Source organism: Sorex araneus, chromosome 3 (genome assembly GCF_027595985.1).
Source record: "Sorex araneus isolate mSorAra2 chromosome 3, mSorAra2.pri, whole genome shotgun sequence".
In the NCBI taxonomy this organism is placed as follows: domain Eukaryota; kingdom Metazoa; phylum Chordata; class Mammalia; order Eulipotyphla; family Soricidae; genus Sorex; species Sorex araneus.
The window spans coordinates 143,394,528-143,538,706 of NC_073304.1; the positions used below are offsets into that span (position 1 = coordinate 143,394,528).

Here is a 144,179-nt window from a genome sequence, read left to right on the forward strand (position 1 = left end):
CGAGAGTATCCCGCCTGCATGACAAGCTACCCGTGGCGTATTCAATATGCCAAAACAATAACAAGTTTCACAATGGAGACGTAACTGGTGTCCGCTCGAGCAAATCGATGAACAACAGGACAACAGTGCTAAAGTGCTATACATATATAAAATACATACATATATATGCACATATATGTGTTTGATTTGTTTGTTTGCCACACTCTGTAGTGCTCAGGAATTACTCCTGGCTCTGTACTCAAGGGTCACTCCTGTTGAGGTCAGGGCACCATATGGAATGTTGGTGATCAAACCTGGGTTAGACAATTATAAAACAAGTGATGTACCCCTATACTATCACTTCGGTCCCAAGGCTGCATATATTTTTGAAGTAAAGAAATTTCATTAAAAGGGACAGAAAAGAAAACATACTCAAGAGAGAATGTGGGCTTCTCTAGAGGAGAATAGAGAGTCCCATACAGTAAGAGAAAGAAATTACATACCCCAAGACTATACTTTTCTTTGATATTTCAAAATTATGACTGCTTGTAAAATTGTTTTGATAAAAGATATCTGATTGGCATGTGAAAATTTGGGAGGCAAGCTGACAGGAAACTCTTGCAGAGTTGTATTAATTCTTAACATGCAAAGATGGCTGCATGTTGGAAGCTAATACTCCAGCAAGGAAGAAATCTATCATTATTTCAGAGTATTAGCATTGTTTGGTGTAGAATAACTTAACCATAATGACACTTTGAGAAATCAATATGACACAGAGTCAGTGTGCATTTTCTTAAAGATGAACCGGTTGATGATTTTAACAATGTTTTAACAGAAGAAAGCAAATTTCAAAAGTAAATGAATCAGAAACTTATAAGGAAGTAATACATTTGTAGTACATAAATGATTTTGTTTAGCTTGTGATGATCACCATATTGCTCTATAAACATATATTATGGTATTTTGTATTCAAATTATTTCACATGTCCTATAGTTGTACATGTTTGATCTATTTCAGGGAATTGTCACTCATCAGTGAAAAACTCAACATTTCTTTTTTTAATGGACAGTTTATTGCGTGACAAGATGGTTATAAAAAGTTTAAGACACAGAGAAGAAAGGCTGTGGTAATTTTAGTGATCAAAAGAGACAATAATATCCTTCCTAAGATTTCATTTATTTTTATTCCAAATGAATCATTTATCACTGCTAATTTTCAGAAAATTAAATACTATTGAAGGTAACTAAAATGTATAAGCATAAAGTAAAAGGTGAAGACTCCTCTATAATTTCACCTCTTGGTGATCACAACTATTAATAGGTACATAGATTGCTTAATTCTTAAATAAATAGATATTAAGCTAATGCATGTAAATAAAACAAATGAGGTTATTCTCTGTCTACCGCTTAGTAAGGTGATTTTCCACTTGACTGGCTCTCTAGGATATCTTTTCATGTCAGTAAATGAAGATCTGGCATGAAGAAAGATGTCCCATTATTTATTTCACCAATTTCCTGCTGATAGGTATTTAGTTGGTTCCAATTTTCACTTTTATGACCAACATTGGCACCACTATTCTGTACATAGCTTTTAATCATAATCTTAGGATAAGTTACCATAGGTGTCACTCACATGGTTTATTCCCTTAAAATTTTTATGCACAATAGGTAGTTATTAAGGTATAAGCCACTCTATTCACAAAATGGGTGGTCCACAAGTAAGCTTGGTTTCCTGTCTAAGTTTCTTTCACCCACCAGTGGTTATGTTCAAGCAGAATTCTAAAGTGGTCCCCAAAATTTTGTCTTCCTGATGTACGGTTCCATGTGATTCTTTCACTGGAATGTTCAGAAGAATTCAAAAGTGGTCCCCAAGATTTTATCTTCCTGATGTACGGTTCCATATGATCCCTTCATTGGAGTGTGGAGAAACTGTAAGTATAATGATGTCTCTTCTGTGATTGGATTGTTAATCACTCGACTTTAGTATATCACAGGGAAGAGTATTGGTGTGAGCATGAACTAATGAGGATATAAAATGAAGGATCTGAACGATTCTAATGCTCTATCTCACAGTGATTCAATAAAAAAATTAATATTAAAAAATCAAGGTTGGGTGGATGACTGGCCACATTCTTAAAAAAGAAAAAGAAATATCCTCCTGTTTATCAGGAGAAAAGCCAATAATGATCTTGGGAGCTCATGGGAGCATGTTAGGGACCACATGGATAGGAACATTGAATTGCCTCAAGAAATCAAGATGTCACCCTGGCTAGCTCCTCTGCTCTGAATCCACAGGGAACTGAATTCTTCCAAATCCAAGTAAGTTTGAAAAGGACCCAGAGCCTCAAAAATGAAAATTTGGATTACCATGAATGCCACCTTTCTGTAAGTCTGATGAGACCTGGAGAAGATGACCTACAAGATAAACTACTTGTTTAAGCAGTATACAGTTATGATAATTTTTACACAGTAACATAAAACTAATATCACAATGAAGAGAAGCAGAGTGCGATCAGCATGTGTGGATTTTGCTTCTAGTTCTCTTACTGAATGTGAATTTTTCCAATCATCTGCTCTCTATAGAAATGTGGTGGGTAGTCTAGAGTACATGGCTCTGTACATGGAAACTACATTGGCTCATAGTCTGTATCTTCCATCGTGTTATTTTTCTAGAAAATTTGTCTTCTAGAGAGTTCTAGAAATGAAGGTTTTCTTTCCTTTTTTCTGCTTTTCTTTTCTTTTTTCTTTTCTTTTTGGGTTACACCTGGCAATGCACAGGGGTTATTCCTGGCTCTGCACTCAGGGGACCATATAGGATGCTGTGAATTGAACCCAGGCTGGCCAAGTGCAAGGCAAACGCCCTACCCACTGTGCTATCACCCCAGCCCCTAGAAATAAAGGTTTTCTTTACAGAGAAAAAACTTTTTTCCCCTCAGTTTTTAGAAGTTAGGCTACCTACATAGTAGTACTTCTATATTCTTTCCTATACCTGTTTAAAATAATTTAATTTTCTTTATATGTTTGAAAGATATAATTAAGATTATTATGGGCTAAAGGATTCTAATTTTATTTTTTTGGGGGGCTACAGCTGGCAGTGCCCAGGGAATACTCCTGGTTCTGCACTCAAAACTCATTCCTGGCAGGCTCAGGGGACTATATGGGATGTTGGGGATTAAGTCCAGGTGAGCAAGGCAATTGCCCTACCTACTGAATTGAATCCAGTGCCAGGATTCTTATTAAATTAAAAAGTTTATAATTTATTATTAGCATGGCTATTTTCTGCTAAGATTCCAATAGATTTTCCTAATGGGGAGGGCATAAGTCAGGGAAGGGTGCAGGGAGGGGCCACCCTGGAGGAGCTAGGTGCTGGAAGGAGGTAACATGAAGGGCATGGTACCCTATCAGAAACAGTATTGTAGACCACAGTGCTGAGAAATGGAAAGAGAAGAAAAGAAGGAAAAGGTGCCTGCAACAGAGACGGGCTATAGGGAGAGGGGCTACTGAGACTGGGACACTAGTAGAGGGAAGTGGACACTGAGGAGATTGGTGTTGGACACTGTACATTTGGAACTCAATCATGAATAACCTTGTAACTTCATGGGGATTCAATTAAAAAAAGATTTTCCCAATGAAAATCTTTTACACTGGCTTCTAATTATTCTGTCATCTTTTGGATCAATTTTTAATGCCTGGCATAAGGTATTCCAGAATTCATATTATACTATCCCTGTAACTGACCATTTACATAATGAAACCCAGTTATTTTCAGTGGGGAATAGTATTTAGAAACCAAAATCTTGGCAGAAGTAGTGATTTTAGACAAAGATGAAAGGCTGCTGCTAACAGAACTGAATGGGACAAACATAAAACAATCGGAAACCCCCAAACAAATTAGCAGAAAAACAAAGTTCTGGTATTTCAGGATGGTGGCAGCTGAAACTGCTGGGTTCCTTTCCACTTTCTTTTCGGGAGTAGATAGTCATTAAGAACTACTCAGGGGTGAGGAAATGTAATATAGAATTTTGGCACAAATAAGGGCAGAAGTGGATGTGGAAGTGCATGTAAAGGTTGGCTGGGGCAATCCTGTTATTCAGCCACCCAGGTTTGTCAGAAGATCAAAACAATAACCCATAGCAGGTCACCCATATTCTAGAGTTGATGCCAACTCAGCACCAACTCTTTAAATGACACTTGCAGTCATGTCTCCAAAACCTTAAAGTTGACAATAATTTTGACAGTTTTTATCATTGAAGACACAAGTCTTTATTTTTTGCAGTTCTTATTATTTTATTTATTTATTTTATTTAACTAATTAATTTTTTTAATTAATGAATCACTGTGGGGGTACAGATACAGGTTTACATATTCTTGTGCTTGTGTTTCAGTCATATACACTTGAGTATTTATCCCTCCACCAGTGCCCGTCCTCCGCTGATGACCCCATCATCCCTCTCACCCACTCCCACCCCCTCCCCCTCCCCACCCCACCACCTCTTTGGCAGGGTATTCCCCTCTGTTCCCTCTCTCCCTTTGGGCGTTATGGTTAGTAACTGAGGTCTTGGGTGGCCAATGTGTTTGGTCTATAGTCTGCTCCAAGCACGCCTCTCCCATCCCACATGGGTCCTCCCACCACATTTTTGCTTGGTATTCCCTTCTCTATCTGAGCTGCCCTTTCCCCCAGCATGAGAGGCTGGTCTCCAAGCCGTGGAGCAAATCTGGTACTTATTTCAGTTATTCTTGGGTGTTGTTAGTCCTTCATTCTGTTGTTTTATATTCCGCAGATGAGTGCAATTCTTCTATGTCTATCTCTTTCTGACTCATTTCACTTAGCATGATACTTTCCATGTTGATCCACTTGTATGCAAAGTTCATGACTTCGTCTTTTCTGACAGCTGCATAGTATTCCATTGTGTAGATGTACCAAAGTTTCTTTAGCAGTCATCTGTTCTTGGGTATTCGGGTTTTTTTCCAGATTTTGGCTATCGCAAACAAGTGCTGCGATGAACATACATGTGCAGATGTCATTTTGACTATATCTTTTTGCCTCTCTGGGATATATTCCCAGAAGTGGTATTGCTGGGTCAAATGGGAGCTTGATTTCTAATTTTTTGAGGAGCGACCATATTGTTTTCCAGAAGGGTTGAACTAGTCGGCATTCCTACCAGCAGTGTAGGAGGGTCCCTTTCTCCCCACATCCACGCCAACAGTGGTTGCTTCTGTTCTTTTGGATGTGTGCCAGTCTCTGTGGTGTGAGATGGTATCTCATAGTTGTTTTGATCTGCATCTCCCTGATGATTAGTGATGCAGAGCATTTTTTTATGTGCCTTTTGGCCATTCATATTTCTTCCTTGAGAAAGTTTCTGTTAATTTCTTCGGCCCATTTTTTGATGGGGCTGGATGTTTTCTTCTTGTAGAGTTCAACCAGTGCCTTATATACCCTTGATATCAATCCCTTATCAGATGGGTATTGGGTGAATATCCTTTCCCATCTGCAGATTGCCTTTACATTCGGGTCACTGTGTCTTTTGCAGTGCAGAAGCTTCTTAGTTTAATATAGCCCCATTTGTTCATTTCTGTTTCTACTTGATTGCTTAGTTCTGTGTCATCTTTGAAGATACCTTTGGCTTCAATATCGTGTAGGGTTTTTCTGACCTTGAAGACACAAGTCTTTATTGGTTTAATGTTTGCATATCAAAAGAGATAACAGGTAATTTTCTTATTGTGCTCACCTCAAAAGTAAAATGATGGAAGGGTCTGTGTATAGTTAGTCTTCCTTCTCCTATCTCTGCCGCTACTGCTTGTAGAACTTAGCCTACTAATATCTCTGCTGGTAATAACTTTAACTGCATCTATCAGAATACCTGATGCTGGGTCTGGACTGAATAGACTTTCTCTCTATTAGCAAGGGGTTTGAGGAGGGAGTTGAGATTGGTGGAGGCCTCTGTTAATTTCACTTTTGAATATGAACTCATTCATGTTGCTTTGTGATTTCTAAAGGGATGCTGCTTCTCGTCATTGGCTGTCAGATTTGCTATCTGAGAAAGAGGATGGGGAGATTGTGGAAGGGCAAAGAAATGTACTGACTCTGTCAGAGTGTTCCTTAGGAAAGGGAAAATTGGGATCAGCCCTGTTTCATAGATATCTGACAGCAAGTACCAGAATCATGTCATGGGTGGCCCACTTGTTGCCTTGTGGCTGTGGGGAGAGGGTATTTGAAATGACAGTCTAGGGCTTGGAGCAGTAGTGTAGCTGTTAGTATGTTTACTGCCAACCTGGATTTGATCTCTGTTATCCCAAAAGATCTCCTGAGCATACCAGGAGTGATCCTTGGGCGCAGGAGCTCTGGGCTTTCTCAGTTTAGGTGAAAAACAAGCAAAACTCAACAGTAAAGTCTTTTATAGTCAGTCACTTTTTTCCTTTTTTTCTTTTTGGGTCGCACCTGGTGATGCACAGGGGTTACTCCTGGTTTTGCACTCAGGAATTACTCCTGGTGGTGCTGAGGGGACCATATGAGATGCTGGGAATTGAACCCGGGTTGGCCTCGTGCAAGGTAAATGCCCTACCCACTATGCTATCGCTCCAGCGCCAGTCAGTCACTTTTTTTTCTTAATTATGTAAGAGTACTGCTATTTTTTCAGCCACTGATTAAGCTGATTGAATTGGGCATGAACTCCACATTACTTTTTTTTTATTCAATTCTGAATGTTAATTTTATTTTATTATTTTATTATTATTCCCCCTCCCCCTTTTCTTTTTTTGATTCACTGTGAGATATAGTTACAAAGCTTTCATGTTTGAGCTTCGGTCATACAATCATCAAACACCCATTCCTTCAGCAGTGTGCATTTTCCACCACCAAAATCCCTAGTATTCCCCTTTTACCCCCGTTCCAATCCTTCCCCTGCCTGTGTGGCAAACAATTTCCCCAATACTCTCTCTCTACTTTGGTTATATTCGATATTTCAATACCAGTCTCACCACCACTCAAACCTGCTGAAAAGGCAATGCTAGACGATTTGTTTTGTATTGCTTGTTATAGATAGAATTTAGTGTCTAGGAAATTCTGTGTCCTTCTCTTCTGGGAGCTTTAGTTTATAATCTCCGGGTCTTGGCCGTTGATGAGATTACATGGCATCAGGGGCAGTTTGTGGGTGTGACTGCCAAATTACTGGAAATATGGGGACCTGGGGGGAGGAGGCCTAGTCCGATCCAAGTGGACTTGAAGATCTTAGTCACAGGTTCCTGCATATCTGGGTTTTCCTGCTGGCCCACTCTCTGGTGAAGTTCATCCCGTTTTGGGTGAGACTCATGCCCTCTTGAGTGAGGCTTGTCGGAACATGTGGAGAGTGGCCTTGGGCATGGTGGTGGTTGGGTTCTGGAGGTTTTCAGCTTCTGGGGTTCTGCTTGGGGCAGGGAGGGAAACTCACACCCACCTGCCTCCGAGGTGCCCTGGTGAAGACAGGCTGGCGTGGGGTTAGGGCATTCTGTGGCACTCTCTTCCGGGATATTTAGTTTATAGTCTCTGTGTCTTGGCCATTATGAGAATACATGGAGCCATGGGCAATTTGTGGGTGTGACTGCCAAGCTACTGGAAAACTGGGGACCTGGGGAGAGGCCGAGTCCTGATCCAAGCGAGCCTGGAGCTCTCAGTCATGGGTTCCCACCTACCTCTGTGTTATAGGCCCTAACTTCATCTTTTGATCTCTTTCGAGATTTATGGGTCTCTGAAATAAAGCAAATAAATAAGCTCATATAGCTGAGCTGGAGGTGATTTGTGGGTGTGTCTCCCACATACCTAACTTTTGGCTGTTTAATTTCTTGGTAAACTTGGCCCCAAGTTGTTGGGGTCTGGCCAAAGGCACAGCAGCAATTTTGGGGTGTCTGAAAGTCTGAAGGCACCATCAGAAGGCTGATGCACTCACCCCACAGGTACAGGTTTACCTGCTGGTGACACCATACCCCCAAGTCAGTCACTTTATTAAAGGGAGCATGTACCACTCTGTGTCTACCAGGACCTCTTTGTGAGCCAGAAATGGTGCTTCAGTAGTTGGCAGGGAATGCTGGTGAGTCTCTGAGATGTCAGACCAAATACCACCACATCCTGGTCATGTTCTCAATAATTCCATAAGGATAAATACCTTTAAAAAAGAGGACACTTTCCTATATTCATGCACTCTCAGATAAAGCATCACTTTGCATTTGGTTTGCTCTTTATACATATTTGTTGAATTCTGGAAAAAATGCCTTTATTTTCTTCCTCATCTGGAGACAATTCCAGACTCTTTCTAGGAGGGTAGTCACCAGGAATGGACAATGGGAGAGTATACACATCTTATTTTGGGACCACACCTACAGTCCTCAGAGTTAACTCCTAGCTCTGTGCTCAGGAATAAACTCATGTGCAAGGCAAGTACCTTGCCCACTATATGATCTCTCTAGTCCTGGAAGACTTGTCTTTTGACAGAGTGCAACATTACCTTGATATAAATTTCTTTATATCCCTTGATAGCTCTTCAACTCCACCCTCCATTATTTGCTTAGTCTCTGTTGCCAGATGCACCCAGATACACAATAACTTACCTGTTGATAGAACGAACTAAAACAAAAGAACCAACTTACATCTGATGAGTATAAGTTTATTTAAATAGCAGGGGTTGTTAATACCATTAGTAACCTTTCTCCCTCATTCTGTCCCTTTCTCTTTAATTTTGATTAGTCACTTTAAGCAGAGTGACAGACTAGTCTGCAAGTTGACAAAACCTTGGAAGAACTCATTTAGTGCTGAATTTCTAACCAGGATTGCAAGGAGGATGACTGCCTCCCCCCACATACATTCTGTTCTCAAATTCTAATGACCCCTAAAGCTCACAGTGCTCCCTGGCACAGGCAGGACCAGGCAGCTCTGCAAGGCGATTTTGTCCAGGTCTTTCAGTTCCCATGACTGATTTATACGTTCTTATTGTAGCAATTTCTGAAGCCTCAATTTATAAGGTCTTTCATGGCACACTATAATTTGAGGATTGACAATGATGCTGACAAGAGTGGGAAAAATCATGTTTAGGGGAACAGGAATTTCTCTCAACCTTTATTTTGACATTCAGCAGTGGATGATAGATGTTTTAAATTACTCTTGATAAGAAGCTATCAGTAGGAGTTATTTTGTTTCACAGATACCTGGCAGGTCAAAACCATACTCAAATTGAACAAATATTCTCAAATTAAGTATGGGGAATAGTAAGGCCAAGTAAATCCTGCTGCAGAAAGGAAGGGACTGCAAAAGAACACATCCATGGCCACACTGCAGAGCTGAACTTGCATTGAAACAGACAGTGGTGGAGATCTGCATGGGAAGAAGATGCCGACTGTTTTATTTCACAGAGCTGCGTCTGACTTAAGGAAGCATGAACAAAACCCTCCACCAGTCTGTTGGGAGAGCGGGGTCAGCTTGAGCCAAACAAACAAGTCATTTAAAGACTCTTCTATTTCAAATACATTTCACTTGTTACTTTTTCCCTCTGAGACCTTAATTTATCCATCTATAAAATGAAATGATAATATCCTTATTGTTGCAGTGATAAATAAGAAAACTGTGATGTTCTAAGCAGCTACTTTGCTTTGGGTAAATATTTTCTGTTATAGCAATGGAGGTAAGATATACCTCTTTTGTAAACCATATTCAAAGTTTTACATATGTATTCATTTATACAATATAATTACACATAAAATTATATGTGTAGTTTGCATGTGGCAGGCATTATAGAAACATCTATTGAGCACCTACCAAGTGCTGGGGTTGTGCTTGGTGATGGATATATAACACCAGTGAAGAAAAGTACATGTAATTGTGATTTTGTACATTTGAGACTCACATTGCCTACTATTATTAATAAATAATGTTGATAGTTGGTTGGATTCTTAAAATACATATAAAGAAATAATTTAATTCATTTTTTGGTCACATCCAGTGATGTTCAGGGTTTACTCCTGGCTCTGTACTCAGGAATTACTCCTGGTAGTACTCAGGGAACCTAAGATGCTTTCATATTTGACTCAGAATGGTTCTTAGCAGGAGAAATAGTTAGGGTGCTCACTTTGCATGGAGCCAACTTGAGCTCAACTCAGCCTTACATATGAATCCTGAGTACCACCAGGAGTGATACCTGAGCCAGGAATGAGCCCTGTGCACCTTCAGGTGTGGTCCCAAAACATTCTTGTTTTTAGCAAAAAGGTCCCAATAACAACATTTGGGACACACCTGGCGATGCTCAGAGGTTACTCCTGGCTCTGCACTCAGGCATTACTCCTGAGTAATTCCTGGGAATTGAACTGGGGTCAGTGGCATGCAAGGCAAATGCCCTACCCGCTGTGCTATCGCTCCAGCCCCAATAATTTAATTCTTATAATGTATTTGAAAAACAAAGGGCGAGGCAGGAAGAATAGCTCAAATAGTCCAACATATGTTTAGTATGTGCAAGGTCCTGGATTTTATTCCTGGTTCCGAATTCCTCTTCAACTCCCTCCTCCCCACTTGCTCTGATGCAGGCCTCAGCAGTGAAACATCAGAACTGTGCAGTTGAACCCAGAAACTCCCAGAGTGCTACTCTGGGCCATTGCATATCACTGGTCACTGGGGATGCTCTTATAAGAACCATGAAGTATTCATTTATTGCTATGTATTAGTTTCATCTGCTGTGATTCATGTGTGCACACGGGACTAAAACTATAAGCAGCAAAAAAAGATGAGTTGTTCTTTAAGTGAATTCCTGAGGTAACTATAGGTATTCTTCAAGAAGCAGAACTGAGGTAAAGAGTTGAGTGCAAGGGATTTATTTTGGAGGACAGGTGTGTGAACATATGGAAACATGGGAAATATAGTGGTGTGTATTACAAATATGTTGAGGAAGAAAAGTTCTGCAGCTAAGAAGATGTTGCACATTATAGATTTGACTTTTCAGCTAAATTGACCATTTCTGTACTCACCTGCTGATAACAATAAATGTTCCAATTATGCTCAGCCAATAAAAAACAACCCCAAAATCATTTGATTTGTTTGAGTATAAAAATCATCAGCATAGGTCAAGGCTAATGGCAAACTTACCCTATTTTCCAGATTCGCTTACAAACAAGCATGTGATTTTGCTTGGCCAGTGAAATGTGCAACAATAGTGGCTATTGGTGCTGCTGCTTTGCCAGGAGATTTCCATTTTTTTCTGAGATTTTTGTCGAGATAACCTAGTTTTTGAATTTTAGGATAAGAAACTATTCTTGTGTATTAATAAATGTATAAAAATTGGAACTGACCTGCTCCTTGTGAGACCACATGTTTTCTTTGTTATTGGGACCCTTTTGCTTTCTTGTTTGGGGACCACACCTGAAGGTGCTCAGGGCTTATTCCTGGCTCAGGTACGACTCCTGGTGGTACTCAGGGTCCATATGTAAGGCTGAGTTGAGCCCAAGTTGGCTCCATGCAAAGCAAGTACCCTAACCATTAACTATTTCTCCTGCCAGGAACCACTTTGAGTCAAATATGAAAGCATTTATAGGTTACATGTGAAAATTTGAATTTTTTAAATTAAAGAACCACCACTTACAAAGTTATTCATAGTTGAGTTTTAGACATAAAATGTCCCTGCACCTATCTACCACCGGTGTCACTTCCCCCCACCACTGCTACCCTTCCCTGCCCTCCCAACCCCAGCCTGCCATCTGGACAGGGACCATTTTAAATTTGTTAAAGTTCAGGTCTAATGGTTTCGGTGACGGTGACTCTGTGATTGGGACATTTAGCTTTATTATTATTATTATTATTATTATTATTATTATTATTATTATTATTTGGGTCACACCCAGTGTTGCACAGGGGTTACTCCTGGCTCATGCACTCAGGAATTACTCCTGGCAGTGCTTGGGGGACCAGATGGGATGTTGGGATTCGAACCCGGGTTGGGGGGACCATATGGGATGCTGGGATTCGAACCCGGGTTGGCCGCATGCAAGGCAAACACCCTTCCCGCTGTGCTATTGCTCCAGCCCCTAGATTTATTGTTTCTTAACACCACTGGTGTACCTGAATTCCCTTGGCTCCTGCCCCCACACTCTGTTGCTCATTGTCTCTTCTCCCACCCCACTACTCAATAGCTTTCTTAGAATTTCTGGCCAAGGGTAATCTAGGCACACCCCACTGGATATGCAAAAAAAATTGAGTATTTACAATGTCTCAGTGGCATGTTCAGTAAATTGTTTTATTTTACTTTATACATTTACTGTACAGGCAGGTTTTTAGAGAGGAGGAAACTGAAGTCAATGGAAGTGTGGCAACCTGTATGTCAGAGAAAATGATGCAGCAAGGGTTGAGCTCACGTTATCCACCCTCAGCACTTAAGCTCTATAGTGAAGACTAAATTTCACTCCTCTGGAACAAAATAGTCACAGTAAAACAGATTTCTTCATTAAAGAAAGCTTTAAGGAAAAGACTTCATTAAAACCATAATATGCTAGTCTCAGGCTGGGGCTGATAATGGCTCACGCTCTGCCGAGATTCGACCCAGGTGGCCATGCTTTTGCACGGCTGCTTTGCTACTGAACGACCAAGATCCAGAGCCAGCTACACTACTTCTGGTCCCAGCAAGTGCTTGCAGCTATGTCTCCAGACTGTGAACTAAGCCTTTGCTCCGTGCCGGCCGAGAAAGGGAAATATCCTTCTTCCTCAGTTTTCCTTCCCTTTGTGGGAAGAAACGGCGTGGCGTCCACCATATTATGGAACTTTTAAGCAGGTATGAACTTGGTGGTGTGGGAACGAGAGAAAAAATGTGTTTTGAACTTGAAACAGCCGGACACTTGGGCAATCTCCAGCCGGGGCCGATACCGGCTCATGCTTCGCCAAGATTTGATCCAGGTGGCCATGCTTTTGCACGGTTGCTTTGCTGCTAAATGACCAAGATCCAGAGCCAGCTACACTACTTCTGGTCCCAGCAAGTGCTTGCAGCCATGTCTCCAGACTGTGAACTAAGCCTTTTCCCCATGCTGCTCCAGGAAGGGAAATGATGCAATTTCCAACATAAATCTCCCTGGGCTTAATTACTAAAATACAGAAGTTCTTAACCGCGTGGCTGCATGACTTCATATCTCTTCATTCTCATCAATGGAAAACTAATTATCAAATGCTTCCTTGTCAGTAGGGCCGTATTTTTGGGGGGTAAACTCCAACAACAAACTGTGTGTTGAAACTCCAGCAACAGCAGTGAGTTTTGTGTTGAAATAAGGAATGTAATCAAGGTAAAGAGAAAATGAAGTGAAATTTATCAGTTATGTAGGTGGGGGTGGGGGGGCGTGGGGTGGGAGGTATACTGGGTTTTTTTTGGTGGTGGAATATGGGCACTGGTGAAAGGACGGGTGTTTGAGCATTGTATAACTGAGACATAAGCCTGAGAACTTTGCAACTTTCCACATGGTGATTCAATAAAATAAATTAAAAAAACCATAATATGTTAAATTAAAAGTATTTTAATACTTTTAATCTGAAGAACATTAATAATATGAATATTAGTAAAGGATAGACTAAAGATTAAGAGCCTTAATGTACAAAAATACTTTGCAAATAAAATATTTGTAAGACTTTTCAATAAAAAATAAGAATGGAAACATTTTGCATTTTCAGTAGAAAAATGGGACAGAACTTTAATTTGTAGATTAGAAAAGAAGAAATATAATTAACCAAATAAATAAAAATTAGTTTTAATCAAAGACTTTTTAAAAGGAGTGGACTGGTGACAAAGTGGTAGCCTCATGTCTAGCATGTGAGGCTCTAAATTTGATCCCCACCAGTATATGTCCCTTCTCTGGTACTGAGTATGGCCCTGGTGACTCGAATAACAGTCAGGCTCCACTAGGTATGGCCCCGGGGGCCCCAAGTATTATCTCAGTCTACTCCATAAGAAAAAGAAACACATTTGCATATAAATTGGTACTGTTCTAAGGAAAAAATGCAAATAGCTAGTGTTGGCAAGGAAGAAGTCAAATTAACATTCTTATAAATTGCTGTAAATATAAGTTGGTAACAACATTTAAAATTTTATCATTTTTCATTTAATTAGTTCAATTTTTTGAAGTTCTGAAATGTACACAAAATACTTGATGTCAAAGATTCATAAGCTATATTTTGTTTTGCTTTGTTCTGGTGTGAGTAAGTGTGTGTGTGTGTGTGTGTGTGTGTGTGTGTGTGTGTGTGTGTGTTGGTTTTGGACTTTGGACCATATATGCTCAGTGGTTATTTCTGATGGTGCCTGGAGACCATATGGGGCACATCAGGGGTTTTACCAGCTTGGGCAGTCAAGGCAAGAGCCTACCCTCTGTACTATCTCTCCGGCCCCACAAGCTTATAATATCAGTTTGATTATAATATCCAAATTGGATACAACCTACATGCTCAACAGTACTTTAAAATTTGTAAATATTTTGGCTATTGTATATAGAGCTGCAATGAACATAGGAATACAGATGTCGTTTCTACATTCTGCTTTTGGGTCCAAATGCCCACGACTAGATGAAGACTATGGTACATATACACAGTGGAATACTGTTGGTCATAAAAAAAGATAAAGTCGTGCAATTTTCTGAAATGGCAAATGGATCTGGAGAGTTTCTATTGAGTGGAATCAGTCAGAGGGAGAGGAGCAGACTCAGAATGATCCCTCTTATATGTGGGCTGTAAAGAAGTCTCCTTGGGGAAACATCAAATACTCAATGACAATAGGAACGAAGAGCAGGAGAGCTGATCTTCAGTAGGAAGCTTGGCATTGGGACAGGGGTGAGGAGAGTAAGTTAGGGAAGGGACCTTGGGACACTGGGGAAGGGGAAAGTGCTCGCCAGAGGCAGGCTGGGAGGGTGGGGATGGGGAAGGAAGCGGGGGGGGGGCGCATTGGTGGAGTGTAGTTGGTATTGGTGAAGGGATTGTTGTTGGAACAATAAACACCAGAACCACAAGCATAAGTATCTTTGTAACTTTGTAACACAGTGATTCAATTAAAAAACAGTAAACCTGTCTTGGTAGGCTGAGCTTTCGCAACGGCTCCAAGGATTCCCATGATCCACACACTCCGCAAGGGTGAAGTCTGGATCTTGGCCTCGAGTGTGATCATGCTCTGCCTCGGCTGCGCCACTTCCAGCTTCACACTGCCGCGGTAGGGGCTGTGGGGCAGAAGAGCACTGTTTCCAGGGCGAGGGAGACAGCACCAGGCTTGTTTGGGGGTGTATGTATAAGACACTGGTTTGAACCTATGGTCCCTGGCACCACAGGGATCTGGTACAGCTGTATGCATGGACCCCAGTGCTGAGTCACAGCTGGGTTGGTGGAGCATTGCTTGAAGTGGACGCTGGCCTCTCAGCATAACCTGGAAGCCCCTGTTGCCCTGGAAATTAAAAGAGAAAAGCCACGGTTCCTGGAGTAGCACCCCACTATTAATGGAAGGAAGTTCATAACATACCTTTTTTGGGGTGGCTCTCCCAAGCAATGCTCAGGGACCAGAGACCAGTCTCTACCTCCCGAGACACCCAGCGGAGCTGGGAGCCACGGAGCCCCAGTGGTCGGTCTGGTGCTGTTTCTGCAGTTGGCGAGACCCGAGGGATTGGACTCTGTTCTGCTGCATACTGAGGCAAGTGCCTCACCGCCTGTGCGGTCTCCCTAGACCCACAGTCATTCTGGAGTCTGGTATGAAAGGTCTTCATTTATATTGTACTTTAAAAGGAAAAGTTGAGGGCACAGTGCTGTAGCAGAGGGCTAAGGTACTTGTCTTGCCTGTGGCCTACTAGGGTTCTATCCCTGGCACCCCAGATGGAGCCCTGAGCACCTCCAGGACTGGGTCCTGAGCAGGGAGACAGGAGTCAGTCCTGAGCACTGTTGGATGTGACCCAAAAACAAGATAAGAAAAAGAGAGAAAAACATAAGGTTCTTTTTGCAAATTCTCTGTTCCAGATACAATTTAAAGTTCTCCACTTCCTTTTAGATTTTGATAGTCATTATGCTAAACGCTTTTAATCTATTTTTTTTTTTGGTGGGATCAAACCTCATATGATCTAACGGTTTCAGGGAATCAGTGCATGCACATTTATAATTTACTGGCTAACTGCTTGTCTTAAATCTTCAACCTGTCTCTATATGTTATAAATAGCCCTTTTAAAAAAAACCTTGTGCAAAATTGTCAAAATTTGATAATTTTCTCGCTATAAATTATTGCAAATTATTCCTTTAAGGTTATTGGGTCAAAGTGCATGCAGATGCTTAAGGCTTTTCATACCTATCACCAAATTGATCCCAGGAAAAGCTTATTCTCTATGGTGTATGAAGAGTATTGGTCAGTTTTCTGTACTTCTGATGACAGAGGTAGCATATAAAATGGGGTTCAACAATGTAATCTTCATGTTTTGGACTCCTGGTAGATTTCCCTTGAACTGTAGTCAAAAGCCTTACATTCTTTACTGAAGGACAGTTGAGATAATCTTAATAATAATAGAGACTATCTGTTATGAAAGTCTTTTAAAAGAATGAGTGGAGAGAGCATGTGCAGGATATGTAACGGCCAGCTTTTGAGCTTGCATTAGCATGTCCCTCTCTTGTCGGGAAGTGCAGTCTCTCCTTGCCAAGACTCGTGATAACTACGAAAAGTGAAGCAAGGCTGTAAGAGGGGCCATGGTGTTAAGCATGTTAACATTTCCATTATGTCTAAAAGCAGAAAATGGAAAAAATAAAGCAGGTTGCTTTCCACAACCCCCTACTGTAATGTATGCCAGAATGTCACAAGAACTCATTGTCTGCAATAAATACAAAAATACGAGCAATTCAGACTGAACAATGAGCATGTTGGTGATTCAATAAAAGCATCCCATTCGTATTAAGTTCATCTGGCAAGGTTTTACTATTTGTTATTTTTTCCTCCAAGAAGGCTGCTCCATGAATAGTGTGATCTTTAAAGTTTAAGCTGCATCTAGAATTGCTTTTCTCTCCTTGTGCTCTCTGTGTATGCAAGAAACATAGAATGAGATCAAATGCAGTCATTGTATTTGGGGTCCCTGCCTTTCCTCTAAGGGCAAATGCTGTTGTGAAGTTGATACAAACAGCCAAATCATTTCAGCAAGAAGTGGTTGCAGACATGTCAGTGGTGAGCCTGAGCTGATGCATTATGGATGCCCCTGATTTAGGAGAATATGCTCTAGAGTTTTGGATTCAGACAGTGCCTTGGTGGACATGTGACCCCACTCAACTTCAGAACCTGAGATTTGCTGGGCCAACAAGGCAGGTGGTCTACAAGCTGGTCAATGCACTCAGAGAACTTTGAAGATCTTTCCTGTCTTTCTGAGTTGCCTACTCTTAGAGAAAGGAACTTTGAGAGAGATGGAGACTTTTAGAAATCAAGTCATTTTGAACTTGAGCTAACATTTTCAGTGTAGATAAACCTGCTGCAAAAATTGTACTATGTAAGCCTGGAGAGGTGCTGATGGGTAAAACACTTGCATACGGCCCACTGGGGATAGATCCCTGACACGGTACTCCAGCATCACCAGGAGTGGTCACCGACCACAGAGCCAGGAGTAAGCCCTAAGCACTGCTGTCAGTGGTCCAAAAGCAACAACAAAAGAGAAGAACATTTTGGCTCTCCTCACCAGTTCCCACACTGCGACAGGAGACAGAGCGAGAGGACAGGACATTTGAGTTTGGGGGAACCTGTTCACAATACTGTTTGCCTCTCATTGGAAATGACTATTCAGTATGGAAAATGCCTGTGAAAAGCTTCCTCCTCTCCTTCGTCTACTCTCCTCCCTGTCACAGACAAAAGTGCGCACATATAAAGATAGCTTTTGACATTAGTCACAAGGTCAGAAACAGATTGTTCAATCAATTAAAAGAATCAACAACTTTGAGTCTTTTCATATCTATACAAATTGTGTGTTCTTAAGCCCGGGAGAGAGTTTCTCAGCTCAAAGGAGTCTATCTGCTTTACTTTCTTGCCGCTTTCTTTGTGCTTTGCTTATTCCTCTTCCTGTTGACTTCTTTAATGCAACAAGTGCCCAGAGGTGCCAATGCTCTTCTTTTCCCACCCTGACTTTTCCTTACCTTTTCCATAATGTTGATAAATGTTCCTATGGAACTGTGTGTTTAGTGTTAAACTAGGAGCAATCGCTGATGAAAGGAAAAGGACAATGAACTGATGTCTGATTCCTCATAATACCACATAGACCACTGAATACCACATTGCACAGTGGTGCTATCCTAACTTTTATAAAGAATAGGTTGGCACCTCAGTGACTTCATCCAATAACTCACATGAACAGGGTGCTATGTGACTTAACTGCTTTGACAGTCTTTTATAAACCAATTCAACTTCCTCTTTTAAATACCAAGTCCCAGCTTGAGAGAAAGATGGTTTTGGAAAAACAAATCTACCATCTCAGACTGCTAGCACCTGTTTATCTCATACCAACCATTTTCTCTTGAGTGTTGGTCTTTGAATAGCAAACAACTGGATCTTGGGTTCAGTAACAAGTTCTGGGCAATTACAATTTTAATTTTTTTCATAAGGAGCCATACCCAGCAGTGCTTGGGGCTTACTCCTGCTCAGGATCCACGATCACTCCAGGTGGTATGTGGGGGATCATATGCAGTGCTGGACATTGGACATGGAAATACTGGGTTTTCTATCTCAAATCTTTCTAGTTAAAACTAATGATCCTTCACTATACCAGAAAAGAGCTAATAATAAGAGTAACAGTGTGGGACAGAAACCATCCATCTGTGGCACCAATTTGTGAATTCTTCCTTATGGATCATACCAAGAATCACTGAGACTCTAGAATCCAAAATGCATTTTATAAGTGAATGAAATTATTCTAATTTTCATTGGATTTTCCCAGAAATGAGCCATGTAAAAGTAGCACTCAAAAACAGACTACATTTATATAAACTGAGACAGAAAATAGAGTGGAGGTTACCAGGGAAGTGGGAATGGGGAGTTAGTGTTGATGGACACAGTTTTGGTTTTGCAAGGTGACGATTCTGGGGATAGATGGTAGTAATATCTGTATAGACTGCACAAATGAATTTATACTACCGAATTGTATGGTGAAAATAGTTAAGAGGGTAAATTTTATGTCATATGTATTTTACCACAATTAAAATGCAAATAAAAAAGAATTAAAAAATGCAAAATAGTAAAACAGAAAGAAATAGTGTACAAAAAAAGTCATGCATGCCATTGTTTTCTCAACAATTGTATAATTTTTGATCTGTCTTCCAAAGCAAGTAAACGACAACTATCTTTGCTACTAAAAGCCCAGGAGGATGATTTTTGGATTTTATGCTACCTTCGGAGTGACCCAAGTTTCATTCAGGCTTTTTTGCTCAGAGTATATGATTTTGCATTTGGAACAGAGGATACATGCTGAGATAGAGTGCGTTGTGATGGTTCAGTAAATGCTAGTCTGCTATCTGGAGAATGTCAGAGAATGTCACAAAGATGATTACAAAAATATGCAGACCCTTAAAGAAGGGGGTTTAAATAAAGAACTCACTCACCTATTCAGCAGGAAGGTGGGGCCAATAGTGGATGTGGGTCAAGGCTATCATGAACAGATGCATGAGACATCGCCATGAGACATGCGGTCCATGGCAGGGCTGGATTTACCCATTCTCAGGGCCCCATCTGAAGCCCACTCTTCAATTATCAAGGAAATCACGAGTGTCCTGGTTTTTTTTTCAGAACTGTGTTCAAGGTCTTGTGGAGGCTCTGTGTTTGTGAAGGCCCATTCAGGCCACTCTTCCCACATGACAGAGGAAGAAATAACTGAGTCTTGCTTGCTCAAGGTGAGCTATGTTTATATAATTGGCAGTGACTATTCTTCACTGGAAGATGTTTTCATCTTTGGGGCCAAATCCCTTTATTTCTTTGTCTAGGATAAGGTGAAAGTTCTCAGTTGTCGGGATGGATCTTCTGAACCAAGAGAAGGCCCCTTTATTTTGTAGTTGTTCAAAAAGTGAGAATCAAGTGGTGAGTCAAACATTTACACTTTGTTTCTAAGCCAAACAAACAAAATTGACATAGGTTCCCTTGTGGCAATGTTTTTTTTTTTCATTATTAGGATTGGGATTTAATTTCCTTGGGATGGAATAGGCTTTTCTACTTTTCATTCCTTGGTGGTTTCTGTGCTATCAGATGGCACAGACTCAAATTTACTTCAGCGTTATTTACTATTTTTTTTCCTAAATTCACAAAGCACCTATATTTGTTTGTAATTTTCACTAACAGACTGTAAGTCAGTTTTAAAATGTGTTGTAGCCAGTGGTTCTTAAATTAGTCTCCAAGCCTGCTTGGATCGGGACTGGGGCTCCTCTGCCCAGATCCCCAGTTTTCCAGTAGCTTGGCAGTTGGCAGTCACACCCACAAACTCCCCTCTAGGCCCCCCTCTCCACCCCCGCCCATGTAATCTCATCAATGGCCAAGATCCAGAGACTATAAAACAAAGCTCCCGGAAGAGAGCAACACAATCTTTCTTGGAGCGTGCTGCTACGAATTTTACTTTTATTTTTAAAAAATTTGTATTATTATTATTTTTTCCACATGGCAGAGTCTGGCAAACTACCCGTGAAATATTTGATATGCCAAAAATAGTAACAAAAACGTGCTCTTTGTGTTCCTAGAGCGAGCAGATGCCATTGGGCTACACTAGCATGTGACAGGGACAAATGAAGATGTTACTGGTGCCTGTTCAAGCAATGATGAACAATGGGATGACAGTGATACAATGATACAGTGATCAGAATTACATGGAGTCTTGTTCAGACAAAGATTGCAGTGGGTAGGGCTTGCTCTTTGCACACAGCTGACCTGGGTGTGATCCCTAGTACTTCATATGGTCCCCTGAGCTCCCCAGGAGCCATCTTTCTGTGCAAAGCCAGGAGTAGGCCTGATGCATAGCTGAATGTGTTCAAAAAACAAAAACAAACACAGATTGTTGTGCCTACCCCAAGAGCTCAGTAGGTTTGGGGAAGGGCCAGGGATTTGCATTTCTATTAATTTTATGTATTGCTGATGCTACTGGTATTGGTGGCACTTTCTTTCTTTCTTTCTTTCTTTCTTTCTTTCTTTCTTTCTTTCTTTCTTTCTTTCTTTCTTTCTTTCTTTCTTTCTTTCTTTCTTTCTTTCTTTCTTTCTTTCTTTCTTTCTTTCTTTCTTTCTTTCTTTCTCTCTTTCATTTATTTTTTTATTGAATCATCATGAGATATAGCATTACAAAATTGTTCATGATTGTGTTTGTCATACAATGTTTCATCACCTTTCCTTCCACAAGTGCAATTTCCCAGCACCAGTGTCCTCAGTTTCTCTCCCACCCCTCTAAGCCACAACCCTCCCCAGACTGCATCTATGGCAAGCATCTCTCTTCTCTCTCTCTCTCTCTCTCTCTCTCTCTCTCTCTCTTTCTTCCTCAATCTCACTTTAGACATTATGATTTTGGTGGTACTCTTTCATAACTTTTTCAAGCAATAGTAGTCCAAACATCATGGATTGGAAATGGCAAATGTAGCTGTTCTAAACATATTAAAATAAAGGTAGAATTATTAAAATCAATTCTTCTGAGTACTAGTTAAAATGCTCAGTTTTGTTTGCTTGGGAGCCATATCCAGGTATGCTGCCACTTCTGCACTTGGAATTTATTCCTGGTGTGCTCAGGGGATCACACAGTTCTGGGAATTTGACCTGGGCCTGTAGCATGCAAGCATACATCAAACCCATTTTCGCCCCTCCAGCTATTATTGTCTTCTGTGCCACAGTGAACATTTGGTGTAATGGAAAGAATATTATATTGTACTACCTTGGAGAAACCTCTAATGTCTCTAAACCTTAGTTTCCTTATGTACAAAATAGGAAGGATATCAGTTCTATCACCATTAAATTGAAACTACTAAGATGGATCATGACTATAATGGATCTCATGCTGTGCAGGAGATAATCATGAAAAAAAAATCCCGAACAGCAGTAGTAGAACTGCTAGAACTTATACTAATAGTAGAATTGGTAGAACTAGTCTGTATGTAACAGACTAGCTAAGGATGTCTTTTTTTTCTGAAGAGCCAAAGTTGGTGGGGAATTGCAAAATTCCTTTTGGAAAAGGAATTTCACATAGAATTTAGAGCAAATGAGGTTAGTTAGGATTGAGTTGCAGGAAGGAAAGACTATGGATGAAGTAATAGGAGTTTTCTATTTGAAATTTAAGTAGGAAGTCAGTTTAGAAGCAGGAGTTGAGAAATTGTGATATGCAGGAGTACAAGCTGTGATCTTTAGGCATAAAAACTGCATATAATTTTTATTTTTTATTTTATTTTTTATTTAAAATTTATTTATTTTTAATTAGAGAATCACCGTGAGGGTACAGTTACAGATTTATACACTTTTGTGCTTATACTTCCCTCATACAAAGTTTGGGAACCCATCCCTTCACCAGTGCCCATTCTCCACCACCCGTAAACCCAGTGTCCCTCCCACCCTCCCCAATCCCATCTCCCCCCCACCCCACCCTGCCACTGTGGCAAGGCATTCCCTTCTGTTTTCGCTCTCTAATTAGCTGTTGTGGTTTGCAATAAAGGTGTTGAGTGGCCGCTGTGCTCAGTCTCTAGCCCTCATTCAGCCCGCAACTCCCTTCCCCCACATGGCCTTCGACTACAATGTAGTTGGTGATCGCTTCTGTGAGTTGACCTTTCCCCGGAACGTGAGGCCAGCCTCGAAGCCATGGAGTCAACCTCCTGGTACTTATTTCTACAGTTCTTGGGTGTTAGTCTCCCACTCTGTTATTCTATATACCATAGATGAGTGCAATCTTTCTATGTCTGTCTCTCTCTTTCTGACTCATTTCACTCAGCATGAAACTTTTCATGCCCATCCACTTGACTACAAAATTCTTGACCTCCTTTTTTCTAACAGCTGCATAGTATTCCATTGTATAGATGTACCAAAGTTTCCTCAACCAGTCATCCGTTCTGGGGCATTCGGGTTTTTTTCCAGATTCTGGCCATTGTAAACAGTGCTGCGATGAACATACATGTGCAGATGTTGTTTCGATTGTACTTTTTTGCCTCTCTGGGATATATTCCCAGCAGTGGTATTGCTGGGTCAAATGGGAATTCAATATCTAATTTTTTGAGAGTCGTCCAAATTGTTTTCCAGAAGGGCTGAACCAGTCGGCATTCCCACCAGCAGTGAAGAAGGGTCCCTTTCTCCCCACATCCTCTCCAACAGCGGTTGCTTTTGTTCTTTTGGATGTGTGCTAGTCTCTGTGGTGTGAGGTGGTATCTCAAAGTTGTTTTGATCTGCATCTCTCTGATGATTAGTGATGCAGAGCACTTTTTCATGTGCCTTTTGGCCATTCGTATTTCTTCCTTGGTAAAGTTTCTGTTCATTTCTTCGCCCCATTTTTTGATGGGATTGGATGTTTTCTTCTTGTAGAGTTCAACCAGTGCTTTATATACTATTGATATCAACCCCTTATCTGATGGGTATTGTGTAAATATCCTTTCCCATTCTGTGGATAGTCTTTGTATTCTGGTCACTGTATCTCTTGCGGTGCAGAAATCCATGGCCTTCATATATGCAAACAATGAGGCAGAGGAAAGGGACATGAAAAAAGCAATCCCATTCACAATCGTGCCCCAGAAAATCAGGTACCTCGGAATCAGCTTAACCAAGGAAGTAAAAGACCTTTACAAAGAAAACTACATAACGCTACTCCATGAAATCAAAGAGGACATGAGGAAATGGAAACATATACCCTGCTCGTGGATAGGGAGAATCAATGTTGTCAAAATGGCAATACTCCCTAAAGCATTATACAGATTCAATGCGATCCCTATAAGTATACCCATGACATTCTTCAAAGAAATGGATCAAGCAATCCTAAAATTCATATGGAATAACAAACGTCCAAGGATAGCTAAAACAATTCTTGGGAAAAAGATGATGGGAGGCATCACCATCCCCAACCTCAATCTTTACTACAAAGCAGTAACAATTAAAACAGCATGGTACTGGAACAAAGGCAGAGCCGTAGACCAATGGAACAGGGTGGAATATCCCTACACACAACCCCAAATGTATGACCATCTAATCTTTGATAAGGGAGCAAGAGATGTGAAGTGGAGCAAGGAAAGCCTCTTTAACAAATGGTGCTGGCACAACTGGACAACCACATGCAAAAAAATGGGTTTAGACCTTGACCTGACACCATGCACAAAAGTCAGATCAAAATGGATTAGAGACCTCAACATTAGACCACAAACCATAAGGTACATTGAAGACAAGGTCGGCGAAACCCTCCACGATATTGAAGATAAAGGTATCTTCAAAGGTGACACGGAACTAAGCAATCTAGTAAAAACAGAGATCAACAAATGGGACTACATTAAACTAAAAAGCTTATGCATATAATTTTTAGAGCAAAATCTGGAGGTTGGAAGCAAAACAGGAAACTGGGAGATCTCAGGCTGGAGGTACAAGAAGGAATGAAAGAAGAAGAGACTTGAAGGAAGGAAAGACTTTGGCTTGCTTTGAAGCCATATCCAATGATGCTCAGGGGTTATTTTTGGCTCTGCATGGAGGAATCACTGCTGGTGGAGCTCTGGGGACCATATAGAATTCTGGGGGTTGGATGTGGGTTGGCCATGTGCAAGGCAATCACCCTACCTGCTGTACTATCACTCTGGTCCAAGGAAGAAACTCTTGAGAGCCTCTTGGAGAGAGAAGCCATGTTTTTAAAGAACTGGTCCCAGAACAGTAGTTCAAGCCCCAGGAAATGGAATGGTCAGAGAGATGTTAACAGTTAAGGGAACCTGAAATGTTCTGATCTATTATTATATGAATGAAGCTGTTTTAAATTCCGGAGGCCAAAAAGATGCACTGATAGAGGAACATTGCACTCAACCTTTCCCAACCCACTTTCTATGAAAACATGAATTTTCAAAATACTAACAGGGGGGTTTGAATTTTAAAAAGTTGGGGTCAGTGTTTGATGATAACTACAAAACAGTGCTCCCTACAATGGTGTCCCTTGATGTACAACTGAACATTAAAGGCTCTGAGAATGTCTTCACCTGATTAAAAGACTATGAAATCCTTGAAAGGACTAAAATCCCCAGGAATAATGGGACCAAGTGGAGAGAAATAATTTTCCACTTTGTAGCTCAGGTTTATGGAGATAGTGACACCCTAAACTTTCTATTTCTTAAAATAAAGTCAGAGGCAGAAGGAGAAGGCAACCTTTGCAACCCTCCAGATTGGGTCAGTGGTCTCCCCGTTAAAACTTAACTAAGAAATTTTATTTATTTATTTTAAATTTAAATTTATTTTTATAAAGTTGTTTATAATATCTTATTATCTTTAATATTCCAATACCAATCCCACCATCATTGCACCTTCCCACCACCATTATTTCCAATTTTCCCAACCACCACCTAAGCCTGACCCAATAGCAGGCCCTAAATAATTTATTTTGTGTTACTTACTGTGAACAATCTGTTAAAAATGATCAAAAAAAGTTTTCTTAGAAGAAAGTTTGTGAACATTGTTATATCTCATGAAGCTTAAGCCCTTGTAGAAGATATTTACTAACATGTTGTTACAGGTTGAGCCTTGTGTGCTAATATTTTTTTAATAAAAATTGGTTGCCTTCTACTTCACATCCCATCCAATGTGGTGTGCTACTCCTGGTACATCACTGGTATGGAGTATGAGATGTCACTCCAGGAATTCTAAAATTTTAAATATAGGGTGATACAAGTGGAGTTAGATTTTTTTGATGTCTGAATCTGTTTTAAGCTTTATTTTTTTATTTTTTTTTAAACTTTTTATTAAATCACCATGTGGAAAGTTACAAAGTTCGCAGGTTTATATGTCAGTTATACAATATTCAAACACCCATCCCTTCACCAGTGCCCATACTCCACCACCAGAAACCCCAGTATACCCCCCGCCCCCACCCCCTACCCCCTACTGTATAACTAATGAATTTCACTTCATTTTTTCTTTACCTTGATTACATTCCATAATTCAACACAAAACTCACTATAGTTGTTAGAGTTTCCAAGCAAGAGAGACAGACCTACTACATTTGATAATTAGTTTTTCATTGCTAGAAATGAAGAGATATGTAGCCCCACTGCTACAAGTACACAACTCTCTCTCTCTCTCTCTCTCTCTCTCTCTCTCTCTCTCTTTTTCCCTTTTTCCTTTTCCCTTTTTTTTTTTCCCCTTTATCCCCCTCATCCTCCTTCCAGCGCCTCATAGTATGGTGTACGCCACGCCGCGTCGGCCAGCATGGGGCTTTTGCTTAGTTCACAGTCCAGAGAGCTGGCTGCTACATTAAAAACCTTCAATATTTCAACAAAAACTTACTGTTATTATTTGGAGTTTCCCCCCCAAGTCAGCCCTGTTCAAAAGGAACCGTTTCACATTGCTGACAATTATAAATGTTAAGTCGCTTGGACGTGGTAGCGTCCGCGCGGTTTTGGATTTCTGTATAAAGTCCAGGGAAAATTCTGCCAGATGCTGGAACCCCAATTCCTAAAGCTGTCCCTGGTTCCCGCTCGTTCCACATCCACCGGCTCTGCAGAGACATGGGCACCCGGGCCGAAAACCCGGCCGGCTGGAGCAGAGCCCCGGCCCTGGCGGGGGCTGGCCCTATATCCCTTAAGCTTTATTATTATTTTAAAAAATTTTTTTATTAGTGTGGAGTTAGATTTTTAACTGATGGTGACTTTGGGGTCTGGAGGCATCTCTGCAACTTGTTGATCTCTTCCGAGATTTATTTGTGAGTCTCTGGATCATGGCCAGTTAATGAGCCTATATGGTGCCAGAGGCAGTTTGTGGATGTGACTGCCAGGATCCTGGAAGAACAGGGGGACAGAGGAGGTCACCCATCCCCGACTCCTGGAAAGCCTTGAGATTTTGGTCACAAAACCCTCATTCTTGAATTTTAAACAGATTCACTCATGAATGAGGCTCATCCTGAGCCTGTGGAAATCGGCAGTGAGCCTGGTGGCAATTGGGTTCTGGAGAATTTTGGCTGCCGGGGTTGTTTGGGTGGGTGGTGGGTGTCCAAGATGAGACTGCCTGGTGCAGGGTCGGAATAACTAAGAAATTTAAAGGGAATACCTTGGGGTTTAAGCACTTTGAGGAATGATTCTGAGTAAGCCAGACATGGCCCCAACTCACCCCCACAAATGAATAAAGTGGGTACCTCTCCTGAAGTTTGTTTTAGCGACGCAGAGCCAAAGACAAGAGGGTGATTGTATTTTCAAACAGTTGCTCTTGGTTTGGCATGAAGTTTGCCAAGTAACTACCGCATAGTTAGGTGCTTGTCAGTGAGTGACCAAGACTGTAAAATACCATCTCGGTGTGGGAACACACAGAACTGGCGCTGAGAGAAGGAGTTCATCTCAGCAACTTTTCAAAGAAGTAATACTGGCAATAAGTGTGGCTTGGGGCAGTGAGGCAGTGAGGGAACCTTTGAGAAGCTCTGCTGGAAGCAAGAGGGACATGGTAGAGTAAATGCTCTAGTGTAATTTCCTGAAGAGACAAAGGAACTGAAGTGTCCAACAACCAAATATCCACGATTTTGGGTTGAGAGCCAAATCCGAGCATGGACTCTCTGGCTTGCCCCACAATCAGGAAGAGGCTTTACAGAGCACCGGGTGCTGGACCGAGAACTGTAGGTACTTCCAGAGGACAGCCTTGCTGAATGTGAGTGCCCAAGGGTACGGGCAGAGTTTGACCATGCCCACCACAAACAGCTGATGGGGCTGATAGGGAGACTGCTCCAGGTAAGTCCTTGGAGTTTTGGCCTAATGGAACCTTTGTGGGAATGAGAACCAGAAGCAGCACAGAGACCCAAGCTTGCTGCAGGCTTCCAGCTGGCTGCATCTCATCATGTGTCCTGTTGGACTCTGACCTCCTGTACTTACACCAAGGCATTTTAGTCATGGTCAGTGTTTGTATAAGTTACTTCCCCTTGAGTTCACTGGAGCAAAACACTGTCCTGGCAGGTGAACACTATTCATGCTCTGTGGTCTGGTACCGATCCCTACCTATCTCACACCTTGTTAGCTTTAATTCCAGATGGAATAGGTAAAGATGAAAACTGTAGAAGATGGTAATGTAGCTCAGTGGCAGAGTACACTCTTTACTTGTAGGAGACACATATTCCTCCACATACACCAAATGAAAGCAGAAAAACCAAAACAATTTTCCAGAAATTGTAGAACGTTTACTATTCATGTAGGGAACATTTACTTATACAACACAAAAACAGTGATAGGCACGTGAGTAAAGACTGAATAAATGACAAAGAAATATAGAAAGATTTTCCAGGTTAGGCGAAGGATGTAGTTCAGTTATCACTATCAGTAAGCACATGCTTCCTTGAGTAATGGTTAGACTTCTCTCTTCCCCCAGTCCCTGGTAAGCAATTAAAAAATAAGTTTTTTTGTCATTTATATTTAGTGAAACCCACAACTTTATGTGACACCAAGATTGACATCTTCCAGGAAATGGCTTGCTGAGAATAACTGAACACGGCTATGGGGAGAGGGGATGTGATTCTTTGCAAACACATCAGGAAACATTTGAGTGCCATTTTGGAATTATGAGCTTTTTAGTTCTCCTGGCCCAGCAATCTCACTCCCTGTAGATACTCTATATAGAAGTCTGTGAGCCATACACAGGGATATCCAGGACCACATTATCTACTTTAAAACACATTTTATTGTGAAATGTAACACTTAGAATAGTGAAGTCTGGAGCCAGAGGGCAGAGTACTTGCCTTTTATGCATCTGATTTGGATTCCATCACCAGCACCCCAAATAGTCCCCCAAGCACCACTAGCAGTGCTCCTTGAGTGCCAAACCAGAGTAAGCCCTGAGCACTGCCAGGTGTGGCCCAAAAATGAAAAACAAGAAAAGTGTAGCTCTGTGCAGTCACCATTGGTCAACGTGGTGAAACATACCAGCCTCCAAGACTCCCTCAGTGTTTCATCTTTCTGACCCCAAATATCGCTCAACCCTCCCCCCAGAAAATCACTTTCTTGACTCCTAGATATTATTTTATTTGCTTTTATAAGTAATTTTGTCAACAAAGTAGGAATACCTAAGTACACAGTTGTACTTCGCCTGTTTGTGAAATTTATCCTAATTGAAGCAACAATTTCTTTAAAAGTAAGCATTGTCTTGCATCTGTCTTTGTTTTTAATAAACATTACATTGGTATTTGAATATATTATTATAATGTGACTACAGTTTAGTATTCTTATTGCTTATATGGTATTCTGTTGCATGAACATATCTTTATTCACTATAACTCACAGACATTAGGGTTGTTTCAGGTTTTGGCTGATACGCACATTGTATTAAGTTGCATTTCCTTGGTAACTAATATGGCTGAGCATCTTTCACAGATTCATTTGCTATTTGAATCATCTTTTGTGAAGTGTGCACTCAAGGGCTAACTTATTTGATCATTTTCAAATGGAATTTTCAGTCTTTTTTAATTTTGATTCTTTATATAAATTGAACTCTGTCATAGTATTTCCCCCCACTCTTTGCCTTTTTATTTTTGATGAAAATAATACTTATTTTTAGAAGTAGCCAAATTTCTGTTTTTTATGATTAATTTTTACTGGGGCTTCATTTAAGAATTCTTTCTCTGTCAAAGTGTTAAGAAAATAATCTCCTGTTGTATATTCTGAAAAGTTAATTATAATTATTTTTGTCTTTCATTTAACTTTCACTAAGACTTCATTTGGAGTTGAATTTTGTGTATAATGTGAGGTAGAGAGTTAATTTCAATTGTCAACCATATATATTTTAAGAACTATTTGTTCCCCTTTTAATTTAAATTTTTTCATAAGTCAAGTGTCTCTATATATTTGACTCCCTTAAGAACACTGTATCCTATTCATTAATATATCCATCCTTGAACCAACAGTCTGCTGTTTTAAGGAATATAGTATTATTTTAAGTTTTTCTATGGGATAGAACAAATCAACTTTTCTTTTTCCAGAAATATGTTGCCTATTATTTATTATTTTCATTTCCATATACATCTTATCTTGTTTTTATAGCATTGATTACAATTTTTTAAATTAAGGTACCATGATTAAAAAGTCCTTCACAGTAGAGCCTCAAGCACACGATGTTCCACACCATTTCACCCCCAGTGTCAGCTTTGCCCCACAGCACCCCTACTTTCCTTCCACTCTCCAGACTGCCTTCTTGATAGGCACATTCTAAAAATTTTTGTAATAGTTGACCCATATAAATCTTATGACCTACTTGTTTGGATTTTAATTGGTGTTTGAGTGATTCTCTATGCCAATTTGTATAGAGTTAGTGCTGTTGTGACATTTAGTCTTTTGATCCATGAGCGTGATGTTGTTTCCATTCCTTAGTCTTCCTCTCCATCCAATTGACTTCACTTGGCAGAACGTCCCCAGCTGCATCTATTGCATCTATGTAGTAGCAAATAGTATTTTGAATTTTCTTATAGTCCAATAGTATTCCATATCTATGATTCCTCTCTCCTAACTTCATATTTGAGTTGCTTTTATTGATATTAAGAAATTTATTTATTAGTTTTTGAGCCACATCTGGCAGTACTGAGGGCTTACTCCTGGCTCTGCACTCAAGGATCTACTGCACTCAAGGATCTACTACTGAGTGATCCTTGGGAGACCACTTGGGGTCCTGGGGATTAAACCTGGTCAACCATGTACAAGACGGATGCCCTTCCCGCTATACTACTGCTCTGACCCTTCAATTTATTTTTTGTATATTGATTTTTCAAAGCTCATTTTTGTTTTATGTATTTTAAATGTTTTTTCCCACCCCTCTTTCCTTCCCTTTGTTGTTGCTGCTGCAATGACTAGGGGCTGAATGCTTGATTGTGGTGCTCACACCCTTTAGCTGTGGTGCTCTCAGGGGCTTTGCTTGTGGTGCACCTTGGTGCACACTTGGTTGTGGTGTGCCAGAGATTGCACATACTTTTTTGAGTTTGTTTATGATTTGGATCCTCACCCCACAGTGCTCAGGGGCTACCACAGCTCAATGTTTGGAGGGATTTCTGGTAATGCTCAGGGACTCGTGGTGGGGACTGAGGACTGAGTCCAGAGAAAAGCCATGCCAGCAGCAGGTAAGCTCTGTCTCTGGCCAGATCGCACTTGCTTTATTGTGGCTCTGGGAATCACAGAGGACAGGGCACTGAAGCAGAGATCTGTACTTGGCACTCAGGCTGGTGCTGGGAATTGAGCTCACAGCCTCATGTCTATAAAGCAGGCACTCAACAACTATTGGGCCACAGCCTTGGGCCTATATTTAGCAACCTTGTGATACTCTATTACTACTTCTATTATTTTTTATTTTGTAGATTCAGTTTTCTGTGTATATAATCACATTATATGTTAAAAAAGCAGTAGCTTCAGTCCTTCCTTTAAGTGGATATAATTTTCATTTTACAGAATATTGTCAGCTATATATTATGAAATTATATAACTAATTACAATATTACAAATATCTACAATGATAAAATTAGAATCATTTAAATTATATTTTTATGTGAATTATACTATAAATTGCAAAATTATTTCCTCAGACTTTGGAATCACTCTATTTCCATGAATCATGGCTATATTGACAAGCTGTGCAATTCTGTGTTACTGTCTCAATTTCTCTGAATTCTCAAAAATCTTATATGTCACATGGGTTTGTTCATGGCCCATCCAGTTCCTGGAAGTGTCAGGAGGATTAAATGCAACAAACTTATGCAAAGCAGTTAGTCGGGAGCTGGGTACACAATACATGTTCAATAAGTGGTAATGAGTTTTATGGTCATAATTCAATTACTCAAGCTTTTATTAGGCTCCTCTTGTGGGCCAGGAATGACGCAGGTAAACTTGGACAGAATTGGAGGGAAAACTGATGTGGACTATAATGTATCTGAAACAAAAATTTGGAGCTGTGCCTGGAATGTATAGTATGACTTCAGTAAAAAAAATATAAAGCATGTGCTTGATATTTTTATGACTACTCCTGATCAGTTTTTGATGCCAGATAGACAGGAGCAAAGGGAAGTCGTCTTTCCTTCTGGGGAGAAGCTGGGGCCTAGTAATGAGCTCTTTGAGAGGTGATACGGGTATGAACTGCCCATCTCCCCTAAGGAATGAGTGGGGATGTCTTTCCTTTCCTAGCCCAGGTTCCCCACCAATTTCTTTACAAGACCCCTCGACTGACTGCAGAACAATGATCTGTCTCCATTGCACTGACTTTCACAAAGACTTTGCTGTCACTGCAGGTGTTCATGCCTGGATATGGGCCCACAGAAGCAATGCACCTGTTAAGACCTGGTAGAGTGGAAACCGAATGTAGGCTGAACATGAAATAACTTATTGCATATTTCTTGTTACAACAAAATGGTAAGTGAAATTATTAAATAGTTTAGGGAAAGAATGTGAAAATTGTTATTTTTTCACAGTGAAAGTATAGCCATTCCCCTACCGTGTAATTTCTCCTTTCATATCTGTGTCTGTGGAAGTCTCAGGGGTTCCTCCAGTACTCATGGATTCCTCCAGTACTGGATCCCACCAACTCCTCATTTTTCACTTTTTATGATTTTTATTTTATCCACACATTTTCCAAATGGCTTTATGGCAAAATGTTCTTTTTGGGTATGGGAAGGAGAAGCAATGAATGGAGAATAATTTGCAACTGGCAAAGATTTCCTGGAAAGTTAAAGCAAATTCAGCTGTGACAGATGTGATTCACATGAATTGTATTTGTGTAAGGATTATAATTGACTCAATTTAAGGTTGATGGTAAAATATATATATATTGCACTCATGAATTCTGTTCCTGGCATCACAAAACAAAACAAACACCGCTACCACACACACACACACACACACACACACAAAGTAAAAAGAGAAAGAAAACACCCTTACACTAACTTCTCACTTCTTCTAGCACCTAACAACCCCACTCCCAGCAAAACAAAAGACAACCAAAAGCCAAAACAAAAAACCAAATAACAGGATTCCAGCACAGAGATTCTGATTCAGCTAATCAGAGGAGGGGCCCAGTATCTTCATAGAATGGAGGGGGCGAGCTTATTGAGGTGTTCTTTGATGCCTGCTCTGCTTTCTGCTACAGAGCTGCATCCTGCCAAACAGGACCAGTGAACAAACAAATGCGGAGTCGACCTCGTGGCAGGATAAATGACTCGCATTCATTCCCCAATATCCATCGAGGCCCACTCAAGGTTACAAGGAAAGAATGCAAGCTGCTGGTTGTGCCTGTCCTTCACTGAACATCCTAGTTTAGTTCCCACTTCCAAAACGCGCCAAGGGCTCCTTAAAGAAAGAAGTAAAAGAGCCTTCTCTGCACACGTTGCATCCATGCCCCCTTCCTCAAATAAACCAAAAAAAAAAAAAAAAAAAAAAAGCATTTAGCAATCTCTAGTGCCCTCTAGTGGCATATACTTGTCATGTCAGGTATCAGTAGCTCAATTTTGTTTAAAAACGAAAAACAAACAAAAAACCAACAAAACTTAAAAACAACACCATAAACTATGCAAATAGACTTAAGGCTGACCCAAAATGACAAACACTTCAGAGTTCCTCTTAATTGAAGCTCCTAGAGCAGTCAGATTCATATAGAGCCAGAAAACAGAATGACGGCTGCCACGACTATGAATGAGCAATCACTGTTTTTTAGGTATATTTTAGTTCATAAGAAGACAAAGTTTTGGAGTTGTGTGTGTGTGTTGCGGGGGGAGGGTATTGTGAGAGTGGTGGGGACTGTGACATTCAATGTTTATGTAGTAGCACTGTAGCACTGTCGTCCAGTTGTTCATCGATTTGCTTGAGCGGGCACCAGTAATGTCTCCATTTGTAAGACTTGTTACTGTTTTTGGCATATCGAATACGCCATGGGTAGCTTGCCAGGCTCTGCCATGTGTGCGGGATACTCTCAGTAGCTTGCCGGGCTCTCCGAGAGGGATGGAGGAATGGAACCCAGGTCGGCTGTGTGCAAGGCAAACGCCCTATCTAGTGCTATCACTCTAGTCCGTTTATGTAGTAATACCACTAAATTGCAAACTTAAAATGATCAAGATGGTAAATTTTGTTGTGCATATTTTAACACACACAGAAATATAGTTTCAGCCTGTTTGGGTTTATAGAAACTTTCAGCTCTCTTGCATTTTATTTTCTTATTTGAATCTCGCTCTACTTTGAGTGATGTTTTTATAATTTTGGTATGCATTTTCAAATCATATTTATGTATATTATATGTATAGTTATTTTTTCATGTGCACTTTTAATGTATACAGTGTTTTTGTATAAAGAAAACTATGTTACATATGATCATACACTTTTTTGTGTATACAGAAAATAGGTATTCTTTATTAATGTAAATTTTATATCTGCATAATAAAATATTTTAAAACTTATGTAGGTAACTGTATAGGTTAATATATCCTTTAGATATAAGAATATTACATGTGCTTTAAAGTATAAAAGGGATCTGACAGAGTAACTGCTATATAGCATTTTGTAGTGTGGATGCAGCTGATTTATTTGACATTCTCTTTTATTTATGGTCATTTACATTGCTTTCACTTACCCTCCTTTCCATGAGTGCCTCACATGTGTGACTCTGTGCACATATGTGAGGTTTTCTGTAGGATAGTAAGCCAGATGCTTCCAAGTTCTCATTCAAGTCGGAAACTCAGCTCTAAATTAAAAGGACTGTAAAAATAAAAAGCACTCAGCCTGGCAGAGGATGAAGGAGGGGCTGGCCGTGCTAAGGGAAGGTAAAGGCTGGACAAGCCTCCAATGGAAGTGATGGGATTGTCTGAACCTACAGCTACATTCAAAGCTATATTCTCCCTGGCTTGGATATAGCACAACTTGGTTTTTATTTTTCTGTCCTCCCTCCCTCCCTTCCCTCCCTTCCTCCCTTTCCTCCCTCCCTCCCTCCCTTCCTTCCTTCCTTCCTTCCTTCCTTCCTTCCTTCCTTCCTTCCTTCCTTCCTTCCTTCCTTCCTTCCTTCCTTCCTTCCTTCCTTCCTTCCTTCCTTCCTTCCTTCCTTCCTCCTTCTCACCTCGAAGAAAAGAATTTCAGGAGTAGATGAGCATTGAAGTAAGACAGATTTTATTTGGAGGTTTTTAGGAAAGGCAAGGAGGGAATAGAGTGGAGAGTAGAGTAATGCACTCAAGAGAGAGCACAGGCTTCCCCAAAGATGAGGAGCCCCTACACACATCCCAGCATTAGATAGGAAGGTACACATCTCAAGAGGGGAGATGCGGGTGACAGATGTGCTTGGCCATGTGGGCACAAGCAGCATATGGGCTTGGTAGTGTATGCAGGCCCTCCCTTTGTTTAAGGTGGCTTTTGTAGGTTATTTTTCAAGCCACCCCCATGTGGGGCTTTCTAGCTAGATAAGAGTCTATTGCTAAGTTGTTGCTAAGAGGGTAGATTTAGGAGTGATCTTCTTTGAAACTCCTTTTCTGGATCTTTGTTCCTGCTGATCTTCTGAGGGTGGGTCTAGCCTTCTCTGGTGTGGACTAACTGAGGGTTAATCAGATTAAAGGAGGAAATTGAGGGTTCTTGAGTAATTTCCGTCAGGCCCTTTCCAGTCTCCTCAGGTCTGCTGCTGGAGAAGGGCTTATCAGGTCTTGCTTTCTGTATCCGCAAGATGGGTCAGACTTAGGACTAGTGGTTTTATTACTTCCCAGAAATTTCATTTTGCCTTAGTGTGTGTGTTTGTGTGTGTGTGTGTGTGAACACTTCCCTAGTCTACTTGTCTGCTTGCCTACATCACTTTTTCTTTAGGAATATGCTTTTAGCTGGCTTAAATTGAAAAGCATAAAAAAGAAATACAATCAAGGGTATCTCCCATTTTCCTGTTTTTCATCTACACCATTCTCCATGGAACCAACTCAAATGTCATGGATCAAATTTTTCATCCTTCCAAAAGATTGTTTATGCATAGATAAGGATGTATTTATGCACACACACACACACCTATGTATGTATATGTCCAGAACTCTCTCAAAAGTCATCAATAATTGTACATCTTTTATTTTTTTAATTTTTATTTATTTATTTTTTTGCTTTTTTTGGGTCACACCCGGAAATGCACAGGGGTCACTCCTGGCTCATGCACTCAGGAATCAACCCTGGCGGTGCTCAGGGGACCATATGGGATGCTGGGATTTGAACCCAGGTCGGCCGCGTGCAAGGCAAATGCCCTACCCACTGTGTTATCGCTCCAGCCCCTCGTACATCTTTTAAAAAGTTTTTATTGAAACTTATTTAGAAAGATGTGAGCGGAGAGAGAGAGGGAGAAGTACATGTTCAAGAGAGAACACTGGCTTCTTCAGAGCAGAAATAAGCAAGCAAAAAAACATGAGGCAGCAAATGAGATATGTGTTCAGGGGAAAACATGGGCTTGCATACAATTATACTCCTCTTTTCATGAAATGATGGAGGTGTACCCTTAGGAAGACACTTAATTTCTTCATTATTTGTGGTATTTTATTTTGTAGTACACAACAATCTAACCTATTTAAGCATCTCTTGAGGGACGCTTGTATTCCAATCTTTACTTTCATACCTGATGCTGCAAGAAACAGCCTTGTTGAATGCTGTGCATGTGTGAGAACACAGAAGATTCACTCCTAGTTGTGGGGTTGTTGAATAAAATTCTCTGTAGGTTTTAAGGACTGCCAGTTCCTTTAGTCCTTTGTTGCTAACTTGCTGTGTAATTTCAGGTTCCACATATGAGTGAGATCACTCTAGATATATTCCTTTCTTTCTGACTCACTTCACTGTGATGGTGGTGGTTGTGTGGGGATAAAAGGAAGGGGTGGTACTGGGGTCCTTGGGGGTCCTTGGGGGGAAGGAGATGGCTACACTGGTGATGAAAATGTTAAAAAATTATGTTCACAGGAAACTACTAAAAACTATATTGTAAATCACAGAACCTCAACAAAAATATAAAAAGTAATAAATTTAAAGCATTGCTAGTTATTCTGAGGAAATTTTGCCTTTGTCCCTGTTTTGATGGTGTCTGTCTAACCTTCACCCAAACACAGTTGTATAATTCATCAATCAGATAAGTGAAAAACATGACCTCAATGTTTGTTATTATGAGACGAGTTTAATTTTTTTTGCATGAGAATAGTCAAACATCTTTTCAAATATTGATGAATGGATCATAGAGTTTTTCTTATTTGTCTTAAAGTGAAACTTGAGACTTACTATTCCTTTTCCATTTCTCCCTTCCTTTCTTTTCTCATTAAAACTCATTACGGGGGGAGGGGGGGTGTATGGTGCCACCAACAGGTCAACTTGTACCTGCAGGGCAAGTGTATCAAAAGTCTGATGGTGCCTTCAGTCTTTCTGATACCCCCAAATATTGCCGCTGTGCCTTTGGCCAGACCTCCACAACTTGGGACCAAGTTTAACAAGAAATTAAGCAGCCAAAAGTTAGTTATGTGGGAGTCACATCCACAAACCACCTCCTGCTCAGCTATACAAGCTCATTTATTGGCCTTTTTTCAGAAACCCATAGATAAATCTCGAGAGAGATCAAAAGCTGCAATTAAGCTCGGATCCACTCATGGCTGAACAGACTGGGGTAAATTGGAGGGGGACAGGTTGGCCTGTGCCTTCCCAAATAGAGCCCCCAGCAGCCACTTGCTTCCACAATTCAAAATTGCTGCCATACCCCTGGTGTGACTCCATTGTCTCAGGTCGGACCTCACCAAGATAAAATATGCTGAAAATTCTAGTATGTGGGTTTTTTTTTTTTGCTTTTTTTTTTGGGTCACACCCGGCAATGCACAGAGGTTACTCCTGGCTCTGCACTCAGGAATCACCCCTGGCAGTGCTCAGGGGACCATATGGGATGCTGGGAATTGCTGTGCTATTGTATGTGGGTTTTGTAACAGAAATCTTCAGGCTTTTTTAGAGGTGGGGTGGAGTACCTCCCCCACTTCCCAATACGCATGGAAGCACTGGCAGTCACCTCTACTAACCAACCCGTGTCACCCTGTAAGCTCTACTACCGGCTTTGTTTTAGAGACCCCTAAACAAAGAGATCAAAAGCCACAGTAAAGCACAGACTCCTGCATCACTGAACAGACCAGGGTGGATTAGAGGGGGCGGGTTGGCTTGTGCCTGCCCAAGCAGAGCCTCTGGCAGACACTTGCTTCCACAATCCAAAATTGCTGCCATATCCCCAGCCTGACTCTACCTTCTAAGGATGGACCTCACCAAGATATATTCTGCTGAAAATTTTGTAATGTGGTCTTAGCACACCAACAAACAGCCCTGGCTCAGAGACACAGCAGCGAGTCCCGGAAGACACCACAGCACCAGAGATCTCTCCGAGCCCCATACCAGGCCAGTTTCACCTGGGCACCCCAGATGGAGCAGGCGCAGTCTCCCCGTCTACTCCAGATGGAATCCAGTTGACCAAGAGCTTCCACAAGCAGGGGCCCCTGTATACAGGCCCCAGAACTCAATCTCTAGGCCACATGGCGTCAGAGGACCCGGCTGTCCCTCCCCAGGTCCCCGCCTGCCTAGCAGACTGACTGTCACACTTAAAATTTGCCTCTGGGTGTCATCTTAGTGCAGCAACAGCTCCGGCCCAGAGACTCCCAATTGAATCCCAAAATGGATTAGAGTCATACAGAGATATCTTTGGAACCTAAACATTTACAATCTAGAAATTTACATTTATAATCACTGCTGGCTGTGTGAGCACTCATGATATTCAAAATGAGCAATGAAAAATAAATTATCTAGTGTCTTCCCCTGGCAGGTAGGTGGTGGGAAAATTTGAGCAAAATACAATGCCCCAAATTAGAGAGTATTGGGGAAATTGTCACTGTGATGTGTGTGTGTGTGTGGGGGGGGGTGTTTAAGGGGATATTGGGACATTGGTAGTGGAAAATGTGCACTGGTGGAGAGATGGGTGTTCCATCATAATATGGCTGAATCTCACACATGAAAGCTTCATAACTCTATCTCACGGTGATACAATAAAATAAAAAAAAGTAGAGTTCATGCCCAATTCAATCAGCTTAATCAATGGCTAAACAAATATCAGAACTCCTACATTACAAAAACAAAACAAAACCCCAACTCATTACAACCTTCCTGCACTTCAGAATACTGAACAGCATTCCTGTATGTGGCGGGTGAGGGAGTGTGGGGTGGAGAAGCAGTTTTTACAGGCCCAGTGACACTTGCCCCTCTCTGTGGGCCAGACAATTCAATGCTTAAGTCTAGAGATCCATTGTTGATTTGGTCTAGCATGTTTGGAGTCAACAGGGCCATACCTGGGGATCTTAAGGCTACACCTACTGGTGCTCAGGGGGAGCTTGGTGCCTTGGCCTTGTGCATACCAGGCACGATAGTCCTTTGAACACACTTCCAGGCGTGACCCCTGACCCCCCAAAAAATAAATCAATCAGTTAATCAAACCAAGAAGGCAACAACAACAACAACAACATACACAAGCAGATGACTGAGAGGACCCAGGCGAATAGTACAGTGGCTTAGAATGCTTACTTGCTAGCATATGGCCACAAGTTGAAATCTTCACTGCTCCACATGTAAGATCCTGGCAGTACCTGTCTGAGCCCAGCAGCTCTGCAGTCTGCTGTACCCAACACCACAAGCTTTTAATGCCCCCTCCAGTTACCTCTAAACATCACACAAAGGGATTGGACCCACGGGTCAACTCTGCAACTGAAAAGATGTTCAAGAACCATGGTCAGAGGTGTGATGCTAAAAGCATGCATGAAAATAAGAGGTGTGATGTTAAAGCATGCATGCAAATCACTAAAGGTGTGCAAGCTCTGCAAACAAAAGCCCATGTGAACAGGCATATGTGCAATCACCAGGAGTAGCAGCAAAACAACAACAACAATGAAAAACAGAAGAAAGAAAGGTAGTGGGAAGATCTAAAAATAAAAAGTAATGATTTTGATGGGCAGTGCAGGAATGAATGTGTCTGTGCTGAGGGAAAAACCTTAATTACATTTTAATTACATTAAAAATCTTTGCTTTCATGAAGCTTAATTGTCTGATGTAAACCCTGGAGCAAGAGAGACTTTTCTATGTGTAGTGTGGGTCACGGAATCCTATTCTCACTGCCGAAGAACTGGCCTCAAACATTATTGATTGGTCACTCATTCTGCTATTCATTGTGATTTAAACTTTGCTTCACATTAAATAAACCATAATTGAACATACCTCATTTAAGTAAAACTGAATTTTCAAAATTACAAGGCATTATAACTAAGTAAAATAACCTAATTGTATAAAAATTAAAAAACCCCAAATCTTTGCTTTCAGTAGTATGCCTTCTATATGCTTTATATATGATGCTCTAACAATGCTTTTACACCTAGCACTACAAACTCTAGCCAATGGCTACCAATACTGGTTTATGCCAATAATGAGGGAAACATGACTCCCATCTGAGAGTAAGCGCTTCCCTACACTTTCAAGTTTATCTAAGGGTCCCTCCAAGAAGTTCATTTTGAAAAATCACATGCTTTTCTTTGTGCATGAAAGCATCCCGTGAGGTTATGTCCATGAAAACAAATGTGACTTTTCTCTTTCTAATCAAAGCCAGTAATGAAAGATAAGGATTAGATTATACCATGGCTACTGTGGCTTCAACAAGTCTTTTGAGGCTCCCTTTTGCTGTTGAAATCAGTTAATGAATTGGAGTTTACCACGAAACTCAAAGGAGGTGGTTTTCTGATCTGGGCGCAGAAAATGAGAGACACTTTTGAATGCTATAGGGCTTCCTTTGGTCTTATTGCTACATAGCCTGTCTCAACCAGGACCAGGCCTGCTAATGATCCCAGGTGGATCTTTGACCCAAGCAAGAAAACAAGGCTCTGGGGGCACTTCTTTGTGACCACTGCGGGGTCCTTTAGAAGTGATGAGCTGCACAGGGGAAGTTTCTTGGGCTATAATGATTCTCAAATGGGCTTTTATGTGAATGAACACCAAGACCTAAGGCATCAGTCACACCAGAGGATACATTTTGTGCAGTGTGAGTTGTGAGCAGAGTAAAAGATATTTTAAAACATAAGTACAGCAGGACTTCCAAACGTTATGAAGTATTTTTGAATGACAACAGTGCATACTTGTGTGAGGATTTTACTGAGAAAGCAACAGTCTGTAGTTTGTATGGACCAAGTGTGGGCTAGAAGTTGTATATATAAGACCTCAGTTGTTAAAACTTACCAATAGTTTGGAGAGCTGGAAATGATTTGTGTGCTCTCATTTTTCAAGGGGTAGAGTCAGGTCAGAATGTTAATTAATGACCCAGCTAGGATTTGAGTCTAACTCTGTTGATTCCAAAGCTGACTCCTTGAGCCCAGAGGACAGTGAAGAAGGAATAGCATGAGCTCATTTTATATTTCTGTTTCTATAAAATGTGTGGTGGTGGGGGATCATGCTAATGGATCCTTCATGGAATATTTAAAGAACTTTAGCCTGTTTAGTAACCTGTTCTGACCACCTTGTAGGAATAAACTTGCATCCAGGATTCATTGCCAACACGAGAATAAACCAGCTCATTATTGGTATCATAAAATAAGTCATTTGAAGTCCATTCTATAATTTATGCCTGAGTAGCAAGATTTATTTTCACTTCCTCTCTCCCCTGCTTTCCATAAAGTTCCTACCCTTTTACCTCAGTCAGATTCCCTCCCCAAATCCCTTTCTTCATATCTCTCTGGACAAATTATTGCATCTGTTTTATTTTTTCTTTTGAAGAGTCTTTTAATGCCAATTGGATTATTCCTATCATCTTTCTCATCTGCAATGTAAAAATTAAAAGAATGATGTGGAGAACACTTAAACTCTTAAACACTTGAACTCCCAAGATCTTATTTATAATAAACATTTTGCTTTAATTTCTTGGTAATATCTGACATCTGTGTATTCCTCTAGTCACCCACCTATGCTTTTTCTTTTAAGTTATTTCAAAATAAATTTTAGCCATTATACATTTTCTTCTAAAATATGTAAGCAAACATTTAATTGATAGATTTCAATATTTATTTTTAATTTTATTTCTAAGTAGAAGATTACTCTGAAATACATAATTCTCACTGCTCAGCAAGTTACTCCCCACCCTCGTTACCTTTAGTCTGTATCCAAACCTCTCCATTATTTTATTATTAATAGTTTGTGGTTTTTTTGGTCACACTCAGCGATGCTCAGGGGTTACTTCTAGCTACACACTCAGGAATTACTCCTGGTGGTGCTAGGGGAACCATATGGGATGTGTGAGTACTGTCACCAAGTACGCGTTGAACCCATGGTCATCACTGCAACAATAAAGGGAAGGAGGAAAAACAAGAATAGGCCAAGCTTGCATGCAGGATCCAAACTTCTCCAGTTACTGCCCCATGTGTCACTTCCTCACTGAGAGCACAGTGCAAGTTTCTCCTCCTCTCCATATCACATCCTTGTACCATCTAGATCCCTCTCTGCCCATCTTAGCTGAGATAGATGAGGGCATCTGATCTTTTCAACTACTCTCTTTTCTAAACACTCTGTGACCTTCAACACTGACTCCCCCATTTTGCTCATGCACAGGAAAACTTCCTCCCTGTTGTATTATCACTCAAGCTCCCTAATTTGACATTTCTATGTAAAATGTTATTAATATCACTCTTATGTAAAGTCTACAACTTTTTAAATTTTATCTCCAGCATTTGTGTGATCTGAAATATAGTACATACACTCAACTATTTGTTGTAGAGTATATCAAGTTTTATCTTTTCATCTTTTAAAATGATGTACCATTCGAAAAAAATGGGTTGCACTTATTGCTAGAATAACAGAATTGGAAAAGTAGTATAACATCTACTAGTTCAGATTTAAAAAAATATTTCTATAAATCTGGGTGATCTAATTCCTTGGGTAGGAAACAGTGTTCAATCATGTCACCATATCATGTTCTGTTTTTTCTCATTGGTTAAAGAGTTGCCTGCTCCTAGAATCTTAGGAACTTGTGGAGGTGAGATAATATTTGTACCTAATTGCAAAACAGCAAAACTGGGAAAATTGTGTTTAATTAGGCTTCCACCAAATCCTCCTGCTTTGTCCTGTGATGGTGAGACACCATGCTTTAGACCATAGTGGGAGCAGTGTTCATGGATTCACCTGATTTGGGGCTTGAATTGATCTGTAAGCGTCACTCTTCTTACTTTGGTTGCTAAGGTGTCTCAGTAGAAGCAGATTCAGTTAAGTGTCAGTCATTCTTTTGAGCGTTCAGGATCTCAAGGCACTGCCCACAGTGTGACACTTGCCACAGAAGGGTAGGTTGGTTCCCAAGTATGACTGGGGTGACCGGCCACTCAGAGAAAATGTGCCTCATTCTAACGTTGCTGGTAACTTGAGGCTGGGCTCTCCTAAGCTGCTAACCCAAGTGCTTCTGGGAACTGTCTTTCACTTGTCCTTCTTGTGGAAACCTCACCAGCTGTTTCACAGGGGAGGCCAATTAATGCAATCAACAATGCATGTCTTAATTGCAGATCTTTAGAAAAAGACACTTTGCTATTATTATTGTTATTGTTGTTTTGTGTGCTACTCTCCACACACTTGGACGTCTCTTTATTAAAGCAAATAAAAGCCGTAATTAGGTTCAGCCCAATTCAAACAGTGGCAGGGCTGGGAGCAGAAAGCCATAATTCAAGAATGAGAGGCATTCTCAACAAATATTATGTTGCTTGCCTGGTAACTGGTTGTGTGCCAGGGAGCTATTAGCTGCCCTGGGAAGCTTGTATCTGCTTTCCCTGTACGTTGGCTAGAGAAGAGAGACACGATGAGAGGACAGACAGAGTTGGAAATTCAGAGCGCTGCTGGCAGATACCTCAAAGACCAGGTATTGAACAGGCTGGAAAATGAGACCAAAGCTCAGAGAAATGTGTCCCCCAACCACAGGTTAAGGGATTCTGCATCCCGTGAGACTTTGATTATAATCTAGGAATTGTGAAGAAGTTGAAAGTTATGAGAAAAGAAGAAAGTGTACTGCACTTTAGGGTGGTTTTGAAGGGTTAGAAGGAAAGAACCTGAGAAGAGATCAGCATTTCAATGGAAACAATCGACAAAGTACATATTCCAGGGCCTTGGTTGTGTATTGGGACCTTGAGCACACTCTTTAGCTGTGTTTCTAATAGTGCGGGAAGTACAATGTGAAGTCTGTGCATCGGTATGGTAATGACGGCCTCTTTAAGTGAAATTAATGCCTGAACTGCGTGAGGAGCGCAGCCCTTCATTATTCCTTGTGATATGAAGATGTGTCGGAGATTCTTCGCGGCCTCTCAGTGACACTCTTCATACAAAATTTATCTCTTTTATGGGTTTGAAGCTCTTTCAGATACATATCAAAGACCTTTCCATGCCTCTACCATGCATAATATATTCTGCAACAGCTTATAATAAATCATTTTCTTTCTCTGGTTAGCCATGAGCAAACATGGCTATTGCTAGCACTGAAAGAAAGCAAAAGTCTGGTATTTAATACTTTACCTTTGTCATACTACTCTTGGTTCTTCCATTTTCCCTAAGATGCACTGCAAAGTGGCAAGAATCTGGCATCACCCCAACTACTGTTTTAAGACAACTGTTTGTGTTGATAATTTAGAAAAAACATTATTAACTATTGCAAGGGTTTTTCCTTATTCTTGTTTTGTCTTATACTACTGCAAAATGACATAGCACTGGTCCTTACATTTCCTCTAACCTAGATTGGGAAAGTTGGGCCACACCAGGTGGTGTGCCTGAGCAGCATGGCAGGACTTGGTTCAATCTTACTGAGAAGAGAAACAAACCAGAGAAAAGCAGAGGATTGTTCAAACCAGTGTCCTCTGGACAGGAAGCAGCATCACTGTCTTGATTTTGCTTTCAGTCAAACTAGTTCTAGTCTCAGAGCTAAGGGAAAAATTATTACCGAGGTCACTCATGTGGAACCAAAGGGATTAGGTTTTCCAGTATGCAAGGTCAAAGGGGTCTGCATGTCTTTGTTATGAAGCAGAAGCGCAGGTGTATTTTAACAAGGAAGAACACTACCATATAACCAAACCATTCAATTTCTTGTCATCTAGCCTGACAACACAAAAACATTTAATCAAAAAGATGTATGTGCATCTATATTTATTGCAGCAATAACTACAATAGCCAAGACCTGTAAACAACCCAAATTTCCAATGACAGAGTAGTAGAAAAAGAAAGCATGCTATATATACAAAGTGAAAGACTACTCAGCTAGAAGAAAAGATGAAATCTTGCCTTTGGCTACAACTTAGGCGGAAATAAAGGATGCCAAGGACAGTAGAGACAAGGGCCAGGAAGATTGCCCTATGGTTGGAAGCCTGCCTTATGAGCTGGGGGAGAAGGCAGCTGGGATAGAGAAGGGATCATGAAGTCAATGATGGTTGGAGGGATCGCTTGGGATGGGAGATGTGTCCTGAAAGTGGATAAAGGACCAAATATGATGGTCTCTCAGTATCTGTATTGCAAACCCTAATGCCCACAAGTAAAGAGAGTAAGAGGGAAATTGTCTGCCATAGAGGCAGGGGGTGGGGTGGGGTGAAGGTGGTGGGAGGGATACTGGGGACATTGGTGGTGGAAAATGTGCACTGGTGAAAGGATGGGTGTTCAATCATTGTATGACTGAAACTCAAACATGAAAGCTTTGTAAGTGTATTTCACTGTGATTCAAATAAAAAATAAATAAAAAGGATAGCATGTTAAAAGACACTTTTTAGTTGAGAGGAAGAAGAATAAATATCAATAATCTCAATAATATGTGGAATATAAAAAATAAAGCAATAAAATGACAATGTCTAATGAAAAACCCTAGAATTTTGACAACAGAATTGAAATTACCAGGTGGGAATTGGGGACGGGGAGAGATCAGGCAGATTAAAAAGTGATATAAATCTCTGCAGCACTATTAACAATAGCCAGAATATGGAAATAACCTGAGTGCCCAAGAACAGACAAAAGAATTAAAAATCTATGGTGCATCTACACAATGGAATACTAAACACCATTAGGAAAAATTAAGTTGTGAAATTTGCTTATAAATGGATGAACATTGAGAGTATAATGTTGAGTGGAATGAGTCAGAAGGAGAGGGACAGAGATAGAATGACCACACTCAGTTGTAGGGTACAAAAACACAGTATGAGAATATTACATAGAAATGAGGTAGGAGTACTGGCCTATAGTTGGAAGTTTGTCACAGTCGAGCGAAAGGGCATAGCACAATTAGGACAGAGAAGGACCACTATGGCAATGACAATTGGAAATGATCACTCTGGACAAGAATTGAGTATTAAAAGTAGGTAAAAGGATACACATGATAACCTTTCAGTGTCTGTATCACAAAACCATATCATTATGACCAAAAGGAGAGAGAGTGAGAGACAGAGAAGAGAGAGTGAGAAAGAGAGAGAGAGAGGAAAAGTGCTCTAGAGGCAGACTGGGGGTTGCAGGAGTGGGAGAAGGGAATTTGGGGACATTGGTGGTGGGAAATGGGAAATGTACACTGGTGAAGGGACAGGTGTTAGAACATTGTATGACTGAAACCCAATCATGGACAACTTTGTAACTGCTTATTTCACAGTTATTTAATTAAAATCTTTTTTTTTTAAAGTGACCTAGGACAGTGATGGAGAGTTTGGGGAATACTAGTGGTAGTGGAAGTGCAGTGACAAAAATAAATATCAATGCAATTATGTACTATGTTTACTCAATAGTAATAAGTCATTTAAAAACTGAAAAAGGAGATAAATTTTACTTTATGTGTTATTTCCAATCTAAATGTGTGTTCACAGAAATAAAGCTCTGGGGAAAATTGTCAAGGGTTCTTATACCCATCCATCTGTTTTCCTCTTATTTCATAAACTGGAACCTGGTTTTATAGCAGGGTAAATGATGATGATAGAAGAAGGCAGGCACTTTCATTTTCCTTGGTGCTATGGTCATTAGACTAAGTTTTGACTTTAATAGGATATAAAAGTGTCTTCTGGAAGCTGGTTGATAAAGATCTTTGCCTTTCTGTACTTTTTGGGGCAGAGATAAGGGCTATATTGGCTGGGAAATGGAGGAGCCACCTTGGCCCATAAAATAATATGGAGATCATAGAAGGAATGTAGAAAGAACTAGAATGTAGAATTCTAGTTTTCTAAAATAGAAGCTTTTAGAGCTGTGACTACAAAAGCCCATGGTTGCACTTGTGTAGAGATCTGTCACAACTATGTCTGTCAAAACTATGGTAGGCAAAGGGCTCAAGGGAACAAATTAAAAAAATATATTTATTTTAATGTACACAAAGAAACAACTGTTGGTGCAATTCTAGAGTTGAAGTTTATTAGCTCACAAAGCTCCAGTATTAAAATAAGTAAGTAGATCCACCCACCTAGCCTCTGCCAGTCTTCTCTGCAGGTCTGTGGGCCTGGGAACTAGCATTCAGACCGGCTGGAGGTGTGGCCTCCACGGTATGGAGCGTAGCATCAAGACAAGTGGGCATGGCCTTCTGTGTAGCCTCGGTTATATTCCCCCTTCACAGCACTCTGGATTCACATCCCAACCTTCATCACCTAATTCTGTGGAAAATGTCCTGGCCACCTAAAACACAATACAACAGTCCACTGGTCTACTCCAATTTCATCAAAAAACCAGTGCACACAAGAAGCTGTACAAGCCCAATATAAAAGAACACATCCTCCAAAGCTTCACTAGATCCCTATCATAAATCACAGAAAAATGTCTGAGAGGAAGGACGTATTCTTGAAGGGGGGAAAGTTGACAACCATAGACGGAGCTCATCCAGAATCCTTTCCCAAATAAGAGAGAACAGTGCTAGTGAATCAGAAAGTTTACCTTTATACAACCACCACAACATGAAGAAACAGCTCAAATCTCCACTACGAGGAGAGGATGAAGAAAAGAGTCCAGAATCCTCAACAGGGGTTACCCACAAATACGATCTCTCCGATAAAGAATTCTGAGATGAAATGCTGAGGATGTTCAAGGAACTCAAAGAAACATTGGAGCAGCCATCCAGAAAATTAAAGGAGGAAATGAAAGAAACACTGGGATGGACAGCCAAGAAAATACAGGAAGAAATGAAAATAGAAATAAGAAAGCTACAATCAGAAGTGTCACTAATAAAAGTTTCCGTAGATGAAAAAAACTCAGTAGGTGCCCTCAACAGTAGAATGGCTACAGCCGAAGACAGAATCAGTGAGCTTGCAGATGAGTTGCAGAAATCGTACAGGCAAAAACAAATAATGGGGAGAGACCTCAAAATAGCCCTAAGGTGAATCAGAGACTTAGGGGATTATTCCAAGAAGAACAACATTAGAATCATCAGAGTACCAGAAGGACAGGGAGGCAACCCAAATAAAAAAGCCACAGTTAAAGAAATCATTGCTGAAAAATTCCCAGAGTTAGAGAATGCAGGCATCCAGATCCAAGGAGCCAGAAGTGTGCCACCTAAAAGAGACCTTAATAAAAACACTCCAAGGCATACCATAGAATGATGGATGCCGTAGATAGAGACACAATACTGCAAGCAGCAAGGTCAAAGAAGGAAATCACATACAAAGGAGCACCCCTTAGATTTACAGCAGACCTATCAGAGGAAACCCTCCAAGCCCAAAGAAAATGGTGGGATATAATGAAAAAACAATGAAATGAATGCCTCACCAAGAATACTTTTTCTGCTAAACTCTCACTCTAACTTGAAGGAATGATAGACCATTTTATAGATAAACAACAGCTCAAGAACTTCATAGACTCAAAACCAAACTTAAAAGAAGGACTAAAGGGGCTCTTGTAAGACAAGAAAACCCCCTACAAGCAAAACAAAACCCTACAGAAAGATGGCACAAAACCCCATGACAATAATCTCCCTCAATGTCAATGGTCAAAATGCACCAATTAAGAGGCACAGTGTCAAAATGGATTCAGAAACTGAAACCAACATTCTGCTGCCCACTAGAAACACATCTGAACAGTCAGAGCAAACACAAACTCAAAGTCAAAGGATGGAAAACAATTCTGCATGCGAACAACTAACTCAAAAATGCTGGGGAGGCCATATCAGTATCTGATAACATATATTTCAGGTTGAAAAATATTAGAAGGGATAGTGAAGGCCATTTTCTATTTATCAAGGAATATGTACAACAGGTCTTGTAGTTGGTGAAGGACAGGTGAGCCCTGCGAATACTTTTCCTGGCTTCTGCTGCACTGGCCAACACTGCTGCTCTTCTCTCTTTGAGGTCTTCCTTTATCGCATCTCTGCACAGCTTTGTGAGCTTCGACGTTAGCTTGCGGTTGCCTGAGGATCATGCCGAACCATGTTGACCAATGAGCTCGAGAGTTTCCGAAGACAGGCGTCTGTTTGTGGCTTTCTCACTCTCGGCATTCTTCGCCCAGACATGGAGGTGCTGAACCAGTCAATCGTATTCCTCGTCGATGTTGTCAAGGACAGCATCTTCCCATGTTGCTGCAATAGTGCCAAAGAGCTCCCAGTTGGTGGTCATTCTGGGAGTTGTCTTCTTAGACTTAAATTTTGCAGACTTTTCTCCCCACTCTGTGAAGTAGAATTTCGCACGAAGGAGACGGTGATCTGATCCTGTTTGAAATTTTGGGACAACAGCGACATCGTTCAGGCAAAATCATTGATTGAATATGATGTGGTCAGTTTCATTGTGGAACTGTCCACTGGGAGACTCCCATGTCCAGTGTTTAGATTCAGCCTTCTAGAACTGTGAGCTACGAGACCAAGATGACTGCCCTCCGACGTCCTGATGGATTTATCACATCCTCCAGAAAGGTAGTGGAGAAAATTATTCACGACTTCTACTTGGATCTCTTTGACAGCCATGTCCACCTGCCCACATACCAAATTCCTCAGGATGGATATGTTGTTCCCAACGTTCTCCCTTCTGAAATCCGACATGCCATTTCACTGGTAAAGACGCGAACAAACAGCACCTGGTCCAGAAAAGGTCAGACCTGAACACCTGAAGAATCTGCCGCCAGTACTCATCAATACACTGGCCTGACTCTTCACACGCTACCTGTCTGAATGCAAGGTTCCATCCCAGTGGAAAACCAGTAGGACCGTTCTGTTGTACAAGAAGGGAGACATCCATGACATCTGCAACTATTGCCCAATCTGCCTGTTGTCTGTCGTCTACAAGTTGTTCACTTGTGTCATCCTGAATAGAATAGGCAGAACACTAGAGGAAGGACAACCATGTGAGCAAGCCAGGTTCCGAAGGGGATTCAGCATGATAGACCATATCCACACAGTGACCAAACTCATTGAAGTTTTTCGAGAGTTCAAGATGCCACTCTGTCTAACGTTCATCGACTTAAAGAAGGCCTTCGATTCTGTTGAGACTGAAGCAGTCATCGAAGCCCTAGCCAAACAGGGCATTCAAACTCACTATATCAAAATCCTCCTCGAGCTGTATTGTGGATTCACCACCAGGATCTCACCATTCTACAAGGAAGTGATCATTGATGTAAAGAGAGGGGTTTGGCAGGGTGATACCGTTTCACCGAAACTCTTCAGTGCCGCCCTTGAGAACATCATGCGACAACTGGAATGGGAAGGAATGGGAGTGAAGATAGACGGTCGGCAATTACACCACCTCCGCTTTGCTGGTGACATCATTCTCATAACACCAAACATTAGCCAAGCAGCACAAATGCTGGCTGACTTCGACCACGAGTGTGGAAAGGTCGGACTGCAGCTGAATCTCAACAAGACGATGTTCATGAAAAACGAACTGGTCCCTGAAGCTTTATTTGCTCTTAATGGAATTAACATCTCTGAATGCAGCAGCTATGTGTACCTGGATCGAGAAATCAACATGAGGAATGACTTGGTGCCAGAACTGCGCAGGAGGAAGAGAGCAGCGTGGAATGCCTTCAAGAGCGTTGAAGAAGTGGTTAAGAGAACGAAGAACCTCTGACTCCAGGCACATCTTTTCGATTCCATTGTTCTTCCTGCACTAACATATGCCTCAGAGACCTGGGCCCTAGGAAAACAAGATGAGAATGCTATTAGGGTTTCCCAAAGAGGAGTCGAAAGAGCTATGCTAGGAATATAATGTCTCACTCAAGTGAGAGAAGGAATCCGGAGTTCTGATCTCCGTCAATGGTCAAGAATCAGGGATGCTGTCTCATTTGCCAAGGCATCAAAAATCAGATGGGCCGGACATGTAATGTGATTCAGAGACGACCACTGGACTAGAGCTGTTACCAACTGGATTCCATGGGATGTCAGAAGACCTCATGGCCGCCCTCCAACTAGATGGTCAGATTTCTTCATCAAATCTCTGAATGAACTATTTGATGCTCTTCCTGTTCCTGGAGCAAGCAGGTATCATTGGGCTGCACTAGCTTGCGACAGGGACAAATGGAGATGTTACTGGCACCCGCTCCAGCAAATTGAAGATCAATGGGACTACAAGTGATACAAGTGATGTACAACAGGAAGAAATCACACTCCTACACGTATACACCTAATGAGGGAGCAGCTAAATACTTAAAACAACTGCAAATAGATTTTAAGACTACTATTGTGCTAGCAACACAATAGTAGTCTGAGACATCAACACCTCCTTATCACCTCTAGATAGATCAACAAGAGTAAAACTCAGCAAGGAAACACTGGGTTTGAAGGAAGAAATAGAAGAGAGAGGGCTAATAGACCTCTACAGGGCTTTACACCCCCAAAAGAAAAAATACACATTTTTTTCCAGTGCACATGGAACATTTTCCAAAATAGACCATATGCTGGGTTACAAAACATACCTCAATAGAATCAGGAAGATAGAAATTGTATCAACTATCTCTTCAGACCACCATGTGCTGAATATAGAAGTTAATCACACACAGATGCGGAGAACCAAATCAAACACCTGGAAATAAAACAACTTAATGTTAAACAATGAGTGGGTCAGGAAGGAAATCAAGGAAGAAATCAGAAGATACCTGGAAACAAATGAGAATGAAGAAATGAAAACATGAGCTGCCAGAACCTATGGGATGCAGCTAAGTTAGGGGGAAATTTAAAGCACTACAAGCATTCCTTAGGAAGGAAGAAAAGGCCTACATAGATAACTTGACTTCACAGCTCAAGATCTTAGAAAAGGACCAACAAAAGGTACCCAAACCTGGCCAAAGGAAAGAAATAATAAAACTTAGAGCAGAAATTAGTGACATGCAAACCCAAAACGATCTGAAAGGTCAATGAAACCAAGAGCTGTTTCTTTGAGAAAATAAACAAGATTGATAAATTACTAGCAAGACTCACAGAGAAAGAGAGAGAGAGAGAGAAAACCTAATAAACCAAATCAGAAATGAAAAGGAGGACATAACAACAGAAAGCAATGAAATTCAAAAGATTATCAGAGACTACTTTGAAAGTCTGCATGCCACGAAACAAGATAACCTAGAAGAAATGGATAAGTTCCTGGATTCCAATAATCTCCCAAGGTTGAACCAAGAAGACTTGGGATACGTGAATAGACCCATTAATATTAAGGAAATTAAAACTGTAATAAACAGTCTTCACAAAAACAAAAGCCCAGGTCCTGATGGATTCACAGAAAATTCTTCCAAACACTTAAAGAGGACCTGTTGCCAGTTCTTCTCAAGCTTTTCCAGGAAATTAAAGAAACAGGAACTCTCCCAAACAGTTTCTATGAGGCACATATATCCCTAATACCAAAAGCAAACAAAAACACCACTAATAAAGAAAACTATGTGCCGATATCCCTGATGAACACGGATGTGAAGATCCTCAACAAAATATTAACAAATAGAATCCAACAACTCATCAAAAAGATAATACACCACGACCAAGTGGGAATTATCCCGGGGATGCAAGGATGGTTTAACATTCGGAAATCAATCTACATAATCCATCATATCAACAAAAGAAAAGATAAAAACTATATGATGATATCAATAGTTACAGAGAAAGCATTTGACAAAATCCAGCACCCATTTATGACGAAAACTCTCACCAAAATGGGTTTTGAAGGAACTTTCCTCAAGATTGTCAAAGCCATCTACCACAAACCTACGGCAAGCATTGTACTTAATGGGGAAAAACTAAGGGCCTTTCCTCTAAGATCAGGGACAAGATAAGGATGCCCATTCTCACCACTTCTCTTCAATATAGTACTGGAAGTATTTGCAATAGCAGTTAGGCAAGAAAAAGGGCATCCAGATAGGAAAGGAAGAAATCAAGCTCTCACTATTCGCAGATGATATGTTACTATCTAGAGAATCCTAAAGCCTCTACCAAGAAACTCCTAGAAACAATAGACTTGTACAGTAAAGTTGCAGGCCATAAAGTCAAAACCCAAAAGTCCATGGCCTTCCTATACGCAAATAAGACAGAGGAAAGCGACATGAAAAAAGCAATCCCATTCACAATCGTGGCCCAGAAAATCAAGTACCTCTGAATCAGCTTAACTAAGGAGGTAAAAGACCTCAACAAAAAATGTACAAAATGCTACTTCACGAAATAAAAGAGGACATGAGGAAATTGAAACATATCCTCTGTTCATGGATAGGGAGAATTAACATTGTCAAAATGGCAATACTTCCCAAAGCATTACACAGATTCAGTGTGATCCCTATAAGAATACCCATGAAATTCTTCAAAGAATTGGATCAAACACTCCTGAAATTCATATGGAACAACAAAGCCCCACGAATAGCTAAAGCAATTATTGGGAAAAAGAAGATGGGAGGCATCACCCTTCCCAACCTCAAATTCTACTACAAAGCGGGAACAATTAAAACAGCATGGTACTGGAACAAAGGCAGAGCCACAGACCAATGGAACAGGGTAGAATATCCTTAAACACAACCCCAAATGTATGAACATCTATTCTTTGATAAGGGAGCAAGAAATGTGAAGGGGAGCAAGGAAAGCTTGTTTAACAAATGGTGCTGGCATAACTGGACAACCACATGCAAAAAAATGGGCTTAGCCCTCAACCTAGCACCATGCACTAAAGTCAGATCAAAATGGATTAAAGAGCTCAACATCAAATCAGAATCCATAAGGTACATTGAAGACAAGGTTGGCAAAAACCTTGAAGCTAAAGGTATCTTCAAAGATGACACACCACTGACCAACCAAGTGGAAACCGAGATCAACAAATAGGACTATTTGTTATATTAAACTAAGAAGCTTCTGCACCTCAAAATACAAAGACAATTTACAGAATGGGAAAGGATATTCACCCAACATCTATGTGATAAGGGATTGATATCAAGGATATATAAGGCACTGGTTGAAGTCTACAAGAAGAAAACATCAAACCCCATCAGAAAATGGGGCAAAGAAATGAACAGAAACTTTCTCAAGGAAGAAATACGAATGGCCAAAAGGCACATGAAAAAATACTCTTCATCACTAATCATCAGGGAGATGCAGATGAAAACAACTATGTGATATCACCTCACACCACAGAGACTGGCACACATACAAAAGAACAAAAGCAACCATTGTTGGTGTAGATGTGGAGAGAAACGGACTCTCTTAACTGCTGGTGGGAATGCTGACTGGTTCAGCCCTTTTGGAAAAAGTATGGATGCTTCTCAAAAAATTAGAAATTGAGTTCCGATTTGACCCAACAATACCACTTGGAATATATCCCAGAGAGGGAAGAAAAGTATAGTCGAAATGACATCTGTATGTTCATTGCAGCACTTTTTACAATACCCAGAATCTGGAAAAAACCCGAGTGCCCGAGAACAGATGACTTGGCAAACAAGACAGCGTCCCTGATTCTTGATCGTCAACGGAGGTCGGAACTCTGGATTCCTTCTCTCACTTGAGTGAGACGTGATACTCCAAGCAAAGCTCTTTCAAGTCCTCTTTGGTATACCGGAATAGCCTTCTCATCCTGTTTGCGTAGGGCCCAGGTCTCTGACGCGTATGTTAGTGCAGGAAGAATGGTGGAATTGAAAAGATGTGCCCAGAGCCAGAGTTTCTTCGTCCTCTTAACCACTTCTTCGATGCTCTTGAAGGCCTTCCACACTGCTCTCTTCCTCCAGCGCAGTTCTGGCACCAAGTTTTTCCTCATGTTGAGTTCTCGACCCAAGTACACATAGCTGTTGCATTTGGAGATATTCGTGGAGTGTCAGGGACTAGTTTGTTTTTCATGAGCATCGTCTTGTTGAGGTTCAGCTGCAGTCTGACCTTTCCACAATTGCAGTCGAATTCGGCCAGCATTTGTGCCACTTGGCTAATGTTCGGCGTTATGAGAATGATGTCACCAGCAAAGCGGAGGTGGTGTAATTGCCGACCGTCTATCTTCACTCCCATTCCTTCCCATTCCAGTCATTGCATGATGTTTTTGAGGGTGGCACTGAGAATTTCGGTGAAATGGTATCACCCTGCCAAACCCCTCTCTTTACATCAATGATCACTTCCTTGTAGAATGGTGAGATCCTGGTGGTGAATCCACAATACAGCTCACAGAGGATCTTGATGTACTGAGTTTGAATGCCCTGCTTGGCAAGGGCTTCGATGACCACTTCTGTCTCAACAGAATCGAAGGCCTTCTTTAAGTCAATGAATGTTAGATGGAGTGGCATCCTGAACTCTCGTGAAACTTCAGTGAGTTTTGTCACTGTGTGGATATGGTCAATCATGCTGAATCCTTTTCGGAACACAGCTCGCTCGCATGGTTGTCCTTCATCTAGTGTTCTGCCTATTCTATTTAGGATGACATGAGTGAACAACTTGTAGACGACAGACAGCAGGCAGATTGGCTAATAGTTGCCAATGTTGTGAATATCTCCCTTCTTGTATAACAGATTGGTCCTGTGGTTTTCCACTGGGATGGAACCTTGCCTTCAGACAGGTAGCATGTGAAGAGCCAAGCCAATGTATTGATGAGTACTGGCAGCAGATTCTTCAGGTGTTCGGATCTGACCTTGTCTGGAACAGGTGCTGTACGCATCTTTACCAATGAAATGGCATGTCAGATTTCGGAAGGGAGGGTGCTGGGAATGACATATCCATCCTGAGGAAATTAGTATGTGAGCAGGTGGACATGGCTGTAGAAGTCATGAGTTATCCTCTCCATTGCCTTTCTGGAAGATTTGATAGATCCATCACGGTGTTGGAGGGCAATCATCTTGGTCTTGTAGTTGGCGAAGGACAGGCAAGCATTGTGAATACTTTTCCCCGCTTCTGCTGCATCAACCAACACTGCTGCTCTTCTCTCTTTGAGGTCTTCCTTTATCGACTTTCTGCACAGCTTGCAAGCTCGGACGTTAGCTTGTGGTTGCCTGAAGCTTGCACCAAACCACGTTGATGAATGAGCTCAAGAGTTTCCAAAGATAGGCGTCTGTTTGTGGCTTTCTCACTCTTGGCATTCTTCGTGCAGTCATGGAGGTGCTGAACCAGTCAATCATATTCATTGTCGATGTTGTCAAGGACGGCATCTTCCCATGTTGCCGCAATAGTGCCAAAGAGCTCCCATTTCGTGGTCATTCTGGAGTTCTCTTCTGAAACTTAAACTTTTCAGACCTTTCTCCCCACTCTGTGAAGTAGAATTTTGCATGAAGGAGATGGTGGTCTGATCCCGTTTGAAATTTTGGGATAACAGCAACATTGGTCAGGCAAAACCTTTGATTGAATATGCTGTGGCCAATTTCATTGTGGAACTGTCCACCCAGAGACTCCCATGTCCCCCAAATCAATTTTTAAAAAAATGAAAATAGCCATATCTGATTACAGAGTTAGCCCTTGTCTAAGAATTTATTAAGCTGTTTGTTGCTAGTAGAACCTTCTGTTATTGTTATTGTTTTTGTTTGAGTTTAGTTGACTTCTTTTTTAAAAATTAATTTATTTTTAAATTTTATTGAATCACTGTGAGATAGTTACAAGCTTTCGTGTTTGGGTTACAATCTCAGAATGATCAAACACCCATCCCTCCACTGTGCACATTCCCCACCACCAATATTCTGGGTATACCCCCCCTTTCCCACTCTCCCCCTGCCTCTATGGCAGACAATATTCCCCATACTCTCTCTCTACTCTTGGGCATTATGGCTTGCAACACAGACACTGAGAGGTCATCATGTTTGGTCCATTATCTACTTTTGGCATCCATCTCCCATCCCAACTGATTTCTCCAGCCATCATTTTCTTAGTGATCCCTTGTCTATTCCATCTGCCTTCTCCCCTCTGCTCATGAAGCAGTCTTCCAGTTATGGCGCAATTCCCGGGTCCTTGTCTCTACTGTCCTTGGGTGTCAGCCTCATGTGATGTTATTCTCTACTCCACAAATGAGTGCAGTCCTTCTATGTCTGTCCCTCTCTTACTGACTCATTTCACTTAGCATGATACTCTCCACGTCTATCCATTTATAAGCAGATTTCATGACTTCATCTCAAGTTTATTTGACTTCTATGTTACTTATCCTCCTAATTTGGGGTTTTCCTACTGGAATTGAGGAATTAGGAGGTGCTTCGTGGTCCAGAAACTTCAGGGATCTATTGTCTGGGCCAATGAGTTGACTGTAGGGACTGATGTTTCCATAGATTTCAGCTGCTTGCCATGGATCCCCTCTGAGATTGAGTTGGGAATCCGTAGAGCAAGGCGGGTGAGTGAGTCAGCAGCATGGCAATGACTGTGGGAGGTGAGTCAGTAAATAACTTCTATTCTGGGATGTTTTAGCTTGGATTTCCCTAGAGAAAAAGCCTGAAGGAAGGATTTGAATTATGATTCCATTAAACATCCACAGAGGAGTCAGAAAATAGATGGGGGGAGCAGTTAAGAATATGATATTAACAAAGTCTAGAAAAGATGAAGTCATGAACTTTGCATATAAATGGATCAACATGGAAAGTATCATGCTAAGTGAAATGAGTCAGAAAGAGAGGGGCAGACATAGAAAGATTGCACTCATCTGGGGAATATAAAATAACAGAGGAGGAGACTAACACCCAAGAATAGTAGTATATAATACCAGGAGGTTGGCTCCATGGCTTGGAAGCTGGCCTCACATGCTGGGGGAAAGGCAGCCCGGATAGAGAAAGGAACACCAAGTAAAATGTGGTTGGAGGTCCTGCTCGGGAAGGGAGATGCGTACTGAAAGTAGACTAGAGACTGAACACGATGGCCACTCAATACCCCTATCGCAAACCACAACACCCCAAAAGAGAGAGAGAACAAAATGGAATAACTTGCCACAGAGGTGGGGTTGGGGGGGGCAACAGGATTGGAGGGTGGGAGGGATACTGAGTTCGTTGGTGGTGGAGAATGGACACTGGTGGAGGGATGGGTTCTCGAACACTGTATGAGGGAAACAGAAGCACGAAAATGTGTAAATTTGTGACTGTACCCTCATGGTGACTCACTAGTTAAAAAAAAGAATAAGATATTAACAAAGTCATCAATGTTAACACTATTGTAACTATGTTACAGAAACTGCAATAAAAGTTGAAGATTAAGAAATTTGTATGTATACATACAATAGGATACTATGCAGCTCTAAGAAAGAACAAAAGCATGCAATTTGCCTCAACATAGATGGAGCTAGTGGATCTCATGCTGAGTGAAGTCAGTCAGAAAGAAAGAAATGGATACAAAATGGTCTCTGTCAGAAGTGAGACTTAACATACTCAGCAAGTTAGGAACAAAAGACCAAAGGCAACACAATAGGTAAACTGATCCACAAAACTGTGTGTGGGGGGGGGAGTTGGGGGAGGCTGGGATGGGGAGGGCCACTGGGAGTGGCTACACTGGTGAGGGATGTGTCAGAATTATGTGCCTGGGAAGCCATCATTAACAGTATTCTACATCACAGAACTTCAATCAGTAAAATTTTTTTAATTAGAAAAAGAATGTGTTTAAGGCAGTGGCACAACAGTCACCTGGACTTCAATACCCACAGGGAACCGTAGGGTCATGTAAAACACACAAGAATAAACTACAGAGATTGATATCTTTCTGCTTCAAGTCCCATTTTTCAATAGCTAAAGGTTGTCTCTGGAACTTATGTTTGTCTTTGCATGATTTTGTTTGTTTTGCATGCTTCTGTGGACAGAATTGTTGATATTGATAACATCTTCCCCACCCTTGGATCAAAATCTAGGTGGTTTATAGAGCCAATGTTTCCTGTATCAGTCTTTTAATTCTTCATCACACTGATTGTCCCAGGCTTGGTGGTTACCCAAGTAGAACAAGTACTTATTGTCATTCTGAAGTTACTTATGGAGTTTTCACCTGACTTTTGCCTCTCTGGACCTTCCGAGCTGGCATAAACTCTCCATTTAACTGATTGAATGTTTACTTTAAATTCATGTGATAGTTTGTGTTCCTCGAAATTACAATTTAAGTGATAGATAAAATTCCATCATAGCACACTTTTCCTTTAAAGAAACTTTATATTTATGGATGTGATTAAAGAGGGTACAGTAGTATTTTTATAAAGTGCCACAAAGGTGGGCTTACATTAACTTTTTCTAGCATACCATTGTAAGCATTTTATCTTAACCAGGGCCAGTCTCTACCTTGAGGAGACATTTGTGAATATGAGATATTTTTGGTTATTACAACTGGGAAGATAATACCTGCATAAGGTCTCGAAGCTAGAGATTTTGCTTAACACTCAATATGTCACGGGATATCTCTCTTATAGCAAAGAATTAACTGAACTCAAATCAATAGTCAGTAGTACTGAGGCTGAGAAACTAAGATTGATTTATAGACTATTGAATTATACTAGTCAGTGTAAAACATCCCAATACAGTAGAGAGTGCTTCCTAAATCTTTCCAGGTATATCACACAGACAGACTAGGATGCCTAAATTCAACCCAGACTATCTTAGGGGATGCCCTCCATACCTTGAGAGATTAAAACCAGACATTACTGAGCAGTGACACAATTATTGTATTCCATTGTACAGAGATGAATGTGGAAGCAAGTACAGTCTGTGATAAAAAGTCAGGTCTGTCCTCATCCATACTTTCCTTTACCCCTAACCTTTCTTCTTTGGGACCTCTACTTGAAGAAAACCAAGAAAAATTTTAATGTCATGTAATATCTGGCAAGTGATAGAATAACATTGACATCATCTATCCAAAATTGATAGTATTTTGAAAGATGTCAACTCGTTCATACATAAAAATAACTTTTAGGTTGTATGTATGTGTACATTCATACACACATATGCTTGTGATTTATTTAGGTCACAGATAATTTAAGAATGAATTATTATTTAGAGAATAACAAACAATAAAAATATATAGAGAACAAAGGAAATAATTCCCCTGCTCCATTGTTTTCACTGCCCTTTCTAGAGATAATGTTGTTTTAGTTTAGTGTATGTTTTCAATATTTGCTATTTTATTTAGATATGTGAGTTTTATTCAATAGCATGTATGAGTAAGCATAAAGAAAAGAGCACAGTCCTGCTTGTAAGGTTTATTCAGTATTTGTGTTTGATTGTGCATAGATTCTGTGCTTCCTTTTCCTCATATTTTTTTCTATTTAATTTAGGCACTTTCAAAGAAGGAATGTAGACTTCACTTCTTCCTGTTGACTGCTGACTGTTGTGGCATAGTAAGATACTCCAAATTTAAGCAATGGTAAGAGGGAGAGGGATATAGCTCAAATGTTATAACATGTGCTTTGAATTTATGAGGCCCTGGGTTCAATCCTTAGCACAGTAGTCCTCTAATAGCAAGGGTGGATTACAGACACCAGGTGATGACAACATCGAGTTTAGGCAAATGTAGAGTTTGTGACTACAAACCTCCCACCTATCGACAGCCTATCTGTATTTTAATTATGAATCCACACTTAGCACATGCGGGCATGTTGTTTAACTTGCCTCAACTCTAATTTTCTTATTTGTGTCTTGGTTATTTCTCCTCACAACTGTGAGTTTGTGGAAGGCATCTACTTTCAACATATCCACAAAGTATATTCATCCTGTGGGTTCCATTTACCATATCCTATCCAGGATATTTTGCACATGAAAGCACAATTTGACTTCCACTGAGACTTTACTTTTTTCTAATTAATTTATTTTTTTTAAATTAGTGAGTCACCGTGAGGGTACAGTTACAAATTTATCCATTTTCGTGCTTGTGTTTCCCTCATAAAGTGTTTGAGAACCCATCCCTCCACCAGTGTCCATTCTCCACCACCAATGATCCCAGTATCCCTCCCACCCTCCAATCTCGTCTCCCTTCACCTCACCCCATCTCTGTGGCAGTGTATTCCATTTTGTTCTCTCTCTCCTTTTGGGTGTTGTGGTTTGCGATAGGGGTATTGAGTGGCCATCGTGTTCGGTCTCTAGTCTACTTTCAGCACGCATCTCCCTTCCCGAGCAGGACCTCCAACCACATTTTATTTGGTATTCCCTTCTCTATCTGGGCTGCCTTTCCCCCAGCATGTGAGGCTAGCTTCCAAGCCATGGAGCCAACCTCCTGGTATTATATACTACTATTCTTGGGTGTTGGTCTCCTCCTCTGTTATTTTATATTCCCCAGATGAGTGCAATCTTTCTATGTCTGCCCCTCTCTTTCTGACTCATTTCACTTAGCATGATACTTTCCATGTTGATCTATTTATATGCAAAGTTCATGACTTCATCTTTTCTAACAGCTGCATAGTATTCCATTGTATAGATGTACCAAAGTTTCTTTAACCAGCCATCTGTTCTCGGACACTCGGGATTTTTCCAGATTCTTGCTATTGTAAGCCCACTGAGACTTTACTTTTGACAATTTTTTTCACCAAAATACATGCATATCTCACACAAAACCACACACATACCCCTATATTTTAAACTTTTCTAGGCTTTAGAAATTACATTATGAACACACACCTATAAATCATAGAGGAATATAACATGCCAGGAAAAGAACCCTTCAAAGCACACCAGAAACCAACTACATATTTTAAATTTTATACAACTCTTATAATTTTATCATTAGATAAAATTTATTAATCGAAACACTTTCATATTTGAAAACAGATGTCCAAAAGTCCATGATGTTCAAAAATGAGGGGAAGTGAAGTTATAGATCTAACTATAATGGAGCCAGAATAAAAAAAATTGGTGCTACTGTGGCAAAAATTATACACAGTGTAAGGTAAGGTCAGAATTTAGGAGACACAAAAATCTCCAGGAGCTAAGGCAGATCCATTAGAAAAGAGGAAAGACTCACTTGGGGCAAAAAACTGGTTCTGCGATTGAGTTCTGAATACCAGCTGTTTTAGCAGATATGGTATGGAAGGTTGAACCCTTCCTGACCATTGGGCATCTGGACAGGGCAGTTTCTACCATAGACCACCAACCGCAGCAAATACCAACATTTGGGTCAGCAAAAGGAGGGACATGTGTCCGCAGTCATGAATTTAAACAGAAAGGGGATCTGATCACAAGAGGAGAGGGCCCCATAAGGACGCTTTCACATAAATTTCTGAAAAATAATTTTTTTCAAATCAAAATATACAGCATCTCTCATTAGAAAAATAAAACAGATGACAAAAGATTAAATTTGGCTAAAGGATGAATGGGAAAGAAAACTCCTTAGGTAATAATCTCAATGACACAGGAACAGAGAGTTTAACATAATGAATTATTAGGGCTAGACTGATAGTAAAATGGGTAGGTCACTTGCCTTACACATGGCCCACCAAGGTCCAATCTCTAGCATCTCATATGGTCCCCAAACACTGCCAGGAATAATCCCTGAGAGCAGAGCTAGGAGTAAATCCTGAGTACTGCTGGGTGTGATTCCAAAAAAACCCCCCATTATTAATAAAGAAAATCAATTCTATTTATCAAATGAAAACAACAAAAATATTAATAATACTGTAAATGCTGGAACAGAAGAAGTTCTTCACTATAAAGCTTAAAATTATGAAAAATCTTAAAAGATGCTGGATATGAAAAAAATAGAATGAAATAAAATCTCCATGAAAGCAAGATAAAAAGGTGTAATCTCAGAGGAAAGAATAAGTGAAATTGAAGATAGATTTCCAGGAATGACTCAAAAGAGGAGAAAGAAATAATAGAAAAAAATGAAGAAACAAATTGTGAACTTTCAGACTCAGAAGAAAAAACAAGAGGACTCATGACTATCCCAGAAGGTAAAGAGAGAAAAAAATGAACAAAATGCCTAGAAAAAGAATTATGATTGAGAACTTCTAAACCCAAGGAAAGCACTTGTATGACTTGTCATACCATTGATCTTCAATGTACTTGAGCAGGTGCCAGTATCTAGTAATGTCTCCATTTGTCCTTGTTGTGTGCTAGTGTAGCCCAATGGTATCTGCTCGCTCCAGGAACAGGAAGAGCTTCAAACCAATAATTCAGGATTTTGACGAGAAGTCTGACCATATCGTTAGTGGGCAGCCAGGCGGTCTTTTGACGTCCCATGGCATCCAGTCGGTAACAGGTCTAGTCCAGTTGTCGTCTCTGAATCACATTACATGTCCGGCTCATTTGATTTTTGACGCCTTGGCAAATGAGACAGCATCCCTGATTCTTGATCGTCAATGGAGGTTGGAGCTCTGGATTCCTTCTCTCACTTGAGTGAAACATGATACTCCAAGTATAGTTCTTTCGATTCTTCTTTGGGATACCCTAATAGCCTTCTCATCCTGTTTTCCTAGGGCCCAGGTCTCTGAGGTATACGTTAGTGCAGGAAGAATGGTAGAGTCGAAAAGATGTGCCCGGAGCTGAAGTTTCTTTGTCCTCTTAACCACTTCTTTGATGCTCCATCAGGAGTGATCCCTGAGCAAAATACCAGGAATAAGCCCTTAGCACTGCCAGATATGACCCCAAAACAAAAACAAAGGGAAAATCGATAAGAAAAAAAGAAAAATCTAGGAAACTGAAAGAACTCACAAATTTATAAGTGCAAAAATACTTACATTAAGACATATTATCTAATTACCAACATTCATCAAAAAAGAAAATTATTGATGAATCACCTCTGGCACCAAGTAAGCTCATTCACTGACTATGATTAATCCAGAGATTCATAAACAAATCTCAAAAGAGATCAACAAGTTGCAAGGTCAAGAAAATTCTTCCAAGGCCCACGCAAGACTGAGTGAGTCATCAAGGGCACCCTGGAGGGGTCAGGTGAGCCCAGCACCCCCTTAAACAGAGTTCCAGTAGCCAGAGTCTCCACACTCCACATTCAATGCCATGCTCCTGCCTGGACTCCACTGCTTGGGATGAATTTGATCCAGAAATTAATCTGTTAAAAACCTCAGGTATTTGGGTTTTGTGACTGAAATCTCCAGACTTTCACAGGGTCAGAATGGGCCACCTCCCACTACCTCTCTGTACTTTTTTTAATAAAAAAATATTTATTTTATTGAATCACCATGTGGAAAGTTACAAAGTTCTCAGGCTTTTGTCTCAGTTATACAATGCTCGAACATCCATCCCTTCACCAGTGCCCATATTCCACCACCAAAAATCCCAGTATACCTCTCACTCTCCCACCCCCCTACCCCTGCCTGCGTAGCTGATAAATTTCACTTCATTTTCTCTTTACCTTGATTACATTCCATATTTCAATACAAAACTCACTATTGTTGTTGGAGTTTCCCCTCAAAAAACCAGCTCTACTGACAAGGAAGCATTTGATAATTAGTTTTCCATTGCTGAGAATGAAGAGATATAAAGTCTCTAAACTGCGCAATAGCAGCTGCATGGTTTAGGATTTCTGTATTTTAGTATTTTAGTAATTAAGTCCAACCTCCCTGTACTTTTGAAAGTCCTGGCAGTCATGCACAGGGCCTGAAGCCATCACCCAGTTAAAAATTTTACATCAGCTGTATCACTTTGCTAAAAAATTTTGACTTCCTGGAGTGACACCCCAAATTCTACAATACTGATAAACCAGGAGTAGCACACCAGATTGGATGGGATGTAATGTAGATGAAAGCCAATCTCAATTAACAAAATATAAACAGAGAAGTCTTAATCTGTAACAACATTTTAGTAATCTTTTCTACAAGGGCTTAATATCTCCATGGTGAGATACAACAATCTTCACTAACTTCCTTCTAAGGAAACATTTTTTTGATCATTCTTTTTTTTTTGTAAGTCCAAACATTTTTTTAAATTGAATGACCATGAGATACACACAGTTGTTCATGTACAAAGTTTTTGTTTTTTAAATGTAGGAGTACTGCTATTTATTCAGCCATTGATTAAGCTGATTGAGTGGGGCATGAACACATTACTTTTTTTTAAATTAAATCATGGTGAGACAGTTACAAAGCTTTCATGTTCGAGATTCAGCCATACAATGATTAAACACCCATTCCTCCACCGGTGCCCACTTTCTACCACCACTGTCCCCAGTATATTCCCCCATCCCAGTCCTCACCCTGTCTTTATGGCAGGCAATTTCCACAAAACTCTTTCTCTACTTTGGGGCATTATGTTTTGCTCGAATTTTCCCACCACCATTCAAGCCTGTCTGCCAAGGGCAGATGCTAGATCATTTATTGTCCACTGATCATTTTGAATACCTTGGGTTCTGGGGCCATGTGCTTCTGGAATCTTAGATAGTAAATGGTTAGGCTCCAGAGACATTTCTGTAGGGCACTAATCCATTTTGGGATTCAATTGGGCATCTCTGACCAGGATTGTTGGTGCGCTAAGATGGTGGCCAGAGGCACATTGTGAGGGTGACAGCCAGGCTGATGAGCGGGCGGCGACCCAGGGAGGGACAGTCTGGCACCTCTGCCACCATGCGGCATGGACATTTAATTCTGGAACTTGCATACGTGGGCCTTGCTTGTGGAAATTCTTGGTCACCGGTTCCATCTGGAGTAGGCGGGGAGACTGCACCTGCTCCATCTGGGATGCCCCGGTGAAATTGCCTCGATATGGAGCCTGGAGAGATCTTCAGCTCGGTAGTGTCTTCCGGGATTTATCACTGTGTTTCTGGCTTTAGATCTTTTTCAAGATTTATTTATGGGTCTTTGAAGCAAGCTAATAACAGAGTTTATAGGGTGGCACTGGAGTTGGTTTGTGGTGGTGACTGCTAATGCTTCCATGTGTATTGGGAAGTGGGGGGAGGTAACTGACCTCAACTGCATGAAAGCCTGGATATTTCAGTCACAAAACCTGAATACCTGAATTTTCAGCAGACTATATCTTGGTGAGGTCTGTCCTGAGATGGTGGAGTCAGGCCAGGGGTATGGCAGCAATTTTGGATTATGGAGGCAAGTGGCTCCTGGGGGCTCTGCTTGGGCAGGCACAAACTAACCTGCCCCCCTCTGACTTACCCCTGTCTGTTCTACCATGCGCTGGTCCGAGATTAACTGTGAATTTGATCTCTTTAGAGATTTTTCTACGGGTTTCTGAAATAAGGCCAATAAATAAGCCTGTGTTGCTGAGCTGGAGGTGGTTTGTGGATGTGGCTCCCACATACCTAACTTTTGGCCATTTTATTTCTTGGTAAACTTGGTTCCAACTTTTTGGGGTTTGGCCAAAGGCACAGTGACAATTTTGGGGTGTCAGGAAGCCTGAAGGCATCAGACAGGTGATACACTCGCCCCACAGGTAGGTTCACCTATTGGCGGCACCATACCCTCTTGATAATTCTTTTAGCAAATTATTTATAACAGGCAATATAAAACAAGTTATTGAGAGCCTGCTATAGGAGCAGGCTTAAGGGATGGTTAGGAAAGTTTGAGAAAATGTTGGTGGGAAGGTACAATGGTGGTAGATTGGTGCTGGTATATTGATTGTCTGTAACAAATCATTATGAACAACTTTGTGAAGAAAATAGCACTGCACTGTAGCACTGTCATCCCGTTGTTTATCGATTTGCTTGAGCAAGCACCAGTAACATCTCCATTGTGAGATGTGTTGTTACTGTTTTTGGCATATTGAATATGCCATCGGTAGCTTGCCAGGCTCTGCTGTGTGGGCGGAATACTCTCAGTAGCTTGCCTAGCTCTTCGAGAGGTACTGAGGAATCGAAACCGGGTTGGCTGCATGCAAGGCAAATGTCCTACCTTCTGTGCTATTGCTCCAGCCAACGATTGGCTTGTTGTGGACAAGCATTCATAGCGATGTCGCTTTTTGATCCTTTGATATCAGCCCTTCATATCATTGTGAAGAAAATAAATATTAAAAAGAGAAAATTATTAAAGACTGCTAGGGAAAATATGGACCATTCAAAGGTATCTCACCAAACTTTCAGCAGATTTTGTCAGCTAATACTCTACAGCACATTCACAATTCTAAAAGATTGAAAATTTTAACCAAGAATACTTTACTCTGTAAATTTGTCTTTTAAATATGATTAATAAACAAGAGCTTTCCTGATAACTAAACATAATGGAATTTCACTTGTATCACTTGTCATCCCGTTGATCTTTGATTTGCTTGAGCGGGTGCCAGTAACATCTCCATTTGTCCCTGTCGCATGCTAGTGCAGCCCAATGATATTTGCTTGCTCCAGGAACAGAAGAGCCTCAAATCGTTCAATCAGGGATTTGACAAAGAAATCTGACCATCTAGTTGGTGGGTGGCCACTCGATCTTCTGACGTCCCATGGAATCCAGTTGGTAACAGCTCTAGTCCAGTGGTCGTCTCTGAATCACATTACATGTCCGGCCCATCTGATTTTTGATGCCTTGGCAAATGAGACAGCATCCCTGATTCTTGACCATTGACGGAGATCAGAACTCCGGATTCCTTCTCTCACTTGAGTGAGATGTGATACTCCTAGCATAGCTCTTTCGATTCCTGTTTGGGAGACTCTAATAGTGTTCTCATCCTGTTTTCCTAGGGCCCAGGTCTCTGAGGCATATGTTAGTGCAGGAAGAACAGTGGAATAGAAAAGATGTTCCCAAAGTCAGAGGTTCTTCGTTCTCTTAACCACTTCTTCGGCGCTCTTGAATGCATTCCACGCTGCTCTCTTCCTCCTGCACAGTTCTGGCACCAAGTCGTTCCTCATGCTGATTTCTTGACCCAGGTGCACATAGCTGCTGCATTCGGAGATGTTCATTCCATTGAGAGCAAATGGAGCTTCAGGGACTAGTTTGTTTTTCATGAGCATTGTCTTGTTGAGATTCAGCTGCAATCCGACCTTTCCACACTCGTGGTCGAAGTCGGCCTGCATTTGTGCCGCTTGGCTAATGGAATTTACCACCACTAAATCTGCACTACAAAAAAATGTAAGGAGTTCTATTATAGAAAAAAGTCATAAAACCTTAAGTATGAAGATATATAGTAATACAAATGGAAATAAAAATAAACAAAGAAATATTCAAGGGAAGAAATAAAGGATAGAATTTCCTTAATGTAGTGAATCAATACCAGCACAAATTTTCGATATTGATAGACTGATACAAGTCTATATTTTTTTTTTGGCCTTTTTGGGTCACACACAGCAGTGCTTGCTCAGGGTTTACTCTTGGCTTTTCACTCAGGAATTACCCCTAAAGTTGTTCAGGGGACTGAATGGGATGCTGGGGATTGAACCCAGGTCAGCCACGTGCAAGGCAAATGCCCTCCCTGCTATAGTAATAACTTGGGTCCCAAGACTCATACAAATCTTATGATAACCACAAAACAAAAATCTGGAGTACAAACACTTAGAATAAAATGGAAGACATTGAGAAAATCACCAGGAAAAATAAGTCAAAAGAAAAAGCACTAGAAGCCAGATAGTTAGCTCAAAGGATTGAAGTGCATTCATGGCATTTGGAGGCCCCGAGTTTGATCCCTGGAATGGCGTGGTCATCCGTGTGGTTTCCAAACACTGCTACATTGGATCTGGCAGCCCTCAGCACTGACGAGCCTACACACTGTCTGCTCAAGTGGGCTGAGTAACTCTGTGAGTGGTTCTATGTCCCTTGATCACTACTTGGGAGACCCCTACCTAACCACAAAAAATAAATAAAAATGAAAGAAATACACACACCAACACAAAACAAACCAGGTGTAAAATAGAATTTCTGGGGCTGGAGCGATAGCACAGTGGGTAGGTCATTTGTCTTGCAAGCGGGCGACCTGGGGTTGATTCCCAGCATCCCATATGGTCCCCTGAGTACCACCAGGAGTAATTCCTGAATGAAGAGCCAGGAGTAACTCCTGTGCATCGCCGGGTGTGACCCAAAAAGAAAAAAATGAATAGAATTTCTGTGTTTTTCTCTATAAATTATTATCATATATGAGAATTGTCTAAACTCACCAATTAAAAGACACAGAATGGCTGTATGGATTTAAAAAAAAAACAGGTTCTGTCTATACTATACATGTAAGAAGCTCTTAACACAAATAAACCCAATCAGATTTATGGTGAAAGACTGGAATAAAATACCTAAAGTCAACAAAGAGAAAAAGGAAGATATTGTTGGGGCTGGAGCAATAGCACAGCTGGTAGGGCATTTGCCTTGCATGCGGCTGACCCAGGTTCGATTTTCAGCATCCCATATGGTCCCCTGAGCATCGCCAGGACTGATTCCTGAGCGCAGAGCCAGGAGTAACACCTGTGCATCGCCATGTGTGACCCAAAAAGCAAAAAAAAAAGAAAAGAAAAAAAAAGGAAGATATTGTTATACTGGATAGCTTTTGAGAATATAGAAACTTGAGATAATTTTTTAGCTTTGCTAAGCAACATAATACTGAAAGTAAAAGACAATCACCCAATGTTTTCATTAATAAGTAGAATATAAATAACCAATCCAAACAAATTCTCAAATACCAAAAATATCTTTTTATCAGAGAAAAAGGGAATATGTAGAAGGCATAATTTTCAGAGTGCAATAGCACTGGAACTTTGGTGATGGGTATAGTGAAATTTACACACACATAGAGATATAATTATAAACCACCCAAATCTTATGTTATTACAAGACAATAGTAAATTAATAATAATGAATTTTATAAAAGAAATTCTGTCTATACTCTCCCCTAGAAATGTCCCCTTCAGGACTGACTAGGCAATTGGCAACATGTCAGTTGGTTCCACTGATTCTTTATTTCACCTTGGCATGTCTTTTATCAGAAATCATATGGAAACTTTTTAATTTATGGGCTTTTATTGCAATTCTCAATTCACCCTGAGCAGTCTATTATTAAGTGTTCTAGAGGTTCTTATTGTCTCTTATCAGAGAATTGTATCTCGGCGCAATTCATCTGTAGTCACTCTTCACAGAGAAAATCTTTCCTATTACCTTTCTTTCATCATACAATGACAACTCTTGAATACATCATTATTCCACAATGAGCTTATAAATTATTATCATTAGGCAATTTTTACTTAATCTGATTTTATAAACTGTTTCTTTTTATTATCATTAGAGGGAAACCAGTAAATGCATCTGTCTGTTTTGATCTACTGTGATAACAGTAATAGGAAAATGAAGTAAGGACATCTTACTGAGCACAAGCACACTGGCTCTGCAATGAGTTCAGACGGGGACACTTGTTTACACATAGTCAAGGCCACAGCCCCTCTAATGACTCTCTATGGTGTCACCTTTGCCACACAAAATGGCATTTTAATTGTAATGCTAAGTTATCAAAATGTTGAGATGAATTTTTTCCTTCACAGAAGTAGTTTTGAAAATGCAAACCAAAAAAGAACTATGAACAATAGAACACATCCCTTTCAAGGTACTTACCTGTTATTAAAGAATGAAGATACTTTTTTTGCTGTTTATATAGAGAAGGAAAATAACATATTACACAAATGACTTTTCCATCAGTATTGTCCAATAACACATACAGTGATAATGGATTTGTTTGATAATCTGCTCTACCCAACTAGGTAGGTAGTCACTTGACTTGTGTGACACTGATATGTGTCTCATACAACTGAGGAACTGAATTTTAAATTTTATTTACTTATAACTTATTTAAACTTAAACTATCACATGTGGCTAGTGACTATTATATCGAAAAGGGGTGTGTTCTATTGTTCATAGTTCATAGTTCAAGGCACTTAACATTTCCATAATCACCTGTTTCCAATAGAATGAATAATTAAGACTTTTTTTCCTATTCTGAGCACTTCTTGCTTTAGATTTAAGTTTTATTTTTCTTTTTGGGTCACACCCGGTGATGCTCAGGAATTACTCCTGACAGTGCTGTGGGTACCATATTGGATGCTGGGAATCAAACCCAGGTTGGCCAAATGCAAGGCAAATGCCCTATCCACTGTACTATTGCTCTGGCCCGTAGATTTAAGCTTTTATGTCAAGTTTATTGAAATTTTCTTCTATTAGGATGTGTTAGGAGGACAATTATGTACTAGGAGAGATGAAATTGTATAAACTTTGATATCCACTTATTTCTAAGTTTCTAAATTTCTTTGGCTTTAATGGTTAAGATATTAGGATTTTGACATGTGAGACCCACTTTTTATTTTATATTTTTTATTAGTCATCGTGAAATTACGTTATTTTTGAATTGTTTTAAGGCATATGTTGTTTCAATACAAATACCTTCACTAGTGCCTTGTTCCCTCCACCAGTTTCTGCCCTACCCCTTTTCCCTTTGACCCAGAAGTCTGTATCTATGTATATATACATATCTTTTATATATGTATATATAAGTTTTTACATTGTGGTTTATAGTTCTGTCGCTAGTAGGGTAGGTACCATTACCTGTATCACCTGTCGTCCCGTTGCTCATTGTTTGCTTGAGTGGGCGCCAGTAATGTCTCTATTTGTCCCTGTCATGTGCTAGTGTAGCCCAATGGTGTCTGCTTGATCCAGGACTGAAGAGCATCAAACCATTCATTCATGGTCTAGATGAAGAAGTCTGACTATCTGATAGGTGAGCGGCCAGGTGTTCTTTTGACATCCTGTGGAATCCAGTCGGTAACGACTCTAGTCCAGCGGTTGTCTCCAAATCATATTATGTGTCCGGCCCATCTAATTTTTCGATGCCTTGGCAAATGAGGCAGCGTCCCTGATCCTTGATCATTGACAGAGGTTGGAACTCTGGATTCCTTCTCTCACTTGAGTGAAACGTGATACTCCAAGTATGGTTCTTTCGATTCTTCTTTGGGATACCCTAATAGCCTTCTCATCCTGTTTTCCTAGGGCCCAGGTCTCTGAGGTGTACGTTAGTGCAGGAAGAACGATGGAGTCGAAAAGATGTGCCCAGAGCCGAAGTTTCTTTGTCCTCTTAACCACTTCTTTGATGCTCTTGAAGTCTTCATGCTGCTCTCTTCCTCCTGCGCAGTTCTGGCACTAAGCCGTTCCTCATGTTGAGTTCTCGATCTAGGTACACATTACTGCTGCTTTCAGAGATGTTCACTCCATTGAGAGCAAATGGAACGTCAGAAACTAGTCTGTTTCTCATGAACATTGTCTTCATGAGATTCAGCTGTAGTCTGACCTTTCTACACTCACAGTTGAAGTTGGTCAGCATTCGTGCTGCTTGGCTAATGTTTGGTGTTATTAGAACAATGTCATCAGTGAAGTGGAGGTGGTGTAGTTGCTGACCGTTTATCTTCACTTCCATTCCTTCCCATTCTAGTTGTTGCATGACCTTCTCAAGGGTGGCACTGAAGAGTTTCGGTGAGATGGTGTTGCCCTGCTGAACCCCTCTCTTTATGTCAATGGTTAATGATCACTTCCTTGTAGAATGGTGAGATCCTGGTGGTGAATCCATAATACAGCTCGAGGAGGATCCTGATGTACTGAGTTTGAATGCCCTTGTTTGTCTAGGGCTTCGATGACCACTTCAGTCTCAACAGAATCAAAGGCCTTCTTTAAATCAATGAACATTAGACAAAGCTGCATCTTGAACTCTCGCAAAACCTCAATGAGTGTGGTCACCGTGTGGATATGGTCGATCATACTGAATCCTTCTCAGAATCTGGCTTGTTCGCATGATTGTCTTTCATCTAGTGTTCTGCCAATCCCATTCATGATGACTTGAGTGAACAATTTGTAGACAATGGGCAGTAGGCAGATAGGGCGATCGTTGCCTATGTTGTGGATGTCTCCATTCAGACAGGTAGAGTGTGAAGAGCCGAGTCAGTATATTGACAAGTACTGGCAGAAGATTCTTCAGGTGTTTGGGTCTTACCTTGTCTGGACCAGGTGCTTTATGCTTCTTTAACGATGAAATGTCGTGTCGGATTTCAGAAGGAAGAACACTGGGAACGACATATCCATCTTGCGGAATTTGGCATGTGGGCAGGTGGACATGGCTATCGAAGAGATATTAGTAGATGTTGTGGATAACCTTCTCCATTGCCATTCTGGAAGATGTGATAGATCCATCAGGATGTCGGAGGGCAGTCATCTTGGTCTTGTAGTTGGTGAAGGACAGGTAGGCATTGGGAATACTTTTCCCGGCTTCTTTTGCATTGACCAACATGCTGCTCTTCCTTTATTGAGAGGAATAAAGAGGAATAAAGAATAAATATATATTTATATAGAGGTCTTCCTTGATTGCTTCTCTGAAGTTTTGAGAGCTCGGACATTAGCTCATAATTGCCTGAGGCTCACGTCAAACCACATTGGTGAATGATCTCGAGAGTTTCAGAAGACAGTCATCTTTTAGTGGCTTTCTTACTCTCAGCATTCCTCGCACAGTCATAGAGGTGCTGAACCAGTCGATAGTATTTCTCAAAGATGTTGTCAATGACAGCATCTCATATTGCTGCAATAGTGCCAAAGAGCTCCCAGTTGGTGGTCATTCTGGGAGTTCTCTTCTTAAACTTTGCAGCCCTTTCTCCCCACTCTGTGAAGTAGAATTTCGCACAAAGGAGACAGTGGTCTGATCCTGTTTGGAATTTTGGGACAATAGTGACATCAGTCAGGCAAAACTTTTGATTGAATATGATGTAGTCAATTTCATTGTGGAACTGTCCACCAGGAGACTCCCATGTCCAACGTTTAGATTTGGCCTTCTGGAACTGTGAGTTACCATGGATGGTCTTGGTTGACACGATGAACTCAGTCTCTCACCCTGTTTGTTCCATTCTAGGCTGTGTGTCTTGATGTGGAGTTCTTCGGGTGACATTTTCAGTCCTATCTTGGCATTAAAATCACTGACAATGACCTTGTAGAAGGTGTGGTCTTCTTTATAGAACTTCTTCAGCTCCAAGTAGAACTTCTCAATTTCTTCTTCATTCTAATTGGATGTTGGTGTGTAGATGATGAAGATAGAAACTGCCAGCAATAAGCCACATCTATTCAAACGTAAGGGTCTAATTAGAGTTGTTAGGTATTTGAATGAATTGATGCTCATCACCAAGTTCGTGTTGACGATGGCTCCAATACCACAGATGCCTCTACTGTCACATGTTCCAAGGAACAGTTCTTCTCTAGTATCAAAAACGGTGTGATGTGATCGATACCTTCTCATCTCGGTCAGTCCAATGACATCGTACTTGATCTTCTGTGCTTGCACCATCAGTCCTCGATGGATGCTTCCGATGCCAGCGTATGTGTATTGAAAGTATAGACAGTCAGTTTAGTCCTTCTTTGTTTTGGCAGTGTAGTTTGGCTCTGAGATTTTTAGCCTCTCCTTGATCATCCTTCCCAACGGGGGCTGTTCCAGGGTCAGGGGAATGAGGCCCATTATTGTTTCTGTTGTTGGCATATCAAATATGCTACAGGTAGCTTGCCAGGCTCTGCCATATGGGTGGGACACCTTTGGTAGCTTGCCCGGCTCTCTGAGAGGGACGGAGGCTTTTGGGGCATCCTCTAATCACCCTTACAGGTGCTCCCAGTCTACCGAATGCAAGCTTTTGGTCGACTGGCATGTTGTAATGATCTGCACGCTGATACACACCTGCCTGCGTCTCTGGGCAGCACCTGTTGGTTCACTGTTCTCCGGTTGTCACTGTTGCCACACCCCTGCCATGATGAGGCGATGAACCATCAAGAGGGTACCATGCATAACACTTTTCCACTTCACAGCACCACTTCCTCCTCCTAATTGATCTTCCCTCAACCATAGTCATTGTGCCCTCCCTGTCCTATCTGCTAGTCCCCTCAGGTGGCATATTTCCTACTGTTCTCATGCTTTTTGTTTTCATTGCCTTTGGGCATTTATTATTCCTCAATTATGTTTCCTTAGTCTCTCTCCCTCTGACTAACTTCACTCGGCATGATACTTTCCAGGTTCCCCTATGTAGCAGCAAACTGCATGATTTTATCTTTTCTTATGGCTGAGTAATATTCTATTGTGCATATATACCATGCTTTATCCAGTCATTTATTCTTGAACATGGGTTGTTTCCCTATTTTGACTATGGTGGATAATGCTTCAAGGAACATAGAGATGTAAAGGCCTTTTCTCCATTTTGTTTTTGGGTCCTTGGGGTATATTCCAAGAAGTAGGGCTACTGAGTCAAATGGAAGCTCTTTTTTCTAGAATTTGTAGAAATCTCCATATTGGTTTCCAAAAAGGCTGGACCAGTTGGCATTTTCATCAATAAAACAACATTCCCTCAGTTGTCTTGAGATATAATTGACAAAAAAATTGCATATGAAGGATAAAATGTGATTTCTTATGCATATATACTATAATATATTTACCACATCAAATTAATTATTGTATTCATTAATTCATATCAATCCCTTTACTTTTCCTATCCTATAAGTCAAAAGTTTATTGATAATTTATTAAGGCAGTAAAATAATAATGCATTGATTAACAACGGGTCTGATAAATCTATTGTTTAAATATTTTCTCATTGTGCCAACATCAGAGGATTGCCATTACATAAACTTAGATGGCTTACTCTATACCTATGATTTATGGTATACAGGCCACAGTGTTTTTTGAGGTCACAGTCTTTTTTTTTTCTTTTTAGGTCACACCCAGTGATGCTGAGGGTTTACTCAAGAATTACTGCACTCAAGAATTACGGCACTCAAGAATTACTGCACTCAAGAATTACTCCTGGCGGTGCTTGAGGGACCATATGGGATGCCAGATATTGAACCTGGGTTGGCCATGTACAAGGCAAATGCTCTACCTGCTGTACTACTGCTCCGAGGTCACAGTCCTAAAAGTCAAAAGACTTTTGACTGAGGTTTTTTTTTTCTTTTTGGATCACACCCAGAGATGCACAGGGGTTACTCCTGGCTCTGCACTCAGGAATTACCCCTGGCGGTGCTCAGGGGACCATATGGGATGCTGGGATTCGAACCTGGGTCGGCCGTGTACAAGGCAAACGCCCTACCCGCTGTGCTATTGCTCCAGCCCCGACTGAGGTATTTTTTGTTTTGGAGTTACAACCAGCAGTGCTTAATAGCTGCTTTTCACTTTGTTCTCTACTTTCTGCTTTGTTCTCTTGGGTCACTCCTTGCTGTTGTCTGGGAAATGTGGAGTCATTGCATCAAATTCCAAGAAAGATTAGTTTGGATATTGGTTGGAACTGTGTTAAATTTATAGGTTACTTTTGGAAAGAATCACTACTGTTATAACATTATGTCTTCTCAAATATGGACATAGTTTATCTTTTTAATTTTCTCAATCTCAATTTATGTCTTTTGTTAATGTTTTATAATTTATCCCATGAATGTTGTGCACAGCTTTGTTAGATTAATTCTGAGCACTGTATAGTGTTTTTGCATCATAAAAGGTCTTATAATTTCAAACTCTAATTGGACATTATAAAGGAACATTTTTTTTGTGTATTCATCATTCATCTAAAAATCTTGTTGAACTCTTTTCATTAAATGTAATTTTCTGTCTGCTTATCTTCAGGAATTTCCTATGAAGATAACCACAATGTTAACCTGTCACTTAGAATGTTTTAACTTCTTTTCTTCATCTTATTGCACTGGCTAGGACATCCAGGAGAATACCATATAGTAGCAGAGATTGTGGAACACATTACTTTTTATAAGAAAAGAAACAAGGCCTTGGATTTGCTCAAAGTTATTTAATCAGAGTAGGGGCAGGGCTAGATTTTGAAGTTTATAAACTTATATTTATTTTGTTCTTTCATGATTATTTTGTTTTTGGCTAATTTAATGAATGTAAGTCAATTTGGTCTTGAATCTCTTTTGATTGTAAACCCCAGAAAACCTTAAAGGGAAGTTACATACAGATCTTTGTATCCATGGAATATAACTATATGAAACCTGTTTAATTATAAAAATAATCACATCATCATTTTAAAACTAGCATCTACTAGTTTTTGCAAATTTAGGAAATCTGTGTAGTAGTGCCTTCTTGATAGAGGTATTAAGAGAATATGGGTACAATAATAAGTTAAGCCTTAGGGACATTTACAAGTACACTCATATTAGACCTGTATAAAATGGTATCATCTCACACCAGTGGGAGTGTTACACACACACACACACACACACACACAAATAGTAGGAACAATCTGTGTTGGTAGGTATGTGGCGAAAAATGGACTCTTATCCACTGGTGGTGGGAATGTTGTATGGTTCAATTCCTGTGGAAAATAGCATGTAGAGTTCTCAGTAAATTTATAAGTGAGCTGCCATAGGACCCAGAAATTTTACTTGTGGGCATTTTCCCCCAGACAAAAATAAAAGAATCACTAAAAGACATATGCACACTCAGGACATTCATTATTGCACATATTGTAGTAGTGAATTTCTGGAATCAAACTAGATGTCCAACAATATATGAATGGATTATGAAGATGTGGTATATGTACAAAATTAAATACTATGCTTCTATAAGGAATGATTAAATAATGCAATTTGCTGCAACCTGGTTTGAACTGAAAGATATATTGAAATCAGTGTTTCTGTGGTTGTGGGAGGAAAGGGACTCTCATCCACTGCTGGTGATAGTGTTGGCAGGTTCATCCTTTCTGAAAAACAATATGTGTTGGATAACATTGGGTTGTCCTTGCTCCTCCTCCAAGAAGCTTAAAGTTTATTGAGCCACTCCCACAACAAAGTGAAAATGAGGCACACCCAATTCCATCAGGCACTAATAATCCTATATTGCTTTTCTCTTTTCTTCATGTCATTTGCATGGCTTACTTAGCAATGGCCTTTTTGTATAGACACAGGAAGACATTCAATGCTATGCTCTGTAACATGGGAGTTAATTAACTCCAAAATATTAACTCCTGAGCATCCATTTTACCTGACTTAAGCTTCAGTTGCCCTTATTTCCTAGCACTACAAGAACAGGGTCCTAATGAGGGACTGGATGAACCTAGGGCAAGCTGTGAGCCACCCTGGCATCAAAATGGGCCAGGTTATGCACCATGATATTTAACAATAAGTTAAGAACATGGTCATGGACAAAGCCTGTCATGATCAAAAAAGAAATAACTGAATAAGGACCCTGCTGGGGTTAGGAAAGACTAACCTAGCCTGAGGATTATGGTCTGGAATATATAGAAAGAGTCCATCTTTAAGTTTAATATATTCTTACTGTGTTAATACAAAATGACATTGTAGAAATATTATAAGAAGTACATTTACTATGACTGTTTAATGTAAAGAAGTAAATTTACTATGACTGCTTAAATGGATTAATAGCTGAGGAAAGGAAAAAGCAATACACCCTGGATGGAATCCCACCATTGAGTAGATCTCCTAGTAATCTGGAGTGCTGAACTGTCAGATGAGATTTTGTCCTTGAGTTAATCCTCTGTAGGAGAGGCTTTACCTCTCTTTGTTGTTATGATAATGTTCAGCCCCACCTTTGTATCCCAACCCTTCATGATTTCTATATAACTATGCTGTAAGGGGTAAGAGGGAAAGAGATGAGGACGAGATGCTGAGAATGAGACCAGAAGGTTGATGACTAGATGCTGAAGACTAGACATTGGGGATGAGAAAGTCAATGATGAGACGTTGAAGATGAGGAGAACTGAGACTTTGGGAACTTTGGGACTAGAAGGAGAACCAGATAACAATGATGACTGGAAGTAGAGAACTATGAGACTACGTGGAGAGGAGGAAGAAGAGATAATGAAGTAGAAGACTTTGAGGTCTATGAGGAGACTAGGATGATGGAACTCAGATGACCAAAACTACAACTACGACTGCACCATAAGAGGAGAGATTGGACTACGTGGAGAGGAGAGAGAAATAAACGTACTACCAAAGATCCTCTGTCCATTGCCTCTTCTCCTCCTTGTACTCTAGGGTTAAGGTTGATTTAGGCATCCTCCCTTTATTATATTACATCCCCTTGTCCAGTCATTCTATGTGCTACATATAAGTGAAATTATCCTGTATATGTCTCAACATAATATCATTTTATACTTCACTCAACATAATATCATTTTAATGACAAATATTAGATTATTTTTCTTTCTAAAAATTTTAATTTGGTCGCTGTGAAATTACAAAGTTATTCATGTTTGGTTTCAGGCATACAATGTTTCAAGGCCTGTGGAAGTCGATGTGGAGGTCTCGTTCTGTTCAGCAGGGAGAACCCTTCGTAGGGCGCAGCCGAAAGAACAGACGCAGAGCCCAGAGGAGGGAGAAAAGGCATTTATTCTATGGTAGTTACAGTATTTATACCTCCCTGTTGGGAGGAGGTGGTGCCAGGACCCCCAATAGAAATGCAGGGTGTGGCACGGGATTTAGCTAGTAATAAACAAATGCTGATAGGATAAGATCAGTGGTATAGCTGTATATTCAAGGCACAGTGTCAACAACACTGAGAACACGAGATCTAAGCTGCAACCACCTAATGTCGAAATGTGCCTGTCCACATGGCAGGCAGCAGTAGTGGGGAAGGGGAGGGAGCAAGGGAACACTGGTGGAGGGGAGTTGACACTGGTGGTGGGACTAGTGCTGAAATATTGGATACCTAAAACTCAACTATCAATTAATTTATAAATCATGTATTTAAATTAAATTAAAATATATGTAACAGTGCTGTGAGATGTATATTACTCTTATTCTGTATGCATGAGGAAACTGAAATTTAGAACACTAAGTAACTTGCTTAAGACCTTTTTTTTTTCAAGTTTGCAAAACCTAGACTCAAATTTAGCTAAATAATATGATCTACTTGCTAAATATTTTGGTTGCTATCTGGAATGAAAGTATGAAATGGATTTTGGCTAAATTGAAAATTAGTTTGGAAGCCTAGACATTATGTTCCTTTATTGTTTCAGCCCGAGTGATATTACAGCGGGTAGGGCGTTTGCCTTGCATGCAGCCAATCCAGGTTTGATTCCTCCACCCCTCTTGGAGAGACCAGCAAGCTACTGAGAGTATTCTGCCCACATGGCAAAGCCTGGCAAGCTACCTGTGATGTATTTGATATGCCCCAAACAGTAACAAGTCTCACGATGGAGATGTTACCGGTGCCCGCTCAAGCAAACTGATGAACAACACAGTGCTACAGTGCTATTGTTTCAGCTTGAATCAATAGAATGCATGAAAAAATAAAGCAATAAAGTTGTTTCCTATTATCTTTTACACACATGTACATGCACAGACACAAAGCAATAATAGATCCAAGTCAGTAAATGTTTTTAGTATGCTAGGTACACATGTATTACAAACATAACAAATTTGGAAGGAAAGTTTTTTAGTGTCATTTTAGGGGTTAAAGAGCTACATTCACAGAGAATTAGTAACAGATAATAAGGATTAAAAGCCAGGTCTCCCCTGGCTACTTGCATGAAGTCAGATTGACCAAGCAGATTTGTCAGCTCAAAGATGTTGTTCTGGTCACAGTAAATTCTCAGTTCAAAAAATGTGCTCCAGCAGCTGCATTTTAAAGAGTCGTTTTCATCATTATGCAGTGTGTGGAACCCAAGCGGCACTTCTATAAACATGAGTATATGTTCCCAGACAAAGGAGATAATATCTATGGCAAACAGCCATTATCTAGAACATCTGTTAGGCGTTTTTTTTTTTTTTCAATAATGCACGGCATGCTCTGATTCAGGTGCGCTCCTGGGGACCCAGCCGCTCTGTGGTGATTCCTGTGATCTCTGGGGATGATGAATGAGAATATCAGTTGATCATGGAGTACACCACTTAATCAAGCACTTTGGCTTTGGCTCAAATTTTCTATATTTTAAACTATCATTATAGCTATAATCAACTTGCTTTATAACTATTATCTTGCTGTATAACTCACACCGTGATTCCACATTCAGTGTCTCATAAGCATTTAATCCTCAAAACAGCTCTGCTTCGCAGTCTTAAATATTGTCCTCATAACTCTGTTTTGAAACTATCCACACATGTATTGATAGTGAGAGACACGCAAGAGATGTTGTTTGCAGGAGAGTGAGCTTTCACAGTATGATTTAATGCGGTGCTGTTTTGGTTTGTGTCCAAAAAGACAATAGTGCAAAATATATCAAATGTTTAGTAGTTACCTCTGTTGACAAGACAGTTTCAGAATAGCCTCCTCATTTATTTTACATATGTTTATATTCCTGATATTTCCCTTTCACATTTACTTTTCATTCTACACATATAGTTTCTTTAAATATAAATTTTACACAAATTAAATATTACACAGATGTGTCACTTAAAAACCACAATTTTAAAAAGCTAGTAATTTGACAGTGGTATTAAAACCCTTGTCTTTTTAAGTCAGAAGAAGAAATGACTAAAATATTTATAGTTTGACATTCATTACTACATTGGAAACTAGATCTGTTTTATTTTTACTGATCTTTCTTATTGTTCAATTTGAAATATTTTATGCTGGCTTCCTATTATGAGAGAGGGAAATTTATAATATGGTACACATTCTTTCCACCCCACATCATTGCGCAGTGCTCAAATTACAGTTGAATAACGCTTGCAAGGTATGTTCTGTAGTATCTTTTCTTCTATTTTTTTTGTTATTATTATTTTGGATTTGGAACACAATTCATGGTGCTGAAGCTCACTGTGGCCTGTGCTCAGGAAGCACTCCTGGCCATGCTCAGGGGACCATGTGTGGTGCTAGGGATCAACTGGGCTTGGCTGTGTCCAAGGCAAGCACCTTACCCACTATATTATCTCTATGGCCCCAGTGTACATTTTTTCTATATTGGCTTTCAATAATATAAATGTTATAAGTTTTAGGGGTACACTGTTATCCTACCAGACCATACCAAAATTCCAACATCTTTCCACCGTTGTTCAAGGATTCTTTTCTATCCACCTCACACACAGCCTATTGAGAAGCTCACATCTATAGTTTTACTTGAATAATTAAAAAAAAATCTTGCTTATTTCCTTGTTTTTCAATATGTTTTATATAAGTGAAAACATCAAGTTTTGTCTTTCTCCTTCTGATTTATTTCACTTAATATAACATCCTATAGTTCTGGTTTGCATATTCCTTTTTAGGGGGGTTGGGGGCAGTTGAGGCCATACCTAGCTGTGCTCAGGATTTACCCTTGGCCTTACCTGTGCAACTACTATCCAATCAACCCTTTTCTTTTTATTTTTTAATAGTTGTATAGTGTGTGTGCATGCATGTGTGTAATGTTTTATACTCCCATTTGTTTTTTGCTTTTGTTTTTGTTTTCAATTGAAGATGTCAATAAAGATACTATCATGGAGTGCTTTGGATATATTTTCTTGGAGGTGGTTTATAGATTTGGTTCTAACATCTAGGTCTTTAATTCATTTCAAGTTCACTTTGTGCACAGTGTGAAGTAGTGGTTTAATTTCAGTCTTACGAATGTGACTATTCAATTTTTCTAGCGTCTATTGAAGAGGCTTTCCCTTCTTCACGTTATGCTTTTTGCTTCTTTGTAACAAATTAACTTCACAAATCTGATGTCTTTTCATCAAAAAACTTTCCCTTCAGAGTCGGTAGTAGTTTCTTTAATGAAACATTTGTCTGTAAAATTTACCAATTACTGGGATCAGAAATATACTTCAATGAACCAAATGCCTTCTTTGCATGAAGGAGGCTGAGTTTGATACCCAGTACTGCATTTTGCCCCAAGCACTGCTGAGAGGGAACCATGAGCACAGAGATGGGAGTATTTAGAGTGAGATTTAGAGTTTGGCATTCATTATTACATTGAAAACTGATCTGTTTTATTTTTTCTGATATTTCTTATTCAGTTTGAAATATTTTATTCTTGGTTCTTGTTATGAGAGAGATAGATTTATAATACGGTACACATTCGGGCATATTCAAACTTGTTATGAATCTGTCCATTTATCTTTGGATGACTTCCTTTTGTTCTCTCCTATACTTTTGTTCCACGCTTGCCTATCTCCAGGCCCACTTAGTGTTCTCATACTGGAAATTCCCTTAACCATTATTTGACTTTCCTTTCCTTTGGGGATGAACCTCCAGTTTACTAGATTCTCTGATTTCTAATTTTTGATTTGCCTTTCCTCTTCCAGTTAACAAGTATTTCTCAAGTTGCTTCCTGCCTGCTAATTAATACATAAAAGAAAACTTTATTTTTAGAATTTGAAATGTGTTATTTTTCTCTAAAATTTGATAATAGTTTATCCATGTAGAATTCTAGATTGGAACCATATTTTTCTATCTTTGTTTTGTTTATTAATTCATTATTTTTATTATCGAATCACTGTGAGATACAGTTATAAGCCTTCATGTTTGAATTTCAATCATACAATGATCAAACACCCATCCCTCCACCAGTGTACATTCTCCACAATGTCGCCAGTATACCCCCCCTTTCCAACCCCTTCCCCAGACTCCAAGGCTGACAATCTCCTCCATACTCTTTCTCTACTTTTGGACATTATGATCTGAAATACAGATACTGAGAGGTCATTATGTTTGGTCCTTTATCTACTTTCAGCACACATTTCCCATTCCGAATGATTCCTCCAACTGACTTAGTGATCTTTTCTCTATTCCAGCTGCCTTCTCCCCCAGCTCATGAAACAGGCTTCCAACCATAGGACAATATGCCTGGCCTTCATGTATACTGTCCTTGGGTATTCATCTCAGATTATTTAATTTTATATTCCACAAATGAGTGCAATCCTTCTATGTCTGTCCCTCTCTTTCTGACTCATTTCACTTGGCATGATACTCTCCGTGTCCATCCACTTATAAGCATATTTCAATACTACAACTGCATAGTATTCCATTATGTAGATGTAGCAAAGTTTTTTTTAACCAGTTGTCTGTTCTCAGGCACTCGGGTTGTTTCAAGATTCTGGCTATTGTGAACAGAGCTGCAATGAACATACAGGTGCAGATGTCATTTCTACTATACTTTTTTGCATCTTCGTAATATATTCCCAGAAGTGGTATTGCTGGGTCTTATAGAAGCTCAATTTCTAGTTTTTGAAGGAATGTCCATATTGTTTTCCAGTTTTTCTATCTTTGTTTTTTTTAGGATTTTATTTTATTTTTTATTTTTTTTAAAATTTTTAATTAGTGAATCACTGTGAGAGTACAGTTACAGATTTATACATTTTTGTGCTCATGTTTCCCCCATACAAAGTTCGAGAACCCATCCGTTCACCAGTGCCTATTCTCCACCACCAGAAAACCCAGCATCCCTCCCACCCTCCCCAGTCTCCCCCCACCCCACACTGCCATTATGGCAGGGTATTCCCTTTCGTTCTCTCTCTCTGATTAGGTGTTGTGGTTTGCAATAAAGGTGTTGAGTGGCCATTGTGTTCAGTCTCTAGTCTACATTTGGGACGCGTCACCCTTCCCCCGCATGACCTCTGACCACATTTTACTTGGTGTTCCCTTCTCTGAGTTGCCCAGAATGAGAGACCAGCCTTCAAGCCATGGAGTCAACCTCCTGGTACTTATTTCTACTATTCTTGGGTGTTAGACTCCTAGTCTATTATTCTATATTCCACAGATGAGTGCAATCTTTCTATGTCTGTCTCTCTCTTTCTGACTCATTTCACTTAGCATGATACTTTCCATGCTGAACCACTTATATGCAAACTTCATGACCTCATTTTTTCTAACAGCTGCATAGCATTCCATTGTATAGATGTATCAAAGTTTCTTCAACCAGTCATCTGTTCTAGGGCACTCGGGTTTTTTCCAGATTCTGGCTATTGTAAACAGTGCTGTGATGAACATGTAAGTGCAGATGTCATTTCGACTATACTTTTTTGCTCCTCTGGGATATATTCCCAGCAGTGGTATTGCTGGGTCAAATGGGAGCTCAATCTCTAGTTTTTTGAGAGTCATCCATATTGTTTTCCAAAAGGGCTGAACCAGTCAGCATTCCCACCAGCAGTGTAGAAGGGTCCCTTTCTCCCCACATCCTCTCCAACAGTGGTTGCTTTTGTTCTTTTGGATGTGTGCAAGTCTCTGAAGTGTGAGGTGGTATCTCATGATAGTTTTGATATGCATCTCCCTGATGATTAGTATTGTAGAGCACTTTTTCATGTGCCTTTTGGCCATTCATATCTCTTCCTTGGGAAAGTTTCTGTTCATTTCTTCGCCCCATTTTTTGATGGGGTTGGATGTTTTCTTCTTGTAGAGTTCAACCAGTGCTTTATATACCATTGATATCAACCCCTTATCTGATGGGTATTGTGTAAATATCCTTTCCCATTCTGTAGATAGTCTTTGTATTTTGGTCACTGTATCTTTTGAGGTGCAGAAGCTTTTTAGTTTAATGTAGACCCATTTGTTGATCTCTGTTTCCACTTGGTTGGCCAGTTGCATGTCATCTTTGAAGATACCTTTATCTTCAATATCGTGGAGGGTTTTGCCAACCTTGTCTTCAATGTACCTTATGGTTTGTGGTCTGATGTTGAGGTCTTTAATCCATTTTGATCTGACTTTTGTGCATGGTGTCAGGTCGAGGTCTAAGCCCATTCTTTTACATGTGGTTGTCCAGTTGTACCAGCACCATTTGTTAAAGAGGCTTTCCTTGCTCCACTTCACATCTCTTGCTCCCTTATCAAAGATTAGATGATAGTACATTTGAGGTTGTGTTTAGGGATATTCCACCCTGTTCCATTGGTCTTCAGCTCTGCCTTTGTTCCAGTAACATGCTGTTTTAATTGTTACCGCTTTGTAGTAGAGTTTAAGGTTGGGGAGGGTGATGCCTCCTATCATCTTTTTTCCCAAGAATTGTTTTACCTATCCATGGGAGTTTATTGTTCCATACAAATTTCAGGATTGCTTGATTCGTTTCTTTGAAGAATGCCACAGGTATCCTTATAGGGATAGCGTTAAATCTGTATAATGCTTTGGGGAGTATTGCCATTTTGACTATGTTTATTCTCCCTATCCATGAGCAGGGGATATGTTTCCATTTCCTCATGTCCTCTTTTATTTCATGGAGTAGCGTTTTATAGTTTTCTTTGTAGAGGTCCTTTATTTCTTTAGTCAAGCTGATTCCAAGGTATTTGATTTTCTGGGGGCACAATTGTGAACGGGATTGCTTTTTTCATGTCCCTTTTATCTGTCTTATTGTTTGCATATAGGAAGCCATAGATTTTTGGGTATTGATTTTATAGCCTGCGACTTTACTGTACAGGTCAATTGTTTCTAAGAGTTTCTTACTAGAGCTTTTAGGCTTCTCTAGATATAGTATCATATCGTCTGTGAATAGTGAGAGCTTGATTTCTTCCTTTCCGATCTGAATCCCCTTAATATATTTTTCTTGCCTGATGGCTATTGCTAATACTTCCAGTACTATATTAAAGAGAAGTGGTGAGAGTGGGCATCCTTGTCTTGTGCCTGATCTTAGAGGAAAGGCCCTTAGTTTTTCTCCATTGATGATAATGCTTGCCATAGGTTCGTGGTAGATGGCTTTGACTATCTTGAGGAAAGTTCCTTCAAAACCCATTTTGGTGAGAGTTTTTATCATGAATGGGTGTTGGATCTTGTCAAATGCTTTCTCTGCATCTATTGATGTGATCATATGGTTTTTATCTTTACTTTTGTTGATATGATGGATTATGTTGATTGATTTCAGAATGTTAAACCATCTTTACATCCCCAGGATGAATCTCACTTGGTCATGATGTATGATCTTTTTGATGAGTTGTTGGATTCTATTTGCTAGTATTTTGTTGAGGATCTTCGCATCGGTATTCATCAAGGATATTGGTCCATAGTTTTCTTTGTTAGTGGTGTCTTTGTTTGCTTTTGGTATTAGGGAGATATGTGCCTCATAGGAACTGTTCGGAAGGGTTCCTGTCTTTTCAATTTCCTAGAAAAGCTTGAGGAGAACTGGCAACAAGTCTTCTTTAAATGTTTGGAAGAATTCGCCAGTTAATCCCTCTGGGCCTGGGCTTTTGTTTTTGGGGAGACTTTTGATTACAGTTTTGATTTCCTTGATATTTATAGGCCTATTCAGGTATTTCAAGTCTTCTTGGTTCAGTCCTGGGAGATTGTAGGAGTCAATGAATTCGTCCATTTCTTTTAGGTTCTCTTGTTTTGTGGCATACAGACTTTCAAAGTAGTCTCTGATGATCCTTTGAATCTCTTTGGTTTCTGTTGTGATGTCCCCCTTTTCATTTCTGATTTGATTTATTAGGGTTTTCTCTCTTTCTTTCTTTGTGAGTCTTGCTAGCGGTTTATCAATCTTATTTATTTTCTCAAAGAACCAGCTCTTTTTCCATTGATCTTTCGGATTGTTTTTCAGGTTTCCATATCGTTAATTTCTGCTCTAAGTTTTATTATTTCTTTCCTTCGATCTGGTTTGGGTTCCTTTTGCTGGTCCTCTTCTAAGATCTTGAGCTGCGAAGTCAAGTTATCTATATAGGCCCTTTCTTCCTTTCTGAGGAAAGCTTGCAGAGCTATAAATTTTCCCCTTAACACAGCTTTAGCTGCGCCCCATAGGTTCTGTTAGCTTGTGTCTTCATTCTCATTTGTTTCGAGATATCTCTTGATTTCTTCCTTGATTTCCTTCATGACCCACTCATTGTTCAATAGTGAGTTGTTTAATTTCCAGGTGTTTGATTTGGTTTTCCGCGTGATTAACTTCCATCTTCAGTGCATCATGGTCTGAAAAGATAGTTGATACAATTTCTATCTTCCCGATTCTATTAAGGTATAATTTGTGACCCAGAACGTGGTCTATTTTGGAAAACGTTCCGTGTACGCTGGAAAAGAATGTGTATTCTTTCTTTTTGGGGTGTATAGCCCTGTATAGGTCTATTAGCCCTGTCTCCTCCATTTCTTCCTTCAGATCCATTGTTTCCTTGCTGAGTCTTGTTCTTGTCGATCTATCCAGAGGTGATAAGGCAGTGTTGAAGTCTCCAACTACTGCCGTGGTGCTAGTTATGTCCTCCTTAAATTCTGTTAGGAGTTCTTTTAAATATTTAGCTGGTCGTTCATTAGGTGTGGATACGTTTAAGAGTGTGATTTCTTCCTGTTGTACTTATCCCTCGATGAATAGAAAATGACCTTCGCTGTCTCTTCTGATCTTTTTCAGCTTGAAATCTATGTTGTCAGATAATAGTATGGCCACCCCCGCTTTTTTTGAGGGAGCTGTTTGCTTGCAGGATTGTTTTCCATCCTTTGATTTTGAGCCTGTGTTTGTTCTGACTATTCAGATGTGTTTCTTGTAGGCAGCAGAAAGTTGGGTTTAGTTTCCGAATGCATTTTGCCACTCTGTGCCTCTTGATTGGTGCATTTAGACCGTTAACATTAAGAGAAATTATTATCATGGGATTAGTTCCATTTTTCTGTAGGGTTTGTTGTTCTTGTAGGTTTTTTCCTTGTCTTATAGTAGCCCTTTGAGTCCTTCTTTTAAATTTGGTCTTGAATCTATGAAGTTCCTGAGCTGTTGCTTCTCCATGAAATAGTGTATGGTTCCTTCAAGTTTAACTGAGAGTTTAGCCGGGTAGAGTATTCTTGGTGAGGCATTCATTTCATTAAGTTTTTTCACTATATCCCACCATTGTCTTTGGGCTTGGAAGATTTCTTCTGATAGATCTGCTGTGAATCTAAGAGGTGCTCCTTTGTATATGATCTCCTTCTTTGATCTTGCTGCTTGCAGTATTGTGTCTCTATCCATGGCATCCATCATTCTGACTATGATATGCCTTGGGGATTTTTTTAAAATTTATTTTATTGAATCACCATGTGGAAAGTTACAAAGTTCTCAGGCTTATGTCTCAGTTATACAATTCTCAAACACCCGTCCCTTCACCAGTGCCCATATTCCACCACCAATAAAAACAAAAACAAAACAAAACAAAAAACCCAGTATACATCCCACCCCTCACCCCCAAACCCTCCCATGCATAAGTGATAAATTTCACTTCTTTTTCTCTTTACCTTGATTACATTCCGTATTTCAACACAAAACTCACTATTGTTGTTGGTGTTTCAACACAGACTCACTATTTTTGTTGACATTTATCCCCCAAGAATACAGCTCTATTGAAAAGGAAATATTTGATAATTAGTTTTCCACTGATGAGAATGAAGAGATAAAAAGTCGCGCGGCCTCGGTAGCGGCACGTGGTTTACAATTTCTGTATTTTAGTAATTAAGTCCAGGGAGATTTTAGTTGGAAATTGAATCATTTCCCTTCCTGGAGCAGCATGGAGCAAAAGCTTAGTTCACAGTCTGGATACATGGTTGCAAGCACTCGCTGGAACCCCAAGTCATATAGCTGGCTCTGGCTCCTGCTCGTTTCGCAGCCACGTGGCTGTGCAAAGGCATGGCCACTCGGGTCGAATCTTGGCCAGAGCCCGAGCTCCGGCCCCGGCCTTATACTGCCCAGGTGTCCCGCTGTTTCAAGTTCAAAGCACATTTCTTTTTTCGCGCCTCAAAGTTTATACCTGCTCAAAGGACTCATAAAATGTCGGACACCACGCCTCCTCCGGGAGGGAAGAGAGACCAAGGAAGAAGGATATTTCCTCCGTTAGCCAGCGTGGGGCAAAAGCTTAGTTCACAGTCTGCATACATGGGTGCAAGCACTCGCTGGAACCCCAAGTCATATAGCTGGCTCTGACTCCTGCTTGTTCTGCATCCACGCGGCTGTGCAAAGGCATGGCCACCCAGGTCGAATCTCGGCTGGAGCCTGAGCTCCGGCCCCGGCCCGAGACTGCCCAGGTTTCCCGCTGTTTCAAGTTCAAAGCACTTTTTTTTTTTTGCGCCAAAAGTTCATACCTGCTCAAAGGACCCATAAAATGTCCGCCTTGGGGATTTTTTTATTTGGGTCCCTTTTAGCTGGCACCCTTCGGACTCCTTGGATCTGGATGTCTGCATTCTCTAGCTCTGGGAATTTCTTAGCAATGATGTCTTTAATTGTGTTTTTTTTATTGGGATTGGTTCCTGTCGTTCTGGTACTCCCATGATTCTTATGTTGTTTCTCCTGAGGTCATCCCCTAGGACTCTAATTCGCTCCAGATCGATTTTGAGGTCTTTTTCCATTATTTGTTGTTGCCTATATGCTTTGTGCAGCTCATCTTCAAGCTCACTGATTCTGTCTTTGGCTCTAGTCATTCTACTGTTGAGGGCTCCTACCGGGTTTTTTATTTCATCTACTGATTATTTTAGTTGTGTGACTTCTGTTCGTAGCTTTGAAATTTCTGCTCTCATTTCTTCCTGGATTATCTTAGTGGACCGTTCCAATGCTGCATCCATATCCTCCCTTAATTTATTGGAAGTTCGTTCCATAGTTGCTTTGAGTTTGTGAACCATCCTCACAATTTCCTCTCTGAATTCTTTATCCGAGAGGAGGTTGTATTTCTGGGAAGTCGCTGCTGAGGTTCGTGAGATATTTTCTTGGATCTCTCCTGGTGGTGGCGATTTTTGCTGTTTCTTCATGTTGTTATGGGCTTTACTATCCGGTGCTCTCCTTAGCTTGGGAGGGGCCTCAACTGAAGATGTGGGGCTATGCTCTTTTTACAAAGGACGTTTATGCGCAACAGTTTTCGTGAAATTAGGATAGGCTAGGTTACTTGACTATTAACATAACATATAGTGACTAAGATGACCAGGGAATTCTTCAGAGGAGTGGGTTCTATCAATTGTGGCCAAAAGACAATGCATGGAATGGTAAGAAAAACAACTGCCGCCTTGTAAGTGGCCTCCACTCCGGAAAGAGGCCACTCCCACGTTGAGGCCACGCCCCCTAAGGTGAGGACACGCCCCTAACCAGCAGAGTGGGGAGTGGTCAGGACCCTATGGTGCTGCGGCCAAAAGGTGCCAGGCGGGGGTGGGGGAGTCAGGGCAAGCCCCAAACCTCGGGCAGGAGGGTGTTTTTCTATCTTTGTTACTGTTGAGGAATTCAGAAACTTTCTCATTCCTAATTCTTTAATATTTTTTAATGGAAATAAACACTACAAAAATCTGAAAAAGTTAAATAATAGGTTTTGGTATGGATGTATTCTTATTTATTTGATTGGCATTTGATAAATGCCTCACTCTGCAGACTATGGCTTTCAGCTCTACTAAACAGTATTGAGTTATTTACTTTTAAATAACATCTTTTTCTTTTTTCATTTCCAACTCTCATTAATTATTAGCCTTCTTAAATGTTGCCTAATATTGTTAATACTTTGAAATTAAAATTCTGTTATTAAAAAGTTACTTTCTTAATGATATTTAATTTCGAGGTCTGTGATCAAAGCCCATTTCTAGTGGTGCGTGGGGGAACACATGTAGTGCTGATGATCAAATACAGGTCAACTTCATGCAGAAAAGTGCCGATATTCTGTATTATTTCTCTGCCCTAATGACAAAATGCTAAATATTAATTTATTTCTGTTGGCTGCTACTTTACAGTACAGTTTTATTGTTTCTAGGAGTTTAAATGGTAGAGTCTTTAGAATTTTCTTTATATGATACTATGCTGTCTGCAGGTTGTGATAGTTTGATGATTTATTTTATGAGGGTGGGAACATACCAGCAGTACTCAGGTATTACTTCTAGCTCAGTGTTCTGTATGACTCCTGCCATAGCTGGGGGGAATGAGGGTTCTGCGAGTTGAATCTGAGCCGCCTGCATGCAAAGCATATGCTTCCAGCATAGTGAACTTTCTCTGTCCCTATTTTCTACCATTTTGAATGACCTTAATTTCTCTTTCTTGCCTAGTTGCCAATGGCTAGGAATTTTATTGCTGTGTTGAATGATAGTGATTAGAGTGGACATCTTTATCTTGTGCCTGATCTTGGAGGGAAGGATCTTAGTATTTTGTCCTTGAGTATGATGCTAATTGTGTTTGTGATAGCTGTACTTTGCTAGATAGAGATACACTCTTTCAATCCTCATTTTGTTGAAAGTTTATTTTGTCATAAATTAGTGTTGACTCTTAATTCTTTCCCTGCATCTATTGATATCTTTTATTAGTGTGGTATACCGTATTGATATTGAATCATTTTTACATCCCTTATTATAGTATATGATACATTTAATGTATTGATGATGTGGCTTATCAAAATTTTGTCAAGATTCTTTCATTATGTTTATCAGAAAAATTGGTTTGAATTTTTCTTGTTAATTATGTCTTCCTGTTTTTGTTAATAGGATAATTTTGACCTTATAGATACTAGATTTCCATTTTTACAGCTTTCTGTGGGAGCTTAAGTAAATAGGTAGCAGATATTCTTTGAAAGTCTGGAAGAAGCTATTAGTGAAGAGATTTAGAACTAGAATTTTGCTTGCGGGGAGGTTATTTATTTATTTATTTATTTATTTTTGCTTTTTGAGACACACCTGGCAATGCGCAGGAATCATTCCTGGCTCTGCACTCAGGAATTACTCCTGGAGGTGCTCAGGGAACCATATGGGATGCTGGGTATTGAACCCGGGTTGGCCGCGTGTAAGACAAACGCCCTACCTGCTGTGCTATCGCTCCAGCCCCTGGAGGGAGGTTTTTGATAAGTGCTGTGATTTCTGTAACCAGTAATTTAATGTTTTCTACTTCCTGCCGAATCAGTATTGGGAGGTTGTAAAGTTTTAAACCTATGCATTTCTTCTAAATTCTCTTATTTTGTGGCATAAAATTGTTCATAGTAATCTCTTATGATAATTTCTATTTCTGTGGTATCTGTTGTAACTTCTTCTCTTTTGTTTCTGGTCTGATTTATTAGAATTTTCTCTCTTTTTTCCTTAGATGTCAATATCATTTACTCTTTCAAACATACAGCTGTTGTTTTCATTTAACTTTTGTATTGTCTTGATTTCTACATTCTCAATTTCTGTTCTTTTATTTTTGGAGCATTTTTTCATGTGCCTTTTGGTCACTTGCATTTCTTTATTTTCTTAATTTTTAAAAAATTTTACTGAATCACCGTGAGATAGTTACAAGCTTTCATGTTTGGGTTACAATCTCACAATGATCAAACACCCATCCCTCCACCAGTGCACATTCCCCACCACCAATATCCTGGGTATACCCCTCCTTTCCCGCCCTCCCCCTGCCTCTATGGCAGACAATATTCCCCATACTCTCTCTCTACTTTTGGGCATTATGGTTTGCAACACAGACACTGAGAAGTCATCATGTTTGATTCATTATCTAGCAGAATGTTGGGTTCAACTTTCTAATCCATCCTGCCACTATATAATATAATAAAATATAATAAAATTATATTTATTTTAATAAATACAATATAACAAACACAATATAACATAATAAAACACAATATAATAATATATTAATAATATAAAACACAATATAATAAAATATGTTTATTATTTCTTTTTATTTACCTTGGTCTTCCTTTGTTGTCTTTTTTTTAGTATCAAATGTGCAGTGAGATTATTCTTTTGTGTTTTTCTTGTCTCCTGATTTAAACCTGTATTTCTATGAACCTCGCTCTTAGTATAGTTTTTGTTGTCTCTTGTGTGTTCTGGTAGCTTGATTTTTTATTTTTTGTCCTTAACTGCAGAAATATTTAAATTTATTTTTTGATTTACTCTTTGATCAAATGGTTATTTTGTAGTATCCTGTTTTGCTTCTAGGTATTTGAGTGTTTCCCAGCTTCCTTTTTGTGATTTATTTTCACACTGTGGTCTGAGAAGATCCATGATATGATTTCTATCCTTCTGATATCGTGGATACTTTTTGTGTGTCTCATGGGGCTGGAGTGATAGCACAGTGGGTAGGGCGTTTGCCTTGCATGCAGCCAACCCGGGTTCGATTCCCAGCTTCCCATATGGTCCCCTGAGCACTGCCAGGGGTAATTCCTGAGTGCAGAGCCAGAAGTAACCCCTGTGAATCGCCGGATGGGACCCAAAAAGAAAAAAAAAACAACCAAAAACACTTTTTGTGAGTCTCAGCATGTTGTCTATGCTGGTGCACTAGGGGAAACAGGATTGGCTTTTGCAGGAGGTGAACCCTATACTTGCCTGTTAAGTCTAGTGCTCCCATTTTATCCCTTGAAGCTAATAGTACCTTATTGACTTTTTTCTCTCTCGTTGTTGTGCCCAGTGGTTAAGAGAGAGAGTGTATAAAATTATCCAATTTATATTGCATTGTTGATATATATTTTTAGGCTTGTTAGAAGTTTCTTTAAATTTTTTTTTTCTGAGTGCCTGAGAACAGAAAACTGGTTAAAAAAAAACTCTGGTACATCTACACAGTGGAATACTATGCAGCTGTTAGAAGAGATGAAATCATGAAATTTTCATGTAAGTGGATGGACATGGAGAGTATCATGCTAAATAAAATGAGTCAGAAAGAGAGGGACAGACATAGAATTACTGCACTCATTTGTGGAATATATAGTAGCATAGTATGAGACTAACACTGACTCATTTCACTCAGAATGTTACTCTCCATGTCCATCCTTCATAAGCCAATTTCATGACTTCATTTTTCCTAAAGGCTGCATAGAATTTTGTGTCCTTCTCATTTTTATATTCAATGGTAAAAGAGTTTCCCTCTTTGACACCTTGAGTTCCCTTGTCCTGTTACTTTATATACAACAGATAAGTGATATTTTCTTGCACTTATTCTTCCTCTTCTGACTCACTTAGCATAATATTTTCCAGTTCCATCCAAATTACTGTGAACTGCATGGTTTAAGCACTCCTTACAACTGCATAGTATTCATTGAATATGAATACTATCTCTTTGCTTTTTTTGGGGGGGTCACACCTGGCAATGCACAGGGGTTACTCCTGGCTCTGCACTCAGGAATCACCCCTGGCGGTGCTCAGAGGACCATATGGGACGCTGGGAATTGAATCCGGGTCGGCTGAGTGCAAGGCAAATGCCCTACCCTTTGTACTATTGCTCCAGCCCGGAATACCATCTCTTACTGAACCATTCACCTGTTATTGAACAGGTTGATTTCATAACCAAGGCATTGTGCTAAGTGCTACAATGAACAATGCTGTGCATATGTCCTTTTGAATGAATGTTTTTGTATCTTGGTGGTAGATGGCAAGAAGTGAAATTTCTGGGTCATATGGCAGCTTTATCTTTTTTTTTTTTCTGGGAAACCTTAATACCTTTTTTTCCATAGAGTTGTATCAGGCTACATTCCCACCAACCATGGATGAGAGTTCTTTCACCACGACCTTCCCACACTGATTTCTCCAGTGTTTTGGAGAGATATATTCCATTCTCAGTGGTGTGACATGATATCTCATTGTCATCTTGATTTGGATTTTCCAGATAATAAGTGATTTTCAGGTGCCTATTTTCCACCCATCTACTTTCTTCAGAGAAGTAGATTCATTTTATCTCTCCATTCTTAATAGGATTTGTGGATATCTGTTGTTGATCTTTGTGAGTACTTTACATATCTTGGAAATTAACCTTTTATGTAATGTGTTGAGTGCAAATATTTCCTCCCATTAATTTGGGTATCTTTTTTTTTTTTTTGCTTGTTGGGTCACATCAAGCGATGCACAGAGGTTACTCCTGGTTCATGCACTCAGGCACTACTCTTGGCGGTGCTTGAGGGACCATCTGGGATGCTGGGAATCGAACCTAGGTAGGCTGCATGCAAGGCAAATGCTCTACCCACTGTGCTATTGCTTCAGCCCATAATTTGGGTGTCTTTTTGTGGGAGATAATATGGTTGTCTTTTAGGTGCCAGGGAGATAATATAGTGGGTAGAGTATTTGCCTTGCAAACACCGGATCCGCATTTGGTCCCTGGCACCTCATCTAGTCCCCTGAACATGCCAAGACTGATTTCCTCAGTGCAAAATCAGGAGATAGCCTTGAGCCAAACTGGGTATATCACCCACCCAAAAAGTTTATTTATTTATTTTCCCCAAAGAGAAAGGTTATTCTGTAATCCATTGTAGCTTATTACTTTTATATAAATGTTATTTTATTGAATCACCATGACAAGTTACAAAGCTTTCAGGTTTAAGTCTCAGTCATATCATGATCAAATGCCCATTCCTTCACCAGTGCACCTGTTCCTCTACCAAGAACCCCAATATACCCCACTCCCACCCCCCACCCACCCCTGCACCAGAGTGGCCAATGATCTTCACTTTATTCTCTCTATACTTTGGATACATTCAATATTTCAACAGAGGACTAACTATTACTATTTAGAATTTTCCCCCAATGATCCAACTTGCATAAAAGGAATCATTTGATAGTTTGTTTTTCGTTGCTGAGAATGAAGATTACAGGTTGTGGCTGCGTGGTTTTGGATTTCTGTTGTTTTAGCTCAGTTTACAGTCTAGATGCATTTTTATAAGTCTCTGGGTGCCAAAATGGATTAGTAGGCCTCCTGGATCATAGTGTTTAAGGAGCAGAGGAGCCGTGTGGTGCGCGGCTGCTCCGGATCTCATCTAGGCAGAGGGCATGCCGGTAACACCCCCTTCCCATGATTTCTTGCGTGCCACCTCATTACAAGCTGTACCTCTGGGTTGTGAGTCTTAGAAAATAGCACTGCTGCTGCTGCTGCTGCTATCTTCCCCTTAGAAAGAAAACGTTGGGAGAGAAAATCCTTCCCCCTTCCCAGGCGGCATGGGGTCATAGCTCAGCTCATAGTCTAGATGCATTTCTATAAGTCTCTGGGTGCCAAAATGGGTTAGCAGACCTCCTGGATCATAATCTTTAAGCTTATTTTTAATTTTAAGATTTCACTTTCATAAGGTTGTTCATGTTAATTAAATTCAATATTTAATTTAACACCAATCCTACAACCATTACATCTTACCACCACCATTATTTTAAATTTTCCCACTACCACTCCAGCCTGCCTGTCACAGGCAGATGCTAGATAATTTATTTTCTACTGATTATTATGAATATCATGAGAGGCTGCATGGCTGCAAAAGCATCCGTGTGCTCCTGGAATTCCAAAAGTGTAAGTGATTGCCGTCCAGAGACACCTCTGTAGGGAGCTAGTTCATTTGAGATTCATTTGTGAGTCTCTGGATCAAGGACATTGATGAGCTTATAAGGTACCTGGAGCAGTTTGACCAACCAAAAAAGATCTCGGAAGTTTTCTTTGGGTATTTAATTCTAGCTCATTGATTAGAGAGTTTATCCTTACTGTATTTTCAAGATTTTTTTTTATCACTATAGCTTCACAGCATAATTTAAAGTTACATAATGAGTTATTCCCCAGTTCCTTTTTTCTAAGTATGGCTTTGGCTAGTTGAGGTGTTTATGTGTCTCCATACAAACTTTATTATTGACTGTTCTAAGTCTTTGAAGAATGTTTTCTGAATTTAGATGGGAATTGCATTGAATTTATATAATAATTTAAGTAGGACAGTCATTTTGACAATATTGATTCTTCAAATCCAAGAACATAGAATATTTTGCCATTTTAAAAAACTTTTCATAAATTTTATTTTCCCTTCAACCACAATAATATGATGACCAAATTTTGTCTTAACTGGAGGGTCTGTAAACATGGGTTTTCAATCCCACTCATAGGCAAGGCCAATGCTGCTTCTTGAAATGGTCCCACCATCGACCCTCTGGTCATCCAACCCAAATCTCCCTCTTGCCTGGATTTATCTTCACTATATTGTGTGGCCACTTCATTGAATCACATTCCAGACTTTAACTTTTTTATGACTGCCATGATTTTTCCATGTTTCTTGCATACAATGTTCCTGACCTTTACTGCATTGCCCACACTTCTGGGACACTGAGCCTTCTGTCAACACTATCATTCCCAGGGCTTCTACTCCTTTCCCTGCTTCTCCAGAACTGCTTTCCCCTCCAGGAGGAATGAGGAATCCCCAAAACTTGCCCATATTTTGCCTTTTTTTTCCTTTTTGGGTCACACTTGGTGATGCACAGGGGTTACTCCTGGCTCTGCACTCAGGAATTACTCCTGGCGGTGCTCAGGGGACCATATGGGATGCTGGGAATCGAACCTGGGTCGAGTGCAAGGCAAACGCCCTACCCGCTGTGCTATCGCTCCAGTACCTATTTTGCCATTTTTTTATTGAGACACTGGAACTTTTTTTCTACAGAACTTGTAATCATACCTTTCATGAAAACAATATTTTAGCTAGAGTTCCTGGTCTTCTCCACCAGTGCCCCAGGATGCAAGGGTCCACCAAAGCCACAGCCACCAGTGTTCAGGGGGCCATAGTGCTGGGGATCAAACTCACAGTCTTGCTTGTATGTGTGAGATGTGTTCCTTGACCCCTGAACTACCACCCTACCCCATAATTCATTTTTAAGAAGGAAAAAAAGGCTCATTAGTTTTAGAAATGGAAAGGTTTGTTGTTGTTTTGGCTTTCCCTTCACAAAGAGTCAGAGGTGCAAGCTGTGTGACCTACCCTCTTTGAGACTGAGGATAGTAGACTGGGCCATAGGTGCAGGGATGAATACTTTTGTAGTTTGAAGAATTGAGGTTTAATTCTTCTGTGCTTGGAAGTTCCTGTATTTTCTCACATGTTCACCCTGGGTTTGTTCACACAGGCCTGAGCCCTTTTGAAGTTTTCTGGCACATTAGCTCTTCCAAAGAAATCCAGCACACTGGGACTTGGTTTTCTGTACACCTGCTTGTTCTTTATCAAACTCTCATTGCTCAGTCCTGAAGCTGAATTTTTTCCCTTGTCTTTTGATGGTGTTGTTTTTGAGAAACTGCTATTTTTTTTGTTATTTTTCTATTACCTTAAAGAAATTTTAAAAAGAGGAATGGAAATGGATGCTCACATAGCAAACTTAGCTAGGTTTTAAAAAATCTACTTTGGGTTTTTGTTGAGCAGGTTTTGGTGCTAGCCACGTATGATTCCCAAGACAGAAAATAAATAATTTTTTCTGCTGATTTTAAAAATGTTTTGTAGGGCCACGAGGCTTGTCTAGCATGAGGCTACAACAGTGATCAACATTTAAATGCCAGCACCACATATGGTCCCCAGAGCACTGCCAGGCGTGGCACTTGAGCACAGAGTCAACAGTGGCCTCCTGATAACAAGAGCCAAGAGTGGTCCCTGAGTACTACTGGGTGTTGCATACCACCAGCCCCCCCCCCCCCCCCCACTATCCTGCAAGACAGATGTTTTAAAACTGTTTGATTATCAGGGAAAAGAAGTATGGAGCAAATGGCAAAGGCACCTGTGAGTGGCAATCCAGGCTATTTTTTTTATTTTCTTCAGATTTTATTATGCATTTGATTCCATTATGATGCAAACAAATGAGGAGTTTTCTCAAATGTAGGGCATTTTACACTTTATTGAGGAGTCTTCAAAGAATGAAGATTTCTGAGAAAGAACCAGAGAACTTGCTTCAATAACTTTGTGTTTCAAGGTCAATTCTTGATTTGTGTATGGAGGGAGAATGGCAACTGTGGATCACTGCATGTGAAACACTGGCCAGATGCTTCTGGAATATAAAACCACCTTTGCTGCTGTATGGATCCATTTGATCTTTTCTTCAGCTGAAGTTTAGCTCTTGCATAAAGCTATATATCAAGAGATTAGGGCTTAAAATTATTGTGTTTACTTCACATGTGGGGGCCTCTAAGAATGAAAATACTATTTGTATTAAATTAAAACTTTAAAATATATTGTTTTAAAAGAATTTAAAAGATATAAAGATATGTAGAGTTCTTTGTTCACGGCTTAGGAAAATTAGTTGTTCAAATGACTATCAGCTACAGCAATAAATAGATTCAATGCAATTCCTATGGATTTTTTTTAATTTTTAAAATTTTATTTAATCGCTGTGAGATAGTTACAAGCTTTCATGTTTGGGTTTCAATCACACAATGATCAAACACCCATCCCTCCAACAGTGCACATTACCCACCACCAATATCCCCGGTATACCCCCCTTTCCCATACTCCCCCTGCCTCCATGGTAGACAATATTCCCTATACTCTCTTTCTACTTTTGGGCATTATGGCTTTCAGCACAGACACTGAGGAATCATTATGTTTGGTCCATTATAAAATCATTATGTTTGTCCATTATGACAGCTTTCAGCACACATCTCCCATCCTGACTGATTCCTCCAGCCACCATTTTTTAGTGATCCCTTCTCTATTCCATCTGCCTTCTCCCCTCTGCTCATGAAGCAGTCTTCCAGCTATGGGGCAATCCTCCAGGTCCTTGTATTCTATGTTCTTGGGTGTCAGTCTCATGTGATGTTATTCTATACTCCACAAATGAGTAGTCCTTCTATGTCTGTCCCTCTCTTTCTGACTCATTTCACTTAGCATGATACTCTCCATGTTTATCCATTTATAAGCAAATTTCATGACTTCATTTCTCCTAACAGCTGCATAGTATTCCATTGTGCAGATGTACCAAAGTTTCTTTAACCGGTCATCTGTTTTAGGGCACTCGGGTTGTTTCCAGATTTTGGCTATTGTGAACAATGCGCAATGAATATATAGTATATAGGTACAGATGTCATTTCTACTGTGCTTTATTGCATCCTCGGGATATATTCCCAGAAGTGGTATTGCGGGGTCATGTGGAAGCTCAATTTCTAGTTTTTCAAGGACTGTCCATATTGTTTTCCATAAAGGCTGGACCAGTCGGCATTCCCACCAACAATGAAAGAGCGTCCCTTTCTTCCCACATCCACGCCAGTACTGGTTGCTTTTGTTCTTTTGTTGTTTTTGTGTGCCAGTCTTTGTGGTGTGAGATGATATCTCATTGTTGTTTTGATTTACATCTCCCTGATGACTAGTGATGTGGAGCATTTTTTCATGTGCCTTTTGGCCATTTGTATTTCTCTTTTGAGGAAACTTCTGATTATTTCTTTTCCCCATTTTTTGATGGTATGGAGGTTTCTTTTTTATACAATTCTACTAGTATCTTGTATATCCTGGATATTTATCCCTTATCAGATGGGTATTGGGTAAATATTCTTTCCCATTCTGTGGGCTCTTTCTGTATTTTGGTCACTGTTTCTTTTGAAGTGCAGAAGCTTCTTAGTTTGATGTGGTCCCATTTGTTTATGTTTGCTTCCACTTGCATGGCCAGTGCTGTTTCATCCTTAAAGATGCCTTTAGCGTCAATGTCATGGAGAGTTCTGCCTACATTTTCCTCTGTGTATCTTATAGATTCATATCTGATATTGAGGTCTTTAATCCACTTTGATCTAACTTTTGTGCCTTATCCAGGCTATTTTTGCCATTCCAGGTAATGGCTCTGCTTCCTAATCACATATCCCATTACAATGAAAACCTGATTTCCTCCAGCAACACCACTCTAAAGGAAAGGCCATTGCATGCCTTGATTGCATAAACCCAACTTCTTAGAGGTCTCAGCCCCAGTGCCAATTAAAAAATATTTTTTGGTCACACTTGTTCAAACAAACTCTAGTAAATACAATTTTCTTCATGTAACTCCATTCTAACAGCCTCATGTAGGTCATATCTGTTCTCTATCCAGGTGGATTTTCCACAGAGATTCCTGCTGGGTATACAACTTTGGAGGGTTTCAGAGCCCTTTTCTGTGCCCTGAAGAGTAACTAAAATCACTAGCAGGAGGCCTAGTGAAAGTCGTTGTTGGCTGCCTCTCCTTGCCTTTCAGTCTGCCGTTGTTTTCCATACCAACACTCAAGTCTCTTGATCAGTGCCCAATTCTAACTCTGAGGAGAGTCAGCAATTAAAGCAAGAAACAAAAAGTTTCCTGCACCAACGTGGTCTCCAGTGCGCGTTGCTTCCTGCTGCTATTGTGTGCGTGGGCTTTCCGCTCTGACCCTGGCTCCCACCATCCTCTGTGTGTGTCCTTCTTGACATCTTCATTATTCCTCATTAGCTTTGGTTTCCTCTCTCCTCTCCCTCCTTTTGCATGTCCGTTATTTTCAACTCTTTGGCCATACAAAATGAAGGGTGCCCCCTTTCCTGTCCCCTTGGGAGTCACTCCTCCCTCAGCGTCTCAGAACAGACTCGTCACCTGCGGGATCTCAGTGATGGCACACAGCCACTTATCATCCACAATGGGGGCTCTCAGAGCCGGCCTGCAAGGCCCGGGCAAGGTGCCAGCATGCCACAGAGAGACAGCGCGGTCTCGCAGGGGGAATGTGAGCCTGACAATCAGACCCTCGAAGACTGCCTCGACTTGCTGTGGGGTCTGCAGTGCGTCACTTGACCTCTGCTTAGCTCCTTGTCCCTGAGAGGAAGTAAGGACAGCTTGCCCAAAGATGCTGGAAGAATTACCAATGAGGGCAGGATATCTTTCTTGCTCCCCATGTAGACCCAAGGCCAGCTTGGGTTTGTAGCTGTGCCCACTCCCATCCACAAACACTTGCACATGCATTTTCACACAGAGACATAACATACTCTATACACAAATAGAATTATACATACCTAACGTTCGTTTTCTCAGTGTCCACAAGCTCACAGAAATACGTGCATACATTCAGACACATAATTGTCTACACCTACACAAACTCCTTTATGCATCATGGCATTTGTGTATAAACACATTTTCACAAACAGAAGGACACTCACCCTCAGGGCCCTACACATAGACACATGCAAGCACATGGTGACCACAATAGTAGGGCACATAAATGTACGTATACAAATGGGAGTTCAATGGAACGTAAATTTTCAATTTTCATTCATAAAGATGAATGGAAATAGCTCAGAACTGTATCCTCGAATCTTACCCTTTCTCACTAGCAACCCAAAGCATATAGTCCTCATGTTTGTCACTGGGCCAACACCACTAGGGAGATGGCCAAGTAGGGAACATGGTCCTGGTGTGTTAGAGACTTTCAGCCAATTCAAGGAACATAAACAAGATGATTGCTAGGAGTGCTAATTGGTTTGCATACTTTGGTGTAGAGTATATTGTAAGGTTCTTTCACAGAACACAAGATAGAACAGTGCAGGTTGCTAGGATAGGATAATCAAGGAAGGCTGCATGAAAAGTGGGGCTATTGGTTTGGCTGGGTAGAGCAGAGTACCTGTGTTTAAACTGGATTTTGTTTTAGAGGCATAGACAAATAGTTCTGTCTCTACACAGAAATGCGCAAGCAATGTGTGGCAAAGAGTAAAGGTCCCACCAATCCTTCTCCAATGATGGGTCCCTGACTGCCTTGGTGATCACTGGGTCAATGAACTCTGAACTGTGTCAGAGAACAGCCACAGACAGTCACACAGAGTTAGACACAGCTTTGAGCACTTTATACTTGGACTTTACTGACAAACTCCTTAAACTCCTTGTATGTTTCTCGTTGTAGTGATCAACTGAATTTTCCAAAATGACTGCAACAATATTCTGAGCTGCATATTCTTCTGGAAACTACCTACATCCTGTTAAGAAGTGAAATCTGTCTCTCTTCCCTTGAAGTGAATAGACTTTGTGAAGGGCACATGAAAGTAAAAGTGAAATTCTCTGACCTTGACTCTGTGTCAAAAGTGACATGTTTTCTGCATATATCTATTGTTCCTTGGCACTCGGTACTTGCACAAAGAGCCCAGCTACCCCAAAGCCTCTGACTTCTATTCTGAAGATACTGTACAAGGATATGGGGAGAGTTATCCCAACCTTTCCAGCTCCATCTTTTTGTACCTTACCAGCCCAGAAGTTAGCTGTGAGCAGGAGGAGGTTTTTATGATTCTAGCCAAGGTAGCCTAGTTGACAAGTGACTCAACGATGTTCTCTTCTGGTAGAGTCTCATTTAAACTACACATTCATCATAAAACACACAAATTATTTATTTTTTATTAATATTTTTAAAAAGAGTTCTCTTAGGTTCACAGAAAAACTGAGTGTAAGGCACATAGAACCCCTGTATACTCCCTGTCTCCATTCATGCACAAGCTTCCTCACTATCAGCAACCCTTATATAATGGTACGTTTGTTATTCAATAGACCAATAATTACATTGTTATCACCCAAAGTTCATAGTTAACATTATGGTTTACTTTTGTTTTTATTGTATCACCCCGAGAAAAGTTACAAAGCCTTCAGGTTTAAGTCTCAGTCATACAATGATCAAACACCCATCCCTTCACCAGTGCACATGTTCCCCAACAATTAGAACTGCCAAAAAAGCATCATTTGATAATTTGTTTTCCATTGCTGAGAATAAAGAGCATATGAGGTTGCACAGCCACGTGGTTTTGGATTTCTGGTATTTTAGTAGTTAAGTCCAGAGAAATTTCTGCCAGAAGTCATGTCACTGCAAGCTTGTACCTCTGTTTAGTGGGCTCTAAAAGATGGCAGTCGCCATGCCCCTGCCGAAAGAAAAGGCCGAGAGAGAAACCTTTCCCCTCCCAGGGCGGCATGGAGCCGTAGCTTAGTTCACAGTCTAGAGGCATTTCTGCAAGAAGCTGCTGGGTTCCGAAACTAGTTAGTGGGCCTCCGGGATCATGGTCATTCAGGAGTGGAGGAGGCATTTGTGTTTGGCCGCTGAGGGTCTTGTCTGGGCGTAAAACAGCGCTGGTACCCCCCCATCCCGAGATCCCCCATTAGTGGTGGGAAACGTACACTGGTGAAAGGATGGGTGCTGAAACATTGCATGCATGAATGAAATTCAGTTATGAACTTTGTAACTGTGTATCTCATGGGGATCCAATAAATTACTATATCACTGTCAAACCGTTGATCATCGATTTGCTCGGCTGGGCGCCAGTAACGTTTCCATTCGTCCTAGCCCTGAAATTTTAGCAGCCTCTCTTTACTCCGCTGGAAACTGGCTAAGATCCAATAAAATAATGTGAAAAAATTTTTCTTAAAAATCAGAGTATACTTTTCTGCCTCTCAACTTCCACAATGGAGCCGTCCTCTTATGCATCACTGAACAGATGTATGTGACAGGGATTTCCTCAAAGCAAATGATCTATCTTCTTTGTGAGTGAGGGTAGTATAATATGAAGAGAGAAGTTGTATGTTCTGAGTTTTTGCTTTTTAGTATTTTCAACAGAAGCACAATTTTGAAAACATCTACACATGAAGATTTATTCTTGTTTAAAACTTCCAAGATCTTCACATTTCTTGGTTTTTGAGAATTTTACTTTGATTGTCCTCATTAGTTTTGCCATTTTAAAATTTGGTCAGCCAAGTTTCTTCAAGGTTTTTCTCTATCTTCAAGGGTAGCTTGACTGAACTTTTTCTTGATGCTCTAGCTTTGCTGAATGACAACTCTGTGGCATGAGATTATATCTCATTGTTTTGATTTTTATCTCCCTAATGGTTAGTGTATAGAATATATTTTTTGTCATGTGTCCTTTGGGCATTTGTATTTATTCTTTGATGAAGTTTCTGTTCATCTATTCTCCCCATTTTTTTGATGGGGTTGGATTTTTTTTCTTGCAAAGTTCCACTGGTCCTTATTTATCTTTAATATTAACCCAACACTTGTCTGGGTGTTGGGTAAATAACTTTTCCTATTCCATGAGCTGTATTTATATCCTGGTAATCATTTCCTTTGAGGTGCAGAAGCTTCATAGTTCAATGTAATCCAATTTGTTTGTCATTGCTTCTTTTTGCTTGGTCAGTGGTGTTTCATCCCTGAAGATGCCTTTATATATCATATATTCAATGATATGGAGGTTCTGCCTAAGTTTTCCTCTATGTATCTTATAAATTCATGTCTGACATCAAAGTCTTTAATCAATTTTTATCTGACTTATTTTTATCTGACTTTTGTGCATGATGTTAGGAAGAGGTCTGAGTTAATTTTTTTGCAGGTAACTGATCAGTTTCTGCAGCAGTATTTGTTGAAAGATTTTCCTTGCTTCACTTCATATTTTTTCTTCTTTATCAAATATTAAATGATCATATACCTGAGGGTCTGTCTCAGGTTGTTGATCTGAGATTCTGACTATTCCAATGCAGTAATGTTTTAATTAGTACTGCTTTGTAGTGCAGTTTGGAGCTGGAGCTGGAGAAAGTGACGCATTCCATTATTTCCTGAAGGATTGCTCTAGATATTTGTAGGATGGGGGGTGGGGGAGGGAGTTATTGTTCCATGAATTTCAGGAATGTTTGATCTATTTCTTTGAATAATGACACTGGTATTTTTATAGGAGCTGCATTGAATCTGTACAATGCTTTAGGAAAAATTGCCATTTTTGTAATATTTGTCCTCCCAACCTATGATCAGGGGATATGTTTTCTCATGTCCTGTTTTATTTCTTGAAGTGATGTTTTGTATTTTTATTAGTATAGGTTTGTAACCTCTTTAGTTAAACTGATTTCAAGTACTTGATTTTATGAGACACAATTGAAAATAGGATTTAAAAATATATCTTTTACTTCTCTTTCATTATTTGTATATTGGAAAGCTGTGGACTTTTGCACTTTAATTTTGTAGACTGCCACTTTACTATACAAATATATTGTTTCTAGAAGATTTTTTAGTCTTTAGAATTTTCTAAATATAGTATTATGTCATAACAAATAGTAAAAGCTTGATTTCTTTCTTTTCTTTTTTGGATGTCCCTTGAGATTCTTAATTTACTTACTTATTGATTTTTGGGCCACACATGGTGGTGCTTAGGGATCATTCCAGCTCTGTAGTCAGGAATCACTCCTGGTGGACTTGGGGAACCAGGAGTGGGATACCAGGAGTCAAACACAGTTCAGCTGTGTGCAAAGCAAGAACTCTATTCACTATAATATTTCTTTGGACCTTGATATTCCTTTTTTTTGTCTAATTGCTATGGCAAGTGATTTCAGTACTATATTGAATAGATGTAGTGAGAGTGGGCAAACTTGTATAATGCCTGATTTTAGAAGAAAGGCTTTCACATTTTCTCCATTGAATATAATTTGTTGTGGGTTTGTGGTAAATGACTTTGCCTATATTTAGGAAAGTTCCTTCAATTCCCATTTTGTTGAGTTTTTTTTTAATTATGAATGGGTGCTGAATACTATAAAATGCTTTCTCTGCGTCTAGTGGTATGATCATATGATTTTCATTTTTTTATTGATATGGCCTATTGTGTTGATTGACTTCATATTTCATGCCATCCTTGCATTCCCAGAGTGAATCCTACTTGGTCATGGTGTGAAAGGGGGTGTATACTGGCGACATTGTGGCGAATGTGCACTGGTAGAGGGATGGGTGTTTGATCATTGTGTGATTGTAACCCAAACATGAAAGCTTGTAACTATCTCACAGTGATTCAATAAATTTTTTTTAAAAAGATATCTGATGAATTGTTGGATTCTGTTTGGTAGTAATTTGTTGAAGATCTTTGCATCAGTGGTCATCAAAAGTATTGACCTGTAATTCTCTGTTTTTGTGGTGTATCTTTCTTTTTTTTAGTATCAAGGTAACTTTTTCTGTTTCTTCAATTTCCTGGAAAATATGGAAAAGAATTGGCTGTAGTTCCTCTTTAAACGTTCAAAAGAATTCACTAGTGAATCCATCTGGGCTGGGCTTTTGTTTTTGGAAAGACTTTTGATTACCATTTCAATTTACTTGATAGTAATAGGTCTGCTCAGGTATTCCAAGTCATTTTGGCTCAGTCTTGGGAGGTTATAGGAGTCCAAGAACTTATTTACTTTTTTCAGATTCTTTCATTTTGTGGCACAAAGATTTTCAAAGCAATTTTTAATGACCCTTTGTATTTCTGTGGTGTTTGTGGCGATGTCTCATGTTTCATTTTTTATTTGGTTGCATAGGGTCCTCTCTCTTTTTCTTTGTGAGACTTATAGATTGGAATATTTGTATTTTTAATTTTAGGGGCATTTTTAGAAACAGGAACCAAATTCTGTTGAAATTTATATGGAGTTATAAAACTCCTAGAATAGTTAAAACAGTCCTAGAAAAAATAAGACGAGAGGATTTTTCTCCACTTTGAATTATACTATAAGGCAATAGTAATTAAAACTATGTGGTACTGGAATAAAATCAGCATCTCAGACCTGTGGAGTAGAATTGAGGGGGCAGCTATAGACCCTCAGTTATGGACAATGAATATTAGACAAAATCAGCTGGTGTATGATGAAGAGTAAGAAAAACGTCCTCAACAAAATCTTCCAAGAAAACTTGTTAGTCACATGCAAAATGAAATTTGTTGTTAATTTGAATCATTGTGTGTGTCCTTTGTATGTAGCTATAAAATAATGTCTGTAATTCGCGAATTCTGGTGAGTGTGAACACCAACCCATTGCCATATCTAGAAGAATAAAGGTCAAGTAAACTAGAGGAGTGGGTCAGGAGGCAAGATGTGGCACCCAAGACTGGATCCAGGCTGCAGTACATGGGAAACCTGGGCTGCATCTCGCTCTACAACCACAGCAGGACTTGACAAGCCCTTGAAGGTTATCTGTTCTTGCCACCAGGAGAGTGATGGAGATGTATGCTGAGAGTGTTCCCCTAGGCACTTTGCCTCTTTGTAAAGAAGATGAGACAAAACTAAACAAGAGGAAGAGTATAAAGCCAAGTGACTCTAGGACTTAGATCCTTCAGACATCAGCTCCATGATTTTGGGGAAATCATTTAGACTTCAGGGCCTGAGATTCCATTTGTGTAAAGTGAATATAAAAATGAGTGTTGTAAGAATTAAAATTTATTAGTAATAACAAGAAATGAGTCTGATGCAGAGAAATCTCCACATAATAGTTATCAGAGTTTTGCTTCTTTCTGGAAGATTTTTTTTTTTTCAGGGATTGAATTGTTTAACCCAGTGTGTGGTCTCTGGTAACCTGGCACTTTGAGTGCCCCAAAGCCCGTTACTCCATTTCAGATCCTAATATTCTGAAACTTAGGAGAAGCAGTAATGGGGAAATTGATGGTCAGAGAGGAGAGTGCTGGGGCTGGTCTCAGAGACTGTTTAGAAGCCTGCAGACCGGAACCTGCAGTGCCTCACTCCTGGGGCCAGCACTGTCCCCACTGACACTGTCCAGACCTCCCAGGGCAGGTGGGCAAGGTAGCACCAGTTTATGAATCAATTGAGTTGCAAGTTTCATGCAAAGACTAACTTCTGGGCTGGAGAGATGGTGTAGGGGTCATAGAGATGGTGTAGGTGCTTGCCTTGAATGTGGTGGGACCAAGTTCAGTTTCCAGAACCACATATGACCCTCTGAGCCCTGCCAGGAGTGATCTCTGAGCACTAAGCCAGGAGAAAACCCTGAGCACAATCAATTGTGGCAAAACAAACAAAACCAAAAAACCCTACAAACAACCAATCAACAAGCAAACAAAATGACTAATTTCTTCCACTTTGGGAAAGTGCAAAATTCTCCTGCAGTTCTGCCCACTATTTCTGCCCACTAGAGCCCTCAGAGACAGCAGGGTAGCACTTGCAGGCTCTCCCTGCAGCTGCCAGCCTGAGAGCAGTCACAGCAGACTCCTTGAGCCAAGAGAGAATTTTGACCCATTAGTACTGAGCCCCTGTGATGGGGAGGCGCCTGGCTAGCCCTCGGAGCAATCAGTGCCCCTGGATTGAAATGTGCTCCTTCCAGGCAGGCAGCTGCCTTCCCTTCTGAGGGAAACACCCTCTCTCTTCTTCAATATTGACCCACAAGGGAAAAAAAAAAACCACGCATCTTAATACTTTTTCAGTGGGTAATGAACCAGTTTATTTAATATTATTTGTATAACAAGCCCCCACATGAACGGGATTCGAATGTCAGTTGTCTTAAGGGAAAAAAGATTTATTGGTTGGTAAATATTGAGAAAAAAAAGCTGATAAAGAACAGCTTCAGCTGCAGCTTCTGCCCGGGGCAGGAGAACAGGCCAGTGTTGTATTTTGGGGCCCTGGGAAGGAAAAAAATTGTGAATGTCTTTCTTTGTTGCTGGGTGTAAAAGTGGAGACCGCTACAAATAATTTCTTATTTCTGTTCGCATAGATTTAAAATTATGTAGCTTCCTACCTTGTTAAGTATTAAAGCGTTCTTGTTTAAAGGAAAAAGCACTTAAATAATGAAGCTTATGTATCTTGTTTTCAGACATCAATATCTGGCTTTGAGTGTCACAAAGAGATAAAGGAATGTGAATTCAGAGTTCTCCGGGATGCTTGGCAATTCTAATTTGACTCCAGACTACAAATGGACACAAAACTATTGCAACTTTTGTTGAAGAGAATTCTGGGTGAGTGTGTAATACTGGGAACTTTTATTTACCTTCTTCGAGCTCTTGTGTTTCCGAATATTTAATACCACTGTTCTCTTGTGTGGTAGGGAAGGCCTTCTGAGGAAAGAATCTTTTCCTGAAGTCGCTTTGGGACTTCACAGAAGCTACATAGAAAAATACCCTTCAGGGATTCGAGGATGCACGCTCTCTCGGGTCCTGATGTTGGGCGAGACTGCCATCTTGTGGTCAAGATAGCACTTGCCACCTTTTTTCTGCAGACTGCAACTTACTAAACAGGCAGAATAGAGCTAAATGCCCTGTAAAATAGGTTTCAGTTATTCTTCTGCGTATACAATATGATTCCCTGAGCCATGCACAAGCTTCAAATTACAATGCAGGTATGAACTTCTAGCTGCGTGAAAATGATGTAGAAACGCGGGGAAAATGTTTTCCACAGTGGAAATAAACACATCTACTGAATGCTTTCTTGTTTGCCTGCCTGTCAGAGAGTCAGTGAAAAATACCCACCCAGGACGAGGAAAGGAGACAGCGAGTTCCAAAAGTCATTAAATATCATCGTATGTGAATAGTTTGTATTGCTCCTATGGGGCAGGACGCCCAGTCAATTGTTCAGACCAAGCCAGGCTGAGAGGGCAAGGTCTTGGCTTCACGACTTGCTTATCTTCTCAAAAACAAACAAAAAACCTTGTTTTGGGGGGCAAAATGTTATATATGGTCCTATAGAGATAGTACGGTGGTAAAACTCTTGCCGTACATTCAAATGATTCAGGTTCAATCCCTGGCACCATATAAGATCCCCTGAGCAACGCCAGGAATGACCTCTGAGCACAGAGCCAGGAGTTAGTCCTGAGCACTACTGGATGCCAAAAACTGTCACTGTCATCCCGTTGCTCATCTATTTGTTTGAGCGGGCACCAATAACGTCTCTCATTGTGCCACTTATTGTTACTGTTTTTGGCATATCGAATACACCACGGGTAGCTTGCCAGGCTCTGCCGTGCGGGTGGGATACTCTTGGTAGCTTGCCGGGCTCTTCAAGAGGGGTGGAGGAATCGAACACAGGTCGGCTGCGTGAAAGGCGAACGCCCTACTGCTGTGCTATTGCTCCAGCCCATGCCAAAAACAAATGTGAAAAGTAGAAACCAAGCAACGAAATAAAGCACAAAAAATAAAACAAAGATCTTGAAGTCTTTTCACCTTCAGTGCCCACTGTTAATACTTACCTGTTGAAATATTTGTCTGGGCACCTTGCTCCAAATATATCTATGTGGATGTTTTAAATGTCTTTTTATACAATTGCAATTTGATCTTGCTTTCATTTTACCTGATATCCTTCCTGTCATTCAACATGGTCATAGACTTTTTTCTAAGTCAATAAATTTAGGTCGGGCCAGAGCGATAGCACAGAGGATAGGGCGTTTGTCTTGCACACAGCCGACTTGGGTTCAATCCTCGGCATCCCATATGGTCCCCCAAGCACTGTCAGGAGTAGTTCCTGAGTGCAGAGCCAGGGGTAACCCCTGCACATCGTCGGGTGTGATCCAAAAAGCAAAAAAAAAAAAATTAGGTCTACATCATAGTTTTATTGGCTCCATGAAACAATATTACATAAAGCTAATTAGTTAGAAAGTAATATTGATCTGAAATCTGCTATATGACTACACCAAATACTTTAGCTAAGTGATCTTACAGAACTTCACAAAACTACGAGACAGGACCTTTATTACCCTCTTTCAGAGAAGAGGAGACTGCGGCCCAACAAAATGAAACAGTACTTCGGGTTGCCCACTCATCAGAGTACATGCTCTAGACTAGTAACTAGAATCTATCATAATTTATTTACCAAATTTTTGATGATGCACATTAAGTTGATTTCAGTTTTTTACTTATTTTTAAAATTAAAAAACTAAGGCACCATCATTTACATAGTTATTTGTAGTTGCATTTCGGGCATACAATGCTCCACCTCACATTCCGTCACTGGTGTCGACTTTCCTCCCCAGATTCTCTGACACCCGCCAGTCTGCCACCTTGACAGGCACATTTTTAAGTTAAGTTGTTTTAGTTTGGACCTCATGCGTACAGTATCGTTGACTCTGTAGTTTAGATACCTACATATACCACACCTCTAAAGCACCAATGTGTCCAAGGGCCCTGGCCTCTGCCCAGGTTACAGCGTCTGCCCCCTTCACTCTTCTTACTCTGCCCTTGGTTTCTTTCCTTTCCTGTCCTTCTCATTTTTGTAATCTAAGATCAAGGGTAATTTGGGTATGTTTCCTTTGATCCTTGCATTCCTCCTCCTTTTATTTTTCTATACACCACAGAAAAGTTAGATCATCCTGTACTTCTTCTAACTCACTTCACTTAATATATCTTCCATTCATGTTGCAGCAAATTGCATTATTTCATCATTTCTTGCAGCTGCGTAGCATCTCATTGTGTATATATCATACTTTGATTGCCCACTCATCTATAGTTGGGCACCTAGGTTGCTGACCCTTCATTTGGTATATATATATGTATATATATATCCATATATATATATTAGTACTTTATCCATTTTTCCCTTAACCAAAAAGCAAAGTGCAAATCATAATGCCCAAAAGTAGAGAGAGAGTATGGGGAATATTGTCTGCCATGGAAGGAGGGGAAGGGTGGGAAAGGGGGGTATATGAGGATATTGATGGTGGGGAATGTGCACTGGTGGAGGGATAGGTGTTTGATCATTGTGTGATTGTAACCTAAACGTGAAAACTTGTAACTATCTCACGGTGATTCAATAAAATAAAAAAAAAAGCAAAGTGCATCCCTATTTTGAATTACTTTCATAGATTGAATGCTATTTGACCTGACGGAAGTATGGTTGTCTCAGCTTTTTTCTTTTTTTTTTAATTTACCATCTACTTGTATTATTGTTTTCCATCCTTTCACTCTGAATTGTATTTATCCTGTAAATTTAGGTGTATGTCTTTTTTTTTCTTTTTGTTGCTCACACTTAATTTTTTTATTTTATTTTTTCCTCTTTTATTATTATTTTTTATTTGTGAGAACAGTTACAGGGCTTTTAGGATTGAGTCTCAGTCATACTATGCTCAAACACCCATCCCTTCACCAGTGCACATGTTCCACCACCAATAACCTCAGCATACTCCCCCTCATTGCCCCTCTGCCTGTGTGGCAGATGATTTTCACTTTACTCTTTCCTTACTTTGATTACATTTAATATTCGACAGGAAACTCACTATAATTATTTGGAGTTTTTCCCCCAACAGTCAGACCTGTCGGAATGGCATCATTAGATTGTATGTTTTCTATTGTTGGTAACAAAGAGCATAAGATGTTGCATGGCCCGAATTCTTCACTGTTGGTTGTGGCAAGATGGCGTCAAGGGCAGGTCGAGGGCGTGACTTTCGGAGGCGGGGAGAATTGGAAACTGGGCTGGCGCCACCCCATTCCAGTGCCCCCTGCGGTTTGGAGGTGTCCCAGTCCCGCATACCGGTGGTGGTCAACTAAAACAAACAGCTATTACTTCTAGAAACAGAGAGTGCAAAGAGAAATTTAGAAATTATTAAAACTTAGAAGTTTGGAGTAGCCCTGTGGAACTCACTACCGCAAGACAGCCCCACTTCAGACTCTGAACACAAAAGTACAAGGCCACTGGTACTTCTAACCACAGTCACTGTCACTGTCATCCTGTTGCTCATCGATTTGCTCGAGTGGACACCAGTACCTCTCTATTGTGAGACTTGTTGTTACTGTTTTTGACATATTGAATACGCCACGGGTAGCTTGCCAGGTTCTAACTAACTGCCTATAAATGGGATTCCCATATAATTCTTCTCCTTTGGCTTGATTATTTAATAAAATGACTCACAGAGCCCAGGAAGGCACTTTATTTATATTTACTGATTTAATTCATTTTTGAGTGGGGTTACACTTGGCTTTCTCAGGGCTTAAACTGGTTCTGTGCTCAGGACCTTGGAAGTTCTTGAGGGATGATATTTGGTTCCTGGTATCAAACTAGGGTTGGCTATCTGCAAGATAAGTATCTAACTCCCTACTATTTCTCTGGCTCTTAATGGCTTATTGTTAAGGATACAATAAAGAAACAACCACGTGGGAGAGAAGCCAAGAGACAAAAATATGGTGACCACAGAGTTTTCACACCCTCTCTTGGTGTGTATTCACCAATCTGGAATTCACTGGATATTCACTTGTATCACTTGTCATCCCATTGATCCTCGATTTGCTCAAGTGGGTGCCAGTAACATCTCCATTTGTCCCTGTCACGTGCTAGCGTAGCCCAATGATAACCATCATGCACATTCTGATTGTGGTGTTTGTCTCTGCTCACACAGGGCTTCACGCAGGTGCTTTCCAGGGTCACCTTCTGGACGACTGTGCACATACATCTTAGCTCAGTGGAAGTAGAAGCAAGAAGACAGTCCAGGCTGGCCACATCTCACCTTTGACAGTGAAAGATGACGAAGCAGCACATATACTAGGAATTCTCAGATAATGATATGGGAGAGTCTGGTTGCACTGACTTAGCACTGGTCTTCCTTAAACTCACAAATGGGCCTGAAAGAATGCACAGGAGTCTGACAAAACACTGGTAAGCAAAGAATCTTTGTCACTTTCTAATTATATTTATGATTCCTTTGGAGAGATAATTTTATATTTCTGATGATTTATCTCCAAACACTCCACGTGTCTCCCAAGACCAAAGACATCTGCCTATATAACAAAAGTATTGTAGATACAAAAATCTTTAACAGTTTCACAATGTTATTATCTAAATTTAAATTTCCTCTGTTTGTTCCCTTAATATTCTTTAAAATTGTTTTCTCATTTATTTGCTCAAGGAAAAACACCAAGGTCACACCCTGTCTTCTCTATTCTAGAAGCATTCCTCAAACTTTTCCCTCAAGACACTGACAGCTTTGAAGAGTCCATGCAGTTGTTTTTAGAATGTTCCTCAATTTGGATTGGTCTGATTGCTTCCTCATGAGTAGATTCAGATTAATAAAAAAAATTGCTTTTAAATCCCCTTTAAAAGCTTCAAACTGAATGAAATCTGCTCTCAATTTGCTTCTTGACGAAGGACTTTATTGCATAAGGAACTTAGGCTGGATGGCAGATCCAAACCTAGGAAAAGATTTTCTTTAAGCAGGGTAAGGTTGGTAGCTCAGTTGTTCGCTTAACCCTTTGAATAAGTGGTCAGGGGTTTGGGGTTGCTGTGGTACAGACTTAGTTAAGTCTGTAGCTCTTCTCTGTAGTTTGCCTTCCCAGCCCGCTGATTTGCTCAGCTTGGTGAGAAATACTGAAATGAGCCCAGGTGTCAGCAGTGGGTCCAATGCCTGGCAGATTCGTATCCCATTGGCTGCTGGGCCAGAGGCCAGCAAAGTGAAAAAGACATGTGGAGCCCCAGTAGACAAAAAGCAATTTCCTGAGCTGGAGCTTGTCCAGGAGGCTGTAATTTTGCACTATTCCATATTTAAAGGCTGGGGGAGCCATTTCTGCCATTTCTAAAGTCCTAGCCCACAGGAACCTGTATGCACCGCCCAGGTGAGAGGCTTCAGCTTCCTGCCCCTGAGGTGTACATTGAGTGTTTCCTATATAAAGTTAACCAGGTCCAAACTCTCTGACTCCCGGGGACCTCAGAGTGCCACAGAGGCACTAACTACTTGCTTTGTTGATTTTGCTGATTTACATTCCTCTAAAAGGCCTAAATATATCTATTTTCACTTTCTTCTATGGATGGGGAAGAGCAGGGAGAAAGATCTGCAGGATTTACTTGTGTCCCTGGTGTGTTCAGAGGCATGAGTTCTCTACTCGGTACCCCCTCTTTCTGAATATAGCACTGTAGCATTGTCCTCCCATTGCTCATCAATTTGCTCGAGCGGGCACCAGTAACCTCTTCGTTGTGAGACTTGTTGTTACTGTTTTTAGTATATTGAATATGCCACAGGTAGCTTGCCAGGCTCTGCCATGTGGGTGAGATACTCTTGGTAGCTTGCCGGGCTCTCTGAGAGGGACAGAGGAATCAAACCCAGGTCAGCTGCGTGCAAGGCAAATGCCCTACCCGCTGTGCTATCGCTCCAGCCCTCTTTCTGGATATATGCTTAAGAAATTGGTTTCTGCTTAGAATGAAGAAAAATTTCTGTGTGTGTGTGTGTGTGTGTGTGTGTGTGTGTGTTGTGGGGGAGGGTAGCAAGAAGAGCAGGGACTTGAGCTAGGCTCACCCACTGCAGCTCTCCTACAGTCTAACTCTTTAATTCCTCAATCATCTTTTATGTTTAGTTTTTGGGTCACAACCAGTGATGCGCAGGGCTTATATATGGCTCCACACTTAGGAATAGCTCCAGGAGGATTCGGGAGACCACATGGAGTACCAGGGATCAAATTCTGGTCAGCTGCATACAAGAGGAGCACCCTGACAGCTCTACCATCTGTTTGACCCTTGAAAAAAGTATCTGGTTTTGTGGTTGCACCTGACAGTGCTCGGGACTTACTCTTGGCTCTGTGCTCTGGGATCACTCCTGGTGGTACTTGGGGGATCATATGTAGTGATGGGGACACAGGACAAATGACTGAACCCTCTGATATCTCTATGGTTTAATACTCAATTTTAAAATATGTTTTTGGAGATTCTGTGTTTTACAATGCTATTGATCATGACTTCTCATGCATATAATTCCAACACCACACGCACTCCCAGTGCGCCCTTTCCCTCTTGCATGGAGCCCAAGACTCTGCTCTCCCTCAAAAACCCCAAGATCCCTCCCTCCCAAGCTCTGTCTCAATTGTGTGGATAAGTTATCACATTCATTGTGTTACTTTGGGCTTTCGTTGCTACCTTGCTTTATTTTTTAAGTCCCACATCTGAAAAAGATCATTCAATAGCTCTCTAGCTCTTTCCTTCTAACTGCCTTCACTCAAAGTGATACCACTGTTTTTGTTGCTCTGAATTTAATGATTTTGTTATTTCTTAGAACTACATAGTATTCCATTGTGTATCTGTAACAAAACTTGATTCATTCATCTTGGTTATTGCATGAAGTGTGGCAATGAACATAGATAGATATGTTTATATTCCTCTGAATAGATTTTTGTGTGTTTGGGGGATAGATATCAAAAAGTGGTATTGCTAAATTGTATGGTAGTTCTATTACTATTTTTTTTGATAAGTCTCCTTTTGTTTTCCATAAAGGCTGAACCGGACAACATTCTTACAAAACAATAATAATCAAAACTCCACGGTATTGGAATAAAGGTAGACCTGCAGACCAATGGGACATAATTAAGCTCCAAGGTTTATGGCTAGCTGATATTGATAAAAGAGCTAAATAAATGAAAAGGAACAAAGAAAATCTCTTCAACAAATGGTGTTGGGAAAACTAGAGAAACACGTAAAACAATGAAATTAAAACCGTATACTTTACACCCTCACAAAAGGAACTCAAAGTGAATTAAAGATCCTTAGATTATACCAGACTGTATTGAGAAAAACATGGGCAGAACTCTCTAGGAAATTGACCGCAGAGAGGACTGCAGTAGCAAAGACAAAAAAAAATTTAAAAATGGGACTATGCCATCCTCAACTTTCTTATCTGAGAAACGCAGATGATAACACACAGTACTACCAGTATGATGTTCTGAAATGTATATTTTCATAACAGGGGTTTGATACTCCTTGCACATGCGTTCTCAATCTAACTCAGGATATCTGGAAACTTGAACAAAAAATAAGCTTGCAGCTTTATTTTCATGGAAATCTATAAACAAACAGATGAGCAACAACTCCTAGTGGTATCATCAGTGCTTATAATTTTGTCATCAATAAAAACCACATTTTTATATTGAACTGTAGTTTTTGCAGGTATTTCAAAATGTTTTACTCATCGTGAATTCAAATTTGTATTAATAATTAGGTATACAGTCATATTTGGTGATCACAGATATGAACACACCCCATATTTTAAAAATATTTTGATAACTGCAGTTAAGAATAATTGTTTTCCTTTATATTTCTGCATAATTTTTTTGCTTTTTGGGGTAACACCCAGCGATGCTCAGGGGTTCCTCCTAGCTCTGCACTCAGGAATTACTCCTGGGGTTGCTGGGGGACCATATGGGATGACGGGTCAAACCCGGGTCGGCCGCGTGCAAGGCAAATGCCCTACCCGCTGTACTATCGCTCCGGCCCCACTCTGCATAACTTTATATTTTTAAATTTTTTAATTGAACCACTGTGAGATATATAATTACAAAGTAGTTCATGATTAAGATTCAGTCACAATGTTCCAACACCTGTCCCTCCCCAAATGCACATTTCCCACCACCAGTGTTCCCAGCTTTCCTCCTGCTCTCCTCCCCCCATCCAGTCCCCACGGTCTGCCTTTATGGCAGATTCTTCTCTCTCTCTCTCTTCTCTCTCTCTATTTTTCTCTCTCTCTCACTCCCCCCTCTTATTTTCCTTTTGGACACTGAGGTTGTATTTCTGCATAACTTTGGTTGTCATTAACATTTTATATAATAAAATACATTTTGATATATTTTTAATTTAATTTTTAATTAAAGTACTATTACTTACAAAGTTATTCATAGTTGAGTTTTTGACTTACAATATTGCAGCACTGATCCCACCACCAGCGTCAACTTCCATCCAATGTTCCTAGGTTCCATCCCAGATCCTCCTTCCAACTACCCTCTTGACAGGCACCTTTCTAAGTTTTGTTGTTAAATTGGGTCTCTGGACTTGGGTGTTGTTGACACTGTGGTTTGGATATTTGTATCTATCATTTCTTAACACCACCTTTGTACCTAACCCCTCTAATCTGGCCCCCATTGCTTACCATCTGTCTCTTTTCCCTTTTCCCTCCACTCTTTCTTTCCTTCTCTTCCCTATATTCTGGGGCCAAGGTTGATCTGAGAACTCCCATTTAAAATATTTCATCCCATCATCCAGTTATTCTAAATAAAACATATAAGTGATACAATCCCATGTTTATCCTTCTGTCTTACTTCATTTAACAAGATGTTTTCCAGTTTCATCCATGTTGCTGCAAATCACATTATTTCATCATTCCTGACAGCTGTGTAGTTCCATTGTGCATATATACCACATCTTCATGATCCTCTTATCTCTCCTTGGACATCTAGGTTGATTCCAAACGTTAATTATTGCAGTGAGTGCTGCAATGAATAATGGTGTGCATTCATTCTCTAGAATGAATATTTTACTGCCCTGGGGATAGATACCTAAAAGTAGAATTGCTGAATCATATGGAAGTTCAATGCTGAGTTTACTGAATGCCCTCCATACCGTTTTCCATAGGGGTTAGACCAGCCAACGTTCCCACAAACAGTGGATGAATGTTACATTTTCACCACATGCCTGCCAACACAGATTGTTTCCAGTATTTTTGATATGTATTATTCTCACTGATGTAAGATAATATCTCATTGTCATCTTGATTTGGGTTTTCCTAATAATAACTGATGATGAGCATTTTTTCATGTGCCTGTTGGCCATCTGTTGGTCTTCTTCAAAAAAAGTGATTGTTCATTCCCTCTCCCCATTTTTATGGGTCTTTAAGATTTTTCTGTTGATTTTTGTGAGTGCTTACTTTATATATAGATCCTGGATGGATATCAAACCTATATCTGATATTATGTGTGCAAATATTTTCTGCCACTCAGCTGTGATTTAGTTCTAGCTCTTGTTTCTTTTGTCATATAGAAAGTTTTACATTTGAAGTAGTCTCATTTGTTTAGTTTTGATTCTAGCCTTTGTTAATGACATTGTATTGCTGATGACCCCTTTGAGATCTAGGTCTTAGAGAGTTCTACCTATATTTTCCTCAGTGTACTTTATAGATTCAGGTCTGATCTCAAGGTCTTTGATCCATTTTGAGTTTATTTGTATAAAGTGTGAGGTTTAATTCCTTGCACATGGTTATTCAATTCTCCCAAAACCATTTGTTGTAAAGGCTGTCTGTATTCAATTTCATGCTTTCACCTCCTTTGTCAAAACTGAGCTGCCACTTATATGGGGGATTATCCTTAGATATTTTTTTCAGATCCATTGCTCAGAGAGTCTTTCTTTCTTTATTTCAGTACCATGCTGTTTTGATTAATATGGCTTTATAGTATAGATTCAAGATACAGGTAGTGAGGTGCTTCCCTCCCAGTTTCTTATTTTTCAGTGTCATTTTGGCTATGTGGGATATAATTAATTTATGATTAATTAATACACATCTGCTTGAAGAATGTTGTCTGAATTTAGAGAGTGATTGCATTGAACACATTCAGGTAAAATGATAATTTTGACAATTCTGATTCTTTCAATCCATGAGCTTGGAATGCTTTTCCATTCCTAAAGTCTTCTTCAATTTCTTTCTTGAGTGTTTTGAAGTTTTCATGGTATAGGTCTCTCATCTCTTTTGTTAAGTTTACTCCTCTCTTGTTAAGCAGGCTGTGGGGCTGGTGGGAGGGAAACTGGGGACACTGGTGGTGGGAAATGTGCACTGGTGAAGGGACAGGTGTTGGAACATTGTATGACTGAAACCTAATTGTGAACAACTTTGTAACCGTGTATCTCATGGTGATTCAATAAAAAATATAATAATTAAAATAAATTAAATATTTTAAATTTTGCTTACAAAAGAATAATATTGGCTCTGAACTTTTTATAGACAACTGTTGTTACTAAGTTGAGAAAGGTTCTTTCCACCACTATTTTATTTAGGGTTTTTATCATGAATGGGTGTTGATCTTGTGGAAAACATTTTCTGAGTCAGTTGGTATAGTCACATGATTTTTATCTTTCCTTTTTATTGATGTGGTGTGTTATGTTAATTGATTTGCATATACTGAATCATCCTTGCATTCCTGGGATGAATCCCACTTGATCAGGTTGTATTACCTTTTTTTTTTGATATGGTGTTGGATTCAGTTTGCTAAGATTTTCTTGAGGATTTTGGAATTGATGTTAATCAAGAAAATTCATTTGAATTTTTATTTTTTTAAATAAAATCTTTGTCAACTTTGGGTATTAGTGCAATGTTAGCTTCATGAAAGGTGTTAGGAAGGATTCTTTTTCCTTCAATATTTTGAAAGAGCTTAAGGACCAATGACAGCAAATTTTCTCCGAAGGTTTGATAGAACTCACCCATAAATTCTGGATCAGAATTTCTATTCCTGGGGAGATTCTTAATTACTGTTTCAATTTCATTGTTCATAATTGGCCCGTTCAAATTTTCTATTTCCTTCTTATTCAGGAGATTACACGTTTTTAAGAATATATCCATTTCTTCTGTTTCTCCAGTTTAATAGAGTAGGGCTTTTCGTACTAAGCTCTCATAATGCCCTAGATTTCTGGGAGTTCTGTTGTGATCTCTCCTCTTTCATTTCTGATTCGGCTTATTAGAGCACTCTTATTTTTTCCTTGTGGGTCTAGTCAATTATTGTGTATCATGTTTATCCTTTCAAAGAATAGCTCCTGATTTGTTTGATTCTTTGTATTGCTTTCTTGGTTTTTATATTGCTGATTTTCTGCTCTGGTTTTTATTATTTCACTTTTTCTACTTATTTTTATTAATTTTTTGTTGGTTCTCTAGACATTTAAGGTGTACATTTGGTTGGTAATTTTATCTTTTTTTCTTATATAGGACTCAAATATTCTGAGTATCCTTCTACGTACTGCTTTTGCTGTGTCCCAAAGATTTTAGTAACTTACTTCTTTTTAAAAAAATTTTTTTATTGAATCACCACGAAAAAAGTCACAAAGCTTTCAGGTTCAAGTCTCAGTCACTCAATGATCAGATCCCCATCCCTTCATCAGTGCACATGTTCCACCACCAAGAACCCCAGTATGCTCCCCTCCCATCCCCCCACCTCTGCGGCTAATGATCTTCACTTTATTATCTCTATACTTTGAATACATTCAATATTTCAACTACTATTATTTAGAATTTTCTCCCAACAATCAAACCTGCTGAAAAGGTATCATTTAATAATTTGTTTTCCATTGCTGAGAATGAAGAGTATATGAGCTGTCCTGGCCTCGCGGTATGCGGTTTTGGACTTCTGATATTTTAGCTCAGTTCACAGTTTTGTGTGCAGCTGCTCCAGATCTCGTCTGGGCGGAGAGCATGCCGGTAACACCCCATCCCAAGATCTCCTGCACGCCACGTCACTGCAAACTCGTACCTCTGGGTAGTGAGTTCTAGAAGATAGCAGTCGCCACGTGGTTGCCGCCACTGCTGCTGCTGCTAGCCCCGCTGAAAGAAACGGTTGAGAGAGAAAACCTTTCCCCTCCTGGGGTGGCATAGGGTTGTAGCTCAGTTCACAGCCTAGATGCATTTCTATAAGAAGCCGCTGGGTGTCCAAAGTGATTAATAGCCCTCCAGGATCATAGTCCTTAAGGAACAGAGGAGCCGTTTTGTGCGCGGTTGCTCCGGATCTCATCTGGGCGGAGAGCCTCTTTATTATCATTAGTCTCAAGAAATTTTTTAATTTATTCTTTAATTTCCTATTTGATTCAGCTGTTATGTAACAGCATGTTGTTCAGTCTCCAGGTATTATATATAGTTTGCCCTCATTTTCCCCCCCCATCTTCTTTTTATGGTTAATTTGTATCTCGATGGCATTGTGGTCTAGTGGGATGCTTGGTATAATGTTTGTGTTTATGACTTTATGTAAGTTAGATTTATGTCCTAAAATGTGATCTATTGTGGAGAATGTTCCGTGTCCGCTAGAGAAGGGAGCTTATTAGGCTTTTGGAGGATGGAAGGCCCTGAATGAACCCATTAGTTCCAGCTCTCCTCATTCCTCATTTAGGGCTCTTGTGTCCTTACTGATAGTTTAATGGATCTATCCAGTGACAGTGGGGTGTTGAGATCTCCCACTACCATTAGTTTCCATCCATGTTTCTCTAAGTTTGTGAGTGTTACAAACTTTGCTGATCTGACATTTGTTGTGTTTATGCTGATTAGAGTTAAGATTTCTTGGTCTATTGTTCCCTTCATCAATAAGTAGTGTCCATCCCTGTCTCTTCACTTTATTATCTTTATTATTTATTATCTAATTACTTTCTTTAGATTAACTGCTCTCTTTAGATTAAATTGGATCTGGAACTATAGCACAGCAGGTAGGGTGTTTGCCTTGCACATGGCTGACCCGGGTTTGATTTCTCCATCCCTCTCAGAGAGCCTGGCAAGCTACCAAGAGTATCCTACCCACACGGCAGAGACTGGCAAGCTACCCAAGGCGTATTTGATATGCCAAAACAGTAACAACAAGTCTCACAATAGAGATGTTACTGATTCCCGCTCAAGCAAATCGATGCACAATGGGAAGACAGTGCTACAGTGCAGTGCAGATTAAGTACTATTTGGTCTGATATAAATATGGCTGACCCAGGGTTCTTCCCCCCCCTCCCCGCCTCACTACACACATACACACACATTGTTTTGTATAATTGTTTTCCATCCTTTTACTCTGAGCCTGTTTCTATCCTGTGATTTTAGATGTGTTCCCTGTAAGTAGCAAATGGATTTTTTTTTCTGGTCCAACTCTCCACTCTGTGCCTTTTGATGGGACAGTTTGGCCCATTGACATTCAAGAATATTCTTGAATATTCTTGAATGTCAATGGGCCAAACTTATTATTGATAAGGACTGTGTTGTCATTTTACCGTGTAGTGTTGTTGTTTCTACAATTGCTCAGTTGATTTATATAAGTGGCCTTTCAGTAGCTCATTAAGTTTTGGTTTGGTTATCACAAATGTCGCTAGCTCCTGTTTGACTGAAAATGTTTTTATCCCTCCCTCCCATTTAAGTGAGAGCTTTGCTGGGTAATGGACTCTAGGTTGAAAGTTTCTTTTATTCAGTAATTTCAATATGCCATTCCACTCTTTTTTTCATCTGTACTATTTTATATGGGAGATATGATGTGATTCTTATGTTATTTTCCTTATACTTAAGGGTTTTTTTTCTTGCTGTTTTTAAGTAGTTAGTCTCTTTGGATTTTTCAAGTTTGGTTATTATGTGTATTGGTGTTGTTTCTTTTTCGTCTATTTTGCTAAAACTCTTTTCACCTCTTGAATCTCCACAGTTCCCTCTCTACAGAAAGTGGGGAAGTCCTCAGCTACTATCTTTCCCACCATTCTTTCTCCCCATTTCCCTTTTCTCCACCTTCTGGTATTCCTGTAATTTGGAGATTATTCTTCTTGTCTTTGTACATTAAGTTCCTTACATTTTCTTTCATTCTTTTGTTTCTCTTTGCCTTTTAGATTGTGTTATCAATGCTGGCCTGTATTTTATCTTTAAGTTCATTTAAAGATTTCTCCCCTTTTAAGATTGTTACTATGGCTTGCTAGTGTGTTCTTTAGCTCCTTCGATTTCATTTGTATGGAATTTCTCATTTTCTGAAAAAAAGTTCTTTAGTTAAATGAATTTCTCACCTAGTGGTTGCTTAAGTTCACTAGCAAGTGCTTGCTTAACCCCTGTTGCCTGTGCGTGAATGTTTATTTTAGGTCCTTATTGATCAAGTTTAAGTCTTTTGGTAGACTTGGGAACTTGACTGGATTTCTGTCCCTACCTGCAACTGCAGCTGAATTCCTTAGTTTCTCCTTTTGTTCTTCGAGTTTTGTGGGTAGAGGTTTAAATTTCTAATTACTTGAAGACATATCTGTTTTAGTTGGGTTAGTTAATATTAGATTAATGCTGAAATAATTCTATTAATACTACATCTGCTGTTTTGCTGTTCATAAGATATAGATGAAGGAATTTCTACATTCAGCTGCATTAGCACCTTGTGGTTTGGACATTAGAGATTGGAGTGATGTGAACTGAGGCCAGCATCTGGCATAGGGTCGGTATCCAGTAGCACAGGGCTACAGGGTCAGGTCCAGGCCTTCCCTTTTGTGGGTACATGGACCTTTTGGCTGGGGAGTGGCTGTTTTTGATATATTTTAATCACTGTGAGTCACAGTTTTACAATATGGTCAGTGGTAGGGTTCTGTACAGAAAACATTCCAATACCACACCAACTGCCAGATTGCGCATGTCCTTTTACCACTGACTCAGGATCCCCACTCACACCCCTACCCCTACCTTAACACCCTACCCCCATAATCTGACATTTCATTGCCCTGGTAAACTCTGTTCTGTAGACCAGATCTTAGAGTCTATTACTTTTGGCCATTTGTCATTCTCTTACTATAAGTTTTTATATTACACACGTGAGAAAGATCATTCTGTATCTGTCTCTCTCCTTCTGGCTTCACTCAGCAAGATACCTTCAAGCTCCATCCATGTAGTGAAAAATTTCATATTTTCTTTTCTTTTTGGATCATACCCAGCAGTGCTCAAAGGTTACTCCTAGCTCCACACTCAGGCATTACTCCTGGAGGTGCATGTGCACAGGGGACCATATGGAATCCAGGGATTGATATGGGGCTGGCCACATGCAAGGTTAATGCTGTATCCACTGTACTATTGCGCCAGCCCCTGATATCTTATTTTCTAATAGCTGAGTATTATTATACTGTGTATATGTGCCATGATTTATCCAGTCATGCATTTTTGGACATTTATGTTGTTTCCAGATTTGGGCTATTGTGAATAATACTGCATCACAGGAGCTCAAATACCTTTTCTAAGAGGTGTGATTAGCTTTTTGGATAGATGCCAAGAAGTGGGATTGCTAGATCATACAGAAGCTAAAATCCTAGCTTTTTGAGAAGTGTCTATGTTGGCTTCCGAAAATAATAGGCCAAATGACACTCCTGCCAGCAGTGAATAAAATGTTCTCTTTCCTCCACAACCATGCTAACATTGGTTGATTTTGTTGTTTGTGATGTGTGCCAGTTTTGAGTAAGTTTTTCATATACCTTTTGGCCATATGCATATCATAATTAAGGAAGTTTATGTGCATCTGTTCCCTCACTTTTTACGGGATTTTTTTTGGTAAAGTTCTACTGGTGATTTATACATCTTGGACACTAACCTTTTTTCTTTTCTTTTTTCCCCCTTTTTATTGAGTTACCGTGAGATACAGTTACAAAGCTTTCAAGTTTGAGCTTTGATCATACAGTCATCAAACACCCATCCCTTCACCAGTGCTCATTTCCTACCACCAAAATACCCAGTATACTCCTCCATTCCACCTGCCTGTGTGGCAGACAATTTGCACAATACTCTTTCTCTACTTTGGTTACATTCAATATTTTGACACCAGTCCCACCACCACTCAAACCTGCTGAGAAGGCAATGCTAGACAATTTGTTTTGTATTGCTTTTTATGGATAAAATATAATGCAGTGTGACTGCGAAGTGGCCGCACGCTTTGGGAATTCTAAAATTTTAATAATTCGAGTCTGGAGAGATCTCTGCATCTGCAAGGAGCTGCTCAGTTCCAAGATTTGTGTATGTCTCTGAATCATGGCTGTGTGTGAGCTTAAGTAGCTGGTGGCTGTTTGTGGGCATCATCTCAGAGTTCCATTGGGATGGGGGGGGAGGAGAAGGGCTGGTTCTTCTTCTGTCCCATGAGGCCTGGCGTTTGCTCCCACTGCTACTATGTACCTGAAGCTTTGCTGAGTTCTAGAAGATGGTGGCTGCCGGGATTCCTAGGAGGCAGGGAGGGATGGCCCTTACTCCCGTCTGGAGTGGCCCCGTGAAAGTGGCCTATTGAAAAGTCTGGAGGCATCTCTGCAACGAGCTGCTCGGTCCCGAGATTCGTGTGTATGTCTGATTGTTTCTTTTAATGTAGAGAAGTTTCTTAGTTTGATGGAGTCCCATTTGTTTATTTACTTCTGCTTGTTTGACCAATGATCTTAAACCATTGAAAATGAATCAAGACTCAGTGTCATTCAGGGATCTATCTATGTTTTCCTCAGCATAATTTATGGCTTAAGGTATGAATTGAGGTCTTTAATTCATTGTGATTTGATTTTTGTATGTAGAGTTAGAAAGGGGTCTGAGTTCATATTTTTGTTCTTGAGTAATCTGTTTTCCCAACACTATTTATTGAACAATATTTTCTTGCTCCTTACACATTTTTCATATTTTTCCCTCCCTTGTTAAAGATTCAGTCTCCACAAACACGATTATCTGTCTCCAAACTCTACTCTGTTCCATTGGTCTGAGAGTCTATTATCATTCCAATACCACACCGTTTTTATCACCATAGCTTTATAGTATAATTTGAAGTTTGGAAAAGAGAAGACTTTCATTTTATTTCTAAGATTGCCTTGGGGATTTGGATTTTTTTTTTGCTCTATATAAATTTCAACAGCATTGATCTTTGTCTTTAAATGATGGCATGGGTGGCGGCCCTGAGCGCCCCGCGCTTCCCTGTCCTCCGAACTGCCGGCCCCCGTTGACCGCTGCCGGGTTGTGGGGGGAGGGGCGTGGCCTAATCGTCAGGGGCGTGGCCCAAGGAAAGTGGGCGTGGCCTCATTACGGGCGGCCGCTAACGCGGTGGCAGATAGTTTCCTCAACATCCTATCCAGGACTAACATCCTAGCTATTCGCAAGCAGTGGGACAATAAAACACAAGACTTCACATAAGAATTGAAGGAAACATCTCAGTAGGAGACCAGGTTCTACAAGTAAAAAGGCAACCACTATTAACTGAGCCTATCCACAATCCTTTTTCGCAACAAGAGGAAACAGGGATACTCATCTTCAAGGGCCCTCTTTCATACCACAACAACAACATGAAGAAACAGCGAAAATCCCCAGTGCAAGCAGAGGACGATCAAAGGAGTCCGGAAACCTCAATGGGCGCTTCCTACAAACTTGACCTCTCTGATAAAGAATTCAGAGTTGAAATCCTCAACATGTTCAATGAACTCAATGCAAAGATGGACAACTTCAAGGAGGACCTGGCAGAAACAATACAACAGACAGCCGACAAAATACGGGAAGAAATGAGAGCAGAAATAAAAAACCTTCAAAAAGAAATGAAGGTTTCAGTACATGAAATCAAAAACTCTCTGGCTGCCCTCAACAATAGGATGACTACAGCCGAAGACAGAATCAGTATGCTTGAAGATGAGCTGCAAGAGGCCTACAGGCAACAACAAACCATGGCAAGAGACCTCAAAATAGCTCTAGCCAGAATCAGAGTCCTAGGGGATGATTTCAAGAGGAACAACATTAGAATCATTGGACTACCAGAACCACAGGGAACCAACCCCAGCGAAAAAGACACAGTCAAACAAATCATTGCAGAAAACTTCCCACAGCTGGACAATGCGGGCATCCAGATTCAAGGCGCCCAAAGAGTGCCAGCTAAAAGAGATCCTAACAAAAAAACCCCAAGACATATCATAGTTACAATGATGGACATCGCTCAGAGAGACACAATACTGCAAGCAGCAAGGTCTAAGAAGGAAATTGCATACAAAGGAGCACCCCTTAGACTCACAGCAGATCTATCAGAGGAAACCCTCCACGCTCGAAGGCAATGGTGGGATATAGTGAAAAAACTCAATGAAATGAATGCTTCACCAAGAATACTTTATCCGGCTAAACTCTCATTCAAACTAGAAGGAATCATACACTACTTTAGGGATAAACAACAGCTCAGGAACTTCATAGACTCAAAACCAAACCTAAAAGAAGCACTAAAGGGGCTAATGTAAGACAAGAACAACCACTACAAGCACAACAAACCCTTGCACAAAGATGGCGCAAAATCCCATAACAATAATCTCCCTTAATGTCAATGGTCTGAATTCACCAATTAAGAGACACAGACTGGCAAAATGGATTCAAAGACTGAACCCAACATTCTGCTGCCTGCAAGAAACACATCTGAATAGCCAGAACAAACACAGACTCAAAGTCAAAGGATGGAAAACAATCCTGCAAGCAAACAACTCCCTCAAGAAAGCTGGGGTGGCGTTACTAGTATCAGACAACATAGACTTCAGGTTGAAAAAGATTAGAAGGGATAGTGAAGGCCACTTTTTATTAATCACGGGATGTGTACATCAGGAAGAAATCACACACCCAAATGTCTACGCACCCAATGAGGGACCAGCTAAATACCTACAACAGCTGCTAAGAGACCTTAAGAAGGACATCTCTAGCAACACAATAGTAGTTGGAGACTTCAACACTGCACTGTCTCCTCTGGACAGATCAAGAAGATTAAAACTCACCAAGGAAATACTGGCTTTGAAGGAAGAAATAGAAGAGAGAGGGCTAATAGATCTATACAGGGCTTTATATCCCCCAAAAAAGGAATACACATTCTTTTCCAGTGCACATGGAACATTTTCCAGAATAGACTATGCGCTAGGCCACACAGCATACTTCAACAGAATAAAAAAGATAGACATTGTACCAGCTATCTTTTCAGACCATGATGCACTGAAGATAAAACTTAATCATGGACAGATGCAGAAAACCAAGTCAAACACCTGGAAGTTAAATAGCTCGATATTGAACAATGAGTGGGTCAGGAAGGAAATCAAGGAAGAAATCAAAAGGTACCTAGAAACAAATGAGAATGAAGACACGAGCTACAAGAACCTGTGGGACGCAGCTAAAGCCGTTTTAAGGGGGAAATTTATAGCTCTGCAAGCATATCTCAGGAAGGAAGAAAGGGCCCACATAAATAACTTGACTTCACAGCTCAAGACCTTAGAAAAGGACCAACAAAAGGAGCCCAAACAAGGCAGAAGGAAAGAGATAATAAAACTTAGAGCAGAAATTAACGACATGGAAACCCAAAAGACAATCCGAAAGATCAATGAAACCAAGAGCTGGTTCTTCGAGAAAATAAACAAGATTGATAAAGCGCTAGCAAGACTCACAAAGAAAGAGAGAGAGAGAACCCTAATAAGCCGAATCAGAAATGAAAAGGGGGACATCACAACAGAAACCAATGAAATTCAAAAGATCATCAGAGACTACTTTGAAAATCTCTATGCCACGAAACAAGAGAACCTAGAAGAAATGGATAAATTCCTCGACTCCTATAATCTGCCAAGGCTGAACCAAAAAGACTTGGAGTACCTGAATAGTCCAATTAACATCAAGGAAATTGAAATGGTAATCAAAAGTCTTCCCAAAAACAAAAGCCCAGGTCCAGACGGATTCACTAGCGAGTTCTTCCAAACATTTAAAGAGGACCTTTTGCTAGTCCTTCTCAAGCTTTTCCAGGAAATTGAAGAAACAGAAACACTCCCAAACAGTTTCTATGAGGCTCATATCTCCCTAATACCAAAAGCAAACAAAGACACCACAAAAAAAGAAAACTACAGGCCAATATCCCTGATGAACACAGATGCGAAGATCCTCAACAAAATATTAGCAAATAGAATTCAACAACTCATCAAAAAGATCATACACCATGACCAAGTGGGATTCATCCCGGGGATGCAAGGACGGTTTAACATCCGGAAATCAATCAACATAATCCATCATATCAACAAAAGAAAAGATAAAAATCATATAATCATATCAATAGATGCAGAGAAAGCATTTGAGAAGATCCAGCATCCGTTTATGATGAAAACACTCGCCAAAATGGGTATAGAAGGGACCTTCCTCAATATAGTCAAAGCCATTTATCACAAGCCTATGGCAAGCATTGTCCTCAATGGGGAAAAACTAAGAGCCTTCCCTCTGAGAACAGGGACGAGACAAGGATGCCCACTCTCTCCACTTCTGTTCAATATAGTACTGGGAGTACTTGCAATAGCGATTAGGCAAGAAAAAGATACTAAGGGCATTCAGGTAGGAAAGGAAGAAATCAAGCTCTCACTATTCGCAGATGATATGATACTATACCTAGAGAATCCTAAAACCTCTACCAAGAAACTCCTAGAAACAATAGAGTTGTATAGTAAAGTTGCAGGCTATAGAATCAATACCCAAAAGTCCATGGCTTTCCTATATGCAAATAATGAGAGAGAAGAAAGTGACCTGAGAAAAGCAATCCCGTTCACAATTGCGCCTCAAAAAATCAAGTACCTCAGAATCAGCTTAACAAAGGAGGTAAAGGACTTGTATAATGAAAACTATAAAACACTACTTCAGGAAATAAAAGAGGACACAAGGAAATGGAAAGACATCCCCTGCTCATGGATTGGAAGAATTAATACTGTCAAAATGGCAATTCTCCCCAAAGCATTGTACAAATTCAATGCGGTCCCTATAGGAATACCCTTGACATTCTTCAAAGAAATGGAGCAAGTGGTCCTGAAATTCATATGGAACAATAAGCCCCCACGAATAGCTAAAGCAATTCTTGGGAAAAAGAAAATGGGAGGAATCAACCTCCCCAACTTCCAACTCTACTACAAAGCGGTAGTCATTAAAACAGCATGGTATTGGAACAAAGGCAGAGCTGCAGACCAATGGAATAGGGTTGAATACTCTGACATACACCCCCAAATATATGATCATCTAATCTTTGATAACGGAGCGGGAAATGTGAAGTGGAGCAAGGAAAGCATGTTTAACAAATTGTGCTGGCAAAACTGGACGGCTACATGCAAAAAAATGGGCTTAGACCTCCACCTATCACCATGTAAAAAATCAGATCAAAATGGATTAAAGACCTCAACATCAGACCAGAATCCCTAAGGTACATTGAAGACAAGGTCGGCAAAACTCTCCACGACATTGAAGCCAAAGGTATCTTCAAAGCTGACACACCACTGGCCAAGCAAGTGAAAACAAAGATAAATAAATGGGACTATCTCAAACTAAGAAGCTTCTGCAACTCAAAAGAAACAATGACCAAAATACAAAGACAGTCTACAGAATGGGAAAGGATTATTTATGCAGTACCCATCCGATAAAGAGTTGGTAACAAGGATATACAATGCACTGGTTGAACTCCATAAGAAGAAAACTGCCAACCCAATCAAAAAATGGGATGATGAAATGAACAGAAACTTTTCCAAAGAAGAAATCCAAATGGCTGAGAGGCACATGAGAAAATGTTCAACATCACTAATTATCAGGGAGATGCAGATCAAAACAACAATGAAATATCATCTCACACCACAGAGACTGGCCCATATCCCAAAAAACAAAAGCAACCGGTGTTGGCGTGGATGTGGGGAGAAAGAGACTCTCCTTCACTGCTGGTGGGAATGCCGACTCGTTCAGCCCTTTTGGAAAACAATATGGACGATTCTCAAAAAGTTAGAAATTGAGCTCCCATTTGACCCAGCAATACCACTCCTGGAAATATATCCCGGAGAGGCAAAAAGGTATAGTAGAGATGACATCTGCATTTCCATGTTCATTGCCGCTCTGTTTACAATAGCCACAATATGGAAAAAAACAGAGTGCCCGAAAACAGATGATTGGCTAAAGAAACTCTGGTATATTTACACAATGGAATACTACGTAGCTGTCAGAAAACATGAAGTCATGAAATTTGCATATAAGTGGATCAACATGGAAAGTATCATGCTGAGTGAAATGAGTCAGAAAGAAAGAGACAGACATAGAAAGATCGCACTCATATGTGGAATATAAAGTAGCTGGAGGTACAAGCTTACAATGTTGCGATTCCTGGCAGACATTTCTCTGGACTTAGTTACTAAAATACAGAAATCCAAAACTATGCTGCTGCTAGTGTGTCCTCCTGACCTCATATCTCTTCATTCTCAGCAATGGAAAACAAATTACCATATGCTTTCTTTTCAGCAGATCAACTTTAGGGGGGAGAAACTCCAAATCAATAATAGTGAATTTTTTTGTTTAAATATTGAATGTAATCAAAGTAAAGTGAAAGTAAAATGAAAAAAAATGATGGCATGGGTACTTTTATGGGAACTACATTGAATCTGTATAACACTTTGGGCAAGACTGTTATTTTGACAATATTGATCATTGCAACCCATGAGCAGTAATATATTTCCATTTCCTCATATCCTATTTCTTTTAGTAGTTGTTTGCAATTTTCTTTGTATAAGTCTTTCACCTCTTTTGTTAAGTTGATTACAAGGTACTTGATTTTCTGAGGAATAATTGTGAATGGAATTTTAAAAACTTTCTTTCTCTTCAATTTAATTATTTACATATTGAATATCCATGCATTTCTCAGCATTGATGTTGTAACCTGCCATTTGCTTAATGGTCAAGGGCTATGTATATTTGAAGAACTCACATTACTAAACATTCATTTACTCACCTAATGATGGACCAATAAAATATTAAAAAAACACTTCTAACATACCTTAAGGAAGATATTGACAGCTAGAAAAAGATCGCCACGAAAGGAATCTACAGCAAGCAGAAGGAAGAAACAATAAAACCAAGAGCAGAAATTATTGAAATGGAAACCAAAACAAAAAACAAAAACAAAAAACAACTCAAAAGATCAATGAAACCAAGAGTTGGTTCTTTGAAGAAATAAAGACAGAGAAACCATTAGCAAAACTCACAAAGAAAGAGAAAACACTAGCTTTAAAAATTCACAAATAAAAGTAGAGAGATAACAATTTATACTAAAAAGGATAACTAAAGATTGCTTTGAAAATATTTATGACCTGACACTAGATAGCCTAAAATGAATAATTTTTTGAACTCCTTAATTCAAAACTGAATTAAGAAGAAACAAAGCATCTGAACAGGTCAATAACTATCAAGAAAATTAAAATGCTAATCAAATATTCTCCCCCCAAATCCCAGGCCCAGATATAGGTTTTCTAGTGACTTCTTAAAAGAGCAAACAACTATTGACCTATATCCCTGATGAACATAAGTGCAAATATACTCAATAAAATATTAGAAAAACGAATACAATGCATCGAAAAGATTTTGCTCCATGACCAAGTATGATTCTCTCAGGAATGCAAGCATTATTTAATATACATAAGGAAAAATAAAAATCACACGATCATATCAATAGATGCATTTAAGAAAATCCAACACTCATTTGTGATTAAAAATATCAATAAAATGATGGTTGAAAGAACCCGTCTCTATCCTCAACACAATTAAATCCATTTTACTACAGGTCCATGGTAGACATCATATTCTATGGTGAAAAACTAAAAGCATTCCTGTCAGGTCACGCACAGGACAAAACTGTTCACTCTCACCACTACTATTCAACGCAGAACTGGAAGTCCTTGCCAAAGCAATTAGACAAAAAAAGAGATGTTAAGATCATCTGGAAAGAAAAGAAGACAAACTTTCACTCTCTGTGGATGTCATTTTATTATATTTAGAAAAACCTAAAGACTACAAGAAAATTCTTTTTTTTGTTAGTTTATTTTTAATTAGAGAGTCATCGTGAGGGTACAGTTACAGATCCATACATCTTTGTGCTCATGCTTCCCCCATACAAAGTTCGATAACCCATCCCTTCACCAGTGCCCATTCTCCACCACCCGTAAACCCAACATCCCTCCCCCCCTCCCCAGTCCCGTCTCCCCCCACCCCACCCTGCCACTATGGCAGGGAATTCCCTTTTGTTCTCTCTCTCTGATTAGGTGTTGTGGTTTGCAATAAAGGTGTTGAGTGGCCATTGTGTTCAGTCTCTAGTCTGTATTCCGCCCGCCTCACCCTTCCCCCATATGACCTCCAACCACATTTTACTACAAGAAAATTCTTACAAAGAATGAAGCTTATATGTCACTTTGTAACTGTGTATCTCATGATGATTCAATAAAAACAAATAAACAAACAAAAAAAACTTTACTGTTATAATCTATGTAATAGGTTTTACTTAAAGATGTAATCACTTCCTGCTCGGTAGTGATTCCTCCCACTTATTGGTGGAGTCCATTTATTTTATGGGCTTTCTAGAAAGTTACTCTGATCAGTGGCATAAAATTAAAATGTCAGTTTCAGGTCTAACTGTTAAGAGACCTCTGAGTTCTGCTATACCCCAGACTTTTATAACTTAGTGGTAATATTGCCAAAAACGTCCAGGATGGAGGACAGAAGGGAAATTGGGGACACTGGTGGAGGGAGGTGGACACTGGTGACAGGACTGGTGTTGGAACACTGCGTACCTAAAACTCAATTATGAATAACTTTGTAATTCACAGCAATTCCAAAAATGCCCAGGATGCTTTAGTAAATAGGGAAGTTATTGAAAGGGGCTATGGACAACACAGGAGAATTGGAGAGGACAGTATAGACCACAGGGGCTTTAAGCCTGCTGCTGGAGCCTACGAGTCCCTCCCAGTTGAATACAGGAAGTGGCACTGCTGATATAGTGGAGAAGAATCAACCAGTTAACTCTCATGACAGTGAAAAGTAATACTTGTTCTTGAAATTTAATAATTAGTTTAATTTAATGAAAATCATTGCTTCAAAACACTACATTTTGTAATGGTTTGTCATACAACAATAGATAAATAGAATTTGTCTGCCTCCCCTTTCATTGTGGCAGATGGTCAACACTAAAGTCTCTCAAAATTAGGAACAACTGGGTTATATATTTTTCCTGGGGGCAGTAACAGACATCAGAATTTTAAATAGGAAAATCCAATTTTAGTCCTTTGCTTTATGAGGAAGTCATCAAGAGCTTAATTCCTACAACTTACTCTAGTCAGATTTTGTTGGGGTTAGCAGCAGCATCCTAAGTTCATTGTCAGACAACTTCAGTATAAATTCTTAAGGTTTTTAACAGGTTGGGACACAGTCTGCATTCTTCTTTGGGAAACACTTGTTGGTTGTTTTTGCTTTTGGTTTTGAGAGTAGCTTGGTCTATCAGTGAGATTTTGCTTCAGTGGCTATCTTTATGCTGATGCAACATAAACAGAAAAGACTGGTTTTTGCTTTGCTAAGAGGCTCTATCTTAACCATTTGGCAAAGCAGGTAGTATAATAGATGGCTTGTGTGTTTTCTGCTGATGCAAGGCTCTTAGAAACGTGGGCTTAGAAATGTATCTCAGAATTGGATAACTCACCTAAATTTGCTCTCTCTTTTGGGGTCACCTGTCTTTTTCCTTTTGCACTAAATCTGATTATCTGACTTCCTTAAACCAACCTTTGTGAGGGATCAGGAAGTCAAAACCAGAAATACTTGGCAACAAATTTTTCAGGTATCAAGTACTCTACATTGATTTCTTCTAGGATCATCTCCCAATCCCCAAAAATTCCTTGGAAATTTGGGTGGAAACACAGTCTCAGAAATGTTGCTTATTCTCACTTCCTCCCAGAACCAGTAGATGGTGGTAACATTCAGACAAAGAAGCACCTGCTGAGGCAGGTGGTTCTCCTGGCACTCCATACAACAGGAGCAGTTTCACAATTTAAACCAAAGAGCACATTTAGAGAAATACTTTATGTGGGCATACTTCTCAAAACAACCTGGTTCATAGAGATTCCATTTTTAAAAGAATGTTCCATCCTTTTTATCTACTTTTCTCCTTATGTATCTTTTAATCTATTTAATTATCTGCTCATCCTCTGTTTACCAGATTGCCTGCACATTTGTAGTAATAAGGCCACACTTGAGAGTTACTGTACAGATACCCCCTTAATTGGGTACTTAGGCTATGTCAGCACCCAATTACCTATAAGTGATTTAACTTTTTTGTCTTACAATGTCTAAAGGACTTTTTCATGGTAGTCTTAATTGTTGGTGTTGTTCATTATGGGTCATTTTTCTTTAGTAACAAATCATTTCAGTAGGTACTCCTTTTCTTAGCACTAGAATGGACTTTTGAATTTGTAGGGTATTTTTGTTTGCCAATTTTTTTCTTTTTTGTACTTTATTGCTACAGTGCTTTAGCATTAAAAAGTGTTCTTGATTTGTAGCATATTTTTGTTTGCCTTCTTTTTTGTACTTTCACTTGTATCACTTGTTGTCCCATTGATCTTTGATTTGCTTGGGCAGGCGCCAGTAACGTCTCCATTTGTCCCTGTCGCATGCTAGTGCAGCCCAATGATATCTGACTTCTACTCGGATCTCTTTTGTACTTTATTGCTGCTTTTATCATGGTTGCCTCCTTTGAAGTTCTATTATATACACCTGGATCTTTGTTTGTTGTCCACCTATCTTTTAAGCTGATTATTTTTTGGGGAGGAGGGTGTGGGCATTCCTCAGTACTCAGGGACTACTCCTTTTAGGCTATATATCTCTTAGAAATCCTGGCAAGCTACCGAGAGTATCCCGCCCGTATGGGCAGAGCCTGGCAAGCTACCCGTGGCTTATTTGATATGCCAAAAACAGTAACGATAGATCTCATTCCCCTGACCCTGAAAAAGCCTCCAATTGTTGGGAAAGATGAGTAAGGATAAGCTGCTAAAATCTCATGAATAAAATCTCTATTCCTCACTTTTTTTCTTTAATTTTTTACTTTATTATTTAAAGCAAATAAATTAATAAACTAAATTTATTTTTATTTATTTTTTTAAAGTTTTTTTTTTTTTTGCTTTTTGGGTCACACCTGGCGATGCACAGGGGTTACTCCTGGCTCTGCACTCAGGAATTACCCCTGGCCGTGCTCAGGGGACCATATGGGATGCTGGGATTTGAACCCGGGTCGGCCGCGTGCAAGGCAAACGCCCTACCCGCTGTGCTATCTCTCCAGCCCCAATAAACTAAATTTATTAATTTAAAATTGATAAATTTTACTTTATTTAAAATTATTCTTTCTTACCCGAGTGCCCTAAAACAGATGACTGGTTGAAGAAACTTTGGTACATATTTACAATGGAAAACTATGCAGCTGTTAGAAAAAATGAGGTCATGAAGTTTGCATATAAGTGGATCAGCATGGAAAGTATCATGCTAAGTGAAATGAGTCAGAAAGAGAGAGACAGACATAGAAAGATTGCACTCATCTGTGGAATATAGAATAATAGACTAGGAGACTAACACCCAAGAATAGTAGAAATAAGTACCAGGAGGTTGAATCCATGGCTTGGAGGCTGGTCTGTCATTCTGGGCAACTCAGAGAAGGGAACACCAAGTAAAATGTGGTCAGAGGTCATGTGGGGGAAGGGTGACGCGTCCCAAATGTAGACTAGAGACTGAACACAATGGCCACTCAACACCTTTATTGCAAACCACAACACCTAATTAGAGAGAGAGAACAGCAGGGAATACCCTGCCACAGTGTCAGTGTGGGGTGGGGGGAGATGGGATTGGGAGGGTGGGAGGGATGCTGGGTTTACTGGTGGTAGAGAATGGGCACTGGTGAAGGGATGGTTTCTCGAACTTTGTATGGGGGAAACATGAGCACAAAAATGTATAAATCTGTAACTGTACCCTCACGGTGATTCACTAATTAAAAATAAATAAATTATATATATAAAAAAAGAAAATAAAAATCTAAAGGGAAAATAAAATTGAAGACAAAAAATATTTGTCTTTCATTCAGTTGTTTATTTCCCTACCTTAAAAAAGTGCTGAAGTTCAATTTTTTTTTTTTTTTGCTTTTGTAATTTATTTATTTTTAATTAGAGAATCACCGTGAGGGTACAGTTACAGATTTATACACTTTTGTGCTTATACTTCCCTCATACAAAGTTCGGGAACCCATCCCTTCACCAGTGCCCATTCTCCACCACCCGTAAACCCGGCGTCCCTCCCACCCTCCCCACTCCCATCTCCCCCCCACCGCACCCTGCCACTGTGGCAGGGCATTCCCTTCTGTTCTCTCTCTCTAATTAGCTGTTGTGGTTTGCAATAAAGGTGTTGAGTGGCCGCTGTGTTCAGTCTCTAGCCCTCATTCAGCCCGCAACTCCTTTCCCCCACATGGCCTTCAACTACAATGTAGTTGGTGATCGCTTCTCTGAGTTGCCCTTTCCCCGGAACGTGAGGCCAGCCGCGAAGCCATGGGGTCAACCTCCTGGTACTTATTTCTACGGTTCTTGGGTATTAGTCTCCCACTCTGTTATTCTATAGACCATAGATGAGTGCAGTCTTTCTATGTCTGTCTCTCTCTTTCTGACTCATTTCACTCAGCATGAAACTTTTCATGCCCATCCACTTAACTACAAAATTCTTGACTTCCTTTTTTCTAACAGCTGCATAGTATTCCATTGTATAGATGTACCAAAGTTTCCTCAACCAGTCATCCGTTTTGGGGCATTCGGGTTTTTTCCAGATTCTGGCTATTGTAAACAGTGCTGCGATGAACATACATGTGCAGATGTTGTTTCGATTGTACTTTTTTTGCCTCTCTGGGATATATTCCCAGCAGTGGTATTGCTGGGTCAAATGGGAGCTCAACCTCTAGTTTTCTGAGAGTCGTCCATACTGTTTTCCAAAAGGGCTGAACTAGCCGGCATTCCCACCAGCAGTGTAGAAGGGTCCCTTTCTCCCCACATCCTCTCCAACAGCGGTTGCTTTTGTTCTTTTGGATGTGTGCCAGTCTCTGTGGTGTGAGGTGGTATCTCATGGTTGTTTTGATCTGCATCTCTCTGATGATTAGTGATGCAGAGCATTTTTTCATGTGCCTTTTGGCCATTCGTATTTCTTCCTTGGTAAAGTTTCTGTTCATTTCTTCGCCCCATTTTTTGATGGGGTTGGATGTTTTCTTCTTGTAGAGTTCAACCAGTGCTTTATATACCATTGATATCAACCCCTTATCTGATGGGTATTGTGTAAATATCCTTTCCCATTCTGTGGATAGTCTTTGGATTCTGGTCACTGTATCTCTTGCGGTGCAAAAGCTTTTTAGTTTAATGTAGTCCCATTTGTTTATCTCTGTTTTTACTAGATTGCTTAGTTCCGTGTCACCTTTGAAAACTACAAAACGCTACTCCATGAAATCAAAGAGGACATGAGGAAATGGAAACATATACCCTGCTCGTGGATAGGGAGAATCAATGTTGTCAAAATGGCAATACTCCCTAAAGCATTATACAGATTCAATGCGATCCCTATAAGTATACCCGTGACATTCTTCAAAGAAGTGGATCAAGCAATCCTAAAATTCATATGGAATAACAAACGTCCAAGGATAGCTAAAACAATTCTTGGGAAAAAGATGATGGGAGGCATCACCCTCCCCAACCTCAATCTTTACTACAAAGCAGTAACAATTAAAACAGCATGGTACTGGAACAAAGGCAGAGCCGTAGACCAATGGAACAGGGTGGAATATCCCTACACACAACCCCAAATGTATGATCATCTAATCTTTGATAAGGGAGCAAGAGATGTGAAGTGGAGCAAGGAAAGCCTCTTTAACAAATGGTGCTGGCACAACTGGACAACCACATGCAAAAAAATGGGTTTAGACCTTGACCTGACACCATGCACAAAAGTCAGATCAAAATGGATTAAAGACCTCAACATTAGACCACAAACCATAAGGTACATTGAAGACAAGGTCGGCGAAACCCTCCACGATATTGAAGATAAAGGTATCTTCAAAGGTGACACGGAACTAAGCTGAAGTTCAATTTTATGGTTCTTGGGAGCTACCCACCACTTAAACATAGCAAGTTGCTCATCTGTCTCTCAGTTTCCCTTTATGCATCACCACATCCTTCTAACTCCGATCCTGTGATGCAAAATCAAAACTAAGTCATATGGCTATCCTGTTCAAATTCCTTCATTTGCTTCTCCCACCCATCAGCCCCCAGCCGGTAAAATGAAGTTACTCTCCCTGTAAGTAAAGTTGTCAGTTTTTACTTTTTCGTGGGTTGTATGTTTGTCCTAATAAATGTTTGTCCTAATAAATAAAAAAAATAAAATAATTCTTTCTTTAATTTTTTTACTTTTATTTAAACACTATGATTTACAAAGTTGTTCTCAATACAGTTGTTACGATACAGTTGTTACTTTTGATATTCCCATCTTACCCATCTTGCCACCTGAATGACCTTTTATCCGCCATCCTTATTTTCCTAGCCAAGCCTGCCATTTTAGCAGGTGTACAATAATTTGTTTCACATAACTTGTTACAACCAAATTATCGAGAAATACTTCAGGAAAAGAAAACTTATGAGAATTATCATTTCTTATCACAGGGTTGTTACGTCTTTGAGTTTTTAATGAGCTTTTGGTCGCCAGTTAAACCTTCCATGTTACTGTTTTTGTTTGTTAAGTTGACCTCTACCTTACTTTTTCATCTAATTTGGTATGCTCCTACTGAAATTTCAGTACAATGGGACTGGAGGTGTCACACATTCCAGAAACGTCAGGATCTGTAGATTGCGATGAATCTGCAGAAATTTTTTTTGCTTTTTTTTTTTTTTTGCAGAGATTCTTGGTGAAGCTTTGAAGTTAGACTGAAGGTCATTGGTATGGCAGCAGCAGTGACATGTGGGTGTGGTCGTGGGGGCTTCCACAGGGTGGGGACATGGCCTGACTCCTCCCAAGGGAGCCCTTGAAATTTTTTGTTTGCACATTCAGGGTGAGTGGAGGGGTGCCCATGAATTTCAGCTACTTGGCTTGAATCTCTTTGGACATTTAGTTTATTAATCTGAAGAGCAGGGCTTGTGGGTGAGTCTACATGGTGCCAGCCATGGAGGTGATGGCTGCCAGAACTCCCTGAAATACAGAAGTGCGTGAGGGGACTTAAAAATGTTCTTATTATAACACCATTATCTTTACGGTAGGGTTCTTCATAATGCAGTTGTTTCTGGCATTAAATGTTCCAAAACCAATCCCACCACCAGTGTGACTATCCCTCCTCCAATGTTCCCAATTTCCCACCCATGCACAAACCCAGCCTTCCACCTTAGTTGGTATGAACACATTCTCTTCATATTTTTGTTACAACAGAAAGGTAAATGGAATTATCAAAACTTAGATCAATAAAAGACAGTTTGTGGTAATTGCTATATATTACAATGGATGTTGTCAAGGATGGCATCTGGGAGTTGTATTCTTAAACTTAAATTTTGCAGACTTTTCTCCCCGCTCTGTGAAGTAGAATTTCGCACGAAGGAGACGGTGGTCTGATCCCATTTGGAATTTTGGGACAACAGCGACATAGATCAGACAAAACCTTCGATTGAATATGATGTGGTCAATTTCATTGGGGAACTGTCCATCGGGAGACTCCCATGTCCAGCAATTAGATTCGGCCTTCTGGAACTGTGAGTTATTATGTGTGGTCTTGGTCGACATGATGAATTCAGATAGTCTCTCACTCTGATCATTCCATTCTAGGCCATGTGTCCCAATGTGGAGTTCTTCGGGCGACCTCTCGGACCTATCTTGGCTTTAAAATCACCAACATGATCTTGTAGAAGGTGTGGTCTTTATAGAATTTCTCCAGTTCCACGTAGAGCCTCTCAATTTCTTCTTCATTGTAGTTGGAAGTTGGTGCGTAGATGATGAAGATAGAAACTGCAGGCAGTGAGCCACATCTATTCAAGCATAATCGTCCAATTCGGGTTGTTAGGCATTCGAATGAATTGATGCTCATGGCCAAGTTTGTGTTGACAAGGACACCAATGCCACCAATGCCTCTGTTGTTACATGTTCCGAGAAACAATTCTTCTCCAGTGTCGAAAATGGCGTGATGTGATTGATGTCTCCTCATTTTGGTAAGACAAATGATGTCGTACTTGATGTGCACTTGCACCATCAGGTCCTCGATGGATGCTTCTGATGTCAGTGTCCGTGCATTGAAAGTACAGACAATCATCTTAGTCTTTCTTCGTTTTGGCAGTATAGTTCATCCCCGAGATTTTTTCAGCCTCTCTTTGCTCATCTTCCTTAACGCTGCCTTATTGGGAGCTCTTTCAGTGACAGGTGAATGAGGCCAATTGTTGTTACTGTTGTTGGCATATCAACAAAGAATACGATCGACTGGTTCAGCACCTCCATGTCTGGGCGAAGAATGCCGAGAGTGAGAAAGCCACAAACAGACGCCTGTCTTTGGAAACTCTCGAGCTCATTTGTCAACGTGGTTTGGCGCAAGCCTCAGGCAACTACAAACTAACGTCTGAGCTCACAAAGCTGTGCAGAGATTCGATAAAGGAAGACCTCAAAGAGAGAAGAGCAGCAGTGTTGGCCAGTGCAGCAGAAGCCGGGAAAAGTATTCACAATGCTCGCCTGTCCTTCGCCAACTACAAGACCAAGATGATTGCCCTCCAACGTCCCGATGGATCTATCATATCCTCCAGAAAGGCAATGGAGAAAATCATTTATGACTTCAACTCGGATCTCTTTGACAGCCACGTCCACTTACCCACATACCAAATTCCACAGGATGGATATGTCGTTCCCAACATTCTCTCTTCTGAAATCCGACACGCCATTTTGCTGGTAAAGACGCGAACAGCACCTGGTCCGGACAAGGTCAGACCTGAACACCTGAAGAATCTGCAGCCAGTACTCATCAATACACTGGCCTGACTCTTCACATGCTACCTGTCTGAACGCAAGGTTCCATCCCAGTGGAAAACCAGTAGGACCATTCTGTTTTACATGAAGGGAGACATTCATGACATCGGCAACTATCGCCCAATCTGCCTGTTGCCTGTAATCTACAAGTTGTTCACTTGTGTCATCCTGAATAGAATAGGCAGAACACTAGAGGAAGGACAACCATGCGAGCAAGCCAGGTTCCAAAGGGGATTCAGCACAATAGACCATATCCACACAGTGACCAAACTCATTGAAGTTTTGCAAGAGTTCAAGATGCCACTCTGTCTAACGTTCATCGACTTAAAGAAGGCCTTCGATTCTGTTGAGACTGAGGTGGTCATCGAAGCCCTGGCCAAACAGGGCATTCAAATTCACTATATCAAAATCCTCCTCGAGCTGTGTTGTGGATTCACCACCAGGATCTCACCTTTCTACAAGGAAGTGATCATTGATGTAAAGAGAGGGGTTTGGCAGGGTGATACCGTTTCACCAAAACTCTTTAGTGCCATCC

The 144,179-nt window shown here is 40.1% G+C and overlaps 1 long non-coding RNA gene and 1 pseudogene across 1 annotated transcript; one reads left to right on the forward strand and one right to left on the reverse strand.

Moving 5' to 3' along the window:
* Positions 1-32,382: 32,382 nt before the first annotated feature.
* On the forward strand, positions 32,383-76,092 carry LOC129403581 (uncharacterized). Its single transcript, XR_008629317.1, has 3 exons — positions 32,383-32,473; positions 60,682-60,770; positions 75,975-76,092. It is a non-coding gene; the product is annotated as an uncharacterized LOC129403581 (long non-coding RNA).
* Positions 76,093-97,752: 21,660 nt separating this feature from the next.
* LOC129403492 (peptidyl-prolyl cis-trans isomerase NIMA-interacting 4-like) lies at positions 97,753-98,163 on the reverse strand (annotated as a pseudogene).
* Between the last annotated feature and the right edge of the window lie 46,016 nt (positions 98,164-144,179).